The following is a 144,179-nucleotide window of genomic DNA, read 5'->3' on the forward strand; positions in this document are numbered from 1 at the left end:
ACAGCTTGTGAGGCACTCTTGATATTCCTGTTGAGAAGGAAGCCAGTGCTGGGATGGACCGTGGCTGGGAGAAGTTAAGTCTACTCTAGGGTCCCAAGTGGGAACAGAATGTCATCTTGAAGCCCATTGCTCAAAAGTGAGTAATTCTACCTGACCAAATATGAAGTTTGAGTCGAGGGGTACTCTATCCAAGAGGACAAAGCTATAGAAATTTCCTGGAAGGAGTTGGGTTTCAGTTCTTACACAAGATATTGATGGTACAATGATGAATATGACACAGATCAAGTCTCATGGGGTTCTCAGAGGGTTATGATCAGTCTTTACATAAATAGCTATCTGCAAGAATCCTGTTTTTTTTTAAACCTTTTGGAAAAGAATGCACAAAAGTACAGTTGTGTTCTATTGCCAAGAAAGGTCTGATTCAAATATTTTAGATAATAAATTTGCAATTTTTTAAATGTATGTTTTACCTTTTTAAGAAGGGTTACTGAAAATAATTCAAATTTTTATTGATTTGTCGGTCATTATAACAATGTACTTAATGTAATGTTACATTTTTAACCGTGGTATTATTGGGAATTTTTAATGTAAGTAGGACTATCCAAATCTACTATAAATGACTCCAAATTATAGTGATTCTTGCCTTGTTACAAACTATTTTTTATTGTTTTACTGTCATATATATATACATATATCATAATAATGTCACATAGATCTTTATGTGTGTATGAGTATATATAATATATAGTGACATATACACACTTTAAGTACTTTTTTTCAGTTTGTAAAAATAGATGTGTCCCCGATTTGAGAGCCTTTAAATCTTCAAAGGTCGATGATTTTAGTTTTATAATTTTCATAAGTTTACATAGTCAAAATAAGATATTAGAAGTTCAGGCCATTCAGTTACCTAGAGGGAGGGTTGGGTGTTCACAGAGAAGCTGCTATCACCCACAATTTCACTGTCAATGTCAAGTCCAAATGCAGAGTCTCCTCCTAGACTTGAAAATAGATATAGCTAGGGAAGAAGTCCACTTTCCTGAATCTGAAAATGATGCTGATTATGAATTGAACAGCATGCCAGGTAATCCCATACTATGGCTTGGTGACAGTTCTTTTCCTGAGACTATTGAATCATGTGCCCTTGGGCCATCCCACTTAACAACTCCTTGAGCACTGGTTGACACTGGGGTATTGGATAAAAACAGATGTCTGGGTGTCTCAATCTTAAGTTTGTCTTGGGATCAAAAATTAAGAATTAGAGACCTCCTCAGAGATAAATCACACAACTAAGAAGAATGTTCGGTGTTGTTGTTTTGTTTGTACTCAAACTGAGATGCAAATTAGAAGACCAACACCGGAAAGATGTCTGAAGTCAGCAGTGGAGCAGGAGCAGATAAACATCATACACAATAGTAGTGGCAAGAGTAGAACCAAAGAGTGATGCCAAGGATAAATACTGGCTGTCTAGAAAGGGGATGCCAAGAACTAAGTGGAAATGTACCAAAATCAGCATTAGGAAATAGGAGGCTAAATCAGAAAGCTAGAGGGAATATGAGACTCCAGAAGTTAAGAGGAAGCTATCACGTACGACTTCCTTGGAGCCTGACTAGTGGGCAACGGTCTTACTTGTCCCTTGTCCATTCATGCCATAGGCCTCCTTGAGCCTGGTTCAAATAGAGTTCCACGTGGAATTTTTCAAACATCGGTAGATAGCAGGCTTTCCTGGAAGCCTTGTTAAACACATAAATGGCTTTGTCCAAAACCTGATCTAGTGGTTAGGGGAAAAAAATCTACTGGTTTAGAGCCTTTTTGTATAAAGGGCCAATAGTAAATATTTTAGGCTCTGTGGGCCATATGGTCTTTGTCATAATTACTCATCTCTGCTGTTCTAGCTTGAGAACAGCCATACACAATATGTAAATAAATGAATGTGGCTGTGTCCCAATATCTTTCTTTTTCTTTCTTTTTTTTACAAAACAGGTGGCATGACAGATTTGGCTTGTGGACTGTGATTTTCCTGACCCCTGGTTTAGAGCAATGTTATTTCTTCCCCCAACGTAGTGGCCTAATGCATCTTGAAAAGAAAATTAGCAAAACATAGGCCTCCAAAATAGAAAGCCAGATGTTTCTTTTAATCACCTACAGTTTTGCAGATGTTATTGTTGGTGTTCAACATCTCTGTGTATCAAGGTTGCTGAGATATGGATGTAGAAAACACTGGCAACAAATATGGTTTCTTTTGGAAGCTACAAGAAAGGGATCTCATTTCCCCAAGTAATTTACTCACTTTCCTGCTCTCATGTGAGAAATTCCACCTTTAGTAGATCAATTCAATTCATAGCATTGATATTTCCTGATGCTGTATGCAAATGAAAGAAGAGAATAATTGTTCCTACCCTCAAGGGGCAAAAAAAGCAAATTTCCTTTTGACAACATAAATACTCCTGAGAAGGTAAGCAGTACTTACCTACAGGAAAAGTGGGTTGAAGCCAGAACTATGGAGATTATTTTGAGCTAGCATAAAGTATTAACAGCTAAGTGTAATTGTTTATAAAATTCTTTCTCTGCGTGTGTGTGTGTGTGTGTGTGTGTGTATTATAAGATGTAGTTGAGAAGGCAGTGGTGGGATGTATTAAAGAAATGGGCAGCACTGGAATGAGACATTTCCAAAGACATTTTAGTCAAAACCCAGCTCCTCCATTAAGGAATCAGCTCATTTTTCACCTCCCAGTGGGTATAATCAGTTTCTTGATTAGCATTTGCAGTCATAAGGATTGCAAGTTGCTTCTACATGACTCTCAGGGACTCACCAAGATCCGTTCAGAAAGAGCTAGCACCCCACAGCCACTTGCCAGCCTCTGTGGACCCTGGACTCCTGTGAATGTGCCACAGTCAAACGTAGAAAAGTGACAAAGCTGATATTTGCTTTGGAGAACTCTTTCCTGTGACTTTCCCTCTATGCCTCTTTTGAGCTTTCTTCATTTTGTGTCATCTGCACAATAGCCATAGGACTTCCCAGAATTCCCAGCCTTTTCTTGAGTCCTTTATTTTTCACCAAAACTTACACTCAGTTTGCCTGTCATAGGATATTGTGTCCTAAGATGGTACTTGACTTCTGGGAACAGCTAATTTGATAATCCAATTGAAGATAATAACTTTTCAAGTTATTTGCATTTTTTCAGTTATTTGCATTTTATTGGGGGTTTATACCCTTTCCTCATAAGGATTTACTAATTGGAAATTTCATTAGGGGATGGTCTCAAACACCTCTGCTGGAAAGGTTTTGAATCAGAATGCTATAGTTAATTGAATGCCAGGAGACAAGCATTTTTGTTATGTCTCAAGTTACTAGATTAGTTATAAAACTATGTTCCCATTATGCATCTCAGTTTTCTCATTCTCTAAAATTATAGTTTGGAATTACATGATTACTGCTTAAAACACCAGGATAAGGTAATTTACACTAAAGTATTAATGACTGACAGTAGTTTAATTAGTTATCCAGGTACAGCAGAAATTTTGAAGGCTTTTTGACTCCAAAGTGTCTGCAGTTTTCTCATTTTGGACACTGTTAACACTGTAGAGAGTTTTCCAGTTTCCTTCAAATCATACCAGTAGGCTACAGTTGCAATTGCAACAGGCAGAAAAATGGCCAGAAAGTTGTTTTTTGTTAAGGATAGATGCTTGCTATGATTTCTGTGAAGATTTGGAGTAGAAAAGGATCTTGAACCAACATAGAATAATCAAGCATGTGTCTTTTTAAATTTTACCTCTAGTATCAGAAGCACTGTAAATCTTCCATATTTAATAGGATTCTTCACTTAAATGGTTATTTCCTCTCGGATGAAAAGTATAATTCTTAATGTGTGATTCAGAGTCATTGTAATTCTTGTTCTTGTGAAAATTGATAAAAGGAAATCTCATTTAAAATGGAGCCAGGAGGACAGCAGGGGGAGCTCTCGAGTTCTACCACTGTCAACTGTAGAACCAACAGGAAGAGAGGTACTTTGCACTCCCGGTAGGAAGAAGTCTACTTTACTGCTCTAGCAGGAGGAAGAAAGATTTTTCTCCTTGCCCAGCAATAGTCCAGCCAACAAGAGACCATCACAACTCAGCCAATGGAAAGCTACTATACTCTGAACTTCTGATTTATACCAAGGGACTTTTTGTTTATGTCGGCCTTTCCCAACTTTCCCCTTACCTGTATAAAAGATCATTCCTCTCCTTTGTTCTGCTGACTTGCCTATGGCTTTACTGTAGCTTGCACATCCTGCATTGAAATTCTCTGCTATTCCCCTAAATAAACCCATTTTGTTGGCAAACTAACTGACAGTTTTATTTTTAAGGTTAACATATTGATCCCACAGTTATGGATGACCACATTGTTGCAGGTGCTCTCTAGGTACCTGGGCCAGTGAACAAAGTGCAAAAAGTCTTGACCTTATGGTGTCTGCTTTCTGACTGGGACAGGAGGACAGTTTACAAATAAAAACTTACATATGTCACTCGTGGAAGTATGTTCCAGAGAAGAATAATGCAGAAGAAAGGACTAGAGAAAATGTAATTAGATGCTGTTCTAATAGGAGGCCAGGAAAAGCCCCTCTGAGCAGGGGGCATTTGATCAGATTTGAAGGAAATGACAGAGGCATCCCATGGGATCTAGAAGATCCTGGCAGATATGATCTGTTCTCATACACGGTTCCTGTTTTCTCATGATCTTTCCTGTGCTGATTTGGTTCTTCCTGCCTGGACTGTTTCCTCTCATCACTCATTTTAAGCCATCCCCTCCTCTGTCCAAGGTTTCCTCCTCGTATTTATAGTTGATCCTCATTATTTGTAGATTTTTTTTTATTTGCCTGTTCACCTACTTGCTAACATTATTTATAATCCCCAAATCAATACCCATGGCATTTTCATGCTCATTTGTGGACATGTGCGTGCATAGAGTAGCAAAAAATTTTAGTCACCCTGTGTACACATTCCCAGCTGAGGTTGAACAAGGAGATGCTCTGCTTTCTTGTTTTAGCTCACATTCTGTAAACAAGTGTCCTTGTCATGTTCTATTTAGTATGACAGTTTTAATATTTTCTGTTTTTGTTGTTGATTTATCTATTTACAATGGCCCCCAAGCAGAGTGCTGAGTTACTGTTTACTGTTCCCAAGCAAAAAAGCTTGGGTATGCCTCATGGAGAAAATACATATGCTAGGTAAGCTTTATTCCGGCATGCGTTATAGTGCTGTTAGACATGATGATGTTAATGAATTGATAATATATATTAAATAAGGTGTTTTCAAATAGAAACATATAAGACACAAAGTTATTCACTGATTATTTGGTGACAATGTTATCAGAGGCTCATAGGAACCTAACCCTGTTTTTACCCTAGGAGCAATGGGTCAGTATTTGCAAATTCAGTGTTCCTGGTGACTTTACACAACATTAACTGCCACAAATATTAAGAATGAACTATAACTTCTAGATCTTGCCTCTGAAACTATTTATTTTGGGGTAGCTTGTATTTTAGGGCCTGCTTATATTCTGATTAATGCTGCACTACGTTTGCTTTTAAGGTCTTCTCCTATTGTTTTATGCATTTTTTCTGATCTATCACTTTGGCTAGCTCCCGATCAATGAGCATCTACTATGGGTCCAAAATGGGTGTGGGATTTTCATTGTAATGGCCCTGAGAAGTAAGCATTAGGAGGCCCACTTTGCAAATTAAAACTCTGAGGCCTGAGAGGTTGTGAGATTTGCCCAAAGTCACGATGCAAATAAAGCCGAGGAGTCTGGATGTATTCCAAGATTTGCCTGGCTCGGAAGCTTTTATGCCTTGCACAGTTCTGGGTCCTTGATAGAAACTCAGTGAGCTAAACAGAGTGTTACACAAAAAAAGACAAAAGAGGGAGGGGAAGTCAAGGACAATTCATGCTTTGTGTTGGTTGGTAACAAAGCTATTTTTCTCTCTGGAAGAAAGAGATGAAAGTTCTGATATTCAAATGCTCACTCACCAGGCACCCTTCAGAATTCCCATCCATCAGCTGGCAAATGGACACATTTTAACAAGCACAATCGCAACCAAGCAAGTTCTGGCAACAAAATATGCCTCCACTAATGATATTCAATTGTTCTAAGAAGACAAAATGGTCTGAAGTGTAATGAGATGCCAAACACACAAACGCACAAAACAGGCTGCTCATATTTAAGTCCTTATGTTTCTTGAAGTGAAAACTCATTTTAAGAAGATTATGGTGCATATATTATAAAGTGGGATGATATTCCACATTCATGCCCCACTGGGGCCCTGACTGTATTAAAAAAAATGAAAACAAAACCAACAACAACATTTTGTTCCCACACAAGTACTTCGCTAATAGGACATGTGACGTGATAGTCATTTGTTTGGGTTATTTTTATTGCAGGCTTTATGGATGAATTCACTCTTTTGATACACAATGCATTCAGGAAACTTTTCAGTCAGACTCCTGAGAGTGAGAATATTCTAGAAACAAGGGGTAGGGGGTCAAGGCTAATGGAATAAGATTATGGTTGATGAGGTGGAGTGAGAGAGAGGGAAGGGAATAAACTTTCCAGCGTTGTGTCCCCCCACCTTCTGGCGAGAACAAAGTAATGTCTACTGAGGCAACAGCCAGATTTTTATCCTTGACCAAATTCTATTCAACATGTTTATTGGTGGCAAAGATCCATGATTTCAAACATTTTATTACAAGTGAAAGCTTTTGTTGTGATGAAATTCCTCTGAGAAATGTAAATAAGTAAAACATATGAAACAGAAATAATATGTTGAAGTGAGGGGGTTGTTTTCCAAACACTTTCTGTCCCCCTGTTTTTTCAGTAGTAGCTCTGAGGGGGTTTCTGGAAATTTCTCAGACTCTAAGAAACTGTGTGAAAAGTACTGATTCAGATGAAGTGAGATATTTAAATGTCTAGGAGAGATGTATGGAATGGTTAAAGGAAGGCTATGTCAGGCAGGGTAAAATAAAAACACTCCTATGTGTTTCAGAGAGAATGAGTGGGGGTGGTGAGCTAACCATAATTGTAGAAATTATTGAAATTAATAATTGTAGGGAACAGTCACCACTCTTAGGGCTCATGGAAGGAAAGGAAGGGAGTGGGGGTATTAGAGTCTAAGACTACTAAGCAAAAACCACATGATCAGTACTGGAACCATGAAGAGGGCCTCATGGCTGGAACCAGGGTTGCAGCCACTTCCTGAGATGCCCTTAGAGGTACAGGGACAGCAAGGAAGAAATGCTGCTGCTTCCCTACTCCTGTGTCTGACCCCACCAATACCTCCTACTGGTTAAACATACCTGTAAGCCTTCTGGGAAAAAGACTTCCAGTACTGGCATTCCTAAGCAGAACTGAGAAGGGCAGGTATGAGACTGAAATGCCTCAGTAACTGGCCGAGTCCATTTATTGGTATATTCATCATCCATCCATGCCCTTCTACTCATATTTACAATTCCTGTACCATAGCAAAGGTAATGTCATGCTTCTGCTTAATAAAGTCTAATTCTCTTTGGTACATAGGAGGATGCACATAGTCTCTTCCAAAGGGATGACACCAAGTTTCATCAATCAGTTCCCGCCTCTGTCCCTGAGTGGTATTAGTTCCTCTTCATTTCAGATGCAAAGGCCATATGGATATTATGTAACATAAAGCAAAAGTTAAACTATCTCCCAATGTTATACATAAAATAATAGGAGGAAAAAAGAGGACAAAATTCTATATGTGTATTTTGGGGTATATGGGTAAGTAACAAGTAGGGAAAGAAAAATTTCATTCCAGGTTCCCTTTGCCCCTGGTCAGTATATCAGTTGGTTAGAGTACTTCACTTTTGGGGATAACTCAAACACTCATTCCTGCAGTAGGAATTAGTGGTCAGAAATTAGTCAGAAAGTAGTGGTCTTACCTTTAGTAAGGTTCCTTTGGGTTCTTCTAGTGTTTCATGACACTTTTTTTTACTTGAATTCTTAGAGGTATCCATGGAATCCTCCTGGGTCCAAGACATAGTCTTCCCTGGCTCCATTGCCTGACAATGACCCTACTTCCTTTTCAGAATCATAATCATTCAGTAGGTACCTCTTGAGTTAATGCCATGGGAAGCCCCAAATGGCCAGGTGGCAATCTCAACTTCTACTTCAGAAGGATTATTGTTATTCCTTTTGATGGAAGCATTATTCCTCTGATAACTAAAAACTCCAACAAAACATCATAGCTTAAAGTTGCTGGGATGGGAAGCAAAATTCTTTGGGTGGTTCCTTAGATATAATAGTGAAAGGAGCAGTCCCATTTCTACCTCTTCATTTCCAAACTCATGCATTTGTGCTATGGAAGAAATTGTACCATGTATTGGTTACAAGTTCAGAGCACAAATCACATTTTGAAAGTGGGTTTGCCATTTCATCATTTTGTGTTGGCTAAGTCCATCTGGAGGAAGGAATATATGGCAAAAAAAAAAAAAAACCCAAAACAAAACAAAATAAAACACTGAATGTCATGGAATTAGCCCACTGCTGCACTTATATGTTAAAATGAGTTGTTTTCTTGGAACCACTATTGGGTGGTATACTGTGATGGTGAATATGACATCTTGTAAATCCATGGGTAGTGGTACTGGTAGAAAGGTTTTGAGCAGGGAAGAAAAATTCTTATCAAAATAACTATTTTTTTTAGAGCATATCACGGTTCCCAATGTTATAGAAAAGAATCTAATATAATCAGACTGCCATCAGGTGGCTGAGATGATCCTCTTGAGACATGATAACCCATTAGGGCCTGTTGGAAGGTTTGGACACTCAGCAATGATAGAAGCAGGATTGTTTTTAGTGAGGTAAGAGTTCATGCTCTTGACCCATATATGACTTTCTATTCCTGCTGCCATGGCTATTTGAGTGTAAGTCATATTTGAGGCTATTTGAGTGTGAATAAGCACAAGGGTGGCTGGGTAGAGGTTGGCTAACATCCACTGAGAGGGTAACTTTGTCTATGTAATATTTGAGAACTTCCTCTGCTCTGGATACCCTTTAGTAATCAATAACACAGAACAAATATTCCTCTCTTGCTATGCCCATCCTGGGAGAGTCATTCCATGCTCCTTCCTGTGAACTCCTTAGATCTTTGAATCTTTTTTTATTTCCAGTTATCTGTTATCTGTTGCTTGTAAATCAGCATGGATTCACAGCATTGGCTATATATCTATCCAGGCAAAGTAAATAACTTCTCAAAGTTAGGCCAATGAGAAGATTTCCTTCCACTGATGTCTTTCAGGGACATTCCTGATTAAGACTGAAGAGCAATAGCAACCACTTAGGACTGATGACAGCATGTCACATAGAAATATCTGTGGAACTAATCCTGAATTATTTCTTTCTCTGTAAACTGGTCATTGAGATTCTCCCATAAGGTCATAGGAGTTGGCTATTGGAGTGATGACAGAACGTACATTTTGTGAAAGTGCCAGAAGATTCTGAGCCTCATGCTTGTGCAATTTACTTGTGTGTTTAGGTGTCTCTGAGACCTCTTTCTCGATGTGACACCTCCAGTTGATAATGGAGTGCTGCTGCGCGTCCCTAAATTTATATTAATGGATGAGAAACACTCAACTCATGACGTAACTTCCTGGGCCAGTTTTGTCCCATGATCAGATATTAAATCTCTATCAGAGCCCAATACTTTTTTTTTTTTTCCTGTAAAGCTAATAGTATCTTCAGAAGGGTGCATTATTTTGCTCCAAAATCCTAAGGTAACAGCACTATGATTTGTCTGTTGGTGAATCGCATGGACCCCACTCAGCATATCTGCTTGCCACAGTTATTCTGGGTTTGATGGGAAAGGCCGGTCACCATGGCCAAAGCAGCAGAGCAGCACCCACCACAACCTGTATCAGCTTCAAAATCCACTTGCAACTGAATCTGTTAGCTGGTCAGTAAATGGGTTGGAATGAGGCATAAGTTGTCTCTAAAGTTCAAAGAAGCCTAACATGCACTTCTGTAATTTCTTGGTGATAGGCTGCATAAGGAGAAACTCTGCTGGACTCCTAGAAATGTCACAATGATGCCGGGTCTACATATTTTTATGGGGTTTATCTCCTACCTTCTGACATATTTAAATGTTATCAAGGCATCTACAGTAGCTGCTACTAACTTCATCAAGTTCACTCTGCGTGATGTCATCAAAATAGAGGATCAGAACGATGTCCTGTAGGGTGTACTCAAATCCCTGCAAGTTAGTTTCTGACAGAGGTCAGGAAGATTCTCACAGCTTTGGAGCAAGTCAGTTGAAGAATATTGCTAACCTGTCAGGTGAAAGCTTCCTGCTTTCAGTGGTGTTTAGAAGTTGGTATATATAGTAAAACACCCCAAGACATTTTATATATAAAGAGCTACATGCTCAGTTCCAGGGGATTTTGTTTTGTTTGAGGAAAGATAATACATCTGGAACATTAGTTGCAATCTGACCTACCACCTGATTTATTTTGTTGTAATCCACAGTCATTTTTCAAGATCTAGACATCTTTTGCACTGCCAAAAAATTAGTGGTTAAATAGTTAAATGGGTGATATGATAGGATAGAACTCACCACTTTTGCAAATATCAAGTCTCTTGGTACGAAATATTGTATCAATTAAGGTCCAATCGAGATCATCAAGAAGACATGTGTACTTTCAAAGATGCTGCCAGAGCAGCAAGAAAAGAAGTAAGTAGAATTTCTTGTCTCCTCCTTCCAACTTCTGATCTCTAACTAATGCCTCTTTTGGGGAAAACTAACAGGAGACTGCTTGGCAAAGGAAACTGGAAAATTTAATTTAGGGACACACAGCTTCGGCATTGTAGAGTAGAGAAGTGTCAATGTAAGTCTGTAAGATACTGGATAAATAACTGGCATAGTCACTTTTCACATAATAAATGAGTATTTGGCACAGACATTATGAGATTGTTATGTAACTTACTGGCATCTCTGCTTTTCCTTACAGTATACCATACAAAGACAAAGAGGATGGTAAACATAAGGAAATGTGCCTCAGAGGCTATGGTGAAGGGAAAATCTATAATTCAAGTCTGGGTAACTTTGTATTTTTCCTCAAACTCAGGAGGTTAGGGCCATGTCAAGCTGAAGTATATTGGTGTTGATAACATTTAGTCACCCTGAGATGATTAAGATGAGACACATACCAATATAAATGTGGGCACTCAGGGAGGGACTTTTGGGCAGCATGAGGATTCATGCATTGGTATCACTTCCTTAAAAGATGTGTGCTTTAGGTGAGTGCCTACCCACTAGGGCCCACAAGGATGCTGTGGCTTAAAATAGAGCTCATTTAAACAAAGATTATATTTGTGAAGTGAAACTTGTGTATAATGTAAGATATTTAGTTAGGGAAAGATGGGTTCATTAATATTTATCTACATATTCACCCTTTCTGTTACAGTTCATTTCCATCTACTTTTTTATTTAGTCCATCTTTAATAATTTTTCTTCTCCAGAACTCTTTTTAATGCTTCCTTTAGTGTGGGTATTCATTAATGAGTCTCTCAGTTTTGTTTCATTAGATATCTTATTTTGTTTGCTTTCACTTTTGTAGCACATTTTTATTTGGTTTAGATTTTTTTTAGTGCTTATTTAGTTTTGAGAGAGAGAGAGTGTCGGGGGTGGGGGGAGGGCAGAGAGAGAAGGAGACAGAGGATCCAAAGCAGGTTCTGTGCTGAGAGCAGAGAGCGCACTGGGGGGAAGGAACTCATGAACTGTGAGATTATGCCCTGAGCTGAAGTTGAATGCTTAACTGAGTGAGCCACCCAGGAGCACCCATTTGGTTTTGAATTTTATGTTGACAAGTGTTTTCTCTTGGAACTCCAAGGGTATTATTATCTTATTTGGCTTCTGTATCTTCTGATGGGAAGATAGGGTTGACTCACTGTTTCTGATTTGAAGGGAAGGTCTTCTTTTTTCTGGTTGCTTTTTAGGTTTTATTGTTTGGTGTTTGGTTTTCATAGGCGTCACTGTAACATATGTAGGTGTATTTTCTTTGTAATTTTATTGTTTAGAGTTTTGTAGAGCTTTTTGAATCTGTGGCTTCAAATTTTCATAATTTTTGGGAAATTCTTGGATGTGATCTCTTTCTATTTCCTTTACCTCATTCTCTTTCATTTCTCTGTAGGGGTTATAGTTACACATATGTTGCAACTTCTCAGTGTGACCCATTGCTCTCTCTCTCTCTCTGTAATACTTTCCATTTGGTTCTCTCTCTGCTGTAATTATTTTCGACTATTCTGTCTTTCACGTAGTTAATCCTCTCATCGGTTGTAGATTAGTGGCTGTTAACCTCATCTATTGAGTTCTTAACTTCAGATATTGTCATGTTTAATTCTAGAATGCCCATCTGATTCTTTTCTATAGTTTCCAGTTCTACATCAAAATGCTCTGTCTTGTCATTTATTGTTCTGAACATATTCATCACAGTTTTTTAAATATCTATGTCTGATAGTTGTAATATCTGGAATAACTGTGGGTCTGTTACTATTGTCTGTTTTTCCTCTTGGTCGAGTTTCTTGAAATACATGATAAGTTTGATTGAATTATGGACTTTCTTTAATTAAAAAAAATACAGGGTATCTGGATAGTGTTATCTTCCTCTGCAGAGGATGACTCTTTTTCTTTGGCAGGCAGTAATAGTGAGAGCACATTAGCTCCATTCAGTCATGAGATGAACTGACTCAAACTGGATTTAAGATTTTGTAATATACTGCTTTTTCCATAGTTACTTTTAAAGTGGCAACTGTTAATATCAACATGCTGTTATATAACATGCATCACATTATATGTGATATATCACATAAGATAGTTATATATTATATATATGATATGTATCATACATGCATATATGTGAGTGTGTGTGTTTGTATATATAATGTCACCTGGATTAGTTTTTGCTGTTATTTCAATTCTTTATTCCAAACTATTTCCCTATAGCACTTTGTGTAGCAAAGTTTCCTAAGCCTTATATGCCTGATAATATTTTTACAGCTCTTATATTTAAATGGTAATTTGGGTGAATAGATATTCTAGGTTTAAAATTATTTTCTTACTTGGAACTTCTGGCTTTTATGGCAGGAAGAGGTTGGCATACAGAAATGTTAATGTGAAATGAATTATAAACTAAAATGTAAATCATGAAACTTCTTAAAGAAAACAGAGAGGTTATTGCTAACTCAGGATAAGAAAAGACTTATTAAGACACAAAAGGCATAAAACTTGAAAAGATTAATTTAATAAAAATGGATTTTGTCTATCTATCTATGTATCTATCTATGTATCTATCTATCTATCAATATAAATTATGCTTTTGTAAAGATACCTTTAAGTATATGAATCTGCAAGCTGCTGACTAGGAGATTCATAATTATTATATGAGAAAGGTACTTGTATCCTGAATATATATAGAATTCAAATAATCCAAGATGATAAATAACCCAGTTAAATATGTGCAAAGGATTTGAAAAGACACTTCAAAAAAGAAAACATGAATGGCCAATAAGCATATGAAATGATGCTCAACATCCCTAGTCATCAGGGAAGTGAAAGTTTACACCACAGTGAGATAGCACTACCAGCACATTAGAATGGCAAATATTGAGGAAAAAAAAGTCTTCAAATATTATTGAAGATGAAGAGCAAATGGGACTTCTTATACACTTCTGGTGACAAATGTCAAAAGGTGTAACTATTCTGGAAAATAATTAAGCAGTGTCTTATAACGGTATACATTTGTTATCTGACTCCACAATTTTACTTCTTGGTATTCCCCCCCTCCAGAATGAAAACACATGCCTATCCAAAGACTTGTATATGAATATTCTCAGCGGTTTTACTAACGTGAGCTCATTAAGAGGTAAGTGAATAGATAGGGGAGTCTGGGTGGCTAAGTTGGTTAAGCATCGACTCTTGATTTGAGCTCAGATCATGATCCCAGGATCATGGGATTAAGCCCCATGTTGGGCTCCACACTGAGTGTGGAGTCTGCTTAAGATTCTTTCTCTCTTTCCCTCTGCCCCTCTCCCCAGCTAACTTGCTTTCTCTCTCTCTCTCTCTAAAAAAACAAAAACAAAAACAAACAAACAAACAAACAAACTAAAAAAGCAAGCTAAATGAATAAATAAATGTGGTATATCCATTCAGTAGATATGTACTCTGTAGTAAAAGGAACATATTCATAGTAAATGTAACAACATGGATAAATCTCAAAAATACTGTGCTGGATAAAAGAAGCCAAACACAAAATAGTATTACTGTACTGTATGCTTTCCATTTATAAATATAAATCTAAACTTCAGTGATAGAAAACAGATCAGTGATGGTTTGGGGCCAGGAGTATGGGATTAGAATAAACTGGCAAGGGGTTCAAGATAACTTTCAGAGTTAAAAAAATATTCTCTATCTTAATTGTCATGGTGGTTGCATGATGCACACATTTGTCAAAACTCATTTTGCTATAAATACAAACAGCACTTTTATATTATGTAATTTTACCTCAATAAAGTTAATTTAAATAACAAAAAGTTTTTGGCATCTCAATACTATTTTCATATTTCCTCCTCAAAAATAATTATATAAGAACATAAAGATAAATATAAAACTGTATCTATCCCATTATTCATGTGAAAGATAAACCTAGAAACAATGTCCATGATTAACAATAGTGAATTGTTTCACTAAGTTTGGTATACCCATATAATGCAGTCCTTAAAAATGATGATGTAGGTGTATGTTAAGTGATATGCAAACATACTCTGAACACTTTTACATTCATTATTTAGTTTCAGCCTCACAATAATAGCATGAATTTCCAAATAAGTTATATGTGTTGTAATTGAATAGAGGGAGTTCTTTGGATGGGGTTTATATTTATATATACTTCCTTCTTTGCCATACTGTCTTGCTTGTTATACTCTTCAGTTACATTTATCATGATCCAATCTGATCTGTTTCCTTAAAGTGACAGAAAACAGCATCGAGGACCTCTTTTTCATGGTGGTTGTATGTGCTAGATTCTATTTATTACTGTGGAGTCATAATCTACAATAGGAACCGTATAGAAAATAAGAATGTCCAAAGCTGATATTATGTATGAATGATGCCAGAATGGACATACATTAAGTCATAATTCTGATTGGTCAAAATGTGTCTTCTTTCTCTAAACTGATGCCATTGTTCTTTAGGGAATTTAGAAGCCCAAGACACTTTTTATTAGAAGGACTAAATTAGGTCTGAATTATGTCAATTGGTCATGAGAAGGTCAACCTTTATCTGTTATCTCTGTATCACTGTGTCATCTCATTCCATCCATTGCCTTTTTTTTTTTTTTTTTTTTGGTTACTTTCATTTTCCCTTTACCCTTCTCGATCAAAACTCACTAATCCAGTGCCCTTGCACTTCTTTAGGATTTATAGGTCAAAAAGTGTGTGTGCGTGCTCATACCAAGTTGTAAGGGAATAAATGCACAAGTCATACTCCCAGTTACTCATCAGTGTTGGTCAGGGAAGCTCTACTACAGCCTTTGAAGCTAATTAAATTTCTATAATATGATACAGACTCACAATCTTTTATCTGAAAATCTTAGGGCCATATATGTGAGTGAATTTTTGGATTTTAAAAAGATAATGCAGTATATATAGTGAGGTCTGGATCACAGATTTATAAACATATATATATTTCATGGCTGGAGGCAGAGCTGGGGGCAGGGTAGGCTGCAGGAATGATGGGAGATAGGGATGCTACTGTCCAAAATTACAGCAGTTTTTATTCCTGTTTCACTGAATATTTACATGTGAAGTTTAGTTGTTACTTTATTTTCTTGCTTTGGAAAAGTATTTAACTTCTCTGCATCTAATTTTCCTAAACAGTTAAATAGAAATAATAATAATAATAATAGCAATACCTATCTCAGAAGATTGTTGTGAACAGTAAATGCATTAAAACATGTAATATTATTAGGATAGTAAACCTGGGGCCTAGTATATCTCAATTAAATGTAGCCACTGTTACCTAATATTATTTTTCACTGTTGGGAATAGTTTAGTAAACTTATTGATTATATGTGGATAACAAAGAGCAGACAATCTGTTCAGCATCATGATGTAAATCTGTGTCATTGTGGACAAAGTTTTATGTCTATAGATTCTTATATAGACCAAGATGTGGATATGAGATTGAGATTGGGAAGAACCTCCTCACCCCAACCAAGGACTTTGAAGTACTGGGAAAGTGTCATTACTTCAGACAGGGGGACAATGTCAGAAGCATTCCTATTGACGGGATGGCTATATGGGAAATACAGCCTATCCAGTCTAGAAATGTTTACATTTTGTCAACATTTTCAAAGGCTTTTCTCTGTTGTAAATCTTTTCTATTATCTTTATAGAAGATAAAAAATTTAAACTCTTACAGTCTGGTCTCATCCATCTTTTAGTGTAGGTTCCACTGCTGGTCAAGTGATGGAGTCATGGCACAGCAGTGGTCACATGTAACATTCAGTTATGGTTTGGTGAAAAGTGATGGGAGAAAGCAGTATTGTCCTCTATAATAGCTGATTTCCTGAGGTGACAGATGTAGTAAGCATTCCTTGGGAATTATCAGAATTCCTTGGGGATGGATATCCAGTGTAATATTGGACTTCATGGTGAACTCAAGTATGATGCGGGCTCAAAAGATTATTAAATGGGAATTAGTAGAATTTACAGATATGGAAGCCAGCAGAAGTTGGGGGCAGGGGAAACCTTCATACTCCAAATGATTGCATTCAGAGGTAGTGCTTATGCTGTCCTCACTGGTTTCCTTAGACATAACTTCTCGCACACCCCAGATATTCCTGCGTCAGGATAGAGACAGGGCAGAAAGCTGCCTGCATATCATCTAGCTGAGGATGAAACGTATTCTCTGGCTCTGCAGAGGTCCCAATTCACAAAAAAACATGGGTGTTCACAGTGTTTACTTATTATCAGTTGATTAAAATCCATTGGTGAAATGATCTGCTGTATCAACCATAAGACCAGTTACACTAGGTTTATGAGGGTTTTCCACAGTCCTACTAGAGGTCTCACCTCAAAAACCCAATGGATGGTAGGGTCAGCACCACGAGATTCCACCAGTTTAAACAGTACTTAGAATGGACTGACACAGCGACACCTGGGTGGCTCAGTCAGTTAAGTATTGAATTCTTAGTTTTAGCTCAGGTCATGATCTCAGGATTCATGCATTCTAGTCCTGCATCGTGCTCTGTGCTAACAGCGTGGAACCTGCTTGAGATTCTCTCTCTCCCTCTATCTCTGCCCCTCTCCTGCTCATTCTCTCTCTTTCTCAAAATAAATAAACTTAAAAAATGTGAAAAAAATGGACTGAAAAAATATTCAAAAAAAAAAATGGACTGAGCAAAAATCTTCAGGATGAACTGGTCAATATAACTAAGGGCTTCAGTTCTCAGACCTTGGAGGAGAAGTCTGTGTTATGAGTGTGTGTGTGTCTGCGTTGTGTGTGAATATGGGCTTGGGGATTTAGTTGTCAATTCAATTCTTCTTGAAGCTTCCATTGAACATTTCTTCCTCTACTCTCCACAACACACATATCTGGATTGAGAGCAGGCAGAAAGTAACTTATGTCTCTGCCTGCAGTCCTTTGGTATCTGAAGTATGGTATTGCCACCAGTCAGGATAGGCATGCTTATTTTGGTCAGGTAAGCCAGTTTGCATATAATTGCCACAAAAATGCCATAGGAGAACTGGCTGTAAATTATCCACTTACAGAAGAAAGTCAAGTTCTCAGTTTCCTTACAAATTGAAGAAAACAGGTATTCGCTTCTCAAGACCCAAATGTGGTTGTTTGGGAGCAGTGGAAAGCTAAGAGACCATATTCAAATCTAGTACACCACCTCTTTATGTATCCTCTTATGTGATTAAGGCATGCAAGTGTGGGGACTGGGGATTTGTGTGACCCACAATATCATGTCAGCTGGACATAGAGATAGGAGATTACATTGAAAGTTCCCCACCGAGTGCCTATATTTCTTCTCAGTACTTTCCATCTATTGGCTGGAGGCCCATATATTTCACTTAGCAGAAGTTGCTCCAAAGGCATTGTTTGGATCCCACCCAGGCTCCCACTCTACTTGCCTAACTTTGTCTTAGAGCTCCAAACAAATATTATGCTTCTTGAGAGAGTTTTTATGGATCAGAACTTCAGAAGCTTCCCCAGCACTGTGAGTGAGACTACTCAGGTGCCCTGGTGCCTAGCACCAGCGTTCCTGACTGTCAGGCAATAGGAACACCATGCCTCAGATAGAAAGGCTCCCTTTATGTCTGCTCCCCAGGCTTTGTCTTCCCTCATGCTGGGTCATTCCTCATCATCCACCAGTCTTTCTCATCTGGTTCCAGGGTGCTTTGTGTCTGATCTGGCCTGAGTAATGATATTTTAGGTACTTAGAGTACTCAGCCTGGCTCTCCTTTGCATCCTATCTCCTTCTATATGGAGATATTCAGGAAAATTATACTCTTCAGGTGTCTGGTGCTAAGATTGTTGCGAGTTCCCACAGAGCTCTCTGAGGGGAGCCTACCCATTACCTGACAAAATAGAAGGAATGGTAACAGAGGAAGATGGGATAATGCTGCAAAGACTGAATAGAGTGCTCACACTTGCATGAAGAAGGAAGCTACCTTATGGTCTGCCATCAGGAGTCCTGGAAATATGCCCCTGGCTAATTCCTGAGATGGTACTGTCACAGCTTCATATCTTGTCATTTGATTTCTAACCCTGCTCTTTTTCATATATGCATTACTTCAATTGTCAGAGATTTAATGAAGTATTTTTAAACACAATGGTCTGTAGTAAATGCAAAAAAAATTTTTTTTATAATTTTTTTTTTCAATGTTTATTTATTTATTTTGGGACAGAGAGAGACAGAGCATGAACGGGGGAGGGGCAGAGAGAGAGGGAGACACAGAATCGGAAACAGGCTCCAGGCTCTGAGCCATCAGCCCAGAGCCTGACGCGGGGCTCGAACTCACGGGCCGCGAGATCGTGACCTGGCTGAAGTCGGACGCCCAACCGACTGCGCCACCCAGGCGCCCCAATGCAAAAAAAAATTTTAAGACGCACATTTTGAGCTAGATGAAATCATAGTTCATTAAGGAATATGTCTTTTTATATTTATAAATAAGAAATTACAATATAACATGATACAGGTTTTTTCATCAGTTACTTAAAAAGGCAGTGGAAGAGAACGTTAATTCTACTTGAGGAAAACAAGAAAACAAGAGAGGCTTCAAAGGAATTAGCCCTTGAGTTAAGACTTAAAGAATGGGTGGGAATTTTCTAGGTGAACATCAACAGTGGCAGGATGCAGAGGGAAGCCATTCAGGGCAGAAGGAACAAACAGCATGTAGCAGGATGACAAGACAAGAGACATCCTGCTGACTTAGAATGGCACATAGTCCATGGTGTTTTTGGTAACTAGTGCAATAGTTCCCAAAGAGGATTGTGATGGTTAATTGTATGTGCTAACCTGAATGGGCTGCATCATGCTCAGATATTTAGTTGACATTTATTCTGGATATTTCTGTGAGGGTGTTTCTGGATGAGATAACACTTGAATTAGCAGACTGAATAAAGATTGCCCTCCCCAGTATGGGTGGCCTCATCCAATCCATTGAATATCTGAATATAACCAAAAGGCTGAGTAAAGGAGAATTCTCTCTCTCTTCCTGACTGTTTTCAGGCTGGGACATCAGTCTTTTCCTGCCTTCAGACTTGGTCTTGGACTTGCACTGGAACTATATCATTAGCTTTCCTGGGTCTCCAGCTTCTGACTACAGGTCTTGGGACTTTTCAGTCTCTGCAACCTCAGGATTCCACCCTAAGAATTAGTTCTTTATAATACATCTTTTTATACAGATCTTTTTCAACTTACAGTGGGGTTATATCCTAATAAACCCATTATAAATAGAAAATATCATAAGTCAAAAATGCATTTAAGGCACCTAACATGTACCTAACATCATAGCTTAGCCTAGTCTACCTTAACACATACATTAGCCTACGGTTGGACAAAATCATCTAATACAGAGCCTATTTTATAACAAAGTGTTCAATATCTTATTTAGTTTACTGAATACTGTATTGAATGTGAAAAACAGCATGGGTGTATGATACAAAGTACCTTGTAAGTGGTTGTGTTTTGGTTGTTTACCCTTCTGATCATGTGACAGACTGTGAGCCATGGTTTGTTGCCACTGCCCAGTGTCATGAGAAGGGATCAAATTCAAATTTAAATTTAAAATTTGAAGTTTGATTTTCCACTGAATGCATATTGATTTTCACCATTGTAAAGTCAAAAAATTGTAAGTTGGACCATTGTACCATCCTAAGTCAGGCACCGTGTGTGTGTGTGTGTGTGTGTGTGTGTGTATCTCTTAATGGTTCTGTTTCTCTGGAGAACTCTGAGTAATACAAGGACACTGGGTGTCATTGTCTTCTTGGGCTGCTATAACAAAATACCAAAGGCTAGGTGGTTTTAACAACAGAAATATATTTTCTCACAGTTATGGAGACTAGAAAGGCCAAGATCAAGATGCCAACAAGTTCAGTTTCTGGTGGGGATTCTCTTCTTTGGCTTTCAGATGGCTGCCATCTCACTATGTTCTCACACAGCCTTTCCTCACTGGGTAGGCATGGAAAGAGAGGGTGTGTGAGAGTGAGCGAGTGAGGGAGAATAAGCTCTCTGGTGTCTCTTCTTATAAGGATACTAATCCCATTGAATTGAGCCTCATGCTCATGACATCATTTAGTCTTAATTCCTTAGAGATTCTATCTCCATACACAGACATACCAGGGCTTAGGGTATCAGCATATGAAATTTCAGGGGGACACAACTCAGTCTGTAACACTAAGTGAGGGTGGTGGTGGAGGAGTCTGAACAGATGGGCCCAAAACAGAATGTGAAAGCTTTGAGTCCCATGCCAAGGGATTTTAATATTTATCCTATCAGCTACTGGGAGTTATTGAAGGTCTTTTTTTTTTTTTTTTTTTTTTTTACTATGGAAAAGAAATGTCAAAACGTATGTTAGAAAGCTTACTCTGATTTTTGGTTAAAAGAGTGTTGGGTAGCCATAGTGGAAACCAATTTAAAAACAAAGATGGTGGATGCTGTGGACATTTGCTTATAATTTCTGAAAACAAATGAACCAATTTTCAACATCCTTGTTATAATGGAGATCACTTAAATTTAGGATGGTGATTCTCAAAGTGTGATCCCTGGATGAACAGTATCTACGTCACCCAAGAACTTGTTAGGGTTGTACCTTCTCAAGCCCAACCTCGACATATTTGAATCAGAAACTTGGGGAGTGGGGCCAAGCAGTTGGGGTTTTAACCAGCCTTATAGGTGATGCTAATGCAGCTCAAAAATGTGAACGACTGGTTTAAGAGAACACCTGTATCCTTACTGTGATGAGAGTGTCCCCAGGCAGCTTTCCTGACCACCTTAGCTATCGCTTATCTGATGCTGCTCCAAAGACACACAAAGTCTAGAAAAGTTTGTGGGGTGGCAGGGAATCATGTGCACCTCAAATTCCCTACCCCCAAATGAGAGAAAGGGGCGTAGATACACATATAATTGATTTTCCCAAAGAAGAGCATCAAGGGAATGTCGAGTGAAATATATGAATACAAATAAAATAGAAGAAAAACTTCATATAGTGCAGGACGACCTGCGTGTGTGGATTGCAAGGACTTTCTGCAATACAGGCGAAGTCAACAAGAAGACTCACAGCTAATTAATTCTGGGAGAAAACAAGTTATCTTAGAAAGAACAAACATAAACATCAAGAAAGAAAGAAGGAGAAACACAGAGTCTTGAAGATTAGAAATACTTGCAGAAGGGTCAGATCTGGAGTTGAAAAATTAGGTTTACGTAAAAAGATGGACACCACTTCCCCCAAGGCTATCAGTAAGGGTGCAATGTTACATGCAAATTTGGAAATTTAAATGAGATTAAAAATTTGTAAATCACCTAATGGATTTTCTGGCACGTGGTTTATGCTCACTGAATACTAGCCCTTATGCATTATCGTAGCACCAAGCACACGAATAGTGACTATCTGACTCACACCTGGAAGGTGTCACTCTTTAGGGGCCAGAGTACAGGCCATTAACAAATGTTTACCCTGGAGAAAGAAGGCATGATCTGGGAACAGATCCTAATACTAAATGAAGAGGAAGGTTAAGATCATAATGGTCCTTGGACATTTTGTGTGAATGAATATGTTTTTGGGAGATGGGGGCTGTGGAACAAGAAAGAATGTAAAACAAAGGGACAAGGCTACTCAAGATGGTTTTCAAATACTTCATATGTATTCCAGGTGCTGGTCCTGTGTAGAAAAAGTATCTAACACATATCAAATATGACAGTGGATATGCACGTTCCTCCCCTCTTGGTTTTTTGGTAAAAGGAAAACAATGAGGCTAACCTGGATTCTCAGGTCCACCCAGGCTGAGATTCAACAGATGAGAGGTCACATTGCTTAGCTAGTATCTCTGCTGTAGTCTGATGAGGACTTACCTTTTCCCCCACAATGTGGTCAGTCAGTGAACATAGAAACATTTATTAGATATGACCCCCTACACCCTTAGGGATTATGAAATTTAGACAGGGAGACATGCACAGAGAAACATATCTGAGGAGTTAATAACCATTTAAAATAAGAACAAAATACAATGTCACAAGTGTGCTAAGTGAAATGTAAGCAGCTATACAATGGGCTAACATTGTGAAATGAGACACCAGAAAAGCCTCCCAGAACAGGGATGCAAAGTGAAATTATAGGAACCAGGTAGGTGAAGAGTAGAGTGATACCATTGAAGAAAGACAGAATATTAGGCACCAAAACAAGGAATCACAAGATGGAATGATTAAATACTTTTGAGAGAACAGGGACTAAGTTTAGGTTGAAGAACAAAAGTTAAATGGTAATATGTGGTGTTTTCAAATTTACCCTACAGGCAAGGTAGAGCCATAGAAATGTAAAGATGTCTTTTCTATATGAATTTTCAAAGATGGAATAGCAATATAACTAGTTCTTTATCAAATGGTAAATTCTCTTATAGAATCCTATATTTGAATATCATACACTCAGCAAGACATGATTATATTCTTGCTGTTTCTAAAAGTTATGCAATTACCTTGATATTTTTGTAGCATTAAATGTGAAAAAATATCCTTATTTTTTCTCCTCTTCTTTTTTTTGGGCTGCTTTTAGCAGTCTGAAAATCAGCTTTCATTTTGACTGCCGCTTAACAGAATTTGATTAAAAAAAGTCAACTAATTACAACGGAAATGCAGCCCTGCGAAGCTTTAAGAAAAACACATTATTTTGTTTTAGGGTTCAGTTACTATACATTCATTTATCATCTTTATAAGCGATGTGCAGGCGATGATGAATAGGCCTTGGCTTTGAATCAGGAAATGTAAATTATCCTCTTTCTTTCTTTCCTTTTTCTTTTTTTTAAACAAATAATGAATACTAGTAAATTTGAAGCTAACTGATGTGCCAAGAATTCAACGATGATGTAATGCCATGAAAGCAATGGAAGGGCTGCCCATCTTAGATCCTGAAGCAAAGAGAGCTCTGGTCCAGGGGATGTATAACCTGATCTGGAAAGAGTTGTAGCTTGTGTCGAACTGGCTAGCTTGGAGGACCCCATTGGTAAGATGTGTATTGCTCTGCTACTGCTTTGCATTTATGTCCCCCTCATGCCAGATAGCCTTTGCCCTTGAAAAAATAGCAAGTGTGTTCCTTAAACCTTCCTGCATCTGGACCTTATCTTTTATCCATAGGGCTTGGCTCTCTCTTCTTCCCTCTCCAAACAAGAGTTGTTTTTAAGGAGTCGCTCAGGTTTCAGCTTCATTGTAAAGCCTTCTCTGCTTCAAATCACAACCAAATCTATTTAGAATATTGCTAATTTTTAATATATTGTAAGAAATGGGTGCATTATAAGCAGGAAGCTCAGTTTCTCAGGATGGACAAAATACATTTTAATGTTTGGGCAGTATTTGGGTGGGGAGAGAAAATGGGAAATCACATTCCCAAGAAGATAAGAGAAAAGATGCTTAACTGTAGACCATGGGTGAAGAGAGGCGAATTCTGACTGGAGGGCTGCTATTACATATATGCAATGGGGAGGTTTTTAAGAAAGATAAAGCTCAGGATGCTCACCTCAGGATAAATCTCAAGTTTACATTACACTTACCATTTGGTGTAGAAAAACAAACCTCACTTAAAAGAAAATAGCAATATGAATGTTGGCTTTACTGGTGCAGAAAGTTATGCGTACTCATTTCTGTTTTCAGGAGTTTTGCAATATTTACATTAACTTGCATATAGAATGTGTAAGTTATTTGTATGTGTTCTGCAAATTAATTTAAAATTGGCAATTTACTTACATTTGGGTGACATTTATGGATAAAGACATTAGCTATAGGCACTACTCACGGATGAAGTTGTGTGTACATCATTGATTCCCACAGTCTTTATAAATTATGCCAATCTGGTTTTTATACTTCAATTTTACACATGTACTGTTTTCCTTTTTAGAAATGAAACTGAAGTATTTCTACTCAGCATACAGAATGTATTTGCATACTTTCTTTTTAATTTCATTAATATTTGTTTCTTTTCACAGTCTTTCTGCTTTTATTATATCTCCTCTCAGTTTGCTGAGGCAACGATTAGGCACATTGGCCTTGGACAAATAAATAAAGAGAAGGAAAATATGATGCTCTGTCACTTTAAAATGTAGTCCATTTCCACCAACATATTAAAAGTCTAAATATTTTATTGCCTAGGCACAACCTCATTTTTATTGCCCCAATCACAGCTCATTGGCTAGGATATGCTGGGCAGAGGAGTGAGCTGGTCAGCTAATGGCCTCCCTGCTGCTAAAATTAACTAATTGTTAAAGTAATAACCATGGACCCTCATGGCCTATTTTAATAGTTGGTGGTAATCTGGGAAATTATTTTGCTGCTTTCATTTCAGTGAGTCCTCCTGTTGGCCATTTGCACCCCTTTCTATCGTCTTAAATGTCCTCTTGATGAGAAATATTTCAATGAGAATCTGCAGGGAGCTTTGGCCAGTCCTTCCAACTTGCAGTTGGGGCTGTTGTTTCTTCTGTGAATATGGGAGGAACATTCTATAGGTTTGTATTGGGATGCATGAGGGAAACCATTTCTCTACTGCACCAAACTTCTTTTCCAATCTCATCTGCCCTCCTCTGTAATGTGACTCTCACATCAGTTTGTTTCACATCTCACTATGTCTTACCCAAATGCTAGCCATGATCTGGACTCTCCTTCTGGTGAAAAACTCTTCGTCCGTCTCTTGATGGGATCTCCTCTCCACATCAGAGGTCCAGGACTTCAGCCACTCAATATCTTAGGACAGTACTAATTTCAATATTGATCTCTCCTCTGATACTCCAGTATACACTCCAGCTACAATACATTTTATCATGTTTTTGAACTTCATATTCTCCTTTATCTATTTATTTATTTCATGTGTACAAATCCTTTATTCTCAGCTAAGCTTACATTTACCCAGAGAAGATGCTGGACTTTCTCTTGCATCTCTCAGTAACCAGAACTGTGTTAAACACACTGCGGATGTTCAGTAAACACATGTTGTGTTAAATTAAATTAGGTGTGGGGATTTCAAAGTCATACCTGCTATACAAATGTCCTGTGGGGATGTTTTAAATCCGTAATATCCACAGAGGATGAGGTAAGTTCAACAGATTCCTGCACCGAGACTAAATCTTCATGAGTTTTGTCATAAACATGTCATTAATGTGGACCTCATAGAATGGAAATTCCTTTTGATACAATTTTTGAAGTCCTCAGATGAAGACACATAAAATTTGCACTGAAAGAATTAATTCTCAAAGAAGGTGGGTTTGAGGCAGAGTTACAGAGCAAACACATTTGAAAGCAGAGATGGAGGGCTATTTAGCTTATTCAAGAGGCTCACCTAAAAGGCCTACAGTAACTACACATGTTTGCTACTTATTCACCGGAACGGTGAATACGGGGCCTCTGCCAGTGAGAGCTGTGAGGTTGCACACTGCAAAGTATTTTTTAATAAGGCTTCATGTATGTTTAACATAGACACTAATCTGGATTTGCAAAACTTCATAGAACTTTTCTTACCTGTATTATTGTAAGAATATTTTAGTTTATGCCTATCAAGACACAATTATTGAAATGTTTAAGTGGGGCGCCTGGGTGGCTCAGTTGGTTGAGCATCCAACTCTGATTTCAGCTCAGATCATGATCCCAGGGTCGTGGGATCCAGCCCCATAATGGGCTCCATGCTGAGCATGGAGCCTGCTTAAGATTCTTTCTCTCTTCCTCTTTCCCACTCATGTGAACTCTCTCTTTCTTAGGAGGGAGGGAGGGGGGAAGGAAGGAAGGAAGGAAGGAAGGAAGGAAGGAAGGAAGGAAAGAAAGAAAGAAAGGTTTATGAATATTTATAAGAGTACTATGCTGATATTAACCAGATAAAGAACCTTAAAACCAGTCTCTTGATTTAAAATTCTGTGCCAATCATGGCATGGTCTGTAAAGGCATGAACCTTTTGGAGATTATACATTTTTATATTGAGGGTTAGTTCTAGTTAACTCATGGGATAGTCATATTCCAGATTAATAACTAACTCCAGTCTAGGTTGGTAAAACTGCACTTAGAAGTCCAGGATCCTTTAAGAACCACGTTTCTCACAATCAGTAAAGACTTAGATCTCAAACATGCAGTGAGGGTTTGGATTAGAGGAACGTTTTTGCAGTTCTAGCAAGCCATAATTTATGACCCCCTTTGTACAAGGACCCCCTTACAGTGCCAAAGATTAATTGAACATTTGAATTTTATTTAAGAGAATTTGTTTAAAAAAAAAAAAAACCTCTTAAAAATCATGGTTAGGACTCAGACAAACAGATTGATATCCCGACCCCTCCATTTACCAGTCTTATTTCCTTGGGAATAGAACTATAATATCGGCCAACTTCATTTTCCTTATAGATGAAAGGAAGGGAGTGATTTCTCTTTGCCTTTTGGTAAGTAATAGGAACAGCAGATGATGATTATTCACAAAAGAAGAATCACCGGTCACTGAAGAGAGACTTGAATGATTCTCCTATGAATCAGAGGTAAGTGCATCAGTGCATGGAATTTTTTGGTATCTATTTTGGTTGTTCACATATCTTTTTTCTTAACCCCGAGCTTTAACCTGGGTTCCAAACAGTTTGGTGGAAGAACAACAATTCTGTACACGTTCCATATTATCATCTCCTTTGTGTTCATATGGGAAGGCAGAGACTAAGAGCAGAAAGTTTTGAGTAGAGCAGAATTGCTTGAAGCCTTGCCTTAGTCACCTGCTGGCTACATAATCTTGAAATTCTTAGCAACCTCTCTAAGCCTGAGGCTATTCATATTAAACATGAGGACAATGGATATACCTACCTCATAGGGCTGTTATGGGGATTGTATGAAGTAATGCTGTGGTGCATTTAGCGTACTGCATCTGTTATGCAAAATAGCAATAGGTGCTTAATTAATACTCACTATTATTTCCATATTATTTCTAAGGATTACTCAAACAAGTGACCCTTTGGCACCTAGCAGGCACACACAAAGAATTTGTACAATGAGGCATTGCCAGTCTGAAAGGACCTGATGAGTGATCCCTGCTGCCCAGGGTGTCAGAGGAAGGAGAAAAGTCACCAGAAAGGGGGCCACCTGCTGTGACGATGAGCAGTCTCCAGGAGCAATGACAAGTTCCCTTCCTTTGGGAGCGTCAGGGCCATGTGAGGGCTTTATGAGGGTAGGTGAGGGAACTCTGGGGAGTTAGGTCAAGAGGTTAGAACCTCACCAGAGAAACAAAGCCACACCGGAGAGAAACAAGTTCTCTGTGTCCAGGAATGAGGTGCTGTGCTGAGGAAACCACAAATATAACGCCAGGCCTGAGATGTCTTCAGTGTGAGCCGAGTAAACTCCAAATACAGTTCCTCTCCAGCTTCTAGAACCTTGAGGGCAGTCAAATAGAATTCAAAGGTCACAGGTCAGCAATTCTAGGTCAAATGAGACTTCTAGGTTAGAACAAAAAATCATGTGTGTGTGTGGTCTGTGTGTGTAGGTAGGTATATTTATTTCTCGAGGTTTGCACAAGCCTTCTTCTCCATGAGTTCCCAATAGATTATTCTTATGCCTGACCCACAAATCTCTGTACATGGATTGTCTGCTGGCAGTCTGACCATCTCTACTAGAACTGAGCAGAGTTGTTACTTTAAAGTCCATGTTCTTGGGGCACCTGGGTGTCTCAGTTGGTTAAACCTCCAACTTCGGCGCAGGTCATGATCGCACAGTTTGTGAGCTCAAGCCCCGCGACGGGCTCTGTGCTGACAGCTCAGAGCCTGGAGCCTGTTTCAGATTCTGTGTCTCCCTCTCTCTCTGCCCCTCCCCCACTTGCTTGCACTCTCTCTCTATATATATCTCAAAAATAAACGTTAAGAAAAATTTAAAATCCATATTTTTCACTCACCTAAATGGTAAGTCCTCTGAGGACATAGCCTGGAATCTTTTCTTCACATGTCTACTCACTGTGGCCAGCCCCATTGCATCCAACATACCCAGCAAGGCGAAAGGTCCTTAGGGTGTACCCATTTCAGAAAATAGAAAGAGTGATTAAAACAGGAAAACAAACCCAAAAAGGAAACCTTGCAAAATATGTGCTAAACCATCGATGGTGTTTTCTTCTCCTTGAAGGTAAAGCTAACTTTGGGAGTTGCGGGGGAAGGTGGCCCATCTGGTTCTATGACATTTTTCTGGAAATACCATCAAAATGAAAGTGAGAAATGTGCTACAAACTGAACAGTCATGATCCCCCCTCACATCCGAAAGGAAGATTGCGAGAGTAATGAGCATAAATCAAGGCTGGGCTTGTCCTGCCTGCACTGAGGCAAAACAGGTTTTCCTTTAAAAAAACATCTGCCATAAGGAGATTTAAATCGGGTACTCCTGTTTTTAGAAGATCTCTATTTCCTTACAGGATGTCGGCTTTGATCACTAATCCCTGGAAAATGTCTTTAAGAGCTACTCCAATTGGCAGAAGTGGTACCAGAGAGTAGGCGCGGGCAGGTGTGGGGAAAGGAGTTGGGGGGGGGGCGGGCAAAACCCTCTTTCCCACACTGATGTATTATTTTAAAATAAATGACCACTCCCAGAGGCTCTTGGCTCTAATGATCCCCTCTGTGATTTTTCCAACAGCACGGTCTAGGGACACCTTTAGATAATGTTCCTTCTGTAGGTCAGCACTTTCCACCCCTCTCCCTGGCCAATGGCATTAATGTGCATTTGTCAATACTGAATTTCATTTGCCACATAGCGGCTTAGAGAGGGTAGCACATCGTGTTGCATTTTCCTTGCCTCTCAAACTGGAGTTCCTGCTTCTCCCCAGCTTTGTGTTGTCAGCAAAATGTAACGCGTTTACAATCGGTCTCTTGATCTGAGGTAATTACCTGCAGGAGAAATAGCGAGGGTAAGGACCTAACAAGAGAAGCCTTGTGTTGTTGCACGGTGGGCTGCTGTCCTGAAAGTGTATCAGACTTGTCAAATTGGTTCAAATTAAATTGACACGGTGCTCTTCCAGGCATCACCACTTATTATACATCTCGGAGCCCTTTTGGGCAGTAAATGCCTTCCGAGTTAAAAAGGAATGTGCAGAGGAAACTCAAAGGAGCCAGCAACAAGGACAGCGAGGATCTCCAGGAGGACCCGTTAAAACTGGCAGTGAGAATGCGAAGGTTAGGTTATGACTGAGCTCAGTTTTGCTCTTTTCTCAGCAATTTCTAGTTCTGTGCCATTGTGACAGAGGTGTCCCCAGGCCTTAGTCATGAGGCCTTGGAACCATTTTTTCCTGCCTCCGGCTCCATTTATTTATTTATTGTAACATTTATGAGCTCTGTCCAGGGAAACTGCTGGGTCCAGCGGCATCAACCCCAGCCTGAAGGGAGACGGGGGAATTCTAATCCTAGCCTTTCCCTGATGGGCCTGATGACCTTGGCCAAGTCATTTAACCTCAACATGCTGGGGCTGCTGTTTTTAACTGAACAGGGGAGTGAGTGAGCCCTGGATCACCTCGAAAGGGTGTCAGGAGGGATAACTAATTAATGATTGTAAAGCACTTTGCAAACAGAAAGTACTGTACAAAATGCTTAATATTAATAATAAAATGCATTCACTGCAAGCCTCTAGGCGTATGCTCAGAAATAACGACAGCAATTAAAGTAACACGCTAACAAAACTCATTAACCCCCAAACCTCCTTCGCACTGCACTGTATAGCTTCGGTGCTTTCTTAAGACTGCCAGGTGGTGCAGAGAGGAAGGCTGCAGCGGGGGCCAGGGTATCAGGCTCTCCCTCACTTTTCTTTTTTAATTAAAAAAAATTTTGTAATGTTTATTTATTTTTGAGAGAGAGAGAGATAGAGCATGAGTGGGGGAGGGGAAGAGATAGGGAGACACAGAATCTGAAGCAGGCTCCAGGCTCTGAGCTGTCGGCACAGAGCTGGTCACAGGGCTTGAACTCACAGACTGCGAGATCATGACCTGAACCAAAGTCGGAGGCTTAACCAATGCTTAACTGAGCCACCCAGTCGCCACATCTTCCTCACTTTCTAGACAAGTTAGCCTGTCTCCTGTTAGGAGAGCCAACAGTCCAGAAACCCTATCTCCATTCAGCCTTTCCTGGCCTTCCTCCACGTGGATCATTTCCTTGTTGCCATGCTCCTCCTGCGTAGACTGCCTATACCATCATGCACCCTAGATGGCGCTTCTCCCCTGTGTATGCTTCATTTCCTTTCTTGTGTGTGTGACTTCTCTACCTAGACTGTAAGCTGCTTGAGGGCAGGGTTTCCCATGTATTATAACCTCCTAATTCCTAAAATAAGACAGTACAAAGGACAGGCTCATAGGCGTTCCCTGGAATAAGAAGCAGATAATCTGTCCGCCTCCGATGACTGACTGGACAAAGGGGAAGGGTGTTGTTTCAAACAGGCCACACATACCGATTGTCTTGCCCCCAGCAAGCTGGCAACTACTGCTGAGAAGCTCCTGAGGTCTGGCAGGGAGGAGGAGTTAGGACCTTGCCAGCCTGGTGAAAGAGAGAAGAAAGGGCTTTTGACTCAGTTGTTCAGAAAACCTATAGCTTTGAACTGGGGGATAGTGAAGGCTAAGATTTAAGAGAGTAAGCTCAGGAGAAGAGAGAAGCAATTAATATGATCTGCCTTGAGTAAATTAGAAGGCAGAGCTAGGGTGTGGAGTGGGTCATAGCTAATAAGGGATAGAGGGTGGGAACCACATGCATGTCTGGAGACCCCAGAGTGTTGAGGGAGGCTACTGAGGACTGTGTGAAGACAGGCTGCGCACCTTGTAAAAAATAAATTATGTTTCTATTTTCCTTTGTGAGAATGAATGGCAAATTGGCAAAAATGGCCGTCCTCCTTACCTCCTTTCTCTTCCTTTTTAATAAGCTCCCATTTTTTTTTTAACTTTTAAATTTCATACCTAACCGTGTCAGGAGTGCTAGCTTATGTCAGAATTTTTGTGTTGTAATAGCATCTTTTACAGAATATAAGAGTGGTATGTAAACCATATTCCTGAGGCTTTGTGAGTCAGAATTTAATCTGATTCCACCTTGTAATACAGGATTGTGACATGCACCACTAGATCAATAGTCCAAATGTTTTTTTGTAAAAGTTTACCACATACACTCTAAGAAATGTCTCTAAATTATAAATAAAAATAGTATAGTATTTGCCAATGTTACATAAAGCAAGAAAGCCAAAAAAAAAAAAAAAAGGGTCAAACACAATTTTTAATCTGATTGTTAAATAAGATTCTCTAGAGAGGAGCTTCCTAGTCAGTAATGAAGGATGTTGTATCTTAGAGGAAATAGCCAAGGAACTCTTGACCAGGGAGAGGGGTGGGTGCTGAAAGTTGAGGGCTGGGGAGGAAGAATTTTCTGTGAAAAGCCTGGAGCCAGAGAAGGAGAGGTGTCTCTGAGCAAGAATGTCTACTTACAGGGGAAATGGAAGCAGAAGTAGTGAGGAAGAAGCTAACTGCACACAAATATGCTGCTACACAACACTAGGGTGTGGAGAGAAAAACGCAACAGGAATCCAAAGGAGAAGGTAAAGCAGGGAGTGTGGGGTCTGGAGATCTATCCTGGCGGAGGCATGTTGTGAAGAATATTCTTGAGTTTTGGCAGCCGCTCCACAGATGATTCCCTCCTGTGGAGAGCTGGAGTGATTGTGGACAAGCAGTTTGGGAGATTACAGGTCTAGAGATGACTTAGGGGGAAAAAATCCTAAAATTACAAGAAAAAAAGCCAAGAAATGATATTGAGGGAGCACAAGCCTCTATTTCACGGCCAAATCAAAAACTCCCTGACTAGGAAATTGACATTCTGCCTCAAAGTCTCTTTGCTGAAGGTTGGGCATGGCTTACAGGGGAGATGGCAGAAGAGGGGAGGTGGCATCAGTGTGCACTTTAGGATCCAATTGTGCCACCCACTTGTGGTGTGTCCTTGAACAAGCTGTCAACCTGGTTTTCACCAGTAAAAAAAAAGGGCATTTGAGTTAGATAACCTTTAAGCTCTTTCCACATCTGATAGCCAATGAGCTACATGATGTAGAGTGTCTAAAGAGTGCCCTACACACTTATATAGTGGGTAAAAAGCTGACTTAGGTGTCTTTCCATATCCGTGAAGCTACTATGAGTTTGCTAATGCGTGCATCTTTAGGGTCCCCATGGTGTTCCCATGGTGAACAGTGGTCATCAGCCAAAATGCATTCAATAACTGCTATGTGTCCAGCCCTTTGCTAAGTACTAAAGGATGCCCTTGTCTTTGCTCTCGAGCTGTTTGCAGTTAGTCAGGGAGTCACATTAACACAAGAAAAATGATAGAAGATAAAAGATGCCAGTAGGTTCTTGTGTTTCATGGACAAATTAGAGCTATAGACTGAGGGCGCTCTGAGTTTAGTAGAGCATTAGCTTTCTGTTGGGCTGAATGACGAGGAAGAGGTGTGAGCTGGGTCTTGGAGAGAAAATCCAAACTGCATCCTGGTTCCTGCTGGGAGATAGGTAAACAACTGTACACACACACTGAGGAAGTCCAAAGCTCTGACAAACCAGGGCACTTCATGAACCTCTGTTGATTAGTTGAGACAATGGAGATGAGAGATGTGAGGGGTTCAAATCCAGAAGCCAGCATTTTAGTGTGTTATGGCCTGGAGAACTCACCTGAGATTAAGCATTCATAAGGTGGTAGATCAACCATTAAACCTGTGGTCAAGTTTTGGATCCAAATCCTCTTTCTGTCTTTTACTAGAACGTTGAATTTGAAAAAGTCTCTTAACGGTATTTGAGTTTGGTGTTAGACCTGAGAATGTTTCACTATATTTCTAGTAGGTTGTGGTGACAAATAGCAAAGTTAGAGAGGGAGTAAACAAGTCAGGGGCTAGCATGAAGATCCTGGGTGCACAGGGAATAATTGGCACAGGCCAAAGATCGTTTCTGGATGTTGAGCATAGACATTATTGGTTTACTCCACAATTTGTACTGAAGTTGGCCTTTCTGAAATGTTTTTTCCACTCTTAAGAAAATGCAGAGTTTCTTCATCTTGTGCACTCCATTTTTTTTAGCAAACATATTTCATCAGCAAATGTAATTACACTGCACTTAAGTTAGGCATAACAATGACCATATAATTTATGGCCCAAACCAGGTTACTATTGAAAGTGAGATAGGTGCTACCCATAATTACATAGGTTAGCAGGTGAAAATCAAGCTTGTCTTGGGGAAGCTGGAAGTGTAATAACCTTATCCATAAGAAACCACTCTTTCCCCCCAACAAACGTCAATTCTTCCTCTTTCTAAATTAGGAAGCTTCATCCAGGGTCCCTCACTAGACACTGAGGAGTTTTTTAAATTTCTTTTTTTTTTTTCAACGTTTATTTATTTTTGGGACAGAGAGAGACAGAGAATGAATGGGGGAGGGGCAGAGAGAGAGAGGGAGACACAGAATCGGAAACAGGCTCCAGGCTCTGAGCCATCAGCCCAGAGCCCGACACGGGGCTCGAACTCACGGACCGCGAGATCGTGACCTGGCTGAAGTCGGACGCTCAACCGACTGCGCCACCCAGGCGCCCCAGGAGTTTTTTAAACAAACAATGAAGCAAACAGAAAAACCTACCTTTTTGGGGAACAAAAAGTCCCTAGGAAACAAAAATGCTGAAGAAACTCAAAAAGTTATTTTGAAGAAAGATGATACAGGATGAATGTGTGTATACATATTCAAGAAGGAGAGTTTGTGCACCCATCTATTCTTTTTCAATCTTATGGACTTACATTATGTTGTACGTGTGTGTGTGTGTGTGTGTGTGTGTGTGTGTGTTTTACATGCATGTAAAAGTGTGATCCCTATCAATCCTCAAAGAAATGATTCTTGGATGACATAGAAAAGGGAGAAAAGAAAGCTCTAGAGAGGCGGGGTGAGGAGGAGAGTTGGGGATGAGTGTGTAATTTAAAATCATAGCCCAACAAATGCAAAACAGGAAGGGAACAGCATTTTAAAGAGGCCGGCAGTCCTCCCCCGTTCATGCTCTCTCTCTGTCCCAAAAATAAATAAACGTTGAAAAAAAAAAATTAAAAAAAAAAAAATTAAAAAAAAATTAAAAAAAAAAATTAAAAAAAAAAATAAAGAGGCCGGCAGATAACATCAGCTCATTAGTGGTTCCAATACGGTGTACGTTGGTTCACTTTCTCTTTTAGCACCAAATAAATAAAAATAAATAAATAAGTGATATATGTGCATGTGGGTATGGAGGAAGTAAATTAAATAAAGAAAGCTCAAGTTATTTTAGGGTACTCTGAGCATTAACTCTCATCCTTGAAGGTACTAGCAAGAATTACGAAATGTTTTTGTCTTTGAAATTAGCCACCGCGCTCGGAAAGTAATTGGATTCTTGAGGTATCCCTTCAGTAGGTGAGGGGTGGGGAAGGGTCAGAACAAAAGGTAGTGGAGTTCTTTTTACCATTTGGATGGGAGGACAGGAGAATCAGTGATGCTGGGACAGCATGGCTGTCAAAGATTGGAAAACTTTATTTCCATTTGGAAATGATTAGGGTCTTATTGCTCCTGTCTTGCATATGAAAGATTTGAAATGCATCAGTTTGATGTAACTAACGTTGAATGACAACTCTATGCATGTAGTTAGCAAAGTTCATTGAGAAGGAGAGAAGAACACTGAATTTCAGAAAGTTGAACCATAAGAATTGAGTACTTTGATTGAATTTGATAGCTCTTAATGGGAAACTGTACTGAACTGGCAAAAAAAAAAAAAAAAAAAGATGCAATGGATATGGTGAAAAGGATCAACCTCAAATTTAGTTTTAAAAAAAAAACCTCAGAATTAATCTTGCCTGTTTTATTCAGTTAATAGTAGAAATTATTTTACATGAGGAAAGACGGTGTCAGAAATAGCTGAGTGGAATTTTAGAGGTAGAATTAGAAGAGGGCAAAGGGGGAGCTAATTTGCTTTTCTGCTCCAAAATATTCCCAGCAATCAGGTCTTAAGATCCATTTCATTCTTTTTTTTTATTAAAGGTGGAATAGGATTCCTTAGGAAGGATATTGGGATGGAGCTTGGCTTGTAACCATTGAATTGAGTAATCAGAAGGCCAGAGGAGCCATGCCATCTGAAAGTCAACGTGGATAGTTTGGAAGATAGAAGGAAGGGCCCTGGATCCTGCCCAGAGAGACCAGCTGGGGCCATAGACCTGCGTAAGACTGATAAATCAGCCAAGGAGAAGTGAATTACTGTATAAGGAGCCTAAGGATACGGATGAAGGTTGGTGACCTCCCAGGGATGGGAGGGTTTATCCTTGATGAGGGCACTGGGCACAGGGAACAGATTCCTTTTATGATTATAGCCTGAGTCCTACATCTCTACTGTGGGTATATAAGTATGGTGTAGAATGATGGCAACCAAGGCATAGCTCTTGGGTCCTTTGCCCTAATTCTGTTTCCCACCTGCCAACAGATTTAATTTTCTCTTTAAAGTTAATATATTTAAGTGGGACATCCGTTCCTCAGTCTGTAGCAGCTATCATCACCCTATATTGTCTGATATTGGACACACTTCCTTGATTTACATAAACTATCTGATTCTTGATTTCTTGATTTCTGTTTGGCCATGTGCAATGTTTGGCTCTTTGCAATGCTCTGGAGAACTCTTCTCCCTACTTCATCCATAATGATTTTCTGAGAAGCAAGAAGGGCAAAGGCCCAGAGTGATTCATTGAAGGTGCATATGGTATTCATTCTGCAGAGAACAAATATGGAACAGGAGAAAAAGTGACAGTCGCACCATTTGCATTTGATATGTAAATTCAAGATACATATTGATTTACATGTATAATTTAGTAACCAAAAAAAAAAAAAAAAAAAGAAAGAAAGAAAGAAAGAAAAGAAAAAAAAAAAAAACCCAGCTAGCTAAGTAAACATGAATACCCACCCCAAGCTAAAGGCTGGGCTCATGGCAGTGTTTGTAAATGGTGCAGTGCGGTAGCACATCTCGACATGCAAATGTATACAAACTTCAAACTGTTGCTAGGTTAAACAACACCTTTCCCAGGAAGCACACGGATTTAGCAGCTTGTGCTTTATGCATTGGTCTCCAGAGCAGAAGGCCCTTCTCCTCACCTCACAGTAAGGGCAGGACACATGATCCATCCCTGTGTTTTCCTTGCTGAAGTCTGCCTTCTAGCGATATAGCCCAGTGTTTTTAAACAATTTTTTTCTTTTCGTTGTTTCACGCACGAAGCATTTGGACACACATTTGCCTATAACCTTCGAGGACAGATCTAAATGCCTTAACTGGCTCCATCTTTATCCAAACTTATTTTCTATTCTTACCATGTTTCTCCTTACCCTCAGCTCCTGAAAGAACCCTACAGAGACAATTCTTTACTGTCCCTCCGACACAAAAATTTTCTCACCACCATGTTTTTGCTAATCCAGTACCATCCAAGAGAATGCCCTTTCCCTCATCCATCAAAACCCCATTAATATCCCAAGCTCAACTTGGACTGCATGGAGACTTCACGAAATTTGAAATGAAGCTAATTTCTCCTTTCCAGGACTGGTTGCAGCACTTGTGGTGTCAAGTGTCAAGCTGTTTTCTCAAGCTTGGTCATACATGGTTGTATGAGGCACTCCAGTAATTTTCTAAGTGTTGCTCTTGGTTTCTCAGCCAGAGAGAATGTTTCTGGGGAAAGGGATTTCATCCTCTTTGTACAACACATTCTATTTGGTGCAAAGATGGACATATTGACAATGTTAACACACAGTGATGGGCTAAGTAAACATGAATACTTCTCCAATTTTCACTCCTTGTTTATCATTATTTACAGCCTATAACAGGAAGCCATCATCAGTGATCATACTTTTAAAATGGGTTAGCAGAGGAATGTAAAGAGTACGAGAAGTGCATTAGGGGATGCATTCAGGACTTTCCTTTTGCTCCCACTCTGCTATAAATTTTGTCATGATTTCTTGTTTATAATGAACAGTAACATGTGCATGTTAGAATCCAGGCCACTGAACCTCAATACTATTAAGACTTCGGGCAGGATAATTCTTTGTTATGTGGGAGTCTTTCCTATGTATACAAAATGTTTAGAAGCATCCCTGGTCTCTGCCCACTAGATGACAGTAGCTCCCTCAGACCCCATGCCTTTGTACCACAGTTATGACAACCAAAAGTGTCCCCAGACATTGCCTATGTCCCTGATGGACAAAATATGCATCACTTCCGTCTATCTACCCATGTTGAGATACACTGGTCTAATCAGGGATCTAAAATTCTTAAGACATTTGTCTCTCTTCAGTGAGTTAAGTAAACCCCTATGGTACTTTAATACTTTACTTTTTTAAGGAAGATTCTGCTTTTTCCTTGTTAATTGTTTATTAGTTTTTATTAACAAATATTTATATAGCACTTTGTCCTTAGCTCTGTGTTTTAAGTACTTGACAAAAATTAACTAATTCAGTTCTTAAACATACCCATAAGATAGGTACTATAATTATTCCTGTTTTACAAAGGGGGGAACCAAGAGGCCCAGAGAGGTTAAGAAATGTATCCAAGGCCACACAGCTACTAAGTAGTAGAGCTGGGATCGAAATCTAAATGCTGTGGTTCTGAAGTCTGTGCTTTTAATTAAGGTGGTGCCTTTCACAAAGGAAAACATTAGTTTCCTCTGGAGTGATTATCACAAATTCTGAACAGGGGTATTTTCATAAATTTTCACCAGTTCAGGGGATGCATAATTTGGGGGTTAAGCATAAACCTCATTAACTGTTTTAGAAATCCAGAAGTTTCTTTCTCCTTAACTGCTTGCTCTTGAGTGAGCTCTTGCTATCACTGGGACCTAGACATACATACCTGTATGGGACACAGGGTTGTGGAGGAATGTGCATCTGAGGTCTCAGGTATACTTCAGAGGCTGTGGGAAATACTCAGTCTGTCAAACCTGAATTAATCCCTCAGTTCTCTGTACCCATGAGAAAAGTCCCAGACTGATTGCTGTTTTGTATTTTCAGCTGTTTTATATAGTCAGGCTATTCTCCAGCTCAAAACCTCTAGTGAGTCTTTGCTTCCAGCTGCACTGAGTCTAAACTCCTTTGACAAGATGTCAAGACCTTTCATTATCTCACTATTCCCCACACAGCCCATCTGCGTGGTGTGGGTCAGCATCCTCACTTCCCTTCTACCTTCCACCTGTCCTCTTAAGGCAGAACACAAGTTCAACCCTCAGCCTACTTTTCTTGAACTCCTTCACCATTTGTTTTCTGTGTCATCCAAATCCTCACGGAGATAAAAACCTGCAATCTGTGCTAATTTTCATGTTTACATTTATCCTCTCAACTAGACTGTATAGATCTTGAAGGAAGGACTGTATCTTTTTTCACAAACCTGGCCTCCACATTAGGCATGGGACAGGTACTCAACCAAAATGTTAATCCGTTGCTCATTCATCATCAACCTTCATGTTCCTTTTGCCATGAAGGGGACCATGAGTTTTTGCCCTCACTATCAGTGAATGCTAAGCTGCAGCAAAGTTCTCCAGTCCTTGACTTGTAGCTCTGTTGATGGTCAGCTACAAGGTACCAATTGATAGTCTTCCAAGAAAATATAGTTTCTGCAAGAAGGTGAAGTAAGATGTCATATCCCGTCAGTGTGATGCAATTGCTTAACTTCAGAGGAAGACAAGGGCTACAAATATCCATGCTGCTCTAGAGAAAAACACCATCAGTGAGAACTAATAAATGGCATGGCCTTGTTGTGTGCTGTATTGGGTGACTGTATCAGAGACATGGGGGCACATGTCCTTGAGGTAAGGTAGATTTAGGGAACTGCCAGCCATCTACCATCAGAAACAACAAGTGTGAGAAGTGATAGGTCTCTTTCAAAATCTAGCTTTTTCATCAAGGTGTTTATTTTCTGTGGTGATGATCATGGTAGTATTGTCAGTGTTCACAGCATTTTGACAGATTTCAGTGCAGTGCATGTGTCTTTTAAGACACATAGGATATCCACAGAAGAGGGGCTACCACCCCAGATCTTTAAAAACTATTGGAGTCCCAAGATGTTAAAGATTTTACATAAGTGAATGTCAAGAAGTGAATGTCTTAAATTAGTTTAGTATTTCCTAGTACCCTTTAAGTCATTTTGGTTTTAGACCAAAATTTGGTTTTACATGTCAGAGAAAATCCCGACCGCCACAATTTCCTCAGGTTTATAACATAGTAATGAGTTATTAATGGAAAGTTTTAACATGAAACTGGACTTTCCTTCAACCTAGTGTCAGTTAATCAATTAAAAAGTAATAAAACATTATTTAATGTCTTATGTGTTAGGCATGGTGAAGGGCATAGTTTCTTACAAGGGTTTTAGTCACATCGATTTTATTTAAAAAATCAACAAATGAAAATTTTTGTTTGAGGTATAATTATAAAGAAAAATACTACAAAGCCAAATGAATGTTGTTTTTGCCCTCCTGCTTTTATGACTTTCTTATGTATTATGAGTAGACAACCACATACTGCTTTCTTATTTTGCATTTCTCTCATGTGTGGTGGAGACCCTGTATCTTCTGAATAACCTGGTCCATTGGATGTTCTAACTCCATACAGGCATCTTTCTGGAAAATTCCAGCTTTCATATCCTGGGCAGAAATTTCTGACCCAAGGCACCTGGGTGGCTCAGTCAGTTACACATCTGACTTTGGCTCAGGTCATGATCTCATGGCTGGTGAGTTTGAACCCTGAGTCAGGCTCTATGCTCAGAGCCTGGAACCTACTTTGGATTCTGTGTCTCCCTCTCTCTCTGCATCTTCCCCGCTCATACTCTGTCTCTATGACTCTCAAAAATAAATAAACGTTAAAAAAAAAGAAAATTCTGACCCTATTTATTTACAACTGACCCATTATTCCCCACACTCTACAATGACATTTTTATTAATACATAGTCCTTGTTAATGGGATTTGACCTATTTTTACCATAAATGGATGTACCACTTACTAGTTACTTACGTTATTTTTTGTTAACCCCAACTTCCTGGAATTTCCTGAATTCCAAATACTTTGCTTTTGAATGAATCCAGAGAGGTGAGTTGGGCCTGTTTTTCTTTCTCTAAGGGACCATCATTTGGTCCCACCTATCTTCCTCAGAAGCTGATTTTATTGTAAATCTCTGGGAAAGTGCTTGCGCTAACACTAGCAGGTGGGAAGATATCACTTACTTTTCTTTCCAAAAGAAGTTCATGTTACAAGAGCTGAGATCTATAATCACCAAGGTAATCTGCCATATTTTGTTAGGTGCACTTGGACAGTTTCCTCCATGAAAAGATTCTATGTAGAAAAATTAATTTAAAACATGAAGCAAAGAAGCATGCTTTGTGTATTTTTCCTGCTAGGAAGACATTTCCTCAGAAAGGGCTCAGCATCCATGTGGCCATCACCATGAATCTGGTGTGATAGCTCTGGAGCAGTGAGCATAATAATATGGTGGCTTATGTGAGGGGACACTTCTACCTGACTCCAGGTTGCCATGTAGGTCCCTATCCCATCATCGAGATCCCAGTTCTTGAACTGGAGAGAATAAGCACATCAAAATATTAATTCATTAATCCAGAAATTCATAAGAACTAATATGAAAACATTAACTATGGGAAATAGAGTGGTTCTGAAAACTAAGTCCAAGTTCCCAAGGAATTTTTAAACTAATAGACCAAGACAAATACTATGAATTATGATTTTCTACAAAGTAAATTCTAAAGATTTAAATTCAAGATTCTGGGGACAGGTGGGAATCAGGGTTCATTGTTAAGCTGGAATATCTTAGAATTTGAAGAGGACCAAAAAATGACTCCACTAATTACCCCATGATAATTAATGACATTTATATTTATAACAAAATAGGAGGAGGAGCCAAGATGACAGAACAGCATGGAAGTTTTTTGTGTGTCTATATTTATAACAAAATATGGAAGGAAGAGGCCAATAGCTGTTACCATGGGACCATGGCACACAATGGTTTTTATTTTATTTTATTTATTTTTTTTGGTGTGTGCTCTCTGTCTTTTCTGAGTTATTTTTTGAGTGTTGTTTTTCTTTCTTTTCTTTTTTTTTTTTTAATTTTGTTTGAACGTTTATTTATTTTTGGGACAGAGAGAGACAGAGCATGAACGGGGGAGGGGCAGAGAGAGAGGGAGACACAGAATCGGAAACAGGCTCCAGGCTCTGAGCCATCAGCCCAGAGCCCGACGCGGGGCTCGAACTCACGGACCGCAAGATCGTGACCTGGCTGAAGTCGGACGCTTAACCGACTGCGCCACCCAGGCGTCCCTGAGTGTTGTTTTTCAAATCTGGGGGAAATATGATTTAAAAAGTCTTCCTTGAAAAAAATGGCAATTCTTGCCTTGTGCTACATGCAATGAGAAAGACACAGCTGATGCACTTCAGAATAATGAAGGTCTGAGGGTCTTCATAGAGTAACTGGGCCACATGCATCCTTAGGAGAACAGTTTCCTCTCGATCATTTCAGCCCATCTCGATGTGCCCAGCTCTGCACCAAGAGCCATGGCGCTCCTCATTCATGGCAAACCTTTAAGGCAGAGATAGACACATGGTGAAGATGATGCTCCATTGCATGGTATAAGCAAATGTCAACATTTGTGATGACAATTCCATGAGCTGGTGAGGCAGAGAAGCCAGAGACAAGGTTGCTGAGCTCTGGTTGATAATCTTGTTCCAGGGTATTACCACTGTTTACCAAATTTGGACTTCATTCTCCTTTTATTCATTTATTTTTATTAATAAATTATGCATTGAGAGTCTACCAGGCACAATACCCAAAACCAAACACAGTTCACTCAAAAAAGACTAAACACAATGGAAATGCTATCTATCTTTCCAGAGATCACAGTCAGCTCATGGCTCCCTCTGGCCAACACCACCACTGCATTTTAATTGGTCCAGGGAGGACCAGAATCCCTTAGTTTGAAAGATAATGCTCCAGAGAAGCTCCTGTGAGTGGCCAAATGACAATACTGTGGCCCAGTAGTCTTTTTCCTCAGAACTAAGAACAATTTCCATCTGCTATATTCTTCAATGTTAGGGGGTTGTAGGTGCCTTAGAAAATATACAGAAAACAGAACAAGGGAAGACACTATATTAGGAGATTCAAAAAGTCTTGGAAACCAGTTCATGAACTTTTACAGCAATGGTCCAGCTTGGGGTAGGGGAGTGTTCTTAACATCCTCAGCATATATGACACCAATTTTTTTTTCTCCTGAGAAAGAAAGAAGCTCTCCATGTTAGAGGCAGGGAACCACTCATACTAACAGAACTGTGGATTGGTTTTATGGGACAGAATCCTCCAAGGAAAAAAGAAATATTTGCTGCTTGAATTATATTCCATTTGATTCTGTAGAGCTTACTAAGTCCCTTCTAGGTGCAGTAGACGTGCAGAAGAATCAAAGATGAATGAAATAGTCCCTCCTTTAAGGGAATTTAGGAACACAGGATACAAATAACCTTAAACTCCGTGAATGTAGTGAACAGCATCTAAAATAATGTGTGTGGAACCTAGTCTGTGTTCAGTAACTATTTTTGGGACAAATAAGATATAAAATGCCAAGTGCTGAAAGCATGGTCTGAACAAAGTCCAGTGGTTATTCAGAGAACAAAGACAGCATACTAAATTGGAGGAGGCAGGGGGAGTTTCACCAAGGGAGAACCTTGTGACATGCATGGGGAAGTGTAGACAGAATTTAGGAAAGTGGAAAGGAGATGGAGGGTGTTTCAGAAGAAGGGATGGTACAGGCAATGGAGAGAAGCTTGGGACAGGAGTCAAAGGGAAGAGGAAGGTGCAGAGTAAAGAATAGACTGGACCATGCTGCGGAGGGTCTCCAGTGCCAGATGAGAAAGACATCCAGATTGAGGTGAAGATGACAGGTGATGGCTTGCCTTTCCTTCAGCCTCCCCTCATTGTACTTTAATATTGACAATGCTGGATAAAATCACAAAAGTCATAATCTTAGCAAATCATTTGGTATTAGTACCAGGACTTTCCTTCTTGACTTCTAGACCAAACTTCTTATTTTTTTCTAGTCTCTCTCTCACATCCCTTTTTCTATTCTTTATGTCATTTGACACCCTTCTGTGTTTCTCTCTCCAGCCCTCCAGCTCTCCCTGAATTACAGTTTGGTGGAGTATAAAATAGTAAGGTGACATGGTCTGGGAAGGAGGGTGTGCATCTCTGTTGCATAATACTCCAGTGGAAAGAAATGTTAAAAGATTTTGGCCCATTTTCAGTCAGATTTTTCTTATATGCTTTAGAGGAAGAATAGAGAATGTCATGCAAATGCTGCCTCAGTGAAAAATCAGCACAAAGCCCCATTGTGCATTTCCTGGGAGCCAAGCTTCTCATTTTTATACCACAGGAGAAATCCCAGTGTTTTGAATCTTTAGAATGAATATTTTTGTACCAAACCTCAAGGGGAGAGGGAAAGCAAATAAAAAAACAAAAATATTTGTAAGATGTGGTAGCCACATCTGGGATAAACTGGGCCATTGCAGCCCAGCTATACATGAAGTTTCAGGAGTTTCTCTTAATAACCTTCCAGGCATTCTGCTATTCCTGAGCCTTCCCATATCACTTACTGAAATGTGGGAAGGCACAAGCCATTCTCTGGTCATCACTGTTTTTAAGGTCCTAGCTTTCTACATCTGCAGTCCTTTCATTCTGGTTCTTTCTCTGTTTCAGGTTTCCAGAACCAAGACTCTTGACCTCTGGTTCTGTCCCTTCTTAATAAAACGTACTTGTGTGTTCTTTGGCACTCTAAAGTGAACATGATCTGTGTCAATTTAGAGTACTACATCCTAGGGAAACATGGATTTTAACCTAAACCAAACCCTTAAATTAAAGAAAATCTCCCTGAATTATTTAAGGCCATGCTTTCTAGGTCCCTCCTAATGCCCTGAGGGTTGAGAAGAATTATCTCTGAATTTGTTTTGACAAAGTTATTGGTTTTTATTCCTCTGTTCTTTCTTTAGAATTGCTAACAGTACATGAAGAAAGAATACAGAAGCCAAAATTGTAACTTTGGAATATCTATAGCAGAATAAGAAAGGCCAGTTGTTGGATGTCACATCAGACAAATGACCGAACACTTTGATTTTTGCATTTTTCCTAAATGCTATTCTTCTTGGATCTACAGAAAGTCCAGCCATGAATTGGTATCCAGATGGGCTCTAATTCAAGAGATAACAAGGGGGAGGCCCAAGGACCCCAAAGCGTTGGAATTACACCTTGTCTTGAACAGATGGCAGAGCCAGAGACCTGGGATTTCTTAAAATGCAACCAAAAGGAACATTTTGTTTTAGTGCAAATGTGTTAAATATCAACATTATTATAGAGAATACTCTTTAAAAGCTAGCTCAACATTGACATGGTATGGGAACTATTAGAACTCTTTGTATTGCCTGATGCTGAGGTGAAAAAAGTGTGCAAAGTGGTCCTTGGAGGGGGTGGTACTGAGCCTACGACAGGTAAAAAAATATGAGTAAACCAACATAATCACACCCTGGCTGCTCCAGGATCATTGGTCAAGGCCAAATGCAAGCATATGCCCTGAGAAAAATGTTGGGCTTATGTGGCCTATAACCCCCTATCCCACTTCCTTCTGATGTTCAGGTGAGCTACTGAGAGTAGAGAGCAGTAGAAGGTGAGAAAAGGTAAGGTCCAGGTTAAGGTCAGTCAGCCCTCTCACTGGTTTGCACAAGGTGTAATTTAGGTCTGCCTCTTAGGCAACCACTGATATGTGATCCAGTAACCTACAAAGAAGTGTTCACACACTCACCTCTACACCTTTTCTCATGCTGATCCTCCCTTTCCCACAGGGTTCCCATGTACTCCATTGAATCAAATTCTCACCATCTTTAACATCTCCTCCAAGAGACCTTTAGAAAACACATGAAACTATCATAGTCTACTATGAATTCTTGTTTCATTTACTATCCATCCCACTGACAGGAAACTTTTCTTTGAGCTTTTTTATTACATACACTTTGTATGTATATTTCATCTACCTAAATCAACTTCTGGGCTCATGAAGTCAGATAAACATATTCTTTGTTTTGGATCCTTCCTTAAATCACTTAGCATATAGATTATTGGCATGTGTGTATATATAACATAGATAGATGATAGAAAGATAGAGAGATAGAGATAGAGATATAACATATTTTCAATAACCAGTATATGTGCTTTACAGGGAAGTCAATTATGAAGAAGTATAAAGTATGAAACTTTAGCAATTACAAAGTTTAATAATGAAATATAATTCTCCTTTCCAGGTTTTGGCGCTCTCCATTCATCCATCCATCATTAGACTGTGCTTCTCCAGAGATGACAAGATGTGATTGCCTGAAACAAATGCATATTATTTCTTCCTGAGTAGACCTTTCCCTCTTTCCAAGGTGAGTTGTGCGGGTACTGGGAAAAGAAACTTCAAAATTCCTTTTCACTGCTCTGTAAAGTCTAGAGCCTAGAACAAGTGGTAAGTAGCCTGTTCCTTGTTTCATTTTCTCTGTCTTTTCCCACAGCCCTTTTACTTCTCTAAATCCTCTAGATCTCAAGCAAAAGGTGCACATGGACTTGTCCTCTGAGCCTTGTCGTATCTAGCGCCATTCTATGTAGGAAACAATAAGTTAATACAATGCCCTCCAAAGAGACACCATTAGCTCTTATAAACCGTTAATTTCTCTCAGGAAATCTCCCTTCTCTCCTTGGTTCTTGTATGTCCACACAAAGAGAAGAAAGGGAGAGGTCTTCCATGCGCCACTTCTTGCCAGGTTCTCCAAGATTTTAGTAGCTATAAAGTCTGTTGTTATTCTTTTCACTGACTACCTGTTAAGGTTCTAGGGAATCAGTAAGCTGAAGATTTAGAAGAGGAGTAGAACTTATTTGGAATAAGGGAACTGATGCACTAGAAGTGTTCAAGCATAGGCTGATATGGTGTGTGTGTGTGTGTGTGTGTGTGTGTGTGTGTGTGTGTGTGTTTGTGTGTGTGTGTGTGTGTGTGTGTGTGTGTGTGTGTAGGAGGGTAATTGACACATTGGTGGCAAAGTTGGAAAGAATGCATATTTCCAGTTCCAGGGGAAATTGTGTGTGTGTGTGTGTGTGTGTGTGTGTGTGTGTGTGTGGTCACTCTATTGCTCCTGATTCATATTTATATGAAATTTACATCACTATTTCCTATTGCATAGACATATGTATCTCATTTGACAGTTAGTTTAACTTAAATTCATGCTTCATTAGTCACCCATACTCATAAGTTTTGGCATAATCACAGAAAAACTTTCTAGTGGACAAGATTGCATTCATTTAGCTGGACATTTGGATATTTCAATCGATTCAGCCATTCAATGAAAAGGTCCAGCAAATGCCCCTAATTTGACATTGTTAGTTGTGGGCTATTTTTTTCTCCTGTATCAACCACTGTGGCTAATTAGGCAGCAGATTCGAATCTTCATGAATTTTTCAGGCTGATACGTGTTCTTTCCCAGGGCTAATTTGCTATTATCAGAGGGATGACTCTGGTATACATTGTTGGTGGTGTCTGACCTTATTCCCCTATTCAGATTGAAATTAGTTGAGGGATTGTGGCCAAGGAGGTCATTTGGTAAATCATCTGACAGAAAACAGGTCTGCTTTAGAGAATGTCCTTTTCTTGCTCCCCTTCATAGCCCATCCTAGCTTCTGCTGCTGCAAGGCTCTATCAAGAAGAAATAAGATTCAATAAAACTTTTACCCAGGATTTCAGAAACTTAAAAAATTCAGTAGAGAACCTAGTTATAAAACTTGTGTAGAGGACTAGAATAATTCCATTCTATGAGCTTCCTGTGTTAACAATGAGGAGGATTTGGCATACAACAGTAAGGGGCAAAATTTTGTATAACTGAATGAGAATAAGGAAAACTGCTTTGTTATGTGATTTGCCCTATTAGGGATGTTGAAGAGTCCAGGTTTCCTGGGATGGCAAAGTAAGGTCATCCCACTTAACTTTCTTCTCTGGACACTGAGGGGAAGAGCAGAGTACTAACATACCCCACCTCTGTAAGTTGTTGTTTTCCAATTACAACTGATTAGTGGTTAGGATTATTAATAAGAATCACACAACCATTTATATCTTTTGAAAAAGTCATCACTACTAATTTCCACAAATTGGTTGCAATTTCCAATAAGAAAATACCAATTAATTCATTCACTAAGAATTGTAATGAGTTAGGCCAAAGGAGGCCAACATAGTGGTAAGAGCAGAGAAAGTATTCAGGACTTCAAGGGTATAGATTACTTTTGGCAGTCCTCAGTACTTTGGATTTTCACCTTACCACCTTTTTTTTTTTTAAAGATAATGTTCCTTACAAGACATGAAGAGAATATCTCAGATATGACTGTTTCATTCCCTGCCCTCCCCGCCCCCCCACCCCACTTTATCCCTTTAGCAATTTTCTTTCCTAATTTTTCACTGGGAAAAGACAATATGGTATTTAGCCCCTTTTCTCCTTCATGATTTATATATAATTAGGGGCTCGGAAATGTTATTCTTCAGTTCTAAAAGAAGCTGCTATATTGGAATACAAAGGGTCATTTTAGTTATGGGTATACATACTTTTTAATTAAAAATTATTTTATTGCTTTTGTTAAGTAATTAAAATTTACAAAGTGATTTCTCACAAATATTTATTAACATTAAGTTGTTTTTGGCATACACCAGTAAATTGCAAGCTATTGCTTTACTCTGCGTGTGTAATTAAAATGACTAAGTAATTATATTTTTTCCTTGAGTATAGTTGACACTATCACATTTTTCTAAGTTTTGGTTCATTTTTATTTCCATTAGTGAATGCTTCATAGAAGCCAAGATAAGGAATGTCAGTTAGCTAGGAGGAAAGCTGCTTCTCTTACTGAGCTTTTGAGAAATACAAGCAGATATTATGTGCCATGTTTATATTCTCATATGCTTTGTTTTCCTAATGTCTTTCTTTTTCCTTTATCTAGCTGCCTTGATGTTGCCATTATTATCTGGATGTTTATGTAAACATTTCTAGAATGCATATCTTAACTTCAAATTCTCAATTTTATATATTTAGACTTTTATTCAAATTGGCACAAATAGGCAGTATGTCTATTCAACTATACCTTTTGCTCTGCCGAGTCTTTATCATTTCCCTCTCTCTTGCTCTTCCTCAGATATTATCAACTTCCTTACATTCCTCTTTATCATCAGCAAATGACCCTTAAAAGTCCCCAGTGTGAAGGCTCCATGTCATGTGCAGGGACTTCTATGTATATCAACTTACAGTCCTTACCTCCTGAGGAGCTCAGCATCAGATGGAGGGCAGGATGAATCAACATGATGGCTTCTTCCCAAAATAAAGGAGAATGAAAAGCAAACGTGAGACAACACACCTAGAAACATCGTTATTCTTAACCACATTATAAGGTGAAGGGCTGCCAATGCAGTGAAGGTTAGATAGTGGTACCTGATCACGCTGAGAGAGGATCCTTGGTGAATATCTCAGACAATGAAGGCAGAGCCCAGGACTCCATCCTGAGTGGTGCATTCAGAGGAGGGAGCAAAATGATTCTCCTGGAACAACAGAAATGGGGGGAGCTCTCCTTTATACTGTTTGGAAGAAGTCTCTCATAGTAAGAAAATAAAGGCTAAATGAGGAATTACTATCACCCACTCCCTGTGGCCAGGTAGAGTAACAGGACAAGATGTATTCTTTCACCTGCAACAACACACTGACAAAAGGATAAAATTTAAAACAATGGTTTCCAAGAACCTGAACGTCAGACAGCAGGACGATGGGAAACAAATGAAATAAGTCCTGTAGCTTCCCAAACTTACTGCCTTCGGAGAGTTTCAGGCTCTGGAGAAGGAAGGGGTAACTCAGAGCCCAGTGGGTACCCTGAACTGAGGAAATGGAGTTGGGAATCTCAAGAAGTCGAGGTGGCTAGAGTTTGCAGGGCAGATTGACAGAGAGGAGAGAGCTGCCCAGAAAGTGAAGCCTGGACATCTCAGCCTGGACTCAGAGGCTGACTCTGAGTATTCAGCAGAGCACTGATGAGCAAGTGCCATCAGGAAACTGCTCCTCATGGGGGAAAGAACCACCCAAAAGGACTGTAGGAGAGAGAAACTGGTGCTCATACCAGGTCAGAATAGCTCCTGTTCCCACCAGCCAGACTGGACCTCAACATATATGATGCATTGGTGGAGCACTCAGAGGAGTCTTGCCCTGGGGTTGAGAGATAAGTAGCACTGGGGTAAATGCTGCTGTGCTCTTGCCTAAAGATTCTTGAAAGTTAGCCTCAAAAGAAGCAAGCTGTTTCAGGAAACATCGTAACTCAGCTTTGCAGGAAACTGGTTTTTGGTGAAGCAAGTAGAAGAGAAGCCTGTGTTACGGAAGGCCCCGTAGGGCTTGCCTTGATTGCTGGTGAGAAATTGGCTACAAATGGCTGTAAGAACTCACATGCCTCAGCCCACCATTAGCCATGATGAGAACCCCTACAAACTCCAGCCTTCCACCGGCAGCTGATCTGGAGAACCTCCACATTCAGAGATGAGTAATAAACAAAAAAGCACAGAGAATCTATCTTGAAAAGAGATCAAAGGAACAGGTAAAGCCAAAATGAGATACTACTAGAGAAAGATACTTTAACAAGAGCACATGTTCCAGAAGTTATTATAGATCAGCTGGAAAATATGACTGAAGAGATCCCCAAGATTATTTTTTTACGGGGAGGTTGTATAAAATAATTGCTTTTATCAAACAAAAATATAAGGTTCAAACAATGTAGAGGTGCAAGAGGTCCTGAAAGATAAAGCATGAGTGAGCACAAAGAAATGGAATTAACAAAATTAAAAACAATGGAAATGGTGGATATGAAAGAGAAACAAGGGGGCTTGAGCATAAGCATGAATAGTATCCATAAAGGATAGAAAGAAAATACTAGATTAGAAAACTATACTTAAATATTAATAAGACTTCTCACAAGGGGCACCTGGGTGGCTCAGTTGGTTGAGTGTCTGACTCTTGATTTCAGCTCAGGTCATGATCGGAGGGTCGTGGGATCAAGCCCAATGTCAGGCTATGTGCTGAGTGTGGACTCCGCTTGGAATTTTTTCTCTCTCTCTCTACTCCTCTCCCCCACTCACATCTCTCTCTCTCTCTCTCTCTCTCTCTCTCTCTCTCTCTCTCTCAAATTAAAAAAAAAAAAGAAGACTTTTCACAAATCAAGGAAGATTTGAATCTTTTTCAGTAGTTCTTTTACTTCTTTCAACATCCAACCCAAGATTGTTCTTCTCCAGAAAGCCTTTTAAACCAACTGCACACACTGAACTTATTCTATTCTGGCAGCACAAATTGGTAGATGTTCTAATGTTTCTTTCCCCCAGTTATTATACTGGCTTTTGCTGTTGTTTTTAATTTGGAGAATTAGGAACTTTTTTGAGGATTGGGGCTGCATCTTTCTCTTTTTATGACCTCCTTTGTATTTTGTACAGACTATATGCAGAGTCAGTACTGTGTAAACAAATGGAGCAAATACATAAAACATAAATTTTCTTCATGCCTTAATACAAGGGTCTCTGAGAACTGATCTGGTGGTTCAGTTCTATAACTGAGGTTGCTAGTTAGCCCTCTGTTACTGAATTTCTGTTGCTCTCTTAGAGGTAAGTGAATAACTGGAAAAGGGCAAATATTTGATCAGGACGTTGGAAGTCAAAATGTACATTTTTTCTCTTTGTCTCTCTTGGCAAATATTCCGATTCAGTTAAAGGTGCGGGTACAGTCAATGCTGGACAGGGAGTGAGGGCACTGGAGTTCTCGTGCAGGGCTTATCGCTGACTAGCCAAATGCCCTCAGATTAGTCATTTGATCTTCATTATGTTGTATCTTGGGGCTAGAACAGTTCTTCCCTCATTATAGACACTTAATAATTATGTTTTGAATGAAAGAATAATTAGTCTCAGTTTCCTCCTGTGTAAAATGAGAAGTGTATACTAACATGGTCTCTAAACATTGTTTTTACCATAAAAATCTAGAAACTACCTGCTTTCCTCTGACTTATATGCATTTGTGCTGTGTATTTCAACTGCAGTAACTCAGCAGATGCCTGTTGTTTTTATGGGAGATGTGTTTTTCCTCACATGTGCTGTTTACATGTTTTGTATGGATTCAGTGTCCATCCTAACTTGCACAACTTTTGAGAACAGCCAGACAAAAAATCCAGAGGGCACACTGAAGGATTCTTACAGGAAGCTTATAGCCTGTCTCCTTTGGCTAATTTGCAAAAGCATTTTTTGATTTAAAACAGAAGGAGGGCGAATCCCTGGGAGAAAACTCACATCCACTAATGTTCCTTCTGGAGTGAGTTATGAAAGAAAGCCCCAGATGGATTATAGACGAAGGTTAAACTTTGAGACACTAATTTATTGAAAAGGTAAAGATAATAAAAGAACAAAAGTGCCCTGAATGCTATGTCCATGTGTCTTTTCTGCCCCATGCCCCATGTATTCCAGTAATTGAAGGATCTCTGAAAGGAATATGTGTTTCCACAGAGGTGATTTCACCTACATTCCTAAAGAAAATCTTCTTTGGAAACAACTGAAATGATCATTCTGTTTAGTTAGATTCTCCAATTAGACAAAAAAGGGCAAACTTTAAAGAAGATATTTCATTTTACAAACAGCAAGCCTAGCAGAACTGTTTGGGGGAAATGATATCAAAGCCTAGGGTGGTATTCTGGAAAAATATTTTTGCGTACAGTGAATTCAGTGATGTTTAATACCATATTTCATCAATTTGAAGGTGCACATTATTTTCACATTTCTGAAATCATTTTATAGCCAACAGAGTCTTACAATTGCTATGGGTCAGGTGAGAATTGGGTCCAGTTGTCACTGAATACACATATGCAGACCTGGTTATTAATCCTGGAGGTGCAGCCTGGCAGCCATAACTTCTCAATATTTCGGTCAATGCACCTTGTAAGGCCCGTTTGAGAAAAAGATATGCATACTGATTCTTTTCTGAAAAATTTCTGTTGACACCATCTGGTAATATTTAAAAAAGCACCTTCATTTAAACTTGCAGAATAGGTGGCAGTGGGTTGGAAGAAAGTTCTGGACACAATAATGGCTTTTAAGAAATGCTGCATCACCAACATGCTTGAGGAAGAGGAGATAGAGGATAATAAATGTAAATCTTTATATATTTTCTAAAAACCAGTAATTTAATATCTACCTTTGTTTTTCATCTTTTCTCCCCAAATTCCAGGTAATAATCATGCATTCACACAGCTCTCATTTGGTACTGTTGTCCGAGTGGCTGAGGAAGGCGTGGTAATCAAGTGAACTTTGGAGACAAAATAAAAAAAATCCTTATGGGAATCTTCAAAAAGTGTTTCTTTAAAAATGAGATATAGTAAATGAATACATTAATAGCTCCACTTAGTGGTTTCTATATCCATACCTTTTGCATTGTGATTGCATCAAGAATTGGGAATCTGTGTCTCCGTCCCTGGAAGCTGGGCTGGCCTTATGATTGACTTTGACCAAAGAAATAAGGTGGCATGTGGTAGTGTGCCACTTCTGAGACTAGGCTTGCAGAGAAGTTGAGCACTTATGCCTTCTCTCAGAATGTTGCCATCACCATGTAGACAAGCCTGGGATAGCCTGATGGAGGATGATAGACCACGTGGAGAAGAGGCCAGTTGTCCTATCAGAGGCTAGACTGCCCTATAGCCAGCCAGCCTTCAAGCATATGAGACAACTTAGCCAAGACCAGCAGAGTTAGCTTACCTTACATATAGCTAACTGAAGACTTATAATAGAGCCCAACCAAGAATAGAATTGCCCAACTGACCTACAGACTCATAAGCCATTAAAAATGCTTCTTGTTTTAAGTCACTGAGATATGGGGTGATTTGTTACACAGCAATAGCTCACTGATACATGAGGGGCAACATATGTTTCTCACATAAAATCAGGTCGCTGTGAAGTTCACATCAAGATGCTTTTTCTGAAGGTGTTTTGAAGCTTTTGAATCCCACATATCCATCTATTTCTGCATTTCCCAGGAGTAGAAGCACTGAAATTCTGTAAGACAGGCTGCTCTTGAGATATTTTCAACTTAGCTGGAATCAGGATTTGCCAGAAATGTCGTGAGACAGCTTGTTTAAGTGAGATTTCCTGCTCAGTTTCTTTTTTTAAAAGAAAGAGAGAAAAAGAAAGCAAAAAATAATGATTTTTGGATGGAGTTCATCTGTTCTGGACACATTTGGACATGTAGTGGAGGGGAACCAATATATAAGGATCTTTGAGTTCTTTAGAAACTTTGGCAAAGTCCTAAACCACCTGGGAATTCATAAGATTAAATGTTTAAAGTGTGATTTTAAATTAATAACACTGACATCACAAATTGTTCGCACAGATCAGTCCCTCACTACTCAAAAATGTTCTGTTTACAGATTGCTCTGTCTTCCGATGGCTGTTTTTTATTTAGGCTGGATATGTTCTTTTACTATCTTGCTTGTAAATTACTGGAAGATTGTCTTCATTTCTTTTCAGGCTTCACACTGAAAGGTGAGTTTTAGATACCTTACTGTTTGGTTAATATTTTACATTTCAATTTTTCAGTTCAAACCAGGGAACCTGAGAAGGGTATGAATAAAACGTAAGCTATAGGTGAACATTTAGAAAAAAGAAAGAGCAAAGGATGAATATGTATGAAACTTATTTAAAATGCCATATTTATGAGGAGAGGAAAAATATTGGAGCCTCACTTTCCCTTTACATATTTTCAAAACACCACATGGGATTGAGTGGGACCAAGTGAAAAGTATAAAATTTGTTGAGTATGGCGGGTGTTTTAGTGTGGCAGTGCAGTAAAAAGTTGGCAGTGTGAATCATCTGGGGCTGTGGATAGGAAGATACACTGAGGCCTTGAGATTAAGGAAGGACAGGGGTTCTTTAGTGCCTTATTTTCAGTGGGACATTCAGCAGGATGCTTGTCCTCTTTCTATGTCAATTCGTTTCACTCTAGAGGCCAAGAGTACTGAGGCCACCAGTTTCTCCTCCATGGATGGGCCAGGGCATGGGCTTGCACCATTCATATTCCCTCTGTGCCTGCTCTGGACCTATACCAAGTCCAAGTGGTGGTGACAACAATGCCACCTTGAAGTAGATCATGAAAGGAAAGAAGAGGCCAAAGGAAAGGGTTAACACAAGGGATTTTAATTCAACTGGCAATTATGTCACCCATTCTGTTATCAGGCCTGTATTAGGCCTTGAGTGATTGAAACAAGAAATTAAAGGGCCACGAGCTGCACTCTCCAACCCAGTGATTCCACATATTTTTGTCCAAACAATGAAAAATCACACAGGTACAGGAGACATAGACAGAGTTGTTAGTTTCCACAAAGAAGGTTCTGGTTAAATAAGGTATGGATAACTGTTCTTTGAGAGTCCATGCAGCAGTAAATATGAATAATGAAGATCCATGTACTAACATAGAGAAGTCTCTAATACATACAGTTGAGTTAAAAAAAAAACTTCATGTTGTGGTCTACAGTGTAATACCACTTGGTGTTCTTATAAATCAACTAAACAAAACTACATATTTCTACCTTATAAGTATAAAAATTCATAGAAAAGGATTGGAGTGGCATATAGAAAATAGTCACCTCTGTGAAGGCACTGATATTGGCAAGAAGTATTTTCATATCTCATGACTGCAACACATTTATGCACTAACACTTTTAATTATGAATTAAAAATAATTCTAATAAGTAAAATATTGGCATAAATAATCATTCCCCTCTCCTCACCATATACATAAAAACAAAGGCAATCACCTTCAGGCTCTTTATACTCTGTTTGTAAAAATAAGACTCACAGGTGTCTTCATATTGTAACAAAACAAAATAAGCTCTTTTCTTGATTTTCATAAAATTTTTCTTTTGAGGTGCCCCAGCTCTCCTTCTCTTTCATGATAAGTCTTCTTCCTTCTCACTTTTGTTATTATGCATGTTTTCTAAGGTCTTTCCTTAGCCTCCTCTCCCTTTTTCTGGGAACTTTTACCCACTTTCACAGTATCAAAGATAACCTCTAACAGCATGACTTTCTTCATCTCTGTTTCCAGCTTCGCTTTTCCTACTCTGCTAAGCATCCCTCCTCTGTTGCATTTTCTACCACCATTTTTATTTTTATTTTTTTGACATTATATGATATTATGATATATGATATTATATGATAAAATGGTAAAATTGTATATGTATTTGGTAAATACATTTTAAAGGTTTTTTATCTTAATTCCAAGTAGTTAACATACAATGTTATATTAGTTTCAGGTGTATGCTATAGTAAATTAATACTCCCATACATCACCCTGTGCCAAAACCCACATTTAATATCATCCTCAATGGGGAAAATTGAGAGCATTGCCTGTACAGTCAGAAACAAGACAGGAGGCATGTCCACTCTCAACACTATTATTGAACATGGTACTGGAAGTCCTAGGCTCAGCAATCAGACAACAAAAGGAAATAAAAGACATCCAAATAAGCAAGGAAGGGGTCAAACTTTCACTATTTGCAGATGACATGATACTCTATGTAGAAAATCCGAAAGACTCCACCAAAAAACTGTTAGAACTGAAACACAGATTTCAGTAAAGTTGCAGGGTACAAAATCAAAGTATGGCAATCTACCACCATTTTTAGCTCAGTTTTTTTTCTAAACCTATATTCATCTCTCTTCATATCCCCAGTGGGTTGTTTATCCCATCATCCTAATTTCAACTAAAGACTTTGCCATTGTCCAATCTCCCAGATTTAGGAGCCTAGTTTACTCTAATTCTCCCTTTTCTATCTTCCTTACCATTCACTGTCCCATTCAGTCTTCCTTTTCAATGTCCTTTGCATCTATGGTTTCATCTCCCTCTGTACATTTCCTTATTTGACCCTGTCAACCAAAAGCACAATCAAAAGCTAAGTGGAAACTTAAGCAGCTTCTTTCAGCAACTGATGGCCTCGAAATATTTATTTATGTAGGTAAATAAAGTCTGGTCTATAATGGTTACTTTGGTTGTAATTGCATGGTTACCAGTTTTTCACTCTCAATTCTTAGTCAATCACTAAGAATTTACCAAGAACCAGTTTCATAGCCAGACATGGGAGATATTATAAACACAGAAGACATGGGCTCTTCTTTTGAGGAACTAATAGGTGAAAGAAATCATCAATACATGAAAGAAGTAGCTTGAAACAAATTCCACAGTAGCATAGAATATGTACAAAACACAGTGGAAATGAAATCTATGAAGCTTCCTTCCTCTTTTCTTTACTTCCACAAACATTAATTAAGTATCTACTATGTGCCAGACACTAACTTGGGAACTAGGGATATGGCATAAGTCAGATAAGTCCTTGCCCTTGTGGGACTTTGATTCAAGTGCAGGTACACAGGTAAGCAGATAATTAAGGTGCTTTCCAAGAGTAATAAATGCTATAAGAAAAACAATATTACAAGGTTATATGACAAAAGGGACCTGGGATGAAATTTAGCTGGAAAGATCAGGGGAGCCCTTGTGAAGAGCTGATATTTAATTTGAGAACTGAATGGCAAAAGGAGCCAGTTATTGGCAAATCTAGATGTAGAGAGTCAAAGCTGGACTTACTCTATGAGCAAAGATATAAGATCAATGTGAAACTGAATACCATAGGCCACAGATCAGTTGACAGTTGGGGATTTAGTGCAGAGCCTGTTTGGAGGGAGTAAGGTATTCTAAGAGGGAAATTTCATAAATGCTCTCTGTGACACTACCTTGAAGAGCAAGTGGCCCTTTCTGACCACATAGACTATAAAAAGTCACATCTGGTACCCTTCATCTGCCCCCACCACTCGCTCACATTTCTATGGAGTAGCACTAAGTCAGATGGATAAACAGGGAAAAGAAGAAGGAATTTTCCAGGGAAGGGGAAAGCTAAGTGAATCAACATTTTCCTAATCAGTTTCTAGAGGCATTTATCTATGTGAGAATGAGATGTTTGATATTCTGGTTGAGTAAGTTCTTGATTCCAGGTCATCAATTATGATAATAGAACAAATCAAAAAGTTTCCAGCAAACAGAAATTCTTCATTTCCTGGCTCCTACTCAAGTTTATTGATTGGACTATTGGGTAAGACAATAAATTTCATGTAGAACTGTTAGAAAAGCTTTTGGCTCGGCCCTTTCCTCTTTGCAATCTCAAAAATGGTTTGAGGTACCTGTAACAATTTGGAATATTCATCCCTCTCTCCTCTGCCCATAGACACAGGCAGGTGCTTTATGGATAAAATTGTCTTTACTCTTGTCATGGGAGGAATGGCTGGCCATATAAATTACATAGTGAGTTAAAGGTATCTAAAACTTCCATTTTCTTCCAAAATATTCTCTCCACTTGTCTTTTAAAAATGCTAAAATTGCTAATCATTAGAACTATAAAATATGAGTTCCTTCTTAAATTAAGATATGTTCCCAGAGAGGAGGGAGGGCCCTGGTTGTATGATTTATCCTTCTAAATAGGTTCATGTTAATATTCATGTTTATACACATAGGGAGTTTGTACCAAGTGGTGAAAATTACATAGCATTTGGAGACCAAAGACCTAAGTTCAAGGCCCACCTCCTTCTCTCAGTAGCTCTGTGACTTGGCAAATCACTTAATTTCTATAAAACCAGTTCCATCCTCTCCTAAACTTAAACTTCATCTGAGGTTTAAATGAATTTGTGTTATAGTTTTGCAAGTGTTAAAACACCAAATAAATATAAATGATTATGTATGATATTTATAGATTAGTAGAGATTTATTTTTAAGATTGTCTTTATCCATCAGGGGCTCCTGGGTGGCTCAGTTGGTTAAGCATCTGACTCTTGATTTTGGCTGAGGTCATAATCTCATGGTCATGCAATTGAGCCCCAGGTGGGCAGTCTCAACGCAGAGTTTGGAACCTGCTTGGAATTCTGTCTCTCTCTGCCCCTCCCCCACTTGTGTTTATTTTTTCCCTCTCTCTTCCTGTCTCTCTCATAATAAATAATAAACTTAAAAAAAAAAAAAAGACTGACCTTATCATCATTCTGAAAGGTACTAGAATCCTAAGAGGATTTTAAAGATAAATCCTGTGGACTTTGGGTAAATTTGAAACATAATGAAAAGAATAATGTTTAATGCTTACTAACCATGTATTGGAAAAGATGCTAAGTACCTTACAAATATTCTCATTTCATCCCCACCACAACCGAATGAGGTAGTTACACCCAAAATACAATGAGAAATACAAATTATGTAAGCTAATGTACTTCCTTAAGGTCACATGTTAGTAACTAGTAGAGGTCTTTAGAACTCAAGTGATTAGGAATCTGGTAGCCCCGACTTACCCTCACCATAGTGCACCAGTGCTGGGTTTTAGAGAGAAGCCAGAGTTGCAAAATTTGAGCAATTACAACTCAAGGCAAGTATTGAAGGTGACAGGAGGTAGAAAAAGAGAGCTGACTTGGAGAGAAAATTGGAAAATATGCTCATATTCTTCCCAAATTTGCTTGCAGGTATCACTTTGTAAATAAATACATTTTTTTCCAGTTATAGTATCCTTCTTGTATTGTGCATTTGGTAGCAAGATAAAATGATACCTCCAAATCCCCATTCTTTCCGACGTAATTCCCTATTAGACTCTATTCTGTGACTTGTACCCAAAGGAATAGCATTGTGACCTTTGTCACCTTTCCTACCCCTAATCTCTCACACAATTACATGGTTTTATCTTTGAGCCATTTGCATTAAACTCCTAACACTTTGCCTTCTACTTATATGACAGTAATTTTCTTAAGAGCCATAAACAGTCTTTTTTCTAAAATTTCATTGTTGGTACTAGCTCAAGACTAAGAATATAGTAACTAATAGATAAATACTCATAGATAGATTCTATTAAAGAGATTGGTACTGAGACTAAGCATAAATTACACTCTTCTTATAGCAAATATTTAATTTAATTTGGCACATTGGCTGAATTCTTTTCAACCATTCAGTCTGAGAATTTTATACATTGTTGAGTGACATGGGGAGAGAATGTAGTAAGAATAGAGGGTTTCTCTGACACCCAAGATCTAGTGTTCAGACATGTTGAGTGGTCTATTCATGCTTGGATGATTGAGTGGAGCCACCTTCAATAAAAGCTTCTTGAACAGATGCCCTCTTAAAAGTGCCTCCTCCTTGAACTCTAAGTGTTGATATCTTTCCTAGAAATCCTTCTTTGATACCTTTAACTGACACAACTGACACTGTCTCATTAACTGAAATTCACCCCAGTATGGGATGTGTCTCCACCCTCTGAAATTTGAAAGAAAGTCACAACCTTCCCACTAATTAGAATACCTCCTTGTGGAGACTGCTTCTTTAAATATGAAAATCCTATTACCTCAGCTGTTTGGACTGTAAATTCTTAGAGAACAGAGATCATGCCTTCTTTTGGTCACCTCTCCAGAAAGGTTTCCAAGTCTTGCATAATAGGGCTGAAGTCCAAGTTCCTTTAGGAAGGAAACTTATTCTTAAAGCTTCTGCCCAAAGATAAACACCTTCCACATCTAAATCCCTCTCATAGTTTTAACTAGTACTATTTGCTTCATGGTCTTAATTATTTGATATGACTGTTTTATTTTTCCAAATAATAATTTCAAATCCTTCATGAATAAAGGCCATAAATTCACTTTCTAAGCATTTCTTTCAGGGACTGGCCATGGTTTTGGGGAAAAAGTGTTCATTTATCAGGATGTTATGATGAATGAATTGAATGCATGCATGCATGAATGAGTGAGTTTCTCTTATTGTGACTGAACAGTAACATGGCATTTTAGTTGGCTTAGTGACTTTTTATTGGATAATTACTGTATAAATGATTTCTACATCTCTCAGCCACCATTAAAAAAATTTAGAGAGCAGAATGACTGTCTGTTTGCAAAAACATCTTTCCTTTTCTCAAGAAAACCCAGCCTCTTACCTTCTTCCACCTGTGCTTGAGAATCTGCCCTCTCTCACTAGTAAAAATGATTGAAAAGCACCTTGAAAATACAAAGTGCCATATAAATGCTAACTGAGGCAATAATAAAACAGTAATAATAACTGTTTGCTGATAAACGTCACTTTCAAACCCAAGGGAGACATTTCGCTGGGGGAAAGCAGAATGGGTCCTGTGCTTGTCCCTGGGCTGTGCCTTGCTCTGAATCACACTGTTCTCCCTCCATTTGGACACCATCATTTGCAATGGTCATGAAATAGTACTGGTATGTAAAATTATTGTCATCACCCACATTGTAGAAAGCAATGTGTAGCCAAGTAATCCATTCCCTTACAATTGCCAGGGTTACCTCACTCAAGCAGATGATTTAGAAAATAAATGGGCATAGGAGGGAGTGCACAAGGACTGCTCAGTTCTTGTTGGCCACAGTTCAGCCCCCGATGTAGCTGCAGCATCCACTCCAGTTTTTCTCAGCCCTGAACCAAGTTGTATCAAGGAATTGACTCCGTGTAGATCCAGAGGAGTTATCAGCCAATATGGTGGTATTTGAGAGGATTTGGGGAGTCTCTTGCCATGATATTCCTCTGTGTGTCTATACCTCTTTCTCTGATGAGAAATATGACAGCAGGGACACAGAGGAGGGAGTCAGGGCAGAGTTTAAAGGCAGATTGGCAGAAGAAAGGAATCCAGAACATAAAATGCAGATTTAAGATTGCATACGTGTAAGAGGTGAAGAGGGTGTTCTAAGCAGTACCCCCAAAGCCTTGCAAGTGAGAAAGGAGGGGTGGGACATTCTGAAACTGGGATTTAGCAACAGAAGGACAGGAAAGATATGTGAGGAAGGGAGGTCCAAGCATGATGAAGACAGTGTTGTCCCTACTGACGGTCGTCTTATCTTGTCTCTGCAGAGTCCAGTTGAATTTGTCCTTTTCTTTCTGTCTCCACGGCTACCACTACGATTCACCTGGATGTCCCATATGCAACTCACTCGATTTATCCAAAAGGACTCAGTACGTACAACTTTTCAGAACTAGTTCCATTTCCTTCCTATAGTGACTTGCGTTCCATTCCCTGTCACATTATCAGAATCTGGCTGTCACTCTTAATTCCTTCTCCCTTTCCCTGCTTCCTGCTTCCTGCTTCCCATATCCTGTCAGCAGCCAAGACCTCTGATTTATTTTCAGCATTCATACCCCCCTTCCCACTTTCAGTGTTACTCCCAGAGATTAACACATTGAGGTAAAAGAACATGAAATGTTCTGAGCTGAGTTTACATCTAGGTTTATAGACTGGGGAGAGGGGCTTCTGTGAAGTTGGAGTTTTCTTTTTGGGCAGGGGAGGGGTTTCAAAAATAAGCTGAGTTTAAGCAAAGTCTCTTTTAAGGACAGAAAACAGGCTTTTATTTATTATCATGTATACCTTTCAGGCCCAAGAGCAAAGACTTAAAGATTTTTAATATATGATAAAATTTATGGCTTTCAGTTGTTTACAGTTTTGATGTTTCCCCTGAATTATTAGCAATATGATTTTCATAAGGAAAGGTCCTGAGTACTTATCTTCAGTGAGCTGCTGGCTATAATATGGAAGATACATGCCAGTCTTGGGGAGAAGAGCCCTAAATGATAGTGTGAGTTGGGGCAGCTACCAAGTACAGAAAAGACTAGAATCAGCCTGTGTTTCTGCCTTCCCCACTCTTCTGGCCCCGGCAAGAAACACACAGAGCAAAGACAAGGCCAGATACTTTATATATGCTATCTCTAGTGTGCACAGACTTTTCATTTAGACATACTTATGTTCTTATTACAGACAAGGAAACTGAGGATAAATGGTTTAGTGGACACCTATTATTTTTCCATGACCAGTGTCCCTTCCCCCTTCTCTATTCCCACTAGTCTTGTGTCTGGTGAGACTATCAATCACCTAGCTCTGCTTCTCCTGCCCCAAATCTAGATGTGTGATCCAGACTGACCAATCAAAATGCTGAATTCCTCTGCTGAGAGGTCCAGAATGGTTTTGTGACCCAGATGCCAAAGTCCTTTCTCGGGAATTGATGGAGATACTTTTAACAGGAGGACTTCTCTCCTTCTAAGAGATGAGCTGGCGGGGCTATGTAGGTCTAGAATCTTTGCTGCAATCTGTTGAGCTCAAAGCCAGAAAAAGAATAGAGCCAAGAGACATGATAGAAATGATGACAAAGAATAAGGCAATTGCAGAGCTCCTAAAAGGTTTCCTGCAGGTCTCTACTCAAACACCACTTTCTCAGACTGCCTGGTAAAAACAACAAACAAACAAACAAAAACAGCCACTCCTATTATGTCCAACCTCATGACATTCTCCTCTTTAGCACTTATCACCATCTGTCATGTTATGTATTTAGAGATTTGCCTGGTTTTCTCACTGTTGTGTCCTCGGCACCTAAAACAGCTCTTGACCTAAAGTGGGCCTTTGGCTAAAATTTGTGGAATGAATACATAAATAAGTCATTTGAACTAATGGATCTAGCTCTGACTAAACAAGTCCCCAGACCATGGATCTCCCAGTCACAAAAGCCAATACAGTCCCTTTTCTGCACAAACAAACTTGGCTTGAATTTTTGTCACTTGGAAATAAGAGACCCAGTAAGAAGGTGGAGTACAGCATCATGCTCCCAAAGATGGTACATGGTAGAACCAGAGGTGAACTCATGTCTCAAGACCCTGAACCACTGCTCTTCCAGACGCCAGTGTCCCGCTGAGGCATGATCCATTTACTCCTTCACATTTCAGCCTGACAGACATTGAGAGAATTTTCTCCCAGCAGCTGACACGTTGGGCAGCTGGGGAGGGAAAGGCTCAAAAGATGGAAGTAGGATCCTGAAAATAACTGTACTTTGGAAAGGGTAAGGATGTGATGATTTCCTACAATTTCTCTTTGTTCAAACTGGACTAATCAATTCGCTCTTCGGGGCCAATCATCTTGATAAGGACATTTTATGATTTATTTAGATATTTCTAAGCTTTAGCTGGGGTTAAGTCTGGGAAAAACAAAAACAAAAACAAAAATCCACAGATCCCTGGGGCCAGGCAGGCCTATGATGACCAAGTGAAAACTTCACAGAACTTTTGTGGGGGTGGGGGAGGATGCAGGCCTGGTCTCTCCTTGCTGAGGCTGAGGTTATATGGTAATAGATAGATTATTCCATATACATTTGAAATAAAATATATGACTAAACTAAATTTTAGTTATGGATATTGATTTTATTGACCCAAACCTCCTCCTTACAAACTCCTTGGTTTGTCTAACAGAAATGTTACCATTTGACCAGAGTAAACAGAAATGAGGCCTAAACGTCCATGCGCTGAATGAGCAAAGAAGGCTGCAGACTTTTCTCCTGAGAAGGGGTGTGCTGAATTAAGACATCATTACAGTCTGTCTTCCATGTCCCCAGGATTACTCCCCTTCCAGTTTCTCTTCCCCCAGGCTCCTTGTTCCCTTCTCAGTGCCTGTTCTCAGATCTTTCATTTACAATAAGCTATAAATGACCAAAATCAGTCTAAACCACAGCTCTTTCAAGGGAGATTTACACTTTGATCACAAAGAAGAACTCCATTTAAGCTAAAACTATGCATTTCAATGGGAGAATTGCAGGCACAGTGACCAGCTGGGGAGTACTGGGAGTCCCCAGAGTGTTCATATTATCCTTGAAGCCTTCTTATGCAAGCAGATGTCAATCAACTCATTGCACCAGGCATGGAAGTTTGGGTATTTCTTAATTCAAGTGGGACTAGAGATAGTACCTCAGCCACTGTGGTAGACATTAGCATTTAGGCTTCAAGGTGCTTTTAGTACAACTTGAAGCTGTGCAAGGGCATTGCTAATGTGTGTGCTCTGAGTGGAGCAGGCCAGCCCAGTGGGCTGAGAAGGCAGGGCTTTCAGGACAAAGCATAGAGTGCTGGGATGCTGGATGTCAAGGGTAGGAGATCTGGACTTATCCACCACTGGGAGGATCAGTTTGTTTTCCTGTTGGAGAACTTCTCCCAGCATATAGATGACTTAGGATTTAACAACTCTCCTCTTGTTTTGATTCTTCATCTCCAGTGGCTTTTCTCTTGATCCATTTTAACAGGACTCCCTCCAGAACTACACCCTCAATCATGTCACGTGCCCAACACACTCTCTGGCCAATATAGTTGCTTAGGGCCTCTCCCTCTGCTCCTGCTGCATAGACTGGCATTTCCCCCTGAACTAGAAAACCCCTTTGATCTCCACATCTGTCCCACATTCAGCCCTGCCTTTTAACCTCTACAATCTTTAATCATTTCACCTAAACAACAACAACAACAACAACAACAACAACAACAACAACAAGAAAAAACAAGTGCTAACTGGTAGAGCCCAGTATGTAGATATTTTGTGAGGGCTGAATGACATAATGTAGTAGATGAGGTAAGACTTCCTGTAGTGTCTTGGCTTCATTTGGGGTGAGCACTCAACAAGGGGTGGCTTCTAGAGATAGGGATGGTGACGTGGTGACAGTGATAGCAGTAGCAGTTGAGACACAGGGAAATTCCGTCCATCTTTTCACACTCACTATACACAACCTTCTAAATCATCCTGTCGTTGCCCATTAGGTCAGAGCCTAGAGCATGCATGATGTAAGGTTTTCTTAGAAACAGGTTAATGAACCACACTTAATTTTTTTCCCTGTTATTTCACTTTTCATTCTGAGGAAAAGTCTTGTCCCTTGAGGAAAGCAAGTCATGACTCCATTTCTCTTCCATCTTCTGCAAGCAAAGAGTTGAGTAGATAATTTAGGCCAGGTTTTTCTCTGTAAAGCTGGAAATTTGTTTTTCTTTCTCTCCCTCTGCAAGCATACCTGAACCTACCTTTCCCAGGCTTTGGGACTGGGCAAAGGCACAGGAGGAGTTACACTGAACTCTATGACCAAACAGCATGCTTTCATTAGATTTATGCAAAGGCTGAGGTGCTTCCTCAGCTCTTAATAAATTGAAATTTTTACACGTATTGTGAAATTTTTCCTTGTATATCTAGCTTCCTTGACAGCTCAGCAAGAGGCTGAACCTCATCCAAGGTACAATTCTGATTGGCTTTTTTTCTGTTATGCCACCCAAACCTGACACTTAACCTCTCCTATTCCTACTACCTTCACCCTTATCCTTTCTACCATTACTATTCCAGCCAAACCATACCTTATCCTGTCCAAGGAAATAAAGATCCATGATTTGCATTTCAAATTGATCATTCTGGAGATAGCAAGAAGTTAACTAGGGAAGCAATAATCCAAACAATAAATGATGAGAATATGGAGATTGTAAGGAAAAAACAGAATGAAGAGATAGTAGGGGGATGGAATGGAGAGGAAGGGCTGCATGAGAAGGAGAATTCTAGGCACTGGGAATAGATGGTGGTAGTATTCGTCAAGCAGGAAATCCAGAAAGCGAGCACATTTGTGGAGAAGATAACATGCCACTTAAGAGTACTAGACATATAAAGATTGTACTCTGTAGATCAAGTCTGGGTGAAAATATTAAAATAAGTACCTCTCTGCATCACCATAATGCCCTGGGCACCATGTTAGGCCACCTTATCCATGTTAAATGTGCATATTTTATAACTTGTAAATTCTGTTGTTTGCATAAAAATTCCCATGTACCTGATCTAAATCATATACCTAAAATTCCAATATATCATTCCTAGTGGTCATTATTTAGATAAATGAATTCACATGTTAGTAAACAATAATGAGTATTAGTTTTCCTCTACCAGCAGTGTTTTAGACACATGGGTTCAACTCAGAAAATTGAATTCCAGTGGTAGAATTTTCTGAGTACCTATTAAAGCAGTGGTGGGCTTTTTAAATGTTCATCCCTAAATGTGTGTGTGTTTATATATGTGTGTGCATATGTACGTGTAGATATACAGTCTTTCATAATATCCCACCATTATACCCTGAAAGTGTTGCCTACATTTTTAACTGTAGAGCATGCAGTGTTGTGCTATCTCATATGCCTCTTTGCCTTTGCACCTGCTGAGTTGGGAAGCAAATCCGTTTTCTTCTCCCTCTTTCCTTTCCTATTATGTATTTATTTATTTGTGAAACATAGGTCCTGAATAATGGTCACATTGATAATATATTTCCTTTTTTAAAGTTTATTTATTTATTTTAGGGAGTGAGTGAGAGTGAGCAGGACAGGGGCAGAGAGAGAGGGAGAGACAGAGAGTCCTGGGCAGGCTCCCCATTGCCAGTGCAGAGTCTGACACAGGGTTTTGACCTAAGGAACTGTGAGATCATGACCTGAGCTTAAATCAAGAATCAGATGCTCAACTGACTGAACCACCCAGGTGACCCACGATAATACACTTCTAATTAAACATTCAGTGTTCTTTACTTTCTTGGCAAATAACACGCTTTGGAAGTAGTTGAAATGTAATATGTAATTTGATTAAATAAGTCTGATATATTTATATTTTCTTTTAATTTATGAAGCAGCTATTGATTTCTTGGTTGGTCAATATCAGCATTTCTTAAGTTGAAGTTACTGTTCATCAGTCAATTACAACCTTCCATATTAAGATATTAAAAAAATATTAACTCTAGATGTGTCCACATATTGAGTTTCATTTTTTTAGCCACGTATTGAAGCAGAATTCATGTTTAGTCTCACGAACCAGAAACATTTATTCGATGTGTTTCCTAAACTCATAGTTTACCTTACTCAATATTAACTATCTCTGCTTGTAAATAATGTTTCATAGTATGGCCCTAGTACACTTTGCAAAAGTTGCATGTTGGAGACCTGTGCTTGGTTGTAGTCTCCTGTGGATCTGTGACAGGCAGCCTCCCATTCCCTGTTGTTTGACAAATTTGCACAGACTTCTCCAGCCAAAAATATCTTCCCCTTGGCTGATAGTCATGTTGTCTGAAATTGCCAGAGATTCATAGATGTCATCAGATTTTATCCTTCCCCATTTCTGCCAACATTTTACCCTTATTTTACATCCAAATCAGAACCCATACCCTCTTTGAACTTCTCCCTAATAGTCTCAACACATGGGCTTCCCTTTCTCCTCTCAATTTTGTTCGTGTCTATTTCTACTATGCATAATATACTTCCAAGGATATTAGATTGCATTTGTTGTGTCCTTCATCAAAGATGATCCTGGGGCGCCTGGGTGGCGCAGTCGGTTAAGCGTCCGACTTCGGCCAGGTCACGATCTCGCGGTCCGTGAGTTCGAGCCCCGCGTCAGGCTCTGGGCTGATGGCTCAGAGCCTGGAGCCTGTTTCCGATTCTGTGTCTCCCTCTCTCTCTGCCCCTCCCCCGGTCATGCTCTGTCTCTCTCTGTCCCAAAAATAAATAAACGTTGAAAAAAAAAATTAAAAAAAAAAAAAAAAAAAAAGATGATCCTTTTGAAGTTCCCATTCAGTGCTGGAATCCTTTCTACAACATTCGCCCCGACCCCTAAGATCTTTATAAGAAAGTTCTTATGTGTATTGGGCCTGAATTTGTTACCTATAACTTCTGTGCAGGAGTGGTGCTTGTACCTTCCAGAACATGCTCTTTTCTGATATTTAAATTTTTTTATTACGTTTCTTTATTTTTGAGAGGCAGAGAGAGACAGAGCATGAGTGGGAGAAGGGCAGAGAGAGAGGGAGACACAGAATCTGAAGCAGGCTCCAGGCTCTGAGCTGTCAGCCCAGAGCCTGATGCGGGGCTTGAACCCACGAACTGTGAGATCATGACCTGAGCTGAAGTCGGACATTCAACCGACTGAGCCCCCAGGCGCCCCTTTTCTCTGATATTTTAAACAATTATGTTACCGGCACATAATTTCACCACTGGAGCTCCATTTTTTTTGGAATTTCTTGCTTTTAGATTCTCTTGCAAAAAGCAAACAGACGTATGAGATTCATTGCATCATCTTTCCATGAAAAGTGTAATTCCAGAAATTGAGAAATAGTTTTATGGAGAGAGATGTCTGTCCTAATTCTGAACAACAGTAGCATAGAAGGAATAGTGGCAGGAGGATATGACGATGTTTTTCCAGCCTGGTTATAATAATTCACCAACCACCCCTGTTCTCACAAAATGACAGCAGCTGGGGAGTAGAGGTGATATAGCTACCTAAACTGTGATAAGACATGAAACACGGAGTCCATGAAACTAACTACAAAAATGATGAAAAAAGTTACACTTTTGATTATTTTCTAACAGTGAAATGTTATGTTTTATCAATATAAAAACTAAAAATAAAGATAAAATATGAGTGTCTTATTATGAAGGGACATACCATTTCTATCTCAAATCATGCTTCACCAGTCAGGTTTTCTGCTTATTTCGGTAAGGGTAGAGTCTCATACCATGGGATGACATTGTTATGTTACCCATCTCTATGCTTTGCTACCACTATATCACTATGCTGCGCATGTGGCCTATGAATAATAATGAGAACAAAAAGGGAAGTATAGACAGTTCAGAATAGAAAAAAATCCTGTAATGGGATCTGATATTTTACTCCCGGTAGATAAGGATAAAAGACAGCAGTGTTTCAGCATCATCACCACCACCAGAGTGCTTTTCATCCTTGCCTCTGGCCCACCTTCTTCTACAATATCCCTTCACATTGCCTTCTGCTCTAGAGAAACTTTGCATCAACCTCTAATGTCATCAAGTTTGTCCTTCCCCATTTCTGCTAACATTTTATCCCTCTTTTACATCCAGATCAGAACCCGTCCTCTTTTTGAACTTCTCCCTAATAGTCTCGACACATGGGGTTCCCTTTCTCCCCTCAATTTTCTCCTTTTCTCCCTCATGTTATTTTTATACTATGCATAATATACTTCCAAGGATATTAGATCCCATTTATTGTGTTAATAACTCATTTCCCCCTTTGGAGAGTGAGCATGTCTGGGGACATTGCTGCTGGACAAGGCAATAGCTGAAGAGGCACCATAGTCTCTTTTGGGGGGTGTCACAGATAGAATCTAAGTGGGATTCAGAGAGGTCTGGGCATGTCTTCTCATATCTGGGAATCTCTCGGGAGAGAAATCACCATCAGTATGAAGTCAGAAGGAGTTAGGTACAGAAAAAATGAACTCTGAAAACCACTTTTTATGTGTGGATGCTGATGGAACAGGGCAGGAGTAGAATGGCCGGTATAGAATTAATTACAGCATGGTATTTATTCACGCTCAATGATCAGCACGTATGGGAATGTTAGAGGAATTGTGTCAGCAGAGAGGGCTCTGTTGGGGTCCAGAGCTTCTATAAGATAGATGGTAAAAAGACCTAGCAGAAACTGAGTTATTTTATTCTTGACCAATTTGTACCATAGACTGGTGAAGACTGTGAACATTATTATACAACCATTTATTTACACCATTATGGACTATAGACTGCAAAAGCATTTGTTTTATGACATTACCAAAAAAGAAAGGCCCCCAAGGTAGGATTATTATCTTCATTTTACAGACAAAGAAACTACCAAGGCTCAAAGAAATTAAGCAATATAAGTGAGGGCACACAACTCTTAAGGATGTGTGGTTATGTCTTGACCTGAGGCCTAAGTCTCCTCCTATCCTCACCATTCTGCCCCACTCTGGGGGCATTAAATTGAAGTTTGTTGTATGAATAAAAAATTGAAGATTAAGCTAAGGGTTTGAAGTAGGGCATTGACTATGGTTTATATGCATCTCTTTAGGATAGGAAACAACTTTGCAGTAATAACGTTCATTTGATTTTCATGAGATTTTTGGTTTTATAAAGTCTACAAACCCTATTGATGATGGACATATTTCATGAATAAAATGGCTTTTTAAATACGAATTTAATATTTTAAAATGAGAGTACGATCACTCTTATTTATTAACAAGATTAGACCAAGCACCCTGCTATTCCTCTCTCTTTGCAACAGGGAGAAAACTTATTCAAGGCCACATGATTCAGAATGCATCATGGGGGCAATATTCTTATTACTCAATATTTAAAAGCAATAATTTCAGGAGACTTAACCTCATGGATTTTCTAATACAGTAAAATTAAATAAAAAACACCCTAAATGCAGCTGATATAACCCCTTCATGTGCAATTAACAAATATTAAATAGAAATTTTAATATTAGCATTATTCTTTATGCCCCAGTGAGTGGGATATTATTTAAATTGATATGACATAAAAGGATATAAATAATTCCTAAGTGTAGATTTAAACTGGAATTTCAGTCAGAGTTTGAAATCAGTAAGTATTATCAATTCCCTATTTCCCAGTGTATCATTTATTACCAGCTTGAAGATTTTTTTCAAAGAGATTAAATTAGCATTAGGGGCAATGATAAACATTATAAATAAATACAAAAATTGCTATTCTGAAAATCTGGTTGAAAAGAAAAATGACTTGGTGTGGTACCAAATTCCATCTTCCCTAGAAGAGCTCAAACACAGTTCCAAGCATAAGTAATTCTCTATAACTTCTTCTGCAATCAAAACTGAAATATATTAAAACCTGAAAGTATAATTTCATTATCTACTATTCTAGATACACAAACTAAGATTCAGAAATACGTATGGCATGAGGAGAATTCTGATTCACTTCTCACCACTAGTTGGTCAATGCAAGGGAGGAGTCCGCTCTATGGAAATATCAGGTTGTTTTCCTGGTATGAGGGTTTCCTTTGGCTTGTCTGAGGGGGCAGAGCTGAAGGTAACAATGGTGAACCCCCTTCTTCCCAGACAATCTTCATCCCAGGTATGTATGAATTTCTCAGCATGCAGCTTAAGTTTTTAGGATGTACTGGCAAAATTGGGCTTTTTGTAGTCTTAGTTGTATCTTGGAGTGGTTTCTGCAAAGGCAAACAGCCCATATATCTCTACCCGCTTTTTACATTGAAGATATGGTGCAGAGCAGTGACAGGGTGAGGCTCCACTTAGTAATATGTATATGGAAAATTAACACTTCTTGCACTACGCTGGGGCCAGGTTGATTTCATACCTAGGCATAATGGAGAGCCACTCATATGACGTTATTTGAGGGATGTCCAGAAAAAAAATCTAAAATACCTATGAGGGGCTATAATGTTCATGTGTCTACTGCTAGCATATCACCCCATTCTTTATAGTGTTATCCTTTCAAGGCCTGTGTCCTAGGGCTGAGTTTAGTCACCTAACAACACCGAGAAGCCAATCACTGAGTTCCCTACTACTGTGTCTTCCTCTATAATCAGATCATATTCCTCAGCTTCTCTCTTATCCTATCTTGAGTTGCTTTCTCTCTTCAACCAGTTGATTGATGTTGAGGCATCCATAATGCCTCCAAATGGAATGTAATTGAGAAATGATAAACACCAGTACGACATATTACTTCATTGTGCTTCTTTCCTCCTTAAACTATAGATATTCCTGAGAAGATAAACAGGTAATCACTTATATTTTCAGTATAGAGCAAATAGTTTTGTGATATATGAGGCTGTGGACAACAGGTAACCAATGGACAGTTGGTCTGAAAAAAATGACAGAAAGTTCTACTGTTTTCAATAATTTTACTGTTTTCACTGTGCTGCCTGATAACTCTGGAACTGTATTTCTTTTTTCTTCATTATTTTTTAAATTTTCCACCAGCACATATGGTAGAATTCTACTAGAGGCTCCAGGCCTCCCATTTAACCTCAAAAATGAAGAGAAAGCAATTCAGTAGGTGGTTAAGAATATGTCACAGGCACAAACTCAGCTTAAGGCATTATGAATTTTCTGTGGAGAAAATGCATTTATTCATTCTGCTCTAAGTCAAGATGGCTGAAACCCATTATCTCAAACTTTGAAAAAAATCCCCTTTGGGATGTGAATAGCCTATGAAATATTTCAGTCAAAAATGAAATTTTTGGAGAGAGTGAGGGTCCAGTTGAAACTGATAGAGTAGAGTTTAGGCTTGCAATCATCAAAGCTTTCTCTGAGCTTTTTAGATGTAAAGATGTAAAGGGGCAGAGAGAGTTAATGGGTGATATTATCCTAATTATTATTGTATAGCATAAGAGGGCCAATCTATTTCTGTAGAATAATAGAGCTAGGATGAGATTCGACAGCATCTGTCACAATAAATGCAAATATATAGAGAATTGACAATGAGCCATGATCTCATAAGTGATTCTATTTTCCATCTGAATAATGACAATGCTGCATTTCAAGCTCACATGACAGATACCTTCAGAGCCTCTCTGGGGTCAGCACTGGAGACCCTTTCTAAATGCATTTGCAAGGGTGAATGTATTCTGACTTGGAGTTTTCTAAAGCTCTTTATGTCCCTAGAGAATTTTCTGGGCACACTTTTTTAGCTTAGGTCTTAAAGCATTCCTTTTCATGGGCATTTATTAATTAGTTTTCATATCCTCACTTCTATGCTAACAGCTTAAGGAAATGCAGAAGAAGACATGGTTTCTGCCCTGAAGGAGCTTACAGTCTTATTGGAGGAGACATGAGTAAATCTGATCATACACTCTCAATGCAAGACAGGTATTAAGTGCTAACCTGTGCCCTCTGTAGTAAATGCTGTCCATAGAAGACCAGGTCATGGACTGAGGGACTCAGTGAAGGAATCATATAAGAGAGGGACTTGAACCGTGTCATATGAGATAGAAACAGCTCCAATAGAGAGAGGTGAGAATAAAGCCATGGGAGGGCTTGAACAAGCACCCACACAGATGATACTGAGCAGTGCCAAGGCGTGTGTGGAGGGAGCACACCTAGTGCCACCGCTGAGCTGGCTAGGACACTTGAACCAGTCTATCTTGAATGTTCATCAGTTTTGCAAGACCCTCAGCCCTGTCCTCTTGCCTCCACTATGATTTGTACAGAATGTGATCAGGGCCTTCCTTGTAAATTGGTGGATTAAGCAGCAGCAGACTCTTCCTATAACATTGCAGATTAACAGAGAGGGGAGGCAGGAGACTGAGCAGAAATATCCACATGCCATGTATTCTCTACTTGTATTTCTACAGGAGAGAGCATTTGGGGACAAAGGGACACTTAGTAGTATCTAATAACACATTGACGTTATGTGTTGGATCAACCACAGGTGTATATTCCTTTCCTGGGCCAGTGAAATGTTAGTCAAATATTAATTAAACCCTTCCCTTCTTTGACCCCATTAGGTCACAAATGTTTGCTCAGCTTACCTCTTTTCTACTGTGTACTCTATTCTGTCTCTTCTGCTTGGAAACATTTCAAGCAGATTTCTACAGCACCTCCTAAAACAACCATTCCTTTCTATACCTAAATAAACATGTCTTTGTTTGTTTGTGTTTACAGTTACTTATAATAGCAACAGTAATGGAAATAGCTCTCATTTTGCAGATCTGCCACTTACTAAGCACTAAGAAAAGCACATATGCATTAGTTCATTTAATCCTGTACAAAACCTGTGGGAGGATGTTGTTCTACCTGGACACAGAAGGCGAGTGCCTCGCTAAGGTGCAATAGTTAGTAAGTGGTAGATTGCAGACCCATGAACTTCTAAATGGTTGTTCTTTCAATCACACTGCGTATTCACAGGGTAAACAAATATGGCCACACGGAATAAGTTAAAATAGTTTAAGGGATTACCCCAAATATTCAAAGCAGTTAGGTATTCCTTAAAATCAGTAAATGGGGTGAAGTACATTTACTCAGTTTTGATAGGATTTGAAGAACCGCACACAGCCCAGAATGTGAGTTACTTCTGTGTGAAGTAGGGCAAGTGTAACTCAGATTTACTCCCCAGTCAGCTCTTATTCATTAGTGCTCCCTTGCAATTCAGTTCCAGAAAATCTGGCTCAGCTGAGATGAATGACTGATGTGGCCATTTTGGGGGGTCTGTGGTGGGGGGTACGATTGACTAAAATATACACCAATTACTTCAGTCAAAATTGTTGGGGCTAAGGGACATGGAATGGAGTTCCAGCTTATGGAAATCATCGTGAGCTCAGGGGACATCCCAAGGTGATGACAATAGAACCAAGTCTCTCACAAGAACCCTATCTACATAGGAGACAAGATCAAGCCTTAGAAGATTCATACGTGGATTGCTGCTAGTTCTCAGGTCTGTGGTCTGTTTTTTACTACCAGAACCTTTCCCTTTTTTCTTAGGATGAACCCTGAAGTATTCTCTCTGGCCCTAGATTAGCCTCTTGAGTCCTACTCTTGGCTGACGCCATAGTGAAGAAAGGAAATTTTACATCTGGCTTATAGAAGTCATCTTTCAAACTCTGGACTGTCCGGTGGAGACCTCACATTGTAGCTTTTTTTCCCCAGGAATTATTGTTCATTCTGGCCCCAAATTCACTTCTCTCTTTCCTGACCTATTTCTCTAAGCCTGAAGCATATTCACCAGCTTTTCTTCCCCTTTTTTAAAAGACATATGGGAATCTTAAATCGGTGTTCCAAAATTATATACTTACTTCAGATCTTCCGTGGTTGGTTAATAGATGTTACATAAGAAGTTTCTGTGAGTAAACATGTTTGGTAAATGCTAGAGTAACCCAAGTTAAAACATGAACATGGGAAACAACAACTTCAATGTGGTCATTACATCTAAAGAGGGGGAAAGAAGAATAGTTTGAAAATTCAGCTGCATCTGGTACAGCAATAAAAAAAATACAGTGAACACTGTATTTAATCTGAGTGGTGGGTATATGGGTGTTTGTTTTATTGTTATATATGTTTGAAACATTTCATAGTTAAAAATAACTAAACTTGTTTGAGTTTTATTTTTATTTTTAGCAAGACATTTAATTCTTATGTTATTTTGCATTTTGAGTCTTTAGGAGGGGGCTATAGCATCTGGTATTTAGCAATTATTTGACCAAGAAAAAATTAGGAAGGGGTGCCCCTCAGGTCTCTTGTCACTGGGACATGCTTTGAAAAGTGCCATTTTAGGAGACACCATTTCTTTCTCACCTATTATCCTGCTGCCCATTCTTGATATCCCCACTGGCCCCAGGACCCCAAAGCTGGGCACTATCACCGCAGGAGTCACTGTACTACCTGTTAGTTAGGTTCCTACCAAGGTTAGTACATGATATTCACGATTTCCTATTTCAAAGGCTTTTTCTCTCTCTCTCTTCCACTCAGAATATGATTACTTTCTGAGAATCCCTAGTTTTGGTTTATTTTCAGAGCTCAGATGATTTGCATGTCCAAAATTCAATGAATAATTTATCCCTCCCCAACTTTTCCCTTTTCTCCAGATACTCTTTGAATCCTTCCTTAGGTTGAAGACCTTCACGCCCATCCCCTTTCCTTCGAGGGAAGATGTTTTATAATCACAAAATATTTTAAGTATGTAGAATCTATAATAAATTCAATCTTTTAAAATGGAAGTAGAGAATTATGTTCTTACAGAGAAAGTTCCCTTTCTGTTTCCTGTCTATATTGAAATTATATTAGTCATCAGTAAATGGGTTTGAAAGGCATAGTTTGACTCCCTCAAGAAAAGAAAATGTGCTGATTAGGTAATAGAGACCAGTAAAGTGTAGGAAATAAATTAAGTGACTACCACACAAGGTTACAATAACAGACCAGTAAAGAGGAGAGGTGCAAGATACTGGGAATATCATGAGTTTAGCAGGCAAGGACTTGGAATGTAGATTAGACTCTGCTAGTAACTTACTGCGTGCTTTTGATAATTTACTTTGTTTCTTTACACTTGAATTTATTGTTTAACAAAGAACTACCATAAAATCTACCCTGCATACTTCATGCTATTGATAGAATGAGAGAAGATGTTAAAAGACATTAACGGTCTGAAATGTTGTGGCACAAAAATGGGACAGATGCTAACTATTAAAATTTCTTAAGGATATTAAATTGGGTAGCTGTTGACCAAAGTCAGTAGACTGAATATTTCCATAATAAAAGACAGGGTAATAAAGCTTTGGTGAAAGGTCTTTCATTTGTCCACCCTTTATTCAAACTCTCAACTGGGGTAAGACATGGTTGAAAGACCAGTGACAGAAGGAACATCAATGTACTGTTTATTAAAGAGCTTGTGAGGTTAGGTCTTGAACCATATGTGAAATGTGGATTCTAGGCAAAGACCTTTCAAATAAGTTACCAAGTCAATTAAATCCTGCTTTTGTGCATCTCTATGAGTACGTACAATAGCCTGACCAAAATTATCCTTGTCTCTATTTTGGGTGCCTAATTGATCTGCCTGGTCAGGGATGAATGGAGTCAGCTTCTGTGTGGGAAACTACAGAAGCCTGTTGAGGATAAGACAGATACTGGGAGGTGAAGATGTTCTCCACAGCTCCCTCTCTCCATTGCATTTGATTTCCTCCATTTGTGAGCTATGGCTGACAAATCAATATGATAGTGGTTGTAGCTCACAAACAGAGAAAATAAGGGCATTTGTATCTTGACAAACAAAGTGCAAAATAAAAAAAGAATGAAGATAAAGAGGGAGAAGAAAGGTAAAAAAATTAAGAGATTATAGGGGAAAAAAAAGGTAGAATGTATCCTAGAGGGACTAATGCTAAAGATAAACCTTAGGAAGAATGACAGAGTAATGGATCAAGAACAAACAGAGATGAGGGCTGTGTGCCGATGCATAGCTCCACATCGAGTTAAGAAGTCAGTTCTGGGCTCTTCATGAGTCTGGAATTCCTTTTTAGCATACCTGTCCCTGTGGACATAACATGGCAACAAACCCAAAGGGGAGCCCTAGAACTTGGGCCACTGCAGACTTCCTAATTTCTCAAGTGTCATGTCTCAAAAACTATTTGATACAGTTTTGCCTATCTCAAACTTTTTTCTTACTGTATGCCCACAACTAATGAGGAAGACTATTTTGACCAGTTCTATCTGTCCCATGATAAGGAATTATCTTGGTGGCCTAAATTGGCTTGGGGCTTATGTTAGATGGAGTCATGTAGCTCCTTTATTTAATTTCTATGTCCTCTAACCCAGCATCATGTTCATGGTTTTCTATCCCTGTCCCAATCTCACCTCAAGTTTGCCTTCCATTTTCCCCTTCCAGAAAGTTTGTGCCTCACACCCAGGCTGTAATCCTCAGTGTGCCCTTCACACAGAACTAGTCCTTAGTCATTCATTAAACCGGGTTCAATGGTATTTCTATCAGCAACAGTGCTTTAATTTTGTTTGGATTACTGCATGTATGTTTAAAGGTAATAAAAATGTTTGTTATTGACAATCTTGTAGTTCAAAAGCTTTCTATACAAACTGCATTCCCTTAAATCATTCTGAATCAGTGAGATTTCACAGTATTACCTTGAGTGCCTGTTCTGCCAGGATACTCACCAATATTTAAATTCCATTTAGGGAAGCAATTCAGAATCTTTTGAGTGTTGGAAGTATAATAAAAATAAATAAATTCCATTCTTTCTATGGTTTACCTTATGGCCTATATGTTAATCACCCCCAAAATGTCCACAAGCATATAGAAAACAAGTACTTATTTAAAATCAAAGCTGCTTGAATTCCAGATGGTTCAAAGTATATCTTAATCTATCTTGAGCAAGTCCCCTAATTCTGCAGGAACAAATGGTGGAATGTTATTAAAATGTTAATTAGTTAAATTTAGTCCCCAAAGTATAAAGAAAACAAAATTGCACCTACATGATTTTATTTTTACTAATGGGGGAAAGAAATTCTGATATATAAAGAAATGAGGTTATTTTAGAGGAAGAAGAAATGCATGATGTGAGTTTTAGATTAAAATATCCAGGGGTGTAAAGCAAGTCTGAACAAAATTATTGGGGTATGTTTCCAACCTATTATATGAAGCTATTTTCAAAATAAGCTATTTTTATCTTGTATCACAAGTTCTTTCTTTATTCAAATGGAAATTGGAGAAATAGCGATGCCAGTCAATGACAGAGCTATTGGGTTTGCACGATTTGATTTTTTTCTATTTTTTGAGCTATTGGAATTAGAAAGGCCTTCAGAGGTTCCTGGAACCCTCAGATTATTCCTGAAGCCCTGCCTGTATCAGGGAAACATCTGTTTGATACTCTCCAAAGAAAAAGCAGAATCATCTTCCTAATTTAAGCATCTTGGGTATAAATCTTTAGATTTAGATTATATAACTTCAAAATAGTCAATAAAAAAAGACAAACATGAAGATAAAACAAAATGCATTATGAGAATCTTGAGGGTACATAGTTTGTTTCTACCAGTCATTGTGTTGCTATTGAGTATTTATATTTATGATTGGTTTAGCTGCTTCATTTTAATGATTATGTTTGTACCTGGTTTAGTTAAAAGGAAAAACAAAAAGTACTAAACCATTTACTGGGTTCAATCATGTAGCTTTTAAAAACTTTGTAATGGAGAGTCAGCAAAGGTTTCTGAGCAGGCACTTGATGTTATTGGACTTTAGGAAAAGTAATATAGGTCATTTACCTGATGCATAGTATGACTGTATTAACTAGCCCACAGTTGCAGTGGCAATAGGGCTTTCAGAATTACTGCTTTTGATCAGGGAGTAGCTTCTAGAGCTACTCAAGTTATCCTATTTATTACATAGTGCTGATTGTGATTCCATATAGAATCATCCTCTTGGACATCTGAGTGTCTTCATGACCCAATACTGAATTCAACTCATAAATGAGAGAGAGAGAGAGAGAGAGAGAGAGAGAGAGAGAGAGAACCAAAAGTAAAAATCCCAAGCCAATGGGTCTCATTGGCAGAGTTCATATAGCTTCTCTCTTAAAATGAAAGACTGGTCACTGAAAGACTCAGGTGAGTTGGAGGCAGCAACTGGTGAGACTTAAGCATCGTTCACCCGTTAGTGATAGCTCTCAAAGTATAGGTGTGTAAACACATTTCATTGTTATGAGTTTTATGAGCTCCAGAATGAAACACATTCAACTCCCTATCATTGGGCATTGAATAGGCAAGGTGAATGCAATGCAGTGTTTTGTTTTATCCTTTATATTATATTCAAAACCATTAAGCTACACTTAGGGCACATTTGAAAAACAAATTCTGGGATTTGAACATCACATAGAAAAGCCAGTGTCTGTTCCACAGGGTGGTGAGATTTGGGAAAGAAAGGAGAGGAAGGAGGAAGGGAATAGTCTACACATACTTCTCCCCCCACATGCCATCCAACATATACAAATTTTTTTCCCCAAATATTTTAAGCGATTGAAATATATCCCTGACTATCCTACTGAGCAGTGGTTTCTGGCATCCACATACAGAAAATAAGATCCATTTATTATCTGCTGAGCAATAGGCTGACTTGAATTGTTTTTATTATTCATTTGGAGAGACTAAGAAAGGGCTACCCTCACTAATGGAACAAGGACACAGGTCTCTGCTTGCTAGGCATGATGGTACTTAGTCAAACACAGGCATGCAGAATGTGAGCTAACCAAGGAAACAGAGATAATGGCTGGATACATCAGAGACAGGAAATCTTGGAAAGGTGGACAGAAGAAGCAAATTCAGAGAAAGTATTTAAAGAAGGAAGACAGATTTGTCCCTATTTGTAGACAGACTAAGTGAAGCAGATGGTTGCTTCTAAAGTGTGAATTTAGGCAGGCCTCACTGCCCCAAAGTATCTTTAATTCTGGCCAATCATTGTATCAGACACTCTTATCAGTAGAAACTTCTAACTGATCACCATCATTACATACAAAGGCTAACTGGAAAGGGAGATGATTATACCTATCGTATAGATACTGTTTGCTCATACATAGGCCATTTCCCTCTTTGCTGCTGATAATACTTCAGTTTTCTTCGGGTACAAGGTGAATATTATTGGATTTCTGGGCAGGTGGGTCCAACAGCTCGTTCAATGAGTGGGCAGGTTACTGAGTTCTGGTCAGAGAAGACTCTGTTGGAGGGAAGTCCTTGGAAAGATTCTTCCTCTGATAAGGGGGAGATAGCTAAGGTGACAAACTTGCTCAATTTCTGACTTTAATGAGGTCTTGAGAAGACATGATTCTTTCAACTGCTATATCTGTCTTGTGGCCATGAAAGGAAGGGCAAGGGACGAGCTGAGAACCTGTCTAAAAGCTCTGACATTCACATAACGATCATCAGCTTCTGGATCTTCCACTGGGTGAGAAAATAAATCTGCATTTGTTAAAGCTGCTGATAGTACACTATTTGATGAGACATCTTAATTGATAAACGCACTATTAAAACTGACTTCTAATATCTTAAAAATTACTACTCCTTGAATCTATCTCCAATTGAAAGCAGGAGTGAGTGAGTTTGAAAGATTCCTCTCTCCTTTGATGGCCCTCACATTTGTGGTCTCCCTTAGTTGGCAATACCTTATCATTCTTTGTATTATTAATTATCTTTTCCTATGTGTAAATAATTAAGATATAAATATACAAGGCATGTTCAAGGATTTTTTTCCCAAATGGAAGTTCTTTGGACTTAGATGAATTTGGTAGATAAGTAGGCAGAGAGATAGCTATCTATAGATGAATATTCCCCTTAGAAAATGTTGCACAAAATAGAATTTTAAGATTTGGACCTCAGTTAATCTTAGTTTTGCCATAATGAATACCTAAAATACAGCTAAGGTCTCCAAATCCGTAGCTCTGTGGTCTAAACAAGTCTTAGAACTCCAGTCCTTTCCCCTCCAGAGTCTTTCACATCTCTTTTTTCTGATGCTTCTTATATTCTCAGAAATATGAGGTCATACCTCAAATTGGCTAAGGGGATTTCCAGTTTCCTAAGTGGCCCCAGATTATGTCCCTCTCTGGGGCTTTGTTATTTTGGCCCAGTACATCACATCAGGATTCTACTTAGATGCACCACTCACAGTCATACTCCTTGGTCTGCCTAGATCCCTAGACACTGTATAGATAGGAGCCCAGAGTTAGGGGATTTGGAACCCAGTCTGGTTTGTGGAAAATTAACTTTCTCAGGTCTGGATATTCGTCAGTATACCTCAGGTCACTGTTATAAAACTTGTCATGCATAGGTAAGTCTTGTTCCACTGAACACTTATATTGGATAACTACTTGTGCCCCTGATTGTACCATCCTGGTCCCACCCACATGATTGCATTAGCTCAGCTTGAGCTTACATGCCCTTTGAACATTGTGCATTGACCCACCTCTTGCCCTTGTTGGAGCCAGCACCTGCTACTTGGAGGTTCCCCTAATCCTACAGGTTTTTTTCCTCCAGAATATGTGTTGCCAGAGTCCCCATAATCTTTCTTGTGTCCATCCCCATTATGAAAGAAAGTTGTCAACAATAAAATATGGAGTAAGAATCTTTTTGATACACTGCTTTATCTTGTATTTATAGGTTAACTTTTCTTAAGATCATCTTTTCTTAGGAAGACCTTATTAGCAGATATCTTTCTGGCTATATATCCAAGACTTAAATACCATTAAGAAAAAAAAATTACAGGAGTAATGAAGGAGCACAGAATATAAGATGTAGAGACCACTGGTACTACTTCATCTGTTTCATATTATTTTGAAGTCCAACATAGAGAAATAGAAGAAAGTCTCAAGTATCATGAGAAAACAACTTGAACCATTGATGAACATCCCTGTTCCTGAGGATTTACTTGCACAAACTGAATACTTCACATATTGCAATTTGCCACAAATGGACTTAGTGTACACAGCTACTGAAGCTGAGGCTTTAGGGCCCTAACTTGCAGAAGAGTCTTCCAAGTTACTTTACCTAATTTGTATTTGGAATTTTGCATTCTTTACAATTTAAAGCAATTTTGTACACTTTAGGCCCCACAAAACTTAATTCATTTCTATATTTGTCATAGCATAGGGATAAAAATATGACAGTCATAGTCCTTTTCCTAAAAATCGACAGTGGTTGGAAGTGACAGGTGCATATTCAACTATGCACACATAACCCAGTCTGCTCATTGCTATGGGAAGGTCAAAGGCAGTGGCAAATTAACATAGTGAGGCTACTTTCATTGGGGTGCTATCTTGACTTCAAGGGGGAAACAACTTTGGAGTTTGAAGAATGAAAATATTTTAGTAGGTAGAGTAATCAACTTTGGAACATTGGACATCCCAGGCAAAGGAAATAGTAAATAATATTCAATGATAAATGAGCAGTAGGATATGGAGTTGAAAAGTAGGTTAGGGAGTATTCATAGAATGTTTTTGTTTTGTTTTTGTTTTTAATTTATATAATGTAGAAAATTTCAATTATGCAAAGGTAGAAAGAATAGTATCAGGTAGCTTCTCAATTGCCTCTTTTAACATCAGTAGACAATCATAAGGAAAAAAGCAGAGCCAAATGCTGGTGTAACCTCTCCAGATAATTCTATTTTCCCATATTTGGCCCATACATTTCCACTTCATTATAACTGTCGGATATCTAGGCAGAAATTTTTTTGTCCAGCTTTTCTAATTGCTCTACTCTAAGCGTTGCTTTGAATTACTAAAAGCAGAAGTTAGGAGTCTTAAATTTATGTGAAAAAATCAAATGCCATATACACTTTACCTGGGATCATATCTCAGAAAACAATCAAAGCAGATGGGACAGTATGGTAACTGATTTAGTAATTGGAAATGACATGGTTTTAAGCCCATCACAAATTTTTAATAACTGTGAGTCCTTGTGGAAATGACTTTATTTCTCCAAGTATGAAAATATAATGATGAAAGTGATGTCCACTCTTGCACATTGTGGTAACCTGTTAACAGGAACTTACCATGTTTTGAACATTTACCATAGGTTAGATATCATTAAACACTTTCATGCATTATCTTATTTACTTTTGGCAAACTTTCTAAGATAAGTAATATTTTTTAAAAGTTTATATATTCTGAGAGAAAGAGGTGTGCACACTAACAGGGGACAGGCAGACAGAGAGGGAGAGAGAGAGAGAGAGAGAGAGAGAGAGAGAGAGAATCCCAAGCAGACTCAGCACTGGCAGCTCAGAGTCTGGAACTCACAAACTGTGAGATCATGACCTGAGCCAAAACCAAGAGTCAGACGCTTAACTGACTGAGCCACCCAGGTGCCCCAAGATAAGTAATATTTTAAAGGTAATATTTCAGATGAAGTATCTGGCATAAAGATACTTAGTGATGAACAGAACTAGCAAAAGCAAAGCCAAAGTTTAAATCCAAGTTTAAAAGTGTTCAGCTAGAACTCTTTACCTCTGTGCTAGACTGCCTTGCCATACCAGTTTTCACACAGCATAATTTTCTCTCTTTCACTCCAAGTCATACATTTATAGCTAGTTTGCTTTGTTTTGTTGTCCCATATGCTTTACAAAGTAGTATAATGTGAGTATAGTTATTATACTTTTCACTCAACCTTAAGGATTAACCTCTAGACTTACTTTTTGACAATTCTTGTGGAATTGTCACATGATCTAATCAACCCCCCCAAGAAATTCTGAAAGCCACAGAAATGGTCAATTTACAATATCTTAAAATTTTAAGTTGCTAAGGGATAGATTCACAGTGCTTTTCTTTCCTATTTTATCATTTTGAGTCCATTTTCATACCAAGCCAAATATCCTTACAATGAAACTCAGGTCTTAAGGGGGTTACTTACTTTCCTCAATATAAGCTAGTGCTTTTTTATTTTTATTTTTTTAATTTTTTAACCTTAAAACTGACATTAGCTGGGACTGACTCAGTTTTGTATTTTTACTGACAAATCCATATTAATAACAACATCAATACTGTATTAAACCTGAACTATGGGAATAATTTGTAATCACGCCAAAATTAATAACATTGTGTATCACCCAGAGCCTCTCGGGGAGGAGAGTGAAATGGTTATTAACTTGGGTTATTATTGTAGCATTATGGACATTTAAATAGGCTATAACTCTAGAAATTTAAAGGTCAGTTTGATTTATTCAATTTAGTTTGTCATATGTTTGGAAAACTAATTAAAATCACAAACAACATGGTTATAACATTCTTGATGGCAAGTCAGAAGCCTGTATTTTAAGATACAATGTGTAATCATTTTGCTGGGTATGCTTGATTTTGTGGGTGAAAGGGACAGTTTCTTCCATTCCTATGACTGGGTCTGAGAAGACAGGTTCTGTGGGAGCTTCTTTTTCTGGATGCACAGGTTTCCTTCTTATGGATTTCTTGCCTCAAAACACTATTCCTTAAATCCTACTGTGACCAGGGTTCTGCTGTTCGGATCATACTTAAACATCTAACATACTCTCTCAGACCAAAAGTTTTCCCTCTTCCACTGTTTCAGAGCTGCACATCTCTTCTACTGGAAATAGATCCTTTTGTCTTAAGTAATTTCAGTTTGTTGGAGGCTGATATAGCAAATGTCCCTGGAAAGGTAACATAACATTCTGAGTTGTGTTTATTTTATAACAAAGTTTTATAGGAAAAGGAAATAGTATGGGGCAATGAAGTCTGAAAATATAGAGAATGAAAGATGGATGCAAGACGTTGGAAGTGGGAAGATGACAAAAAAATATAGTTAATGGCTCATGCTGTGGAGTAAATCAGGGAAGAAAAAGGAGAGTATTCTTTTTTTCCAATGAGGAACATTATATGGGTCTCCTTTTTCATGTAGTATCTACCTACAGTTTTAGAAAGAACAATTCAGACATGGCTATTAGTATCAATAGTAAAAAGAAATATGGGAGATGAAATACCAGTATAATTAAAGGGCAATACATAAAGAAAATGTGAGCCAGGTCTTGGGAGCATCCTAATGGATATGACTGGAAGGAAATGAAATAATAGATTTGAGACCAACTTTCAAGGTACCCTCAACATTTAGCTGCCTTAGACGACTGTAATTATCAAGCTATATCTTATAGCCAAATAGCTTCTAAGAAGTCCTTAAATTATTTGGATGACAACTTTATGATCCCCAAAGCAGAAACTTCAGCCATAGGCATATCTACTTTATGTTGACTGTCTAATGACAAGAAAGGGCTGATGGAGAGTAGGAAAGACAAAAGAGATGAAGACAGAAAAGTAGACTATTAAGTTACTAACCACTGGGCCAGATTGGTAACTGTGATAACTGTAAACATGGTACCTTCAGAATTTATCCTGGGCTAAAAATAAACCCAGAATTCCTCCTTAGAACTATTCTGCATCTCACTTGATGTGACTGAATGTTTTCCGTGTATTTACAAAAAGTACCTTTTAACTCACCAGTATATTTAAGCATGTAGTATGTAAGTAGAAGAAGGGGCAATATTAAAGATGGCCCAGTTCTTAAATGTAGAGCTCATAATATAAGGGTAGAGAAAAGTTAATTACACAGAAATATTAGAGAGTGGAATTAAGTATTTTTAATAATATTTTGTTTCCCATATATTCAGAAGTGAAAATATGTGGTAGAAATTGTATTTCTATGAGCAAGAGATGGTGCAATTTATCTGAGTTCAACTGGAGAGCATAAAGTAGGAGACAGAATGAGAGTTTACACTTTTTCAAAACATCTTCCCAGATATGAACTAAGGAAGATCAAATTCATAACTGGCAATTAAGTGGTAGGTATTGTAGGTATTGTATTGCAGGTATGTAAAAATAAATGTAAACTTGTTTTATGAGAATATTTTGGAGAAAATGACATAATGTCCAAGAAAATGTGAATTGCAGCTGTTGTCTATTATAAATAGAAAGGTGGGAGAGGCAAATAGTTAATCAGTTTTGTTTTAACCACACCTTCGTGTGTGTGCAATGTACACATTATCATGTCAGGAAAAATGGTAGAATTTTATAAAGTTAGCATACCAAATGAGTGAAACTAACAGAAAAGTTGGGCACCAGGAGAAGGACAAGATGATTGCTGTGCACCTCGTTTTCCAGACAGGAATTCATGATGAAAAAGAGTTTTGAGTTGAGTCTTGAAGGATAGTTAGTATTAGGGCAACTCAAGGGCATGTGCTCACTGGGAAGGTACTTTGCATTGGCCACTTGAGAGATTCCATAGCACAGGAATTCAGCTCTGCATTTCTCTTATACTAAATATGACTAAGTATCACAATATGAAGTTCTCTATTGCAATACAGAGTTATTTGAAGCTATTCAGAAAATATGATTCCTACTGATGTGATATTCTCAAATGCCTGTTATAACACCTACCTTCGGGTCAATTTACTGAGCTTCTAATGTAGACATGTTAGAACTTAGATATGTTATAACTAGTGGTATGAATATAGGGAGTACTCTCTCACCCAAAAATGGACTATTGGTATTGCAGATTGGAAGTGAATAAATGTGTTTTCAAGCTGTATTGGCAAGCATATTACCCTAAACATAGGGTAAACGGGTTACCCTAACCTTGCTTTCTTTTTCAGGCTATAAAATAATTTGTCTTCCAAGTGGTCTGATTAGAAAAAAGTAAATACTATCACCTTTTCACTCTGGAGTTTTTGGGGTACAACAATCAACTTTTTGAATTCAATCAGCACAGAACCTTACAAAATAGTGGCCAAACAAATATGCATCTACATTTTGAACCAATGCTTTTCTTCTAAATTGATGCATTCCCCCATATACATGGGTTTAATACATTAGCGCATGAGTGAAGACAATGGGGAAGTTGAACAGTTTAGTTCTCTCCATCATATTTATTCTTATTTTCTAATCAAGGGTTTTTTATTTATGGCAAGTTATTAAGTTAGTAGTAGAATTGAGAACATCTTTGTCTAAGAGGCAGATTGAAAATCCACTGAAGAATGTCTGTTAAATAATGACTTCCTAAAAATGATAGAAAAGATATAAATGAATAAGTGCATATTTATCCATGGAGGAAAAGTCAGAAGGAAAGTCTCTTTGTGGAAGAGACAATATATACTGGTGAAAGAGAGTCATGAGATCACATTTTTGGATGGAAACCAGAGCAAAGGACATTCATAGGAAATGCTGCCATAAAGGTTAGGAGTTGCATATAAGATATCTTCTACCCAGGGGTGGTAATGGCTAAGAATAGGAAGGCAGATTGAGGCACCTGACAGGTTGATCAATTGGGATATCTCAGTGAAACAACCTGACTGGTTGAATTCTAAGTATTTACCTCACCTGGGGCAAGGAAGCCTCAAGGCGGAACCAGCAAGTACAAGACCTTGAGTGGAAGAGAAAACAATTCCCTGAGTGACTGGTGATGCCTGGGTGGGATGGAAAGCATCCATGCTTGAAATACCCACTGATGAAGGACCTTACTGGTCAGACTATTTCACTACTACAACTGATATACCACTGTGTCTAATATTTATTCACCATCCTATTTTCTCATATAGCAGTGTCAACAGCAACCAACTTCTACCAAGCAGATTGCACACTTCCACCCAGATCTATTTTATGCCTTTCTCTATCCTCCCCAATGTTCCTAGAAGCTGACCAAAATAGACTGTATCACCCAGGCTTCCTTGTCCTCTGGATTTTTGTTGGGTTAAGCCATTGGAAGAAATTAGCAAAGGAACAGAGGGTTGGAAGAGTGAGAAGTTTGGGTATTTATTTCTCCCTACTGCCTCCTACTTTAATGAGACTCAGGGGCTATACTTCTCTGAGGCTATATATAGCTCCTGTGGATGGTGCCTTTATATTTCACAAGCATCTAGTAACTCCAGTTTCTCTCCTTGATCATTCAGACCTAGATAACAGATTTCTACTCTCTGGTACTTAATTGTCAAATCATCACTTGGTGGTACCTAATGTTGCCCACACTTCTGTAAATTGTCCTTTTAAAATATATCATCTCTTGGGAGCACCTGGGTGGCTTAGTTGGTTAAGCATCCAGCTCTTGGTTTTGGCTCAGGTCATGATCTCACGGTTTATCAATTTGAGTCCCACATGGGGCTCTACGCTGCCAGAGTGGAATCTGCTTGGGATTCTCTCTCTCTACCTCTTTCTCTGCCCCTCCCTCCCTTTTAAAATAAAATAAAGAGTAAAATAAAATAAAATAGTAAAATAAAATAAAATACATCATCTTTTTTTCTGAAGGGAGCCTAGTTCATAGAATTATTGGTACTGAGAATATCATTCCCCTATACCTTAAAAGATGGAATTCTGGAATAGAATTGCTCATATTTTTGAATAGCACATACATAATCTCTGTGAAGACACTGATAATCCATGATTATAGTTATTAAAATTATCTCCAGTAATGATATAGAGTGAATTACAGGTGGAGGACAAAGTAAAAGGAGATCAAGTGGTTGAGGTACTTAATTGCTATGGTGATAATGGTGATTACATAGGATGTGATGGAGGGGCAACTGCTTCTAACTGTAGTAAAGAGCTTACAAAAGAAAAAAAAAAAGAAGCTTATGGATTTAACCTCTTAACTCAAGCCATGGACAAAGAATCAGAGAGCTTCTAAGGTGGCCTTAAGGGAAACCCTTCCTTTTTAGTTACAGAGAAGGCTAGGAAAAAAGTCAGATTCAAGGTCTGAATATATGCATTTCTGGGTTGCAACAGACACACAATGAGCTCATATGCCAAATTAAAAGTGTTGGCTGGGGAAAAAATATAATTTGGAATGTTGGATGAAGACATTGGGCACACAAAAATGAATCTGAGAATTTTGAATCCTTGTATCCCTCCAGAAGCAGGTCTTCTCATAATCTGAGTGATCTAGCCTTCCTTTGAGAAAAAAAGAAAATTAAAAAAAAAATGGCGAGAGCACTTACAGCACTTAACTCATACATGAATGCCTTCTCACAGCTCTCTGGCACCACCTTCCATAACCTGTAGTACTATAGGAAGGTAAATTTCAAACAAAGAAGCAAAAGAATGCTCTGGGAAGAGATAACATATGCACTAGAAGGGCTTCAGGAACTTGTCCAATCAGATCTCAAAGGCATGGCTCACAGCAAACATACACGGATGGGGCAATATCCTTAAGATTCCATCTTTGCTATATCATCTGAAGTACCTGGGAGTGGTGTTAACTGCTACTTAGTTGGTTACTTAAAGTCTGCATGCAATAGTATATATATGTGATGAACTTTAAATGCTGGTAAAAATTTAACAATACCAGTAATAATGAACTTGAAATTATAAGTATAAAGCAAAATACGATTCACATCAGCAACAAAAGCTATAATGTCTGCAAGAATTAACTTAATAAAAATAATAAGGCCTCTTATAAGAAAAGTTTGGAATGTGAAGAAAGTACACAGAAGATAATTTGAATAAATGAAAAGCCCATGTTCTTGGATAGGATGATTAAATATTATTTGTATGTAAATTATCTCTCAGTTTAGTCTGTAATTACAATGTGATGCCACTAAAATATCCAGTTAGATTTATTGTTTAACTCAGTAAACTTAATATAAAATTTATATCAAAGAATAAAAGTCCAGGAAGAACTGAGTAAATTTATAAAAGAAAATTAAAGTTTGTGGGAGGATGTGCATAATCATAAGAGAAAGTAAGATGTGATACAAAGCTGGCATAAAATAATGAAACAAAATAGTATGGTTTTCTTAGAAGATCTGAAAAGTAGATCAATGAAACATCGTCAGTAGCAGAGACACTGACTTACATATTTGGAAGCATAACATATAATAAGGTGGTAGCAGAAATCCACGGGAGAAGAACCACAAAATCTTAAACAGTTTCGGAAATCTGGTTACTATATGGAGAATAACGACACTAGATCACTACCTAATACCACATACAGAGATGGATTCCAGATTAAATTTCTAAAATTAGAATTCTATAAAAGTAAAAGTTTTAAGGCATTACAAATGTGTAAGAGTACAATGTCTCTGTGATGTACGGTTGGTACAGACTTCAAATATAAAAATTTAAAAGCAGAAGCCATAAGGGATAGAAAGATACAGCAATATAGATAAAGGATAATGCATTTGACGAAGTGAAGTTTACTCTAGGAATACAGTGTTGGTTTAACATTCAAAAATCAAACAACATAATTCAACATTAATGGAACAAAAGAGATAAAAATATATGATCTTTTTAATAGACACAGAAAAAATTTGACAAACTTCCAACACATATTCATATGAAAAACTCTCAGTCAACTAGGATTACAAGGGACTTCCTCGATCTGAAAAATCTACAGGTAACATACTCTGTGGTGAAAATGAATGGTTCACTTCCTCAAATGAGGGAACAGAGCAAAGTTGTCTCCTCTCACCACTTGAATTTTCCATTGTACAGAAAGTGCTAATCAGTGCAACAAGCATGCCAAAGATATAAAAGGCATGCAGATTAGAAATGAGAAAGTAAAGCTGTCTATTTGTAGATGATTTGACAGTTTATGCAGAAAATCCTAGGGGATATGCCAAAATCTAATAAAAAAAATTTAGCCAGGTCTCTGGATATAAAGTCAAAATAAAAACCAGTTGGATTTCTATGTTATTCCAATGAACAAATAGAAAATAAAATTAATAAACATGATTTACCATAGCATTAAAATTAACAAGTAATTAAGGATAAATTTAATAAAATATGTGCAAAACCAGTACACGGAGAATGGTCTGACATTGCAAAAAGATATTAAAGAAGACTAAAAAATGGAGAGATATTCATGTTCTTAAATCAGAAGATTTAATATTGTTAAGAGGTAAATTTCCTCCAGATTTGTGTATATATTCAACACAATTCTAATCAAAATCTCAGCAAGATTTTGTATAAACTGACAAGCTGATTCTATAATTTATGTGCACACCAAATGGCCTCTAATAGCCAAAACAACATAAAAAAAAAAATAGAACAAAATCAGAAGACTTATACTACTTGATTTCAAGTTTATTATAGAGCTACCTTAATCAAGGGCTTGCTTTTTGCTTAAGGACTAACATATAGAGTCAGGAAAAAAATGAGTATATGACAGATAGTCCCAATGTTGAGAAGTGAAGCTGTTGAACAAATGGTCCTGAGATGCCTGGATATCCTCTGGGGAAAAAAATAAACCTTTACTTCACACTATTTATAAGAATTTGATTGAACTGTTTTTCATCAATTGAAATCTGAAAGCTAAAATTATAGAACTCCAAGAAGAAAACATAAGGAAAGTATTTATGAAGTTATAGTAGGACAATAATTTCATAGAACTATAAAATAAAAGAAAATGATAAATTTGACAATCAAAAATTTAAAATCTGTTTTCTAAAGGTAGCATTAAAATATTTAAAGGCAACCTGCAGATTGGGAAACAATATTTGCAAAACATATCTGTCAAAGAACTTTTGTGTAGAATATATAAAGAACTCTAATGATTCAATAGTAAAAAGTCAAACAATCCAGCAAAAGAAGGATTGATTGATTTGTATAAATATCGCACAAAAGAAGATAGACAGATAGTCATAAATACATGGAAAGATGCTCAGAATCATTAGTCTTCAGGGTAATTAAAATTAAAATCACCATGAGATGCCAGTATATACATACCTACTATATGTAATGAAATTTAAAAATCTAATCAAACCAAGTCTTGGCAAGGGTATAGGGAATCTAATACACTATTTGTCAGCAGGAGTATAAAATAGTACAACCACATTGGAAAACATCTTGGTAGTTTTTTATAACGGTAAACATCCATTTTTCATGTAAAAAAGGTCTTTATGAAAAGAGAAATGAAAAGTTTTTTTCACATAAAGACTTGTACAAACATGTTTAAGGTCCTTTTCATAATGATAACTGAAAACTGAAGACAACCTAAATATCCATCATCAGGTGGATGGATAAATAAATTATGGTGTACTCATGAAAAAGAAACAAACCACTGATTATTAAAACAACATAGTTGGGGCGCCTGGGTGGCGCAGTCGGTTAAGCGTCCGACTTCAGCCAGGTCACGATCTCGCGGTCCGTGAGTTCGAGCCCCGCGTCGGGCTCTGGGCTGATGGCTCAGAGCCTGGAGCCTGTTTCCGATTCTGTGTCTCCCTCTCTCTCTGCTCCTCCCCCGTTCATGCTCTGTCTCTCTCTGTCCCAAAAACAAATAAACGTTGAAAAAAAAAATTTAAAACAACATAGTTGAACCTCTTATGCTAAATGAAGTAAGTCTAGGACAGGCAGAAATATTTGAGGTGATAAAACGCACATCGGTAGGTCACCTGGAACTGGGAATGGTGAGGAGTGACTGAAAATGAGTATGAGGGGACCTTTTGAGTTTATGGACATAGTCTATGTCTTGATGTGTACATTTTTGCCAAAACTCATCACTCTATGCAACAGAATGGATGTGTTTTATCATATACAAGTTATACCTGAGTAACCTAGTTATAAAATAAAAAAAGTCATGAACAAACCATAAAGAATAAATGAGTAATTTGATGAAATTAAAATTGTTTTCCCATTCAGTGAAGAACACAATAGACAAAACATAGAGGGCAAGTAACACAATGAGGTGATATTTACAATATATGAAATTGGCCATAGATTAGGATCATGTATCTAGAACATACAAGTAGCTCCTACAAATCAATTAGAAAAAGTTAGCAACTAAAAACAAAAACAAAAATACAAAACAAAAAATAACCCCCAAAAACAAAGAAAAAAAGATCAAAGAATATGAACAGGAAATTGAGATGAAGTAATCAAAAAAACTGAAATACATATGCAAACATACTCAAATTCATTAGAAAACAGTGAAGTGTATAATAACACACAGACTATGAGATATCATTTTGCACCTACTAGAGCCAGCAGAAATTAGAGAAACTGAGTAATCCTAAGAATTAGTGATGGCACGCAGGATCCTTTCTGTACCTTTGGTGAGAAAGTAGAAGTAGAATAACGCAACCAAGCTGGAGAGGAATTGCTGGTCTGTATGGCAATTTATAGACCGAGAGAGGTAAATAACAGTATCCTGCTAAGAATATGATTTCTCATATATTCCCAAGTATATTATCAGGGTTTTTGGTCTGTGTCAAGCATGAGGAAATTAAAAACCATTAAAGTTTCTGTACGTTTTCACTCTATCATTCAATAATTTAACAAGGGCCTTTTTGGTTCCCTTTAAAGCTTTTGCCTTGAATTCAAACCTGTCTAATGTTAGGAACATTATACCTACTCTCTTTTTCTTTTTAAACTTTTATTTTATTTTATTTTATTTTATTTTATTTTATTTTATTTTAAGAACAAAAGAGAGAGAGGACACACATACCCATGAGTGGGGGAGGGGCAGGAAAAAAGGGAGAGAGAGAATCTTAAGCAGACTCCAAGCTCAGCATGAAGCCCAATGAGGGACTCCATCTCATGACTGTGACATCATGACCTGAGCTGAAATCAAGAGGCAGATGCTAAACTGACTGAGTCACCCAGGCGCCCCCTTGTTGTCTCTTTCTTTGTATTGGTCTGGTTTGCCTTGGCTAATATTTTGTTATCAGTTTCAAACCACTTTGTTGTAGGTGTTTCTTTTTCATTCAGTAGTGGTTTATGTTGTATTCTATGACCCAAACCAACAGTTTCTATCAATCAGTATATTTAACCCCCTTAGCTGTTTACTTTTAGTGAGGATGACTGATCTGTTTGACCATCGATCTGTCACTTACGAAATCTATTTCAACATTTTTAATTCTGTTTTCATTTATTCTTTGGTGTGTGTGCCCAAATGGAAATGGCAATGTTCTTCTGAGGGATACAAAGGGTGACTTGAAAAGAAACAAAGGCACTACTGGGTAGAATTTCTCATGGTCATAAGCATGGAAATTCTTTGAAGTTCAATTAAAAACTAACAGAATCCTAGTAAAAATAAAAGGTGATTTTTTTAAAAATAAAATAGAGTTTTAGTTCATATGGAAACATGAAAAAAACCACGGACATATCTGAAAAGATCTCCCATGAAATAAGAGTAATACTTGAAAGGCATGTATTTTGCCCTAGACCATATTTCTCAGTCCCCTAGTTCTGCTCTCCAGAGGCAACCAATTTAAGGTGTGTGTGTGTGTGTGTGTGTGTGTGTGTGTGTGTGTGTGTGTGTGTTATATTTCTAATAAGCTTCCAGTCTCAAAGAACATTTACTGGGGCGCCTGGGTGGCTCAGTTGGTCAAGTGTCTGACTCTTGATTTCAGCTCAGGTCATGATCTCATGGTTGTGAGATTGAGCTCTGCATTGAGCTCCATGCTGAGCATGGACACTTCTTAAGATTTCCCCCCCAGCCCTCTCTCTCTCTCTCTCTCTCTCTCTCTCTTTTTCCCATTGCCCCTCTCCCCTGCTCATGTGCTCTGTATCTCAAAAATGATATTTATTTATAATTTTTAGTTTATCATCTTTAACCATTATTAAATAATTTCCTGCTCTTACAAGTATGAATTTAGTTATCTTATACTACCTTTCTCTAGTATCTCTGTCCTCCTAAGAAAAAGACAGCCATCTATGAACTGGGAGGTGGGCTCTAACAAGACATTGAATCCTACAGTGACTTGATCTTATATTTTCTAGCCTACATAACTGTGAGAAATAAATTTTTATTGTTTATAAGCCACCCATTCTATGGCGTTTTGTTGTAGTAGCCCCAATAGACTGAGACACCACTACATCAGTTATTCTATCAATTACCATTTTTCCCAATTGCTTTTGCTTCTGAAGACCCTTGTCCTCTTGTGCTGTCCTGACCTGGATCTTCTCTAGGCCTGCCGGTGAGGCTGTCAGCCTAGGATATGTTTTGAAAGGTCTCCTGGTGGAGTCCACAATTTCCTGCTTTGTGCCATCATTTTACTGGAGTGAAGATTTTGCTTTAGGGTTTTTGTTATGTTAGCCAGATTTCACATACCAGTATTAGATGTTTTGTCTCTTGTACTATTCAATTTCTCCTGGTAACATCCTTCTAATTTTCCTGAATGAGATCATACTGATCGTGAGGTTGAGAGTCCCCCAGATGCCAGAATAAGAAAGGACTTGATCTAAGGTTCCAACATCATCATTCTATTTATTTTATTTTTTAAAGTTTATTTATTTATTTTGAGAGAGAGAGAGAGAGGCAGAGAGAGCAGGGGGGGAGAAAGAGAATCCCAAGCAGGCTCTGCACTGAGCTGAAACCAAGAATAGGACGCTTAAGTGACTGAGCTACCCAGACGCCTCCTGACATCATCATTCTAAACATCTTCCCTGATTCACTTCATTTCTGTTGAGAACAATGTTCTGTTGTTGTGCCTGGGGATAAATGTTGGGCTGCCTTTAACTCAAGGAAGGAGAACAGGTTAGAGTAGATGGTGATGGGGTGGAGGTGTCACTTGGTTCAGTTGCTTTATTCACAGAACTTTCATCAGTCCCTTTGTTGGAACCCCATGTCATACCCGCTGCCTAGCATCTGTGCCTCCACTGAGCCCAAAGGCCCTCCATGCAGGATTCCGAAAGGCCCACCATGTGCCGTGTATGCCCCAACTCCGTGTGTATTCTGCCAGTTCACATAAACTTCATATCGCTCTGATACTATTTGCTCACATGTTTCTATCCGCTTTTATCTTCCCCAAATCCCTGTATTCTTTCGTGTTTGATGCTGCCCTTTCTCATCACTATTATTGGTTTACTCCTTGTCATACATACCTCAAAGCTTACATTTCAGTATTTCAGTGGAGATTTTAGAGAACATTAAGTAAGAACTTGCTGGGTATGCAATCTTGTACTGGAAATCTATAATGTTTTATTATATGGTGAGGCAATTCCCCTCAAAATACTCTTCCTTTTCTAATTTGTCTTGGCTATTATTTCCTATTATTCATCCACATGGAGTTTAGAATCATTTTGTCAAGTTCAAAGAAAAAAAATCCAATTGGAATTTTAATTGGAAATGTATTAAATTGATTAACTTGGGAATGATTGCTTTTTATTTTTAATTAAATTTCCAAGCACTGTTTTTTAGCTTTGCTAATTATAAATTTCTAAATTTATCGCATTTTTGTCAGAACCTGGTCTCCGCAATTTCTTCTTTTGCAAAGCAGTGTAGTAGTAAACGTATTGTCCTTGGCAATACCTGGCCTAATGCTTCTCAACATACAGGGTCCTGGACCAACAGCATCAGCATAAAGTGGGAGCCATTGGAAATACAAATTAAAGGTTAACAACCCAGACCTACCGAATCAGAAATCTGGGTGTGGGGCTCAGCAAATCCAAACCCAAATAGACTCTGGTGCATGCTGAAGTTTGAGAACCACTGAGTTTAACATCTGACTCGTTATGCAACCTTGAGAGAAATACTTAGCTTAAGTCAAAATACCTTCGTGTGTAAAGTCAAGATATGACTGCATTAACTTTATAGCGCGGTGACTAGGAATAAATGAACTAATACATATGAAATATTGAACATATGTCCTGGCATGTTGTGAAAGCAGAATTGATTAATAGTGATCATCATTTACTATATTATCATAATCATATTTCTATGCAATACAAATCTGAAATTTTCTCTGTCATGAACACTTTTGGCAAACATTCAATGTGAGCTGTAAAAGTGATTATGTTTTCCTTTCTTTGTTTATGAAATCTTTGCTGTCTTCATCAAAACAGATGTTATAATTTTTAGATCTTTTGTACACTGATTTCTATTTATTAGTTATTTTGCCCATTGGGTCTATACATTTTGTTAAACTTTCCTCAAACTGTTGCATTTGTATAAAATATTTCTTGCAGTTTGAAGATTTGATTGATCCGTATTAATGCCCTATGATACTGCACATAAATGCCTTTTAGTGTATCTTTATTGTGAATTGAATTTGTATTATTATGAAATAATCCTTTGGTTTTGGGGTTTCATTTAATATCATTGCCCTTGTGTTAACTCTGTTTTAATTTACTTAATGCATGTTCACCTGTTAGTTTAATTTCAAGTATTTTCTTATATTTTTAACACTGAAGTGTATTTTATAAGCATCATATAGTTGTTTATGTTTACCAGGTGATCTATCTATTATCATCACCTGCCCTTGTATTTTTTTTAACTTTTGCTATAGTCATTATGCTTTCTCTTTTCATATGTGCATATTTTGGTTGGTTTTATTCATGACTAGTGGTTACTTTTACACTTTTCAAAACTATTAGTTTTTCAACATTATTAAAGAAATTACCTTTATGATGACCTCCCATTTAGAGGTTATGAATATATATATTCATATAAATATATATGAATATAAATATATATGGATATAAATATATATTCATTTATGTATTCATATGAATATATATTTATATAAATATATATATGGATATCCATATATATATTTAAATGTTTATTTTTGAGACTGTGAGTGGGGAAGGGGTGGGGAGAGAGGGAGACACAGAATTGGAAGCCAGCTCCAGGCTCTGAGACGTCAGAACAGAGCTTAATGTGGGGCTGGAACTCACAGACCCCAAGATCATGACCTGAGCAGAAGACAGACAGACAATCGATTGAACCACCCAGGCGCCCCTGAAAAAATATTTTTAATGTTCTCATGCCGTCATATTTAGTATATAATTTTTACACTGCTATTGGATAAATCTTGTACTCCCTCAATTTATATATTAAGGCCCTAACCCTTAATGTGACTATATTTGGAGATAAGACATTTAAGAAATAATTAAGGTTAGGGAAGCCTGGGTAGCCCAGTCAGTTAAGCTTCCAACTCTTGGTTTCATCTCAGGTCATGATCTCATGGTTTGTCAGTTCAAAACTCACATTGGGCTCTGCACTGATGGTGTGGAGCCTGCTTAGGATTCTCTCTCTCCCTCTCTCTCTGCCCTTCCCCTGCTTGTGCTCTCTCTCTTTCTCTCAAAATAAATAAATAAACTTTAAAAAATTAAAAAAAACACAATTAAGGTTCAATGAGGTCATAGGACACAATAGGATTGGTGGCCTTATAAGAGGAAGAGAAAGAGAGATCCCTGTCTCCATGTGCATGCACCAAAGGAAAGCCATGGGAGCACACAGTGAGAGTGCAGCCAGCTGCAAGCCAGGAAGAGAGCCATCACTAGAAAAGACCTGGCTGGCACCCTCATCTCAGACTTTCAACTTCCAGATCTGTGAGAAGGACACATATCTGTTGTTTAAGCCACCAAATCTATGGTATTTCGTTATGGCAGCCTGAGAAGATGAATAGATACACCAATCATTATTAATTATCTTTTGTGTGTTGTGTACCTTGTTTCTAGGGAAGTTGTTGATATTTGGACTCTGTTTTATAATTGTTTATAATCCTTGACTTAATTTCATTTCAATGGCTTTATCATTAGTATTAGGGTTCTGTAGAGAAATACAACCAATAGGGTAGCCTACAGATGCAGATATACACATTAACATAGATATGTAGAAATATAAAAACAGATTTAATATGAGGGGTTGGCTCATGTGGTTATGGGGGCTGAGAAGTCCCATGATCTGTTGTCTGCAAGCTACAGTCCCAAGAAAGCCAGTGGTGTTGTTCCAATCAAACCTGAGAGCCTGAGAACGAATAGCACCAACGTCTAAGGGCAGGAGAAGATAAATGTTCCAGCTCAAGCAAAGAGAAAATCCACCTTCCTGCCTTTTTATTCTATTCAGGCCTTCAATGGAGTGGATGTTGTGCACTTACATGGATGACAGTGACCTTCACTCAGTCGGCAGATTCAAATGTTAATCTTTTCTGGAAACAACCTCACAGACACACCCAGAAATAATATCTGGAAATCCTTCAGCCCAGTCAAGCTGACACATAAAATTAACCATCATAGCATTATTTCCTCTTTTTTTTTCCTTTCTCTTTTCTCAATTATCATTGTAAGTTGTATTATATCTCCAAGTTATTTTTTTCCCCTTTAGGAGGGTATATGAATATCTGAGAAGATCCTCATAAGTGAAAGACAACTTGGGCAAGTATAAAATTCTTGTTTTTCAAATTTTCTCCTCAAACCTACGTTGCACATTTATACCCCTGACCCCTCAGCATTCTGCTTTGCACATGTGAGTTTGGGAGGCAACATAAATTTCATTCCTTTGAAAATTGCCTGATTACTTTTTCAGTTTCATACTTTCAGTTTTGTAATTCCCATTAAAATTGTCAGATGTGGATCTAAATGTGGTTTCCCTTTCATTGATTTTGCCCTAAAACCTGTGGATCTTTCAGTTTGTACATACTTTCTGGAACTACAGAAAGACATCTCCCAGTACGTCTTTGATATTTTCCTCTGCTTTCATTGTTCTTTTCTCTTCTTTAGAAACACTTTTTACCTGCATATTTCTCACCCATTTTGGATTCTCTAGAGTTATAATCTATTTTAGGACTTTGGTCTTTGATATCTGTGATAGTTTCTCAAGTTTTTCTTCCAAGTCAATGATTGGATTTCTTGTCATTTAAGATAAATTATTTTATTTACATGATCCACCAAGCTTTTGAATTTTATTGTTTTCCTCATGTGTCTTAATTATCTTATCAATGTTTCTTTCATTTTGTTTTGTAGAATTTGTACCTTAGCCTGGCAGGCTTCCCCTGGTGAACCTCTGCCTAAGACGCGTTTTTACATCTGATTGAGAAAGCCAATATCTGGATTCCATAAGAGATCATTTCCAGAGGTTTTGCATCTACGTCCCTTTCCCTTTTTCTATTTTTTTTCACTGTTTGCTCATCTTTGAACAGTTGGGGTGTAGCCACATATTTTAGAGGTAGCTATAAATATACATTGTTTCAGATTTCTCTTGGCTTACTCTGAACATTTCCTACCCCAGTTTCTACTTTCGATCAGGCACTTTACTGCAGATTTCTGCTACAGAATCTGAATGTGCTCCCACCCATGATGGTTTAGTGATATTCCAAATTGGAAGGCTGATTTAAAAAAATGGGATTGGAAATGTACGCATTAATCCAGGTTCTTCTGACATTTCCCCTGACTCAGTCCCCTGTGACATGTGATTTTCTACTTATGGAGAACATTATTCCTCATGCTAAAATGTGCACACATAAAATGCTTAAATGTGGTCTAAGAATTTCTGACTGCCAAGTGGAAATAAAAATTGAGGGGTGGGAGGCAGTGTCCTGAATGCCTGAAAAATCAGGACCTGTGCTGAAAAGCACCAATTATGCAGTTCTCTCTCTTTTCATCAGAGTGTTGGCCCTATAAAGGCTGAAGGATGAGGTGACTTCCTGTCTTTATACAGGTGATTTTTCTTTCACAATTTAAAGCTTGCCATGCCCTGAGGTGAAGTCTGGGCAGGTTTTCCCTGATGTCAACATTTTAAAAGGGAAAAGTGGGGTCCAGAGAGGTCACCTAGCATCATCAAGGTCACACAGCTAACGGTAGAATTGAGGGAGAACATCAGGTCTTTAGTCTCAGCACACTCTTCCTTAGCAGAACACCATGCTGTCTTTCTTCGGACAAGTTTGTTCACTGATAATTCTAAGGAAATCTGATGATCTGAGGATTTCCCAACAGCACTGAAGAGCATTTACTTTGGAAGAAAATAACATATAACATTCCCGTCCTGAATCTTATATAAAATAGCAGCATGATTCAATTAATGATTTCCCACATGTCATTTATCAACTGAAACTTCATTGCAGTGGATGTTTACCTCCTCCTAATGCCTTCTGTAATTATACTACCTCATGTAAGTTTCTCCTATTCTGACCTCTTTTTATCCATATTGTTTTTACTCTTCATTACATTCCACTGTTGGCTTTGGGTTCTTTCTTGGACCTTGTCTCCCAAATGGCACCCAACATTCTTGTTGGCAAAGACCGTGTTTTATCCACTTCTTCTCCCATGCCATTTAGCATAAAACTAGGTTCACAGGAAGTGTTTATAAGTAGCCTAGTCTAGGTACAATGCTAAAATAGCACATTTCTCAGGAGACTACTTACAGGAAAATTAAAATTTAATTAATTATCTAATAGTATCTGCATTTCTTTTAAGCAGGAACAAAATAGCTTTCGTTTACCTTTTTTGTTTCCTCCCTTACATAGGCAGTTCTTCATGGATATTAAGATGTCTTGTTCAGCAAACATTTCATGAGGGTTTCCTATATGCTGGGCACTATGCCACCCCTTTGGGAAAAATAAATGAAGAAAATACAGTCTCTGTTGCAAACACTCACTGTCCGATGAGCAAAACAGACATGTATGTAAATTACCTCAGTCAAAGGTGGGAAATGCTCCAATAAAGTTATTCACTAGAGGAGAAGGCGTCAACTAATTTACCTTGAGGGAGTGTCAAGCTCTCTAGCTCCTTCTTTTCAGAATAAAATCCAGCAGGAGACCCCAATTCCAAAGTACCAATAAAACCATAGTTCTCTAGGGACCTGAATATATTGAACAAACCTCACCTAATCCTGTCAATGGTGCTATTTGGGATTCTGAGGGCACTGGGATCTCAAAAGGACACCAGTAGACCATGACCAACAATAAGAAATAATGAACATTTTTACAATGATGAAAAAATAAATCCCTTTCCTGTGTCCTTCTAAATTTACTTTGACTAGCTATTGAACAGGCATTTCATAGATTCAATACATCACAACATATTAAGTGCTGCTCAGCTCCTGCCATTTCTGCTGCCCTGCTGTGGACCGTCTCTTTCTGTTTGCATCTTGCCCATCCTCTGTGCATATAAACTAAGCATCTCCATTTCTGCTCTCAAAGTGTACCATGCCATACAACCGAGATTTCAAGAACAAATATCAACAGTGGCAAAGCCAAACATATCTTGTCAAGAGAGTGCCACTGCAGTGTAAAGATTGATTTGTCGAGGGAGGTCTTGCATATAAGTAGATGTGAAGGCAAGGACTGAGGTTAACAAGTTTCCACTGAGGGAGTTTATTTATAACAAAATAACAAAAGGACAGTTGTGCCTCTGCCAATTCCTTTCCATCTCTTCCTGTATCCATCACCACAGCGGTTTTATTCATACCACCCATCAGCCTCTTCCGCACAAATCCAGGTAAAGCTCTGGACAAAAAGTTTGCTCTCAGGACTTATATATGATCACTTCAAGCCAGTCATCACTATTTGGAGATGCTCTCTGTGCCCAGCTCAGTGCTTAGATGCACAGAAGGAATAAGAGAATGAGTAGACTGAACTTGACATGTGAGGTGTTCACAGAGATCAGAACCACAGACATCACACAAAAGAAAGTGAGTGATCAAAAGTTAGTTGCATAAATTCTAAAAAAGATTTTTTATGTTTATTTATTTTAGAGACAGAGACATAGAGCACAAGCAGAGGAGAGGCAGAGAGAGCCGGAGACAGAATCTGAAGCAGGCTGCAGGGTCTGAGCTGTCAGCACAGAGCCCGATGTGGGTCGCAAACCCACAAACCATGAGATCATGACCTGAACCGAAGTCAGACACTCAACCGACAGAACCACCCAGGTGTCCCAGTCGCATAAATTCTAAACACTGAGTGTTGGAGGTCAGAGAACAGAGACATTATTTTAGCCTAAAGCATTCTGGCACAGCTCAATAGAAGAGGTGATGACTGAGTTGGTACTTGAGGAAGGGGTAAATTGGGAGCAGATTGTGGTCAGTCACATGGTTACACATGGATGGTAACTGTGTCATCATCTTCCATTTCAGTAGACTGACAGAATCAGTGCCAGGGCCAGATGGCTGGAGGCACAGAGGGAGTAGGCAAACACGGAAATTTGGGTACCCACACACTCAGCAAATATTTATTTCATAACCTGGGAACTAGGGACCCAGTATTGTAAAGGATCTAGTTTCTATCCAAAAGAAGCTGACATCTTAGAGGAGAATACAGATAGTGATAATCACTTAGGCAATTATAAGAGATCATGAAAAGTATAATGTCATGGGGGCACAAAGGAGGGACATCTAACTTGGACTTGGACAATAGGGAAGGATTTCCTCAGGAGTTAATATCTGAGCTGAGAGTGTGGGGAATAGGAAGAAAAGCTACACTGATTCAATACTTCTGGCTTCTAGAGGCCAAAACCCCCAATTCTGCAATTACACACTTTGTCTTGCATACACTGTTCTTAGGAAGCTCCTCTTCTAAAATTACTCTCTTCAAAATGGCAGCAGGTCATGACCAGGTCTAGAATCAGCCTGGTCCCCCCCTATTTTTCTTCACCTAAAGATTGATGTCAGTTATGGCCAACTAACTCAAAAATCTGTCCTTGGACATAAGCGGAATGAGGGAAATATGTGGAGAGCATATTTCCCAGTCATGGATTTTGTTTTATTTTTATTTTAAAGTTTATTTATTTTGAGAGAGAGGGAGAAAGAGAGAGAGAGAGGAGGGGCAGAGAGAAGGGGAGAGAAGATCCTAAGCAGGCTCTGCACTGTCAGAGGGGAGCCTGACATGGGCTCAAACTCCATGACCTGAGTCCAAACCAAGAGTCAGACACTTAACTGACTGAGGCACCCAGGTGACCCTATTTCCCAGTCATGAATTTTAGATAGCATAGTGGAAGAGAACAAACTAAGGTATAAACTGTTGCAGAATTGCCCTTTGGGCATTGCCCTAGGACATGCTCCCACCCTCCTCCTCATCTCCAGCTCAGTTTTTCCCAATCTGGGAGGTACCAGCATTGCCTTTTATTTATTTATTTATTTATTTATTTATTTATTTATTTCTTCTTTTTTTTTTTTTTTTTAAACCCTCTCCCCCGCCCCCCATCAACCCTCAGTTTGTTCTCTGTATTTAAGAGTCTCTTCTGGTTTGACTCCCTCCCTCTCTGTGGGTAACTATATTATCTGCTTCCCTCCCTTCATGGTCGTCTGTTAAGTTTCTCAAGTTCCACATAATGGTGAAAACATATCATACCTGTCTTTGATTTATTTCACTTAGCATAATACCCTCCAATCCCAGCATTGCCTTTTAAATTCTGCTTCCTCTAAAGAACCAACTCATGGCCCTTATCCTTCCTCCAGCTCCAACCTCCTCCAGCTCTACTCTGCACCAACATGTCTGGCTTCCCCAAGGCTAGGCCTTGTTTCTTCTACTGACTTACTGAAGCACCCAAAACTCGGTTCTGACCACAGTTTGCCCACCTGGAATCTTATGCTGTCTTCTGGACCAGCAATGCCATCCTGCAGTGCTTTCTTCATATCTGATAACTTCCGGTGTTTGGAATGGCCATCATTAATGACTCGAAAAGTGAAGAATTAATTGGTGAAACAGCATGTTTTAGAGGGTTTTTTTTCCCTTAAGGTTTTTAGCATTTACTGACACCCAAAGAGATTAAACCACACTGGATGATAGGAAGCTCATGATGAAGAAAAGAATGGATCTATGGAAAGCATTCAAGTGAAATTTAGCCAAAAATTTAGAGAAGAGAATGGTAATTTTTTAAAAACTGTGTGCATATATATGTATATATATATATATATATATATATATATATATATATATACATGATATATTACAAATCATATATTAAGTCCAGTTGACCAGTCGCCATTGTGGAAATATCTATCATACATAAAGAACATTTCCCCGAAATGTGTTAAAAATAAATACTTAAACATATTTTCAAAAATAGTTTAATGATTTTGATGATTCTGTTAAAACATGTTTTGTTTCTTTTTTTTCAATTTTTTATTTTTATTCTTTTTTGAGAGAGAGAGAGAGAGACAGTGTGTGAGTGGGGGAGGGGCAGAGAGACAGAGACAGAATCTGAAGCAGGCTCCAGACTCTGAGGTGTCAGCACAGAGCCCAATGTGGAACTCCAACCCATGAACCGTGAAATCATGACCTAAGCCGAAGTCAGAGGCTTAGCCGACTGAGCCACCCAGGTGCCCCTAAAACATGTTTTATTTCTTTGATTTCTTAAACAGAATATACAAAATATTTATCAAAGCAATGATTGTGCTCTATTTCATACAGTTTGCAATTTGCTTCTGAAATTAATGACCCAAGAGCTGTGCCTTTGGAGTTCTTGTGCAAATTTTTAATTTTTTTTTTTTTTTTTTTTTTTTTTTTTTACTCTGAGGTTATTGGCAGCACCTTCTGCTTTGGGTGTGATTTCACTGAGCTGTCTTTTCCCTTCAGTACGATGATCTTCATCTGCTTTGGACTTGGAGAGTTAAATGTTGCCATTTGTAAGTGTCAGTGGGTCATGATGACCATGCTTAGGAGGTAAGATTTGATACCTGATTCCAGAAATTTCTATTTAAGCCAATAAGCCACCTTTCTGTTTAATAATGGATTTTTATTTCTGTTTTAAAGTTCTAGGGTGCCAGAAGATTGACATCAGAACAATGGGTCATTACTATTTTCAATGTTATAACATGAAGATTTATAGATTTACAAGAGATACAAAGTTATAAAATCTGGAGCCAAAAGGGACCTAAATCTTTTTTTTTTTTAATTTTTTAATGTTTAATTTATTTTTGAGAGCAAGAGAGAGATGGAGTGTGAGTGGGGGGTGCAGAGAGAGGGAGAAACAGAAAATGAAGCAGGCTCCAGTCTCTGAGCTGTCAGTACAGAGCCCGACACAGGGCTCGAACCCACAAACTATGAGATCATGACCTGAGCCAAAGTCTGACGCTCAACCGACTGAGCCAACCAGGCACCACCAAAAGGGATGTAAATCTTAAAGGAGTCACCCATCTTCTTAGAGTTCAATTATCCCCAGCATATAAAATGAAAATGAAACAGAAGCCAACAGTGATTTAGTGACAGGGTTGTGTGAAATGTATAGAGAATAAAACTCTAAGTTGCCTTTAAAAAAAATCTATTTATTTTTGAGAGTGATAGAGGCAGTGTGAGCAGGGGAGGGGCAGAGAGAGAGGGAGAGAGAGAAAATCCCAAGCAGGCTCCACTCTGTCAGCACAGCACTTGACGTGGGGCTCAAATTCATAAACTGTGAGATCATGACCTGAGCCAAAATCAACAGTTGGTTGCTTAACTGAGCCACCAGGTACCCCTTAAGTTGCTTTTTCAAATAACTATCCATTTTCCATTCTGAGCCTTGTGGACTGATGAGCAAATTTAGTTTTGACAGTGGGGCCATTTGGGCTGTGTTTATCTTTTCCAAGGTTCTGAAAATGATTGTTTCAACAGAAGCAATGCCAAGCAAGAGAAGGTGATCTAAATCTGTATTTGGTTGTAAAAGTATTAGAGTGTAATTCATTTGGGGCAAATCTGGAGCTAGTTAGAGCTCAACATAAGCAGGTACAGAAACATCTTGTTCTCCCATTAATGAACTTTTGGAGTACAAGATTACTATACATGAGTTCACTAGTACATAGAGACTTTAGTCCATGAGAAAGTTCAGCTTTTGAGTTAAAGCTAATTCTGGATAATATCTCACTTACTCTTGCTGATAACCACCCATACTCCACAAGTCATCACAAGTTTTCAAAAAGAAAGGGTGGGGAGGGAGAAAAAGAGAGGAAGACATGGATTTTGATGTTTGAGACCACTTCCTTAGTTTCATATTGGACTGAGATCTCTTCCTTCCTACCTACCTTTCATTTTTAAAAACCATCCAATGAACACAGAACACTGTTAGATACTAAGATTATTGCCCTGGACAAAACACACATCATCCTGCCCTCATAGAGCTTACCATCGAGTTCACTTCCTTCTCATTCCACCACTGAAATTCTGCCTATAGCTTACTGTCACCTTGCTGAGAAATTTTCACAGGAAATTCCAAAATATCAGGAAAGCAGAAATATAAGTAGATTATTGCCACTGAATTTGATGCCTTTTTTTAACTTTTAACTTTTTTTTTTTCACAATCTCTTGATCACCTGCATTTACTGACAAGCTACTTTTGGGGGAAAGGGCATAGGAACAGATGAATTCATATTATTTCCCTTAGACAGTTCCAAATCTCCCAAGGGTGAAGAGATTCTTCCACATGATATAGATCATAAACCAAAGGCAGAATTTCCATATGACTTTATTACCTTAGTAGGCCCCATATTACCTTATTAGGCCCCAGTTCTTTGCTTTTTATTATTCATGCATGCATTCATTCATGCAATCACTCAAAGAACATGAATTAAACACCCATTAAAGACAAAGTACTTATATGCATAAGATGTTTTGAATGATAGGAACCAAGTCAAAGGCAGCACTGAAGAGACCCTACAGTCTTCATAAACTACTTTCAGACATTTTACAACAAAAGGCCTGGCCTATGTCACTTGCCCAGGAGGCCCTAACTTCCATCAGGCCAGGTTTTACTTAAATTTTAACTTGAGTTAGCAATTTTCTTTATCTCCTCCTTTACCACATACCACGTCCTCCCCTCCACCCCTGAAATAAAACATATATAGAATCTCTCAGGTCAAGTACAGACACCAAGAAGCGCACATTTGGGTAATTCCTGATCCTGTTCTTGGGTCTGGTAGTCATGAATAGTTTCTCAGGAACCAATGGGAACCTGTATTTTCATCATTTTCATCTCCTATCATCATAAATAGTTCCAGAAATGCTTAAGAGAGACATAGCAAGGTTTAAGTTTTGTGATTTTTTTTCTTAGCTTGCTAATTTTTACAACTAAAATAAAATGAAGTCTGAGCAAAGTTTATACTGATTTTTTTCAAACAGTATTATCACCCTTATACATCCTAATTTTTCAATTCTAATTGGACACAAATAAGTCAACAATTAAGCTTTCATTTTTAACTTTTTAAATGTTTATTTATTTTTTGAGATGGGGGGAAGGGCAGAGAAAGATGGAGACACAGAATCCAAAGCAGGCTCCAGGTTCTGAGCTGTCAGCATAGAGCCTGATGTCAGGCTCGAACCCATGAGCCATGTGATCATGACCTGAGCTGAAGTTGGATGGTTAATCGACTGAGCCACCCAGGCACCCCAACAATGAAGCTTTCTGACAACTTTTCTACCTTCTTACGAGACTGGAAAAATAACTACTGCCTTTCTCTTTTTCTTCTCACAGACCCCTCTCCATGGAAAGACTTGCAACCAGTTATATGCTTCAGGCCTCCTGACTTTGTCTGGGACCTGCCGGTCTCTTGGATTGGTCATCAGGGCAATGGGCTTTCATCTGATTTCTTTTCCCCTATAGGATGTTCTTTTCCCTATAGAGGGAAGAACCCCGCTTTGGCCTCTCCATTCATAATAGATGGCTAATGAGGTCTAGGCATGCCTATGGACACAGCTGTCTCCAATTAATGGTGATTGGAATACTAATTTCCATTTGGGTCCTCAAGCTATTGCCATTTCTTTCAACACAGTTTACCAGAAACTGTTTATTAATCACTGTTTCCAAATGACTAATGATGCTGGTGATTTTAGTCTTGTTTTGGCTAATGATTCTTGTGTTTATTCTCCAGTAGATTAAAACTTGAGGGAGGGTGGTGTAATTGTTACCTCTAAGTTCTAACTCTCAGATACAGTCAAATCTAAAATAACCATTACCTTAAGTTAATGCCTTTTTTTTTTGTACTTGGCTTTTAAAGGGACATAATTTACCCCAGAAAACCTGAAAGGCAGATTTGTTAAAATAAAAAAAATACTCTGTATTTAGTTTAATTTCTTATCTCTCTGAGCTGAGATCAAGGAGGGGTGTCAGTGGTTTGATGGTAAAACAAAAGAAAGAAAATTCTGTATTCACCTTAAAAATTGGGAGAGTAAATTGACTAATGAAATGCAATAGGGTCTCTGGGTAGTGTTGAAGGCCTATCAGAAGTGTGTATCTTATATTTAAAGGGAAGCCAGTTATTAAGAAGTTGATATGAATCTTGCTAGTAACTACAATGCACTTTCCTCTGTTCCCTTTCTCTTTCTTGAGGCTATAACCAGTCTTCTGAATTCTACTTTTAACTTCTACCTGTGGGGTATACCTGTGTTTTGTGTATATATGTTGTCACTACATACATATGTAGCCCTAAACTAAATATTGCTTAATTTGCTTGGCTTTGAGTTTTATTTTTTTTTTAATTTTTTTTTTATTTTTTAATTTTTTTTTTCAACGTTTATTTATTTTTTGGAGGACAGAGAGAGACAGAGCATGAATGGGGGAGGGGCAGAGAGAGAGGGAGACACAGAATCGGAAACAGGCTCCAGGCTCTGAGCCATCAGCCCAGAGCCTGACGCGGGGCTCGAACTCACGTACCGCGAGATCGTGACCTGGCTGAAGTCGGACGCTTAACCGACTGCGCCACCCAGGCGCCCCAACTTGGCTTTGAGTTTTAAAACATATTGAATGAGTTCTTCTGTGACTTAATTTTGTTCTATATTATATTTATTAGCTACATCCATGGTATTGTTTAGAGATGTAATGCATTTATTTCCACTTACTGTATAGCTGTTGGTTTTGCTATTACAAAAATGCTGTGTGGCCATTCTCATGCATATCTCTTGGTATGTGTGTAATTTCTCTGAGTTACTCACCTAAGAAGGAAATTGTTTGCTCATAGAGTAGACACAACTTTAAAGATAATGCCAAGTTGTTTCCCAAATTGGTAGTAGAAATTTATACTCCCTCTAGCAATAGTTTTCTAGAACAATTTCAGTTGCTTAGATATAGGCACTAAAAAGGCAGAAGTATAGGTTTAGCCAGATTGAGCATTTGCCCAATGAATATGATAACAGGGGAAAGGGAATTAAGATTTTATTAAAGGAGTGATCACAATAAAGTTCCATGGAAGCTAAGCTGGATAGAGTATAAAGTAAAGATCTGAGTGCAAGATGTGTAAGATAGGAACGATATGGAATCCATGAATTACAGGTCTCTTAGCTGCACTAGAGAAGTAGGTGGTCTAGGTACTTCTACCCTTGCACAGAGAGCCAAATACAAATCATAAAAGCCTTCAGACAAAGGGAGAACAGGGTTTGTGGATAGCATTGGGAAGAGGGAGAAAAAAACTCCTTGGACCTGTTCAGATACATATTTTTACTCTTTCATCAAAAACTGCTTTGAAGAAGTACAAAAACAGTGAAATCTAATGAATTAAACTTTGGCATTCAAGTGTATTTGAATGGTTCTAGACCACAGTGTGTGTATGTGTAGGGGGGAGGGGTGTCATTATGAGTATAAACCCATTAAGAATACATAACTATGCACGTGAAACAAGAACAACAACAACATCAAAACAAAAACAAAAACAGAGAGTGTTTAAGTAGATTGAGGAAAGTCAGTCATCTCACAGACTGATAAATCAAAATGCAAAATCGGGCCCATCAGCTCTGCTACAAAGGGTCCTATGAAGTTGTATGCCTGGAGTTGTGACTCTTAAGCATTTTTGGATAGGCTTTTGGGGGGAAGTTTCAGAATTTCATTGTTTTGTGTTCCTCTGTAGTCTGTCTCTTGAGAACAAGCACAATCTTCCATAAATTCTCCAATTTACATGCCATTTCAGGAAGCCCCAGAGTCTCAGAAGCTCCATCTTGGCATCTCATCTGGGCTCAGGGCAGAGGCACCACATAGGGAGCTATGTAAGTTCTGTACTGTAGGGAGGACCCAGGCTGGGGAGAAAGGAGAAACAGAAGTCTTGTTGACTCTCCCACTCACCAAGCTGCGTGCTGATGAGCAACTGTGTTCAAAGATGGAGAAAGGAGCCTGAAGAAGATACTTGTTTTGTAATTCTCAAAAATATGTGCTTGGGGGCAAACCCAGGTTATATATCTTATTATAGATGGTCTCAGTAGTTAACTGAATCATTCCACATTAGCTTCCTTTTCAATAACTTCCTCATTACAAAATGAACAGATACAGGGGTGCCTGAGTGGCTCAGTCGGTTAAGTGCCAACTCTTGATTTTGGCTCAGGTAGTGATCTCAAGGTTGTGAGATCGAACTCCTCCCTCTCCCACTGCCTCTCCCCTGCTTGGGGGTGAGCACTCCGTCTCAAAAATAAATTTTAAAAAAGTTAACAAATACAAGCCCCCCTTTAAAAATGTTTATTTATTTTGAGAGAGAGAGAGACACAGAGAGAGAGAGAGAGAGAGAGCATGAACAGGGGGAGGGGGAGAATGAGAGGGAAACACAGAATCTGAAGCAGGATCCAGGCTCTGAGCTGTCAGCACAGAGCCCGACTCTGGGTTCAAACTCACAAATCATGAGATCATGACCTGAGCCGAAATGAAGAGTCAGATGCTTAACCAACTGAGCCACCCAGGTGCTCCCAATACAAGTCCCCTTTGTCAACTATATTGTCCTCCTTGGCTGTGTTTGCTAGTGCCTGGAGGGCATGAATACTTGTATCTTCCCTAGCACACTGCAGTGTTGTTCTACAGTAAGATAATCAATATTTGATGTTTGATTGATTACTGATGGGTAAAAGAATTTAAAAATATAAGCGATTGTTTAACAGAGTGTAGAGGTACCAATGTTCTGTATTTTATTTAAGCTTTTCCTCTGAAGAAGAGGTAGTTACAGCCCCAGGCTGAAAAGAATGAGCTGCACCCAGCTACTACATTGCATCTCTAAGGTTCCTTGCTAGGATTGAGTTGCAGGGGTTGGAAAACAGTAATTTGGAAACTAAAGAGGGCTATGACCAGCAAGTGAGGCAGACAGAATCATGCCATTGAAGAGAACCAGAAAGGTTTAATCCAGTTTCCTCCAGACACTAAAGTGCACTCTACAAGGGTTTTCTAGCGATTAAGAGTGACGGAAACAGAATCGGAGATATTCAGGGAGATAAATTAGTGGGAGAGATTTATTGATGAAGCATGTGTAGAACTAAATCTGGAAGTTAAAACAGCAGAAAATGAGGTCCAGGAGAGGAAATTGAGGGAAGAGACAGCATGTGTCAGGGGAGGGGGAGCACGTGGGGAACATGAAAAGGAGGCAGAGCTGTGGTAAGAGTCACAGTATGGAAGTGAGTTAAAACCAGAGTGATTTGAAAAACCACTCCTCTGGGACCTGGAGACATACACCTGGGTCTTGACATCAGGAATGAGATATAGATCTCATAAATAATCCTGGGGGGAATATACACCTATATATGCCTTTATCTCATTCTCTCAAGTTGAATTTCTAACATTGTAGGTGCCCAGTGAATGTCCAAATGAATGAGTAGTCACAAGATGGTCTGTTTGTAGGTTACGTGGATGTGGAAGTCAGGGTGCAGGGTTAACTCTAAGACTCTCTGCATGCTTATTCTCAAAAACTTGATGCAAGGTTTAGATTATAACAATAATGAGAAAGGAAGATCAATTATATTAGAATATACCATGTTCTAATATACTATTTCATTTTATCATTTAGTTTTTATTCAAAGCATTTTCAGCTCTTTTCAATCAGTGGAACTGACACCTTAGTGAGAGAAGTGAGGCCTGGGGTCCTGGAGAAGAGAAAAAAATGTGGACCAAACTGTGTGTCAGATAGGTGCATGACTGACTCTGCTGTGGAATTTTTGTTTCAATTATCTATTTCTGCATAAGAAGTTACTCCAAAACTTCATGGCTTAAAAAGTGTGGAGTCACTCCTGCGGTTGCAATTAGATGGCTGCTGGGACAGTAGAAAGATCCAAGATGACCTCTCTCACATTTGTGGGACCTTGGCACTAGGATTTTATCTCCATGCGTGGGTCTAATCTCTCAGTGATCCAGGTCTGCCCTCACTACAAGATGACAACACCATTCCAAGAGTGGAAGCTGTAGCTGCTTACATTCCAGATTCCACAACTCACATAAACTCATTCCATCCCATTTGACTGGACAAAACAAGTTACAGGGCTAGGCCAGGATGATGGCTGGGTAAACAGACTCTACATCTAATGGCAAGAGTTACAAAACACTATAGTCAGGATTTCCAATCTACCACAATTGTCACCTAAACACCTAAACTGTTATATTTTTAAAATACAAATATTGAAACTGATGATGCCTAATGTGTCTTCTATTTCCAAAATGAAAAAAAAAATTGAAGGTTAATTCTTTATTTACTTCTGAGGCAATAGAGATTGAGGATCTCAAACTCACTTAGGACCACATGACAGGTGAATGGTCCACGAAGCACAAGCACTCTCTTTCTCGAGAGTCTATGGCTTTGCCCCATTCTTTTCCAGCTTTATTGAGGTATATGACAAATAAAATTATCACATCCATCACCTCATGCAGTAACTTTCTTTTTTTTTTTTTTTTTTCTGTGAGAACACTTAAGTTCTACTCAGCACATTTCAATTATGTAATACAGGATTATGATTTCTGGTCACCATGTTATACATTAGGCCATCAGACCTTATTCATCTTCAAATGGAAAGTTTGTGCCCTTTTACTAACCTCTCTCCATTTTCCCCAGTCCCCAGCTACCAGGCAACCACCATTCTACTTTCTATTCACGGTTTCTACAAGTCTGATTTTTTAAAAATTTTTTCACATAAGTGATACCATGCAATATTTGTCTTTCTTTGTGTGGCTTGTTTGTTACAATCTTGACATCACCAACACAAATTTTTTTTTAATTAATATTTATTTATTTTTGAGAAAGAGAGATAGAGTGTAAGGGAGGGGCAGAGAGAGAGGAGGACACAGAATCTGAAGCAGGCTCCAGGCTCTGAGCTGTCAGCACAGAGCTCCATGTGGGGCCCGAACCCACCAACCTTGACATCATGACCTGAGCTGAAGTCGGATGCCTAACCTACTGAGCCACGCAGGAGCCCCAACACAAATGCTTTTTGATCAAAACATTGAGATCCATTAACATTCGTGTCTCCTCTTAGCTTCACTCTAGACCAACTAAAAGAGAATCTTGAAGGGTACAGCTCAAACTTTGGCATTTTCAGCAAGGACCACAGCTGACTGATATGGCTATTATTGTTTCAGAACTATCACAATAGTATTTGTTATCACAGACATAGTAAGGTGTGACCTTAGAAAAGTGATTTGCTCACACTAAGTCTCAAATTCCTCATATATAAAATCATAATAGTAATCATTTGTTAGGGTTTTTGTGACACACATGTGAACAGAAGCTTAAAAATATATGTGGCATTCAATAAATCTAGTTATTTATTATTCTTTTATGGCATTATGACTATTAATAGAAGAATAATGTGAGTTCCATAAGGGTAAGAATTGTCTCTGGTTTAAAACTATTTAGATATATCTAGCAAACAGTAGATGCTCAATAGTTATTTGTGGAGAGGACAAGTGATTGAATTAATTACTTATAAAACCACTTGACATAGTCTATCATTTAATAAGTGTTCAATACATGTTAGTCACTCATTTTTTAATAGAAAATGTTGTCCATGATATTTGTCTCAATTTTCTTTTCCTCCCTCTTTTACACATGCTGTTTTAGATGACTCTTACAATTTACCATACTTCTCGTATATAGTGCAAAACTGATATGCTATCCCTGACCTCAGGGAGTGTAAATGGCACAGAAGTGACAATAAATATATACTTGAAAAGATAAGAAGTGTTTGCTCCTTGTGAAATCATTGGATTCAATGGACAGCTCTGCGTATAACCTAATAAGTGGTCCAGTTTTGAATGATGGTAGAAAGTTCATTCACAGAGGACGTGGACCCTATAATGTCCTGGAAAGATTCAGAAAGTGAAGATAGGGAACTTGGAGGCAGCATGAGTGAAGGTTTATCTGTGAGAATGAACATGGACTTTTGGGGGAAAATGAGATGCTGTAAGGGATAGAGGCATTGAAGAAGCCAAAAGTAAGAGATGGAAGAGTAAGATGGGAGACAGCAGCTGAGCCTTACTTGTGGGGATGACATACCAGAAGTTTCTGGGGGATTTTAAGGAAGAGTTTCGTCATGAAATGTGTTGGTTGTTGTAAGGCCATTTCAAGTGTTTTCCCTGAAGGAAGGAGCCAGGCCGACTGTATCAGGCAACAGATTTCTGATTGCTCTGAGAAAATCGAGTCCAGTCTGAGGAAGTGATCTGGGCACAAGACTATAAATAGGTATCTCCTCCCTCAGGGCCCTCTCTATTCACATACCCAGATAACAGCTAGAGCTTTGCTCTTCCCATTTCTGCCATGAAGAAGGCTTCAGTTTTTGAATCCCATTCCTATCTACTTTTTGTTGCAGTTCCCAATTAGGGCTGGGGTTAGAGAACTAGGTGTCCCAGCCAGGTGTGAAACACTATGAAATTTGTAGTAATTAATGATGACTATGATAGCTATGAGCTATTAATGACATTAGAAAGAATGAGATAATGTCATCAGTACATCTTTGTAACAGTGTGAGGGGGCATGAAAGAAATAGCAATTGTCACAATGATAGCTTCTGTAATGGGGAGATGGAAGGCATTTCTGATAATAGATCAGCCAAGAAAGAAAAACTTAAAAGTGTCTGAGAAGATGTATGAATGTGGGAAGTTGTTAGCTATCTGGGCAAGTAAAAGTTAAAAAAAAGAAGAAGAAGAAGAAGTAGAGAGAGAGAGAGAAAGAGCTCCACTCAAACATCGCATCCTCTGAAAATATCCGGACTCTGAAAACTGCCAGGACTCCAAGGGGCAAGGGATGCGGTGGACGTGGGGGCTTCCCTCTTGGTCAGGATGGGGTGGGGAGCAATCAGAATTGCAGTGAACAGGACTTCCATACATCCTTACCCACCTTCACCCCAAGGGAAGGATTATGTTTGAAACCCCAATTGTGAAAACATAAAACAACTAAAGAAATAACTAATTCTGTTTAAGCAATTATAAAATGCACACGACAAATATTATAAATATTCACTGAAGGACTTTTAAAAATCCAAATAGTCATTTTGTGTTCTAGGATGAAAAGATATAGTACGGTATAAATATCTATTTTCCCAAAGTCATTTATGGATTTGATACTTCCAAACAAACCAACATTTTTAATGTTTATTAATATTTTTACTGAATTTGACAAGTAAACTCTCAAGTACATATGATAGAGAAAATGTGAAAGTATATATAACACATTTCTAAAAAAGTGTAACATGAGCAGTAAAGTACCCTTCTGAATATTTAACATACCAGAAAGCTATGACTAAAAAAATTGATAGTAATGTAAGATAGATGAATGGAAGAAAAAAAAAAAAAAAGAAAGAAGCCTACCTATAGGACTGTGGGAATTTATCTAGCTATAGCTAATATTTCAAGTAAGTATAGAACTTAATAGACTGTTGAAGGAATTGTTTGGGGATGTTTAGATAGTCATTTGGGGGAAAAATAAAATTGAGCCCCACGCTTACACCATCTATGCATAGCTTATACATAATAAGCCAAAATGTAAAAAATAACTCTATTACAGGAACATTTATAATTGTTTAATCATGTAGTAGAAAAAAAGTTTTTAAACATTGAAGGGGGAAGGCTATCTTAAGCATGTAGAAAATCCAGATGTCAAAATATATTGAGGTATTTGACACATCAAAATCTTTACAGGAGTAAAAACATAATTAATAAAATTAAGAATAAAATGAGGAATGACAAAATTATTTGTATTATATATAAAAAAGAATATTGAAAATATGTGAAGAGAAGAAAAAAGGAAAATTTGGAGAGAAAAAACAGGGGTGTTTATTTATTTATTCATTTATTTTGAGAGAGAGAGAGAGACAGTGAGTGCACGAAAGCAGGGGAGAGGGGCAGAGGGAGAGAGAGAGACAGAGAGAGAGAGAGGGAGAAAATCTTAAGCAGGCTCCATTCTCAGCATGAAACCCTATGCAGGGCTCAATCCCACAACACTGGGATCATGACCTGAGCCAAAATCAAGAGCTCAACTGTCTGAGCCACCCAGGAGCCCCAGGGGCCAATTATTTAAACAGCAAGTTCACAAAGAAGAAGTACAAATAAAAAGGAAATATGTAAAATTCTTGATTTTACATTGAATACAAAAACAAAAATTAAAAAATAAATAACCATTGAACAGGTAACATTGCAAAGCATGATAATAATCTCATGAGTGAGAATTTTAGGAAATAATTTATCTTTGCTGACAGTCGAATATGGTAAAATATTTTTGTGAGAATTTTAATTACTTTTAAAAATTAACTCAGCATAATTGACTTCTTTTTTCTAGTGTGCATTTCAATGACTTTTAACACAAATAGATTTTTTCTATTCTATTGCTGTGTACTATAACATTGTATGGACATACAGATTGGCTAATACTCTCGGTCAAGGACATCTCTAATGATTTCCCCCATTCTTTCCTAATGTTGTCAATTTCTTTCTTCTCCCTTTACTCGATCTTGCTTGAGGGTCATTAATTTTATTGATCTCTCTAAAGAACCAGCTTTTAGTTTCATTGATTTTCTGTATTGTTTTTCTGTTTTCCATGTAATTGTTCTACTGTTTATTATCATTACTTCTGCTAGTTTGGGGTTTATTTTGCTCCTTTTTCCCCCCTCAATTCATTTTATTTATTTATTTTTTTAATGTTTCAAGGTTTTATTTAAATTCTAATTAGCTAACATATAGTGTAATATTAGTTTCAGGAGTAGGATTTAGTGATTAATCACCTACATATAACACCTAGTGCTCATCAAAAGTGACCTCCTTAATACTCATCACGCCCCCTTCCCCACCTACCTTCCCTCCAGCAACCCTCAATTTGTTTTCTATAGAGTCTCTCTTACGTTTTGCCTCCCTTTGTTTTCTTTCCTCTATGTTCATCTGCTTTGTTTCTTAAATTCTACATATGAGTGAAATCATATGGTATTTGTCTTTCTCTGACTGACTTACATCACTTAGCATAATACGCTTTAGCTTCATCCACATCATTGCAAATGACAAGGTTTCATTCTTTTTTATGGCTGAGTAATATTCCATTATATGTATATACCACACATTCTTTATCCATTTGTCAGTGGATGGACATTTGGGCTCTTCCCATAATTTGGCTATTATTGATAATGCTGTCATAAACATCAGGGTGCATGTATCTCTTTGAATCAGTATTTTTGAATCCTTGGGGTAAATACTTAGTTGTGCAATTGCTAGGACATAGAATAGTTCTATTTTTAATTTTTGGAGGAACCTCTGTACTGTTTTCCAGAGTGGCTACACCAATTTGCATTCCTACTAACAGTGTAGGAGGATTCCCCTTTCTCTGCATCCTCCCCAACATCTATTGTTTCCTGTGTTTCTAATTTTAGCCATTCTGACAGGTGTGAGGTGGTAACTCACTGTGGTTTTGATTTGTATTTCTGTAATGATGAGAGATGCTATTTTACCCTTTTTATACTTTACATAGACATTTGGATGGTTGATTTGAGGCATTTCTTCTTTTCTAAGTATTTGATGTTATAAAATTTCCTCTAAGCCCTGCTTAAGCTGCATCACACTCATGCTGATATGCTGTATTTTCAGTGTTGGTCAAAAGATTTTGTAGTTTTCCTTGACACCTAGATTATTTATAACTATGTTGTTTAATTTCCAATTCTTTGGAAATTTTCACGCTTTCTGTCACTGACTTCTAATTTCATTCCATTGTAGTTGGAAAATATACTTACATATGATTTTAATTTGTTTAAACTTGTTAAGGTTTGTTTTATTACACAAAGTACAGTCAGTCGTGATGAATGTTCCACTCTTGTAATATTGTTTGGTGGAGCGGTCTGTACATGTCAATCAGTCGGTTGATGGTGTTGTTCAGCTATCCCACATCCTTGCTAACTGTTGTCTACTGGTTCTATCTATTGCTGGGAGAGGAGTGATGACTTTAATTGTCCAAAAATCAGTTAACAGTCATTTTTGCTGTTTCCATTTCTTGGCTATATTCTGGCTATAATGAATACTGCTGCTATGAATATTTGTGTTTCTGTTTCTGTGTAGGTGTATATTTTTGTTTCTTTCAGGTATGTACCTAGGAGAAGAATTGCTGGGTTATATATATAAACTCCCTCTATATAAATTTATCTAGAAATTCTATGTTTAGCATTTTAAGAAAACGTCAAACTTTTTCAAAAGTGATTGCACCATTTTACATTCTCAGTATCTAAGCATTCCATTTCCCCCACATTCTCACCAACACTTGTTATTGTCTGTTTTTTTTAATAGCTGTAATTGTGAATATGAAATGGGACATTTTGTGTTTCATCATGATATCCATTTCCCAGTTGGCTAATGATATTGAGATCTCTCCATGAGATAGGTGCATATACATTTAGGGTTGTTATGTATTCTTGGGGAATTAACTTTTCCATTATTAAGTAATATCTGTTTTGTCTCTGATAATTTCTTTTACTCTCATGTATACTTTGCCTGATATTACACAATCACTCCAGCTTTGTGTACGAGTATGCAGTGTGTGCATGACATTTACATTTTTTCCCATCATATTATTTATGTTTAAAAAATTTTTAATGTTTATTTATTTTTGAGGGAGAGAGACAGACAGAACCTGAGTGGGGGAGGGGCAGAGAGGGAGACACAGAATCTGAAGTGGGCTCCAGGCTCCATGCCATCAGCACAGAGTCTGACTTGGGGCTCAAATTCATGTACCGTGAGATCATGACCTGAGCCAAAGCCGACTGAGCCACCCATATGCCCCTCTGTTATTTTATTTTTAGTGTACCTGTGCCATTATATTTTGAGTGAGTTTCTTGCAGTTTTCCTGGCACAGCATGTAGTTGGATAGTGTGTGTGTGTGTGTGTGTGTGTGTGTGCATTACTAATCCATTCTGACAATTGCTGTCTTTCAAAAAAAATGTTTTGGTGTGTTTAGATCACTTGTATTTAATGTAATTACTGAAATGTTTGGATTTAGATCTACCATTTTATTTATTTTGTTCCTTTGTTTGTTACCTTTTTTTTTTTTTAAGGAGACTTCATGCCCAGCATGGAGCCCACTATGGGGCTTGAACTGACAACCCTGAGATCAAGGCCCAAGCTGAGCTCAAGAGTCAGACAACCAACTGACTGAGCCACTCAGACGCCCTTCATTTGTTATCTTTGCGTTCTGTTCCTCTACAGACATGACCCTTCTTTCTTTGAGATTATTTGAACATTAGTTAAAATTCTACTCTAATTTATCTGTTGTGTCTCTCATTTTATCTCTGGGCAGAGATTTTCAGTGAATGCTCTAGATGTTACAATATACATACTTAATTCTAACAGAGTTAATATTTTACCAATTCAAATGCAATATAGAAATCTCAGCCAATCATACCAATGTAGAGGTCCCTTTGCATTACACCCACTGTGTTATAGGTGCCTGCTTGGAGGTGTCTAAACTACATGAATCTATAGTTTTATGTCTTTTGACAAGTTTTGTAACTTTCAACCATAATTACTTCAAATATATTTTACATTATTATTTTATTTCTTCTCATTTTGGAACTTCAGTTACACAAATCTTAGACCTTAATTTTCTCATCTTTTTTTTTTTTTTTTCCTGAAAAAGTCTTCATTTTGCCTTGGTATTCAAAGAATTTTAGATTGATAGTTTTCAACACTTTGAACACATTGTTCCCTTGGCTTTTGACTTGCCTGATTTCTTATGTGAACTCTCTGATTATGTACTCTTTGCTCTTCTCTTAGTATATAATGTGACTTTTTTTTTTTTTGCTTTGGATGCTTTTATTTTTGTTCTTCATTTTCAGAGATTTAATTATAATGTGCCTTGGTGTGTTCTCCATTGTGTTTATCCTGATTAGATGTTGATGAGGTTATTGGGTGAATTTATAATTTTTATGTTTTTTTATAAAATTTTGAAAAAAATTGGCCATTATTTCTTCACATAAGTTCCATTTTTTCTCATTCCTCCTCAAATTCCAATTACTACTATACTAGAACTATTCATGTCACAGAAGCCAAAGATTGCTTATGTTTATTTTTTCAATTATCTTCTGTGCATTGCATTTTGGTTAATTTTTACTACCATGCCTTCAAGTTCACTGTTCTTTCTTCTGCATATTTACATCCTGCCTAGTGAAACTTTCATTTCAGATAGTATATTTTACATCTCCTCGTGTACCATCTTTATTATTTTTGGGTATTTCATCCTATTTTTTTTCTTATTTCTTTAAATGTTTATTTATTTATTTTGAGAGATAGAGAAAGAAAGAGAGAGAGAGAGAGAGAGAGAGAGAGAGAGAGAGAGAATGAGTGGGGGAGGGGCAGAGAGAGAGGGAGACACAGAATTTGAAGCAGGCTCCAGGCTCTGAGCTGTCAGCCCAGAGCCCAATGCAGGGCTTGAACCCATGAACTGCGAGATCATGACCTGAGCTGAAGTACAAGGCTTAACCCACTGAGCCACCCAGGCAGCCTTCCTTTTTTTTTCCTTCCCTAATCCATTCAGATTTTCTTTGAAATACTTGAACACAGATATCATACTGTTTTAAAGTCCTTAGACATTAATTCCACCTTAAAAAATATTTATGAAATTTCCTGCTTCTGTAGTTTTTTTCTTCCTGGTAATATGTCACATATATCTTTGGCATGCCTAATAATTTTGTATGAATATTTCCATTATGATTTTTAGATTGTTAAAAATATTAGATTATTAACTGTATGGAATTTGTTCTCTTTCTATAAAGAACTTGGCTTTTTATTTTTATTTTAGTAGATAGTTAAGGAACTAATATTTCAGTTTGCCTTTTTTTTTTTTTGAATCCTGATTTGTTAGGCTAGGTCTAGAGTAGCTTTTAACTGAGTTCCACCCCACTATTGAGGTATGGCCCTCTACTAAATGCAACAAGTGATGGTTGTCTTCTCTGGTTGAAAAATTTGTGGGGCAACTCACTTCCTGGTCTGTGTGACTTCCAGGATCCAGTTAACTTACCTGACTTGCTGCTCACAATATACAGCATATCTTATTACTCAGCAGTAGCTTATGAAAAAACATGTGGATTTCTGAAGTTATCTTTCTCCATAGTTCCCTCCTTTTAGGAATCCTGCCTGCAACTTTTGGTGACCTCAGACTTCTTGAACTTCAGTTTTTGCCCCTCAACTCAGTGACATAGCCGTGTTCTGCTTAGAAGTTATCCCCCATACCAGTGTGGAATGTTCCTCCCAGAAAAGAGTCAGAAACAAAAGCACAAATGGAGATTCATTTGTCAAAATATTTAAAAGTTATAAGTCAAGCTGACAAAATGTTAAATAAGATATATTCTATGTACTTAGCAAAAGTAGCTAAATAGAAGTCTGAAAGGTCAGTTTCAAACTTGGAATTTCAGATGCCTTGAATTTCCATCCGATCTTGCTCCTTCTTCCTTTCCTTTCACACACCTTGAGCAACCTCTTGTGTAGGCCTAAGCTCTGCAAACAAGCCTGTGGTGTGTATACCACCAGCCTAACCCGTGCACAAGGATGGAAATGGAGTGGGAGTAATGCGGTTATAAATAAAAGTGAGGCTTTCACATTTTTGTTTTCACTGTGTACTGAGTATGGTTTGCACATTTTACAAAAAGTGTTTTCATTTATTTCTTATAGAATTATATGCATACATACCCTTATGTACATATATAATAAAACTTGTCCACACATCTTTTTATGAGCTAGTCTATTGAGTCTATAACTGAAACTGCTTCATTTTTTTCCCTTCATTAGAAGCCTGATTAAAAACTTAACAATCCAAACTGATGCAAATTGTTTGCATACATATGAATGTATGTGTATGTATGTGTGTGTGTGTGTGTGTGTGTGTGTGTGAAAGAGAGAGAGAGAGAGAGAGAATTCATATAAGAATATAAATGGGCCTTTGTGACTCTTTTACAAAACTTGACTTATGGACATACTGCTTGGTGGAAAAAAAGTTAAGTTTGATGTAGACCTCTTCTTGAACCAATTTAAATAAATGCAAATACATAAATACCCAATCTTTGACTGTAATAGCCACTCAATAATATTAGGTTTCTATTTTTCCCACCCTCTTTATTTTTCATAAATCATATATATTAATGGTATTCTCCTGGAGTAATCTCTCAGTCTTTGTAGTCTAGCTTGTCAGTGACTCAAAAAGAAGATATTTCAAGCCTTTTAGGAATCAGGATGAAGACAAAGAAATCTAACCTTGGTAGTAGATGGAGCCTCAAATAAAATTGTGTGTATAGACTTTCCTTCCTTCTGTTCTGGGCTAGTGTCATGCAGGATGGGTAGCATGAAAACCAGATCATTAAAATCAGAGAGTGGCCTGTGTGATGAAAACCTAAAACAGGAAACTTAGCTAAAGACAAGTTCTCATAGAAATAACTAATTTTAATTGTTTAGCTTCCACCTGATGTCTATAGAAACAGGAATTGGGTGAGAACGGAAGGATTTTATATAGTCTCAGAATGCCCACTCTACTTTCGTCCTGGTTGACCTGGCCTGATATTTTAACATACTGTAGGTCTCCAGATAAATTTCAAGAGATTATCTCGGGTAGTAACAAAACAGCGGTGTACATTTTTCTAAGGAACTCCCCGCAGATGTGCTCCTTTCTGGGTTGAACACTGGCCTTTTCCAAGGTACAAGATGAGCAACTTTGCTTTTTTTGCCATTCTGTATAGCTTGATGACTCTCAATCTCTGACCCTCCACCCTCTCTGTGCTGATCAATGTCTGTGCTCCTTGAAGGTCAGGGCTTCTACAGACTGCCTGGATGAAGGTCTCCATGTCAGAGCCTGTTATCTGCTGCAGGGCCCCTAATGCCATTAGCAAGAAAATGAAAGAAGCTTCCAAACAACCTTCAGATCGATGCTAACGTTATAACTTCTAACAGCTGCTGCTCAGCTCCTTTATTTGTTAAGACCTCCTCCTGTGTGGAACTTTCTTGACTCAAGTTTAATTCTGTCAATTTGACAAAGATGTTTTGAGCAGATGTTTTGTATCCAGACCTGGGCAAAATCTTGGAAAAGTGAAACATAGGATAGGGTGGGTCCTTTCCCTCAAGGTAATAAGCATCCCATTGGAAAGAGAAATTGCCAAGCATTGTTGTACGGTCAAGGTGATTTGGAAAACAAAATGTAAATTTGGAAGGCGGTTTGAAGAGGGATATTTATGCTGGTGCTGCTGGGAGAAAGGATTTAAGGAAGTGGAGAGGAGAGGTAGTGTCTTCTATGTTGAAGTAATAGCCTGTGGATCACAGGGTTATTATTACGTGGGCCTATGATACAAATTACAGCACTGTTCATTGTATTGAATTTCCAGCTCCTTTCTATCAAGACTCAGCACAGGAACAACATAAAAACTCTTCTGGAGCAACTCTATATCTACTTGAGGGTGCTTCAATTCCTTGTAGTAAAGGGAGAAAGGAGAAAGTGGTAAAAAATATCTCTCATAGATGTTTCCTTCTCTTAGGAAAAACAGAGTAAAAGAAATGTGCTCCTCTTCCACCTGGCTGATGATGTTCTAAAATGGAATCTCTCCTGCATTGGTGTAAAGAATCAAAGGGCAGAGATTTTAGCAGTCTAGCTGCTCTTCTTCACCCTCCTAGGAAAACAGTTCTAGAATCGCGACTGCCAAACCTCCTTTTGAGAGTCAGGACTGATGCCTTCAAGTTCTGAGACCCTGAGAAGATGTCTGGGACAATATCAAAATAGTTGCTCATTGAAAACTCTCAACAATCTGGGCCATACTCTTATTTCTCCAATATTATCTTCTTTCCCTTTTCTATTCACATCTTCTACTACTGACATACTCATGGTCAAAATATCTTTTGTGTATACCAGAGGCTTTATTTGCTCACCGTTTCCCTACCTTGAATGCTCTTTCTAAATGTGTGTGTGTGTGTGTGTGTGTGTGTGTGTGTGTTTCCATTGTTATCCCTACCCTTTTTATCATAGCCCGGTTTAACCTAAACTTGCTCTACCAGGACTTTGCTGGCAACTCCCATGCACAGTGAACTCTAATTTCTCTGAAATTCTGCATTCCAGACTTTCTGAACCATTCCTTTTGTACTTATCTAGTACCTTCTGGAATTTCTCATTTTGTGGCTTGCACTCAGATTTAATTGTCTGTGTATGAATATGCTTCTACTTGTGTTAACCTAGTTTCTCTTATTAGAACATAAATTTTTATGTATGGAGCATTTATTTTTATCCTATGTAAACATATTACTTTGCTCCATCAGTCTCTATTGAATTAATAATAGTCTAAGAAACTCACAGGCAAGCAAATCTTTTGCTAAAGTAAAGGATTTCCTTGGTAAACAAAAATGAATTTTATATTTCCTGCTTCTTTTAAATTTTTTTTTCAATGTTTATTTATTTTTGGGGCAGAGAGAGACAGAGCATGAACGGGGGAGGGGCAGAAAGAGAGGGAGACACAGAATCAGAAACAGGCTCCAGGCTCTGAGCCATCAGCCCAGAGCCCGACGCGGGGCTCGAACTCACGGACCGCAAGATCCTGACCTGGCTGAATTTGGACGCTTAACCGACTGGGCCACCCAGGCGCCCCATTCCTGCTTCTTTTAGATAAGCCTAGACTACTATGGATGTGATTTTTCTGGAATCTATGCAAGTTTTTTTTTGTCTTACAGGATTGTATACTCACCTGATTTCCTTCCTACTCTTTGACTACTGTGTTTCAAACTTTTTTTTTCCTCCTTATTTCTATATCTTGGGCTCCATTATTCTCTACCTATACTAATTCCCAAGGTAATTTAAATGAGCCTCATATCTTGGGGCGCCTGGGTGGCGCAGTCGGTTAAGCGTCCGACTTCAGCCAGGTCACGATCTCGCGGTCCGTGAGTTCGAGCCCCACGTCAGGCTCTGGGCTGATGGCTCAGAGCCTGGAGCCTGTTTCCGATTCTGTGTCTCCCTCTCTCTCTGCACCTCCCCCATTCATGCTCTGTCTCTCTCTGTCCCAAAAATAAATAAACGTTGAAAAAAAAATTAAAAAAAAAATGAGCCTCATATCTTTAAATACAATCCATTCAATACTTGTTTTCAGCTGTATATCTCAAAAACAGATTTCACCTGTGAAATTTAAGAACTATACATCTGCAAATGGATACTGAGTAAACACATACAATTTAGCACATTCAAAATTGATTCTAATTCAACCACTTGCATAACCTGCTTCTTTTTACCCTTCCCAGTCTCAGACTTATTGCTTTGATACGAAAAGCACTAAAGTCATTTAAAAAATAAATGTTTTATTATGAGAGATTTCAAACATATGTAAAGTAAAAAGAATAATACAGTGAAGCCCCTTACGATCATCACCCAGTTTCAAAGACTATCAAAGCTCTGTCCTTCTTATTTCGTATATGACTTTTCCTCACCTGATTGTTTTTATAGTATTATTTTCTAGGTAAAATTGATGTACATTGGAAGGCAAATATTATAAGTATATACTTTTCAATGAATAGATGTCAGTGTAAACAACAATCCAATTAAGATTAACATTTTGGGGTACCTGGGTGGCTCAGTCTGTTGAGCATCCGACTTCTGCTCAGGTCATGATCTCCTGGTTCAGAAGTTCTAGCCCCACATCGGGCTCACTGCTGTCAGACTGTCAGAGCGGAGCCCGTTGCAGATCCTGTGTTCCCCTCTCTGCCCTTCCCCTGGTTGTGCTCTACACCCCCCCCCCCCAAATTAATAACAGTTTATCAACACAGACATTTCCCTCATGTCCTTTCACAATAAATTCCACTCTAAAAGAAGTTTCTCTTGGGGCACCTGGGTAGCTCAGTCGGTTGAATATCCGACTTCGACTCAGGTCATAATCTCATGGTTCGTGAGTTCAAGCCCTGCGTCAAGCTCTGTGCTGACAGCTGGGAGTCTGGAGCTTGCTTTGGATTCTGTGTCTCCTTCTCTGTGCCCCACCCTCGCCCCCCCCCCCCCACTCTGTCTCACTCTTTCTTTCAAAAACAAATAATAATAAAAACAAAACAATTTTTTAAAAAATAAAAGAAGGTTCTCTTAAAATGAATGTTTGGTAGAATTCTCTAGTGAAATGATAGGACTTGGATGTGTACTGTGTGTGTGTGTGTGTAAATTTTTTGTTAAAAAATTCGTTTTCTTTGATAAATAAGGGAAATTCAAATTGTCTATCTTATGTCAGTTTTGGTAGGTTGTTTTTAGTGTTTTTTTTAATGTCATCCAAACCATCAAATATTTTGCTATTTTCATTATCTCTAAGAATTTTTAGTGATAACTTCTGATACTAGCAAGTTATATTTGCTTTTTTCCCCCTAATCTATTTTTCCAGGAGTTTATTGATTTTATTGATCCTTTCAAATAAATAGCTTTATTTTTGCTAATTTTATCTATTTTTGTTGGTGTTTTACTCTTTAGATTCCTATTTTTTCTTCTTATTTTCTTTCTTATATTGACTTCAAAATTAAGCTAGTTTTTATTTACTTCTTTTTCATATACTCCTTTATTAAGCTTTAAATTTAGATAATTGATTTTAACTATTTCTCATTTCTCCAACAGGAAAGCAGTTGCATCCTATAAATTTTGATGTATTTTCACTGCAGTTCGTTTTGAAAAATTTTCCAATATTCCTTCTTATTTCTCTTTTTTTCTCATAGATTATTTTGAAGTGATTAAATTTTGAAGTGACATATGTGTAGCTTTTTATTTATATTCTTTTTGATTTCTAAATTCTATTTCTTTCAAAGAACATATTCTGTACTATTTCAGTATTTTCCACTTATTGGAACCTGTTTTATTGCTCAATATGTGATGTAACTTGTTGAATATTTTGTATGACCTTGAAAAGAATGTTTATTCTTTACTTGTCTGGCTTAGTGCTTTATAAATATCTATGGTATTAAGATCCTTCATAATATTTGGATCCTATGAACCTTCCCCGTTACCTTCTCTAGTTCTATTATTTACTAAGTCATGGATATTAAAAATTTCAGCTACAATTATGGATCTTTAAATTTCTTCCTATAATTTTTAGTCTTTCATTTAATTCTTCTATAGGTCTTTTATGTATAACATTTTGCACTGGTTTTTACGTGTATCACTTGGGATTATGCTATGATGGCATTGTTCTTCACACTCTTTCTTTCCTAACTCAACATGTTTTCTTGACTCTTCACCAGATCCATTGTCTTCTATGAACCTTAACACAAACAAGTTATATTGAAAATACATGTTTACAACGATCCCTTTCCACTACCTAGTCCCTTCATTCAGATCCTGATGTGGCCCATTAATATATAAATTGAGGGAGTACAAGATTTATCCAATTTCAAAGTAAACACAGATTTTTACTCCATCAAACCATCGCTACTGCAGCCACCTCAATTTATGTCATCATGTTACTTCACCTTAGTTATTATAAGAACCCTCAAGATAATTCATTTGTCCCCAGTCTTAATCCTTTTTAGCCTTCCAAACACAACAGCCAGAGCCAGATGTTGCACAACTGCAAGTGGGGTCACATCACTTCTCTGTCTCCCCTTCTACTTGGCATAAAAGCCAACATCCCATCAAGGTGTCCAAAGCTGGAGTGGTCTGCTCCATCTTCATCCAGTTACCCCTTTGGTGCTCATCTTCATCACCTCCTTCTTATTCATTTTCATAGGAATAAAGGGATCCTTGCTTCCTCTTTAACATATCAGTTATGCTCTTACTTCAGGGTCTGTTGTTTATTATTTCCTCTGCCTAGAACACACCTGGATTCTTGTAGATACATTGGCTTCTTCAGATTTGTACTAAAATCTCATCTTCGTGAGTTTTTCTCTGATAACTCTCTCTAAACTTGCCGCTTCTCTTGCTCAATCATCTCCCATTCTTCCTTCTGTCTTTAGTTTTCTCCTCAGCACTTACAACTATTTAACATGATACTTATTTTACTTATTTATTTGTTTATTGTGCACCTCATTCCCTTTCTCTACCCCCACTAGATTGCAGGCTTTGTGAGAGCAGAGGTTGGTGTTGGTTTGCTTAATGTTCTATCCCCAGTGCCTAAACTATAATGCTTGACATTTTGCTAATGACACAACTTGAGGGCCAGATAATAATCTTCCTAGGCCAGGATATTTCTTTCACACTTCTCAGTGGTCCTGATTTAATAATCTTTTAATCTTCCTTGATAAATGATGAGCTAATCTTACCTTGAGTACCTTTAAGTGAAGGTGATTTTGCTTCCTCCCAGGGTACCTTGTTTCCAGAGCCCTAACTGTTCTAATAGTTATAAAGTTTTTCCTAATAATTAACCTAAATTCTCCCTCTGTTGAAACAGAAGCCCCATTAGCTCCTACTCTGTCCTTGTTGACTAATGAGAATAATTGGTCTCTGTCCTTTTTATAGACTCGCCCTTCTGTATTTGTGGATATCCTCTGTGCTTTCCCTCAGCCGTTGGTCAAGGAAGTGTGTCAGCAGGATGGCCACAAGGGGACCAGCCAGGCCCAGAGCAGGCATCAGCAGCTCATCTCCCCACAACAGAAATGAATGAAAATTGTTTTAAATAGACAGTGAGATTATGTGTGAAAAGGGTCTCCTAACTAGGGCTGGATTCAGGACTTGTATTGACAAATAGGTAGTTTTAAAGGAACTTAAGACTTGTGAGCAACTACAGAGATCATTTGAAGCTTCATTTTTATAGACAATTAAGATTATAACAAAGCCTTTTCTGAACACCCCTCTCCTTTCTTCAAAAAGTTACTTTCTAGGTTTCAATCTTTATAGATGCTTTTGAAATACTTCGCACTGTATATAGTCTCCCGGCCCTAAGGAAATTTTCTAAAGTGTCCTGTGTTTACCAGAGTTTTGTGGAATGTTCTGTGTTTCAGTTAACCATTTTGCATTTTCTTAAACTTATTATTTACTTTTTGGGTCTATATAAGAATATAATTTTTTGAATCTAATTGCTTATAATTTTTCATCAAATTGTATCCTCATTTTCACCATAAAGTCACCCATTTATTTACAAGTGTAACCAAAGATAATACAAAGAAAACAATTTCACTTAATTATCTGAATCATCATAAAAAGGAAGGATAGTGTGATGAATGGAAAGAACCCTGACTCACAGTTGGAAGACTGGGCTTAAAATTCCACCTCTTTCATATGTGGAATTTAAGAAACAAAACAGATGAACATAGGGGGAGGAAAGGAAAAATAAGATAAAAACAGAGAGGGAGGCAAACCATAAGAGACTCTTGAACACATACAACAAACTGAGGTTTGCTGGAGGGATGCTGGGTGGGGGATGGGTTAAATGGATGATGGGCATTAAGGAGGACACTTGCTGGGATGAGCACTGGGTATTTTATGTAAGTGATGAGTTATTAAATTCTACTCCTGAAACCATTATGACACTATACGTTAACTAACTTGGATTTAAATTAAAAAAAAAAAATTTCCACCTTTTTCACTTATAACAATGTGGCCATTGAGAAAATTCTTGTAAGTTACTGAGCTTCAGTTGCCTCATGTTTAAATAAGGTTTTAGGCTAGATTAACTCTAAGCTTCCTTTTAGTCCTTCTGTAAGAGAGAACAAGTCAAAAATCTTATTACCGTAATGTTTAAGTTTATTAGCCATGTATTTAATGTTAATTAACAAGATCAGTAGAGAGCTATTGTGTGCTACAGCTCTCAATAGTTCAGACTAGAAAGTATCCCATCAAAAACAAAAAAAACCAAAAAACAACTGTGAGGAAAAAGTAATTCATAGTAACCTTTTGTCCATTCCAAGATGACAAGTAGACAATTTTTATTATGTGCTAATGGGATATGTATTGAGAAACTTTTGATATTTCTTTGGTCCTCCACATTGCAAGGTTTTGTCTTAAAGTAGCCAGTGAACAGGCAGCTCATGTTTTACCACAGGTCAAGATTTCTGGCCCTGTCAAATGTGTGATGGGGAAACTTCAGAGTTACAGCTGCTTATCATTCATGACTTGTCACCCAAGATTAACACCATTGACTAAGACTAAGCTGGTGACATGTTATAAAAACTTATGATGGTGCTCACAGTAAATCAAAAGTCACAGCTGGTCCACCTGTTTGAGACCTGTTTTCTGTTGCTTCAACACTTGTCTACATTATTTTAGAAAAGGCCAAGCTGCCAGACGTGTCATCTCACTGCATGACACAGAGTGAGGAAGTTAGGGATTACACGTGAAGATGGGTGAAAGTCTTCATACTTCACAAGGTGAAAGTCTACCCTTTAGCAACTGAGAGGGGGGGAGGATTTGGAAAGAGCAAGTGTGGGTAAGGAAGATGAAAAATTTCCTTTTGGATATTTTGAATTTGAGATGCCTTTTAGACATCCATGTGGAAATGCCTGGAGGACAGTTAAATATTTGACATGAGAGTTTAGAAGGGAGATCTGTAATGTAATCAGCACTTTCCAAGTGCTGTCTTCACCCAGTTTTTAAAGTCCTGGATAAAAATTCTCAAATCCCCTTGGGAGGCAGTTTATTAAGCCTCCACCTCGACTACTTCTCTTATCAAATTGTAGCACTTCTGGGAGACAACACACACATTTCCAACTTGAGGATGTCCCCAGGCATGTAATACCTTGGACAGTCCCCTCTTTCTTAGGCCCATAGCATCATTCAAAATACCCAGTCACCAGGAAGCTGGGGAAACCTAACTAATCCCATCATATTTGCCATAAATTAGCCTCCTACAGTTTCAGTTTGCTGTTACTCTGTCCTCAGTTGCAAGGCCCTGTGTGGCTCCACGTGGCAACCTTTTCTCATTTGGATCTAAGTAACAAAGAATTACGCCTTTCATCTATCCAAGTGTTTTTGTTTGGTTTTCCACCGTCAAAAGAATCTTGAAATCTTATAAAACAAGGCTGAAACTAGAAATAAAAATGTGGAAATCTCTCATACCAAAAACTGTATCTGGTCCACTGTAGAAGATAATTGGAAAGCATTAACAGCTTCATCTTTGTATGGCAATGTTGCTGTGATTCAGCTCTGGATAGCTGGACGGTTAATATCACTCGAATCTTCCACTTAAGAAGCATATCCCGGCCTCATGAAATGCACACCAGCTTTTGGGGACCTCAAGGTGACTACTGACATCACTGCTGTTTCATCCCTGCTGGTTCTCCTGCCACAGGGGACATCATGATGGGAAAATCATAGGATTTGCTAACATGACTGATAAGGATCAGAAGATCAAGCTGTAGATCTCAGTGTATTTAAAGAAATACCAACCAGGCTCTAGCAAAGGAAATCAATTCCAAAACATGTAGCAGATGGACTGATAACCACAGGTAGAGCCCCTTGGTAAAATATTAACTGACTTGGCTATATATAAAGATCCGGTGCCTTTGAAAGAGGGTGATCAAAAGGAAAGTTTGGAAACAGCAAAGTTCCAGTAGCATATCCTGCAAAAGGCTTAGACAAGGAGAAATGAGTTATGTCTACCTCCCAGCCACCACGCCCTGCTACACACACACACACACACACACACACACACATTCTCTCTCTCTCTCTCTCTCTCTCTCTCTCTTTCTCTTTGTCTTTACTCTCATATACATTATACTTATACCAGCATCATCTCTGTCTTTTACTTTCTTTCTCTAATGGAGAGATACAGAAAAACCTTCCAAAAGTTATCCCCCTTGGGGCGCCTGGGTGGCTCAGTTGGTTAAGCATCCGACTTCAGTTCAGGTCATGATCTTGTGGTTCCTGAGTTCCAACCCAGCATCGGGATCTGGGCTGACAGCTCTGAGCCTGGAGCCTACTTCAGGTTCTGTGTCTCCCTCTCTGTCTCTCTGCCCCTCCCCAACTCTCTCTCTCTCTCTCTCTCTCTCTCTCTCCCAATAATTAAATAAACATTAAAGAAAAAAAAAGCCCCTTTCAGCCCAGTGAGCTGTTGACAACATAAGCTCCATAGGAATTGCATTAAGGTGGCCTACTTGTCTTCATCATACGCCCAAAATTGAATACATTAAAGCTTCTATTTAGATGAATATAATTCTCTGTTATTGATTAATTTTGTTGATTTTTTTGTTCACTTGTTTTTTTCTATGCTATATCTGGAAAATTCGTACTATCAGCTCATTGAAGGACATGTCCTCCCATCAGTAAACCCTCCTCTTTCTTCCGTGCTTATTCACATATTGCCAATTATTTGCAACAAACTCATCATACTTCTTCCATGGTGTTTCTTTGTTTGTACTGGGAAGATCTGTCTTTCATTGACTTTGAATGTAAATAGCAGAAAGATATTTCCTATCCTTATGCAAGGAGAGAACATAAGGGAAAGGCAACATAATATAATCTTTGTCCATCGGGCATTCACAGTATAGGTGGGAAGTTAAGAATAGGAACTAAAACGGATTATGAAAGTCTAGGTGACTTAAAGGGACTCCTAGACAATATATATTTGGGTTTCATCATCTTCCAATTTTTAGAATTGATTCTGGCTTTCCAGAAGTGGATGTGTCCAGCCTTTGGTCAGTATGTGATAAAAAATGATCATGTGCTGTAATTTCATTTAGATATTGAACCTCAGTGGAATCTCATATCACAAAATAGCTTCTTGGCAGGGAGTCTTCCCATACACTCTCCCCTATCTCTGGGGTCTCTCAAGATGAGAAGCCCATGCAGAATGGCATTTCCATTCTTGCTTATGCCCTTCTGGGGCCTTCTATGTTTTCTCCTATTTCTCTGCCTTTTCTTCACTTTGCCTTTCTTTTCTCTTTGTCTATTTTGCCTTTGTTCTCTTTCTCTGAGGACCCTTCTGCCTGACTCTGATTTCCTTTGACTTTCTGAGTTTAATTTTCATTTTCTGAAACTCATTCATCCCCTAATAATTCATATATGAATATTGGGGCTGGGGCAGAAAAAAATCCCATCTAATTGTGCTAAAATAAAGAAATTGTGCTGCCTCCCAATGTCCCCACTTACCTCAGAAAGTTGCATCCTTTGGCAGTCTTGTGACTCAGGGGAGGTAACATGTAAGAGGGAAAATGAGCCATTTCCCATCAATACCACTCCTTCCCAACTGCATTGGGATATGACTGAGACAAGGGGATTGAAGAGACTCATTCAACATTTCAGATGTTGCTTCTGTAGGTGCACAGCATTTGGACAGGGAAACCCACAACACTTCTTTTTAAATTCTGCCTCTACATTTCTGGTTTAATTTTAGTTGAAGTATCAGTTTATTCTTAGGATTTTAGGGATGCTATGATAAAGCTATCCTCAATGTATAACTTTGTTCTCTATTTAATCCTCAATGGCTGGAACTTTTTAGGATAGGACAGACTTTAATTCCCCAATTAGGAGATTTCAGCAACTATGCCTGGAGGAGCAAAGACATTGTCCTAAAACCATAGTATAAAGCCAATGTCTTGCATTTAAATTCTAAGAAAATTTTGAAAGATTAGGGATAAAAATTGTAGAGAACAGTACCTTAAGGAAAAAAGAGGGAGAATGGATTTGGTGAAAGAAAAAAAATGCCTCAAATTTTGTAAGAGAAAATCTTGTTCTACTTCACAGATTTGCTAAGCACAGGTCTTGAAAAGCACAGTGTTCTTACATATAATGAAACTGAAATATACTTTAGAGAAAATTCAGTCAAAAATATTCTTGTGGGCAACTACACACACACACAAGCCCCACATATAATTTTTCATACATACACACTTACACAAAAACACACAATACATATACAGAGACATATGCACACACAGGAAAACAGACACTCAGATTTAGGATGAACTGTCAGAGGACTGGGCAGTGCTCATTAATCCTTGTTTGGCAAGATTCGTGACAGGACTGTATTTCATCATAAGCAATTACTTTTTATTTTGTCGGAAAAAGAAATTGTTATAACACCCTCCAATTCTTTAATCTCTTTCTTTATGACTTCTACTAATTATTTCCAGTTGACATAAAAAAACACTTGGTTCTTCCTCTCATTTGATGTTCCTATTTAATTTTTTTGAAAAACAACCATCATGATTCCCCTAACTTTTTTCTGTTTGGTCTAATACATTTTATTCTTTTAGCTGTAAATATTAATTACAGATCTCTTGGATGAGGCAAAATTCAGCATATAGACAAAAAGCAATAAAACAATGAGGTAAGATCTTATTTGTAATAAAAATAAATTTTCTATTTTATGGCATATGCAATATTCTTTAAGAATTTTTTTGTTCATGACTTATCTTTTTATATTTCTGCCCTCTGATCAGAGTTTTATGGGGGTGTCAGATATTTAGCTAAGACCTCTGTCTCATTTTGTGCTTGACATTACTATTTCTATCTGGTTCTCTCTACTGGGTGAATAGATACATCTAACACCTACCACAGTACTCATGGAATCCCTCATGTGTCTCTAGTATATCTATTCTGACTCCTCTGGCTCCCCTTCATCAAACCTGTTAAGAGCTTAGTCAAAGTCTCACAATAAAACTACTGGATATTAAAACATATTCCACCATAGGGGCGCCTGGGTGGCTCAGTTGGTTGAGCGACCAACTTCAGCTCGGGTCATGATCTCACGGTCTGTGAGTTCGAGCCCCACGTCGGGCTCTGTGCTGATAGCTCAGAGCCTGGAGCCTGCTTCAGATTCTGTGTCTCCCTCTCTCTCTGCCCCTCCCCCACTCATGCTCTGTCTCCCTCTCTCTGACAAAAATAAATAAACATTAAAAAATTTTTTTAAATATATTCCACGGTTAAACAAATCAAATAGAAAGTGAGTTAAGAATCCAGCTCAAGAAGCCAAGGAAGGGAAAAGGCATAGTTGAAATAAATACAAAAAAACCCCAAAGATCAAAAAATCAATTAAAGGGAAAAAATCATTCAAAAATGAAATACAAGAAAATAGTAACAATAAGCAAAACTGAAAATTCTGTCTTGACAAGCAGTCATATGAAAGAAAGATGCTCAACATCACATGTCATTAGGGAATTCAAATCAAAACAATGAGATATGATTACACATCTACTAGAATGGCTAAAATCCGTAACACTGACAACACCAAATTCTCGCTAGGACCTCTCATAATTACTGGTGGGAATGCAAGATGGAGCACCTACTTTGAAATACAATTTGGTGGGGCGCCTGGGTGGTGCAGTCGGTTAAGCGTCCGACTTCGGCCAGGTCACAATCTCGCGGTCCGTGAGTTCGAGCCCCGCGTCAGGCTCTGGGTTGATGGCTCAGAGCCTGGAGCCTGTTTCCGATTCTGTGTCTCCCTCTCTCTCTGCCCCTCCCCCGTTCATGCTCTGTCTCTCTCTGTCCCAAAAATAAAAATAAACGTTGAAAAAAAAAATTAAAAAGAAAATGAAATACAATTTGGTGATTTCTTACAAAGATAAGTATAGTCTTACTATAGGACCCAGCAGGTACGCTTCTTTATATTTACCTAAATAAGTTGAAAATATGTCCACAGAAAAATCTGGACACGAATTTTTATAGTAGCTTTATCCATAATTGGGAAAAATGGAAAATAATCAAGTTACACTAAGAGGTCATTCTGTGCTTTAAAAAATGAACTATCAAGCTGAAAAAAAATGAAAAACCTTAACCATATATTACTAAGTTTAAAAAGTCAGTTGGAAAAGGCTACATACTGCATGATTCCAGCTCTTGACATTGAGGAAAAAAAATCTACAGACAGTAAAAAAGATTATTGCTGCCCATGATTTGAGGGACGGAAGGAGGGATGAACAGGTAGAGGACAAGGAGGGATTTGGGGGTTAGTGAAATTTTTCTCAATACTGTGATGATGGAAATGACATTATATTATCATGTGTATTGACTTAGTACATATTCATTGTCATATATACAACGTTAAATATTGGTTAAAACCAATAATATTGTACAGCAAAACAGTGAACCTGTGGTCTTTAGGTAATAATAATATATATCAATATCTTTTTATCAGTTACAACAAATGTACCATATTAATACAAAATGCTAATAACAGGGGAGATTGTGTGGTGGTAGAGGGAGAGCACTTTGTACTTTCTGCTTAATTGTTCTGTAAACCTAAAATTGATCTAAAATACAAAGTCTGTCAATTTAAAAAATTCTGTTGCGAAAAAATAATACATAAAAATACCTCTCCAGACTAAGAAAAATTATGCAAAAATCATGAATGTAATTTTAAATGTTAAAATGAGACACAACTGAAGATATGCAGATGATAAATTTTTAAACATTTTGTGTAACACCTTAGATGAAATGAATGCTTTCCCCCCAAATAAAAACAACTAAAAGGTGTATAAAATTGAATAAAATGAAAACTTTCAGAGATATTTTGCATACAATCTAAATACTTTTTCTTCAAGACAAAAACCTTAGATAATTTTAAAAGCAAATTTTACCAGCCTTGAAGGAACAAATTATTGCTATCTTATACATAATAGTTCAGAGATTTATAATTAGGAAAATCTACATTGTTTACTTTGAACTTTAATAATACTGTTATCAGAAATGGAAAGGCAAACAATCCAGTAAAACAAATTAAAAATTTTACTTAATAAAAAGGCTCAGTAAAGTAGAAATAGAATAGATCTTTCAAATCAGGTACACAGTATTTCTCTGAAATAAAACAGAATATTATAAATTTTAAAGTTTTACTTATGTAAGACTTTAAAAGTGTTCTTATTAAATTCAGGAACAAGGCAAGAAATACTTTTATTCGACATTATACTTGATGTCAACAAATTTATAAAAGCATTAGAAAAACAAAAAATATATAAAATTGGAAAGAGTGTATCAAAAATTACACAACTATTAATTTATATGATTGCCTCAGGAAAAGAAAATTACTAGTCTAGGTCATCATTGAGTTAGGTAGTAGTTTTTAAGAGAATTATTAACTAACATCTAATCTTTATGCAAGTTTTCAGTTAAAATGCAAAGCACCTTTGTATCTGTAAAATAACAAATAAAAACTCAGGCTGAGAATATAAAGAGGTTCTGTTTTGATAGAGACTCCAGGTTTCTTACAGAATAAAAAATATTCCTATCTAGAGGAACAAAATAGCAACTAAGATCTTAAAGAATTCCCACAGAGAAAGCTCCAATTAATATGGAATGGCAATAGAGGGGTGTCTGGGTGGTGCAGTTGGTTAAGCATCTAACTCTTGATTTCAGCTCAGGTCATGATCTCATGGTTCAGTTCTTGAGATCAAGCCCCACATGGTGCTCCACACCGTCAGCATGGAGTCTGCTTGGGATCCTCTTTCTCTCTCTCCCTCTCTTTCTGCCCCTCTCCTGTGCTCTCTCTCTCTCTCTCTCAAAATAAATAAATGAACACTTTTTTAAAAAAAAATATGGAAGTCTCTGGTGAATTGTGGGTAACCATAGTAAGAGCTAACATAAACCCTAGCCTAATCCCTGATTATATTAACACAAATAGGTCTGGTAGAAGAAAAGAAGAGTTCATATCAAAGCATTAAAAATCATTAGTTCAGCATCCACTGTCCTATACATAGGTCTATTTATCAACAAAAAATTAAGAGACATGTAAAAAATAAACACAGCCTGAAGAGACAAAGCAGTCACTAGAACAAGATTCAGATATGATACAGATTTTGGAGTGACCAGACAGGAAATTTTAAATAGCAAATATTTTTGTGTTAAAGGATCTGGTTAAAAAAATATACAATCTACCAATTCAGAGAGGTGATTTCAGCAAAAGAAATGGAAACTATAATAAATATATAAAAATGACAAATGTTAAAGAAATAGTAAAAAGTGAAGGACACCACTGATGAGCTTGTTGGCACATTAAATAAAGTTGAGAAAGATTCAGTGAACTTGAAAATAGATCAACAGATATTATAAATATTTAGTTGTAATAAAAGTTATAAGTGATTTTTGTTTTTTATTTTTTATTAATTTTTTTAAAGAATCTTTATTCTGTTGGCTTTTGTCACACTTTTTTTGCTCACGAATTTGCAGCCTACTCATCATTTTTTAAAAATCTTTATTTATTTTTGAGAGAGAGAGACAAAGTGCGAGTGGGAGAGGAGCAGACAGAGAGGGAGACACAGAAGCTGAAGCAGGCTGCAGGCTCCGAGCTGTCAGCACAGAGCCTGACACTGGGCTTGAACTCACAAACTGTGAGATCGTGACCTGAGCTGAAGTCGGTTGCTCAACCAACTGAGCCACTCAGGTGCCCCTAAGTGATTTTTAGAAAGAACAGAGCATCCAAGAGCTGTGGGACAATATTAACCAATCTAAATTATACATAACTGGAATCCATTCAAAGAACAGAAAAAGAGAGCAGAAGAAATATTTGAAGAAACTATGGCTGAAAATTGTGCAAAATTAATGGTAGGTACAAAATTACAGACGCAAGAAGCTCAGAAGATATCAAGCAGGATAAATGCCAGAAAAGAAAAACTCCCATTTTCCTAGGTATATTCTATTCAAACTGTGGGAAAGTAAAAAGAGAGAATCTTGATGGCTCTTGATTGAAAAACAAAAAGCAAACGAGAAAACAAATTACCTAGAGAGAAACAAGGGGGCAAATAATAGATTTCTCAGCAGAAACCACGTAAGCAAGAAGGCAAGGCAAAAATAAATAAATAAATAAATAAATAAATAAATAAATATTTCTGTACCCCAAATGCTGTACCTAATGAAAATGTCCCTCAAAAATAAAAAAGAAATAAATGTTCCTTGAAGAGAGGGCACTGTGGGAATCCACAGCCATTAGGCCTACCCTATGAAAAATATTAACTGATGTTCTTTAGTGAGAAGAAATGTGTCATGTGTTAGAAACTTGTATCCAAATAAAGAAATGAAGATGTCAACATGGAATCAAAGAAGATAAAGTAAACCATTTTGTTATTTGTATTGCTTGGAATGAGGACTGAACACTTAATTAAAGAGTATTAAGTTTATTGTGTGTTCACAGCATACTTCAAAGTCATGTGAGTGACATGGGTTGGGAAGGAGGAACTGGGAATATAAGGTTATACGTTCTTTTACAAGACATGTGAAACATCTTATCACTGATTGAAAGTCGACTCAGATAATTACAAAAATTAAGTTTATTTATTCATTTTGATGAGAGAGAGAGAACATGAGTGGGGTAGGGACAGAGAGAGAGGGAGAGAGAATTCTAAACAGGTTCTGTGCTAACAGTGCAGCGCTCAACGCAGGGCTTGAATTTAGAAACCGTGAGATCATGATCTGAGCCAAAATCAAGAGTGAAATGCTTAACTGACTGAGCCATCCAGGCGCCGATAGATGCAGATAATTTTAAAATGTATATTTTAAAACCTAGTGTGACCACTAAAAGTCTTTAAGATAAAAAAATAATATTCCAATAGAGGAGATAAAATGGAACGATTGTTTTAAAATTTTCAATTAAGCCCAGAGGAAACATAATAATTATTAAGAAAAACAAATTATACCCTTTAAAAGAGATAGCAGGAAAAGTGACAAATGGTAATCCAACCATATCAATAACACTTCAAATATTTTAAACACACTTGTCAAAATCAGAATTTCAGATTAGATAAAAAAGAAATCTTTATTAATATGCTGTACATAAGATGTCAACTTTAAATATAAATACATTTAGGGGCGCCTGGGTGGCTCAGCCGGTTAAGCGGCCGACTTTGGCTCAGGTCACGATCTCGAGGTCTGTGAGTTCGAGCCCCGAGTCGGGCTCTGTGCTGACAGCTCAGAGCCTGGAGCCTGTTTCAGATTCTGTGTCTCCCTCTCTCTCTGTCCCTCCCCTGTTCATGCTCTGTCTCTCTCTGTCTCAAAAATAAATAAACGTTAAAAAAAATTAAAAAAAAAATATAAATACATTTATAGTTTAAAATATGGAGATAACTATACCATAAAAACACTAAAATTTTTTTATTGATTTCACACAATGTAAACTTCAGAACAAGGAATATTATCAGAGATAAAGTATGATATTCTGTAATAAAAGTGAGGTAAATTTCTCCAAAGACATATAATAAACCTATACTCAGTTTTGCTTGAAACTAAATGAAACAAAAAAAGATCTGAAAAGAGACGTAAAGATATCCACAATTTTAGTTTGAGGCTCTTGGTAATTCATAGAACAGTAGGTAGAAAATCAGTAAGGACATAGTAGACTAGAACAAAACTATACACCTAATTAATCTAATTGACATTTATAGAATACTCACAGAACAAAGTAACATACACATTCTTCTAGACTTCAAATGGAACATTGACCAGGAAAGACCATAGTTTGCACCATAAAACAAACCTTAACAGATTTAAACGAATAGAAAGCAATCAGGGGGTGCTTGGGTGGTTCAGACAGACGTCTCACTTTGGCTCAGGTCATGATCTCACAGTTAGTGGGTTCAAACCTTGCATTGGGCTCTGTGCTGACAGCTCAGAGCCTGGAGCCTGCTTCCGATTCTACGTCTCCCTCTCTCTCTGCCTCTCCCTCCCTTGTTCTCTCTCTCTCTCTCTCTGTCTCTCTGTCTGTCTCTCTCTCTCTCTCTCTGTGTGTCTCTCTCATGAAAATAAATAAACATAAAGAAATAGAAAACAATCAAAATGAAAAAAAAAGAAATAATTAAAAATATGTTAGTGTACCAAATAGAATTAAACTAATAAAATATAAATGGTGAATAAATTTAGATAATTTCCAAATATTTGGAAATTAACAGCAGTTTTGTAAGTAATCTATGGGTCAAAGACTGGAAGGAATTAAAAAAATACTTCTACTGAAATCAAAATAAAAATACAACATATCTAAATGTGTGGGATCCAGTAAAGTAGTGCACATAGGGATATTTACACCACTAAATGCTTATATTAGAAAAGATTAAAGATCTCAAATCAGTAATCAAAGAAGAAGGAAGAAAATAATAATGAGTGGAGTGAGGATAAATAAAATAGAGAAAAACAATAGAGAAGAGCAAAGTGACCAAGACATTTTTTAAGAGATTATCAACATATTTTAAGATAGATAACTAGGAAAACAAAGACAAGACACAAATTTCCAATATCAAGAATGAAAGAGGAGACATCACTACTGATCCCACAAACATTAAAATAAGAAGAAAATATGAGTGACACTATGCCCATGATATTGAACACTTAAGTAGATGAGTTCCTTGAGTGGCATAAACTATCACTATAAAAGAATTAAGGGATCTGAGTACTGTATTTATGAAAGAAATTTAATTCATAGTTAAAACTTTCCAGAAAAGATAACTCCAAGCCAAGATAATTTTAATGGTAAATTCTTCTAGATATTTAAACGGGTAATAAAATCTATTTAGCACATAGTCTTCCAGATAATACAAAGTGAGAGAACAATTCCCAACTTATATTTTCAGGCTATTATTAGCCTATCCTTAGAATTAAATGAGGAAATTCTAAAAAAAGGAACACAGAACAGTGTTCATGGTAAACAGTGGCACAAAATTGTCAACAAAATATTTGCAAATAAAATCTATCATAACATGGATAATATAGAATGATCCAGCAAGTTTCATCCCAGAATTCACAGTTGGTTCAACATTTGAAAAGCAATCAATTTGGTTTGTCACATAAATAGACTAAGAAAGAACAAATACAATCCCAGTAGATGCTGAAAAAAAAATTCAATAAAATTCAGTATCCATTTATATTTAAAACATCAGCAAATTAGAAATGGACTGGAACTTTCTGTACCTTATAAAGGGAATCTACAAAAGCCTTTAGCTAACACCATACTTAATGACGAGAGACAGACTGCTTTCATCTAAGACCAAAAATAAAGGATAGTAAATGGGGTACCTGGGTGGCTCAGTTGGTTAAGCGTCAGACCTCTGGTTTTGGCTTAGGTCATGATTTCATGGTTTGTTGTGGGTTCGAGCACTGTGTGGGGTTCCAAGCTGACAGTGTGCAGCCTGCTTGAGATTTCTCTCTCTCTCTGCCCCTCATCCACTCATGTGTGCTGTCTCTCAAAATAAACGTAAGAAAAAAGGATAATAAGTAAAAGAGAAAAATAAGTGAAAGTCATAAAGTTGGAAAGAAAGAAGAAAATATTTCATATTCACAGATGGTACAGTTTTCTAGAATACAAAATCCTAAAGGATTTACATGTTATAATAATGACAACCACATAACTAAATGATATTAGTAAGTTTGCCTAATACAAGGTTAATATCCAAAAGTCAATCATCTTCCTATATGCCAATAATGAATATTTGGAATTTGAAATTTAAAACATTGCAATAGGGTATCATTCCCCAAAATGAAGCAGTAATATATAAGCCTAACAAAATACATGCAGGCTATAAATATGTTGAAAACTACAAATTCTGTTGAAAAGAAAAGTTTAAAATGATCTAAAAAGTGGAGAGGTATATCAATCATGTTGAATAATTGGAAGATAATTGTGAAGATGTTAGTTGTCTTCAATTTTCTCTAAATAGTATCAAGATTCTTTTGTGTATTTATGTGGAAAGACAAAGAAATAGCTAAAATAGTCAAAAATAATTTAGAGAAAGAAACAAAGTTGGAGGACCCACATTATATGATTTCAAGACACAATTATTAAGACATTCTGGTTTTGTTAAAAAGACAAAAATCAATGGAAAACCACAAGAGACCATTTTTGGAAAGATGTTCAAAGACATTTTAATGAAGAAAATATAGTCCTTTCAATAAATGGTGTTGTTAACAATTGAACATTCACAGAAAAAAAGGAACCTTGCCACATATCTTACACAAAAATTCCAACATATCAGAGACATAAATATAAATTGTATAGCACTAATAATTCCAGATGAAACAGAAGAATTTATGTAATGCAGGGTTTCATGATGAGTTTATAGATATAATGACACCAAGACATCTAAACTAAAGATGT

This window comes from Leopardus geoffroyi, chromosome D3, assembly GCF_018350155.1.
Source record: "Leopardus geoffroyi isolate Oge1 chromosome D3, O.geoffroyi_Oge1_pat1.0, whole genome shotgun sequence".
Classification (NCBI taxonomy): Eukaryota; Metazoa; Chordata; class Mammalia; order Carnivora; family Felidae; genus Leopardus; species Leopardus geoffroyi.